Below are 118,680 nucleotides of genomic sequence, written 5' to 3' on the forward strand. Positions count from 1 at the left end.
AACAGAAATCCCTGTGCAGCTTGATGCAGAAGCAGTGATATTAATGATGAATAATAATTCTCATTTCCTGTTCAGTGTTGTTCTTTATTGTAACCCTGTCAATTTGATCTTCTATGAGAACGAGAGATGTGATGTCAAATAGTGAAAACCGACATTTATTGAGTGCCAACTCCACACCATCTCATTTAGCGCCCGTAGCTGCTCAGTGAGATGAACAGCCTTATCCTCTCTCTTTTCAAATGAAGTCACTTGGCCAAGTTCACTTGGCCAAAGGTTAGAGAACTCCAAAGAGATTCCTAAGATTCACCTCAGAATCAATTCTTTCACAAACATTCTGTGACACAACTTTTCAACAAATGGACCCCAATAACAGAATTCCTTAAGATGGAAGAAAATTTGTAGGCACCTGTGGAAGCTGTTATCTGGTTTGTTTTTCTCTGAGAAACTCTCTGTAAATTTCAGGAGAGCTGAAGTTTCACTCCTATGAAGTATTCATCACGAAGTCTGGTAGTACACTATGTCAAGGTCATCCTAGCCAGTGCCACCACCACTCCTCTTCCTTCCTCTTTTATAGAGACCGTAAGACAGTTTTCCAGGACATTTCTGGTTTACACCTGATTCATCCCTGAACTTGCCAAGGGTGTCTCATCGTGGGCGCCCAGTAGGTGGCAGCAGTGTAACCTGTGGCGTACACTCAGAGCAAACATTTCATTACAGAAGTCAAATCAGAGCAAATAATTAAGTGTGTTTCAAGAACTACCTGCCTTGACCATTCAGAACAAGCGAGAGAGTAGCAAGGGGAGGAAAGCAGGAACAGGGGCAGGACAGCTAGCTCCTTCCTGGGATGCCACAGAGCCGCAAGGATTCGTTAGAAGGACTTTGATGGCACATGGAATGAGCACCGTGGTGTCCTTTCACTCTCACGATGAAACCTGCCTGCAGTGCAGTGAGGAAACAACGGCTTGGAAGAGGAGATTTTTTTCCCCCTTTATAAATTGCTCTTCAGGTTACGATCCTATGAAGGTTCTACAGGTAGCTCCTTGGGCTTTAACGAGTTCTTTGAATGACTGTGTTTGAGTCTGAAGCTGAATTGCCCAAATATAAGCATTAAAAAAAAAAACAAACAGTAGAAATCTTCTACACACAGCCTCAACAACATACTTGGACTCTCTTGGATGGACCTACGGACTATGTGTCTGTCACCTTGAGCCAGGTGAATGCAGCTGTTCCCTAGAAGTCCTCTCCACGGCAGGTGTGTGGCACATATCTGCACCCAGGGTGTGTAGCAGAAGCCCACAGAATGGGTCTCAAGATATTCGTGCCTTTTAGTCCTTGCATCTGGTGGTTATTGCTCGTGGCTCTTGTAGGCTCTGAAGCATCTTCTGATTTGAATGAATCTGCAAATTCCCCTGCTCAGCACGCACCTAAGGCTTGGTTTGCTGCTTCCAGCTCGGTGCCAGATGAAGGGATATCTGTTTTCGAACTGGATTATGATTATGTGCAAATTCCTTATGAGGTCACCCTCTGGATACTTCTAGCATCTCTTGCAAAAATAGGTAAGTCCTCAAACATCTGGTTTTAGAAGAAGTTGTTTCTCACATGAGATAACCTATGTGAATATGCCCGATAGATGGAGGACTAATCGGACTTTGAATGTTAACTGTGATTAAATAAAAATTCTCTTCCCACAAGTCAAGGGTAAGTCACACGTTCTTTATTTATTTTTAACAAAGCTGCTCCGTGCTTCAGGATCCTGCTTTAAAATTTAAGAGACGACTGTGAGGTCCTGGGTTCCTTTGGTCTCTTCTCATTTCAGGTGACACTGTTGGGACATTGTCATGTAAAAGTCTCAATATGCTTTATAAAATTAAGACCTTGGTGTGAAGCAGGTTGGAAGTTTCGGGAACCACATAATGTTTCTTCTGTGAAATAGTCTTCCTTCATTCTCAACCACAAAATGGTTGAATTCATTAATGGCTTCCATTGTTTATTCTTTACAAGTGTGTATGCTCCTTGAAACCTGACAGAAGCAAGGCGCAAGACAATCACAGGCAACTCTTGTGTCCCTCAGAGATAGGATATGGGGCCAAATTAGATGATATCTGTGGGTAAAATATTGGTTTACATCCAAGTCAAATGGAGCCAATGGCCTCCTTTGTGAAATAAAGTGATTTTTTTAAATGACAGGATTAAATTCCTAACACGGTATTTGTGTGTGTGCGTGTGTGCGTGTGTGTATGTATACCAAAAAAAAAAAAAAAAAAGCAAGGGGTACTTTACACTTTTCTACTATTTAATCCTTAATTGCACTCCCCTGTTCCTTAGAACATTAGCTTATTCCAAAGTGGAAAATCAATATGATCATCTCACTTCCTAAGCATAATATCTCCTTTGTCTCAGCTCTAAACTTTGTATTATTTGAGTAGGTAGATTGTCTGATTGAGATAGAATCTCTAGAACATTTTGATGCCCATTTATATGTATATACATTGTCTCTAAGACAGATTTGAAATGTGGGTTTGAGCCACACATGGTCTGCACTGAAATTTGGTGGGCTTTTATCTATTAATCTAACTCCCTCCTGATGGCTTGGGGCACAGGTGTGCTCATTAGGAGCTTCTTTTTAACTTTTACTCATTTTAAACTAATAGAGTATGAAGATTGGATGGGAATTGTTAGTTTAAAGAGCTCCCTTGCAATTCATGAGGTGATTAAGTGGCACAAAGGGTCTCATGTTATTTTAGAGACCTGTTCAAGTAAAAATGGCTTTCCACATGGATATCATCCTCAGTTCAGAGCAAAGAGTCTAACACCTTTATGAAAACCATGTTGACAATGAAAATGTTCAGGGTGGTCTTGGGAGATAATAGAGTGTTCCCTCTGTAAACAGGCTGAAGATTCTTGGCCTCCACTGTCCGTCCCCCACTTTAGCCTCCCTTTATCAATGGTTGCCATTGGTCTGGGAATCAGGAGACTAGTTCTGTCCTTGACTAGTTGGTCACTTTGTCCATCAGAAGATCAATCCATGCAGAAAGGGTGCGTTTCATCTTAGTTTCATATTAACCTAAAGCCTAGCTTGTCCTTTCGAGGTGTGGCTCAGACTCACTATGGTTAAAATTTAAGAGAACTCAGAGGACACTATTGTCTGTGGAACTGCTGATCTAAATGCACTTATTTTCATGTTAACGCCATTCAACATAGTTTAGAAAGAGAAAATTGCTTAAGTAGTTTGTCAGCTTGAACGTGCTTATTCGAGTATGATTTCATGTTTTCTAGTCTTCAAGAATCTAGATAATTTCTGTTTTCCATATGGATATGGGGGTGAGAAGAAAAGGCATATTTATTGAATGCATACCATGTGCCAAGTACTGGGTTGGAAGTTTTATATAAGATGGTTCACTTACCAAAGGCAAAATAATGGCAATGATAGTAATAATACTGATGATTTGTAAAATTTTAACATGTAAGGATGCATATGACCTTTTTGAGATTATATTATAAAACCTGAATATATGCAATGCATGGAAATGACCATGGTTCCTGACCTCAAGGGCCTTTATTTTTCGAGGTCCACTTAATAGGGGTTGGGTTGTGGCACAGAGGTAGAGTGCTCGCCTAGCATGCATGAGGCATCGGCTTTGACCACATAAAAATAAAATAAAGATATTGTGTTGACCTATAACTACAAGTAAGAATACTAAAAAGAACGCTTAATAATGGGGAAAGCCTATGTATTATTTTTATTGACATAGGTGAGATGTGACATTCTATTGAGAGTATCATTTCAACTTTATAACATATCTTTGATTTTCACACGCTCATACACATATTCATGCAGATCAAAACTTGAAGGAAATGCTTAAAATTTGTCTCTGTAAAGACTCCATTTTTATATTTAAAATATTTTATGAGTTATATTTCCATATGTGAAAAAATATTAAATAAGTGGTTTTCCATCTTTGACTCAAACTGGAAAATTACATCCACTTACATGTGGATTCATTTAGCCTTCATACTTATGTTATCCAGAGATGTTCAAGTAATTTTGCTTCCTTTGCCTCCAAATTATTGTTCTTACTTCCTCATTTAAGTTTTTGGGGTTCTTTTTAGTTTTTCATGACAGGGTAATGCATTTTGATATAATTATGTGAGCAGGGAATATATCTTATTCTAATTAGGACCCTCTTCTTGTGGATGCACACCATGGTGAGATTCACGGTGGTGTTTTCATGTGTGTACATGGGAAAGTGATGTCAGATTCATTCTATTGTCTTCCCTGTTCCTCTCTCTCTCTCCCTTCCCTCCATTCTCCTTTGTCTAATCTACTGAACCTCTATTCTTCCCTTCCCACCCCCTTATTGTGAGTTAGCTTCCATATATCAAAGAAAACGCTCCATGTTTGGTTTCGGGGGATTGGCTTATTTCACTTAGCTTGATAGTCTCCAGATCTGTTCTTTTACTGGCAAATACTATAAAGTCATTCTTCTTAATGGCTGAGTAATACTCCATGGTGCATATACACCCCCATTTTCTTTATCCATTCATCTGTTGAAGGGCACCTAGGTTGGTTCCATATAAATAAATAGCTTAGCTACTGTGAATTGAGCTGCTATAAATATCGATGTGGCCAGCTCACTGTAGTATGCTTATTTTAACCCCTTTGGATACATACCAAAGAGTGGGATAGCTGGGACAAATAGGGTTCCAATCCTAGGTTTTTGAGATCTTTCTATACTGCTTTCCAGAGTGGTTGCACCAATTTGAAGACCCATCAGCAATGTATGAGTGTCCCCCTTTTCTCACCTCCTTACCAACATTTCTTGTTATTTGCGTTGCATTCTTGGTAATTGCTCAAGGGCCTTTTGATTTAAGGAGGAGGACAGGTTAACCTACAACTGACTGGTAGACATTCCAGAAGAAAAACACAAAACGCTCTCCAATTCCTTTTAAAATAACCAATTATGCATTTGTAAAGCAAGGATATTCCAGAACAAAGATAACAACGAAAACAAGAACAAAAACAAAATCACCTCAGACTTTGTCTTTTATTTTACTACAACTTTTGGAAACATTACTGAAGAATCTTCCTTGAACCATCTGTAAGGATGGGACTATAGATTCGTGATGGATTTCAAAGTGACTAACTGTTGTCCCTCGTGAAAGGCGGGAAGCATTTTAGAACACGGAATGCCTATAACGTGTCCCTTTAGGAAGCCTTACTTATGGGTAGGTAGCTTCCAGCAGGAAGGTGCAGCTTGGCAGGTGCATGCTGGATCTCTTTTGGAAAACTTGATTCCTGGAAGTAGGGCCAACCTAGGAATCCACAGAACCTTAGAGAATCACACTCTGAGCTTTTCCATCTTCTTATGTTAAGAAAAGTTGAGTTTGATTAAAATAACTATAAAGAAAGGAGAGAGAGAGAAAGAGAGGCTGATAAAGTTGTAATTGAGAAATAGAGAATCCATGACTCTAAAAGGAAGCCCGAAGCTAGCCTTGAAGCTAATGAAATGAAGGTGGGAGTCGGTGTCATATATATTGATGGGATTATACTTCATTGTACCAACCTGTCTGCATAGAGGAGGGACCCATATCCTCTTTGGGTGACTAACCCAAAATATCCCTGAGGAGACATTTATTGGCTCCAGATGGCCCTTAATTCTCGCTCCCTTAATTTTGAATTCAAGCCCCTCTATTATTCGGCACAAAATGACCTCTTTTTCTAATATTCTTCACAATTCAAAATTTGCTCCAGTCAGGTGGAAGTCCTCGATGAATGTCGAAAATATCTGACTGAACCAGTCTGCCTCTCTTCTGCCCTGGAGTCCTCTCCACCTAAAATGTCTCTCATTCTGCCATCCAATGCCATAAATCCTGGTCCTTTTCCCACAACCCATTCAATTTTGTCCCATGTAACAACATCCATGATGATTCGAACTCATTCATTTGTATACCTACAGATTCTTTCAGCAAATAGACCAGCTGTGTAGACAAGACGCTTTGCTAAGCACTTGGAGAGAGATAAATCATTCTGCCTAAGTCTGAGGAAAGTACAGGTTAGTAGGGCACAGAAGTTGTGCAAAAAAAAAAAAATGTAGAAAGGGACCATTGCTATCAGACAGGTAGAGTACAGATCATTTTTTTTTTTTTTTGGATAATTCAGAGAAAGATATATTATTTCTTCAGGAGGAAGCTTACCCTCAAAGTCTGAGCAGGACCCCAATAGACCAAGAAAAGGATAATTCAAGCAGTGATAATAGGATAAGAAGACAGAAAAGGAGACCTGCAGAGTGGAAAGGAATTTGGTTGGCTGAAATGGGGAACGTACAAAGGTAGGGTCAGCTGTGTGGAGGCAGACTTGGAGAGGTCCTCATGATGACCCACTGACCTCTGATCTTTTACTGTATTTGTTGGTACATTCAAAATGCAGATAATTGTACATTTATTTATCTTATTACTTCTTTTTCTTCTTCTTTTTTTCTTTGTACTGAGGATTTAACCCAGGGGCACTTTACCACTGACTTACACCCCCTGTCCTTTTAAGTGTCTTGTTAAGTTGCTGAGACTCTCATTAAATTGCTAAGACTGACCTTGAACTTGTGCTCCTCCTGCCTCAGCTCCCAAGTCGTCAGTATTACAGGCATGTGCCATAACGCCCCGGTAATACATACCATTACTTCTGTCCTCTAACTTGGGTCTTACTTCTAAAATTTCATCATCCGTGGGAGCTGTGTTGTCCATCATTACATCTTTAGTTTTCTACTTCACAGTACTTAGCACAGAGGGACGCTCAACCAATATTGTTGGTTTATTGTTGCGTCTTCTGAGTTTTAGGTGGGGAATGAGACAATCTGATACATATGGTGTAAAAAACTCATCTGGCTGGAGAGTGTGGAATCAGTTGGGGGACTGAGGTTGAGAATGGAACTGTAATTGTCACCTTTCTCTGACTATGACAAAATACCTAAGATAATTAACTTGTAAAGAGGAAAGGTTTATTTTGCCTCACAGTTTTGGAGGTTCCAGCCGATGAGGAATTGGCTCCTTGGCTTTTGGACTTGTGGTGAGGCAGCACGTCGTGGTGAAACTATACAGCAGTGCAGACTTGCTCACTGGGAAACAAAAGAGAGAGGAGTCAGGGGCAGGGGTCTCACAACCCCTTTTGAGAGCATGTTCCCATTGACCTGGAGCCCCCCCACTAGGCCCTACCTCTGAAAGGTTTTATCATCTCACAATATCACCTCCCTGGGGACCAAAACACTCAGGACACTGGGGGACATTCAAGATTAAAAGTACAGCAGGAGGTGAGAAGAGAAATGCAATATTTAAGATGAGGAATTAGGATGTCTTCAATGAAGACAGTGGCTATAGAAATGGAGAGGAGACGGTGGACTTCGAGGGACTGGAGGAATTCAGGGCTGGTGGCATGAGAGGGCAAAGGTGATGAAGAGGGTTCATGAGAATGTGACCTGATTTCCCTCTTCAGTGTCTGATCAGGAAGCCATGCCACTGGCTAAAGAGAGGAGACAAAATCAGCGACTTTTAATGGCTGCCTGTTTGTTTAGTGAAGAAGTAAGAGGGGAAAAGCTGAAAGCGGTCCAGGTGAGTCTGTCTGGTTTTGCATGAGCCAGAGGCAGAGATGGCCTCTGTCCGTGCACAGTGGCCTTCCTGAGCGAGGAGTTGAGCTCAGTGGCAGAGGGCTGGCCCCTGGGCTCGATCCCCAGCCCTGCAGAAACCCGAGCCACCGCCCTGGCCGCACTGGCAGCCCCGGCCACGGAGGGGACACCGAGGCTCGGGGAAGCCGGCCCGCGTGCCCCGGGCCGTCCGCTGGGCTTGGCAGGAGCAGCGTTTCCCGAGCCGTTTCCCAAACGTGCCTCTCCGCGCCCCCACAGGTTTCCACCTCCACCCCCGGCTGCCGGGCCTCGTGCCGGAAAGCTGCCTGCTCATCCTCGTGGGCGCCCTGGTGGGCGGCATCATCCTCGGCACCCAGCACCGGTCGCCGCCCGTCATGGACTCCAGCGTCTACTTCCTCTACCTCCTGCCGCCCATCGTGCTGGAGAGCGGCTACTTCATGCCCACGCGGCCCTTCTTGGAGAACCTCGGCTCCATCCTGTGGTGGGCCGGCCTGGGGGCCCTGGTCAACGCCTGGGGCGTCGGCCTGTCGCTCTACCTGGTGTGCCAGGTCGGGGCCTCCGGCCTCGGCGACCTCAGCCTGCTGGAGACCCTGCTCTTCGGCAGCCTCCTCTCCGCCGTGGACCCCGCGGCCGTGCTGGCCGTGTTCCAGGAGGCGCGGGTGAACGAGCAGCTCTACATGATCATCTTCGGGGAGGCCCTGCTCAACGACGGCATCAGCGTGGTGAGACCTGGCGACGGGGGTCCTAGGGGCGCGAGGGTTGCGTGGGGCTCGGGCCGGAGGCCATCCTCCGGGCGAAAGAGGAGGCCTGGGTCTGGGCTTCTGCCAGGAATGGGCAGACCCCGGTGCACACAGCCTGGCCCCCAGTCCAGTGACCTTCCTTAGGATCGGCACCCCGCACCTGACTGCACACGAGCACTGGGTTTTCACACGGGCCAAAAGGGCAGCCTGGATGATAGAGAGAGGGTTATTTTTCATGTATCAGATCTCACTTCCATTCCTTCCCTTTGCCTGCTTTAAAAAAGAAATGCTGCATGAGATGAAGTGACATAAAAGATAAGATCGGGAGAGAATTGAGAAGATTTATGAAAATGGGTGGGCTTTGTGTATCATCACCCAATTACCGTGATACATGGAAAATGGGAATGAGAGATTTCTTCTGAGGAAGCCTCTAGATTCACATTAGCACTAAGGCTCAGGAGATGTCAGTGGGCTGAGGGGCTGTCTTATCCCAGGTAGGTAGTTCTCCATGTTCGGTTTCTTCATAATCGCTGCAACCTTTATCAGGTGCAAGTTTTTTTTTTATCAGGTGCAACTTACTTTCAAGTCTCTATACCAGCACATAAGTAAAACTAGAATTAATTTTATCAATGAAGAGTCAAACTGTACCAAACTGGGGAGCACCGCTGGGTGGAGTGCCATGCCCCTGTGGTCCTAGCTTGATGTGACACAGAGGCAGGAGGATCTGTGAACCCAAGCGTTTGAGACCCTCCTGGGCAATTAGCAAGACCTCATCTCAAAAGAACTGCAAAAAAAAAAAAATGAAAAGCAAATAGCTACAAGAAAAAAATAAAGCTGTGTAGCATAAAGCACCAAAGGCTCCACTTGCCCTCTCACTCGCCATGCAAAAAGCTACTACTTTTATCCATCTTGTCCTCTCCCTCCCAGCCTTTATCACACGCACACGTGAATGTATATAGTTGGGGATTCATATTTTAACAAAGACTGGGCAGATTTTATTAGATGTATTGCTTAGATAGAAGAAGTCTTGAAATTCTTACTATGTCTTTTCAGCTGTTGGGAAGTATGTCACAGTTCATGTCTACTATAATTTAATTTCCTCAGTGAATGGTTATTTAGGTTATTTTCAACTTTTTGCTCTTATATACAATGTGGCAATGAATATTCTTGTTTCTGCATATTTCTCTTTTTGCTTCACTGAGACTATTTATAGGATAGTCTCTTAGAAATGAAATTCCCAGGTTGAGCAGTGTATGCATTTAAAATTTTGGAAACGTGTGGTTGTTTGAATCACCTCCCACTCACCTCATTGGTAAATGAGAGATTCTCACCCGAGGGTTATGGGATGGCCAAATGCATGACACCTGACACTGGGCAGATGAGATTGATGGTGGTTGATGAGTCACACATGCTCAGAGCCCAGAGCGGGAGGACACCACACACCATTTAGGGCCCCACAGGGCTGCCCTCAACAAGAAGCAACCAGCAGGGGCTGGGGTGGGAAGGCAGGAGGATCGGGTAAGCCTGGTTCTTCACAGATGATTGGGTTATTTGGATGGTTTTGCTGACTGCCAGGGAACTGAATCCTGCTAGTTGGAGATGAGCAGGAACTGTTCCTGCTCTCCTTGGTAAAAAGGCTTTTATCACTGGGGGACATTATCCACAGGGCTGTGTGTGTCGGGAGGAGGGGGAGGGCTTGCAGTTGGGCTGTTTGAGGGCCTCCTGATTTTTCCAAATATCAAGGTAGCACGTGACATTGAACTTAATTTTATGCCTTACACCACAGCTGCCAAGAATTTCCAGAAAGCCTTTATCAGCTTGCACTTCATAGGCAGTGTATTGACTGCCGCCTCCTTGGTTTTCACAGAACACACTGTTTCCCCATCAGGAGCACAATCATATGATCTGCAGGAGTTCTTGCCAGGAAGTAGTCTTCATTAATTACCAAGGCCAGCACTCGACTCAGCTGCCCTGGAGTTTGGGAATCTGACTTGACCCTGAGTTTTTCTCTGGCTTTTACCTCCACCGTCTGGGTTCAGGTTGACAATTCATGGCCAGCAGCATTTGTCAAAGTTTAATTGCTCTGGCCCAGACACGTCTAAAGAATGAGATTTTCAAAATAAAATGGGGATTTTCGAGTGACCGGAGTATCGGCAGAGGGCACTGCTGTGACCTTTGCCGGACGATGCTGCTGTAGGTTTGGCTCTGGTGAGGCTGCCCACATGTCACTCTGTGGGCAGCCACAGCACAGTGGGTATTAAGTGTGTGCTGGGCGCTGCTGGGTCTCTAAGTGAAACCAGAGAGGCCCTAGGTCCAGATTTAGAAAGCAGCTTGAAGCAACTGGTACTTTCGGCCATCCAATGGTATTTTGAGCTAAGGGCCTTGAACTCACCCTTTCATTGAGCAGTGAGCCTGCCCAAGGCCAGCAATCAGTACTGTGCTCTTTCAGCAGGAAGTCTGAGTCATCCTGAAGGTGGCCAGTGATTGTGGCTTATATGTGACAGCTCTACAGATCTTTATCCCCTAAGGGCTGCCTTCTAGAGTGGGCCAAGCATCAATGAGTCTGATTGGCCAGGTCTTTTATTCCACTATTTCTTCCTCTGGCTGAAATTGCAGGTTCTGATTCTAATTCACCAGAACACACCCTCAATGGTAGGCAAAGGGGACAGAGACAAAACCCACATAGCTTTAAAATGACGGCCAATACTATATTGTATACTGGAAATTTGCAAAGAGAGCAGATTTCAGGTGACTTGACTATGTGCATAAAAGGAAGGAAGGGAAGGAGAGAGGGAGAGAAGGAGAGAGGAAAGGAAGGAGAAGGCAGGGCAGAAAGAGTGTAATGATGTGGAGGTGGATACCTTAATTAGCTAGACTGTAAAGACCATCACATTATACTATGTACATTAAAACATCATGTGGTACAATTTGACTATATGCAATTCTCATGTTAAAAATATAGGATGTTTCAGGACTGGAGATGTAGCTCAGGTGCAGAGTGCTTATCTAGCTTAGTCAGGGCCCTGGCTTCAATCCCCCAGTTCTATGATGAATAAAAAAAAAATCTGAAAAATAAAGGATATTTCTAAGATTGCTAAAATAGAAGGATCACCAACATCCCCAGATGAATCTCATGGCCAAAATTCTAGAAGGAAAACAGGTGTGCTACCATACGCAGGCCCTGAGTGGTTCATTTTAGCATTTGTAATTAAGTTTTTAGATCATATTATGAAGCATGAGTAAATACCCTCATTTTAAAGATGAAGAAAATAAGGCAAAGGAAATTGAAATACGCTGAACAGGGACACGCCAGGAGGCCCAGCTCTGCCAACTGCCCACCTCTCTTCCTTTTTACCTTCTGAATTCTCCACTCTTGGAGCTGGGAGGGGACAGGAGAGAACCCATGCATTATCAATGTGAAGATTGGGCCCACGTCCCGTTAGGGAAGCTTGTCCACTTCGAAAAAACAGAAGGGGCGGGCTCTGCAATTCCAATGTGTGGCTCTGGACAAGATTCTGATCTTTCTGTGCCTCCTTTTGCAGTAAAAATCAAGATGATGATACTCTTTGGTTCGTGGAGTCCTTGGAAATTCAGATTTAGCTTTTGGTACAGTGGGTGTCCAGTCTTGGGTCGGCACTCAATGAATGCTGATGGTTACTCTGATATCACACCACCTCAAGGACACTCTATGGTGGCTGGTTCGCTGTAGCTAGGCAGCTGATTTCAAACATGGCACCACCTCATTAATAGAAGGGCAGATTGTTCTTGTATGTGTATCTCTCCCTGGTTCTTCTGGATCAACTTGCTGAAGGTGTTACAACAGAATTCTCCCAGTCCACATCCTCTATTCCACCTTATCTGAGAGGCCCGAATGGGGTGAGGCTGAGACTGGAGCTCAGGTGGTCTGGCTGGGGAGCATCTCTACTCTTTCCTTGACATCTTCTGTCTCCCCTCCCATTTCCCTTTTCCTCTTGTCTTCACTCCTTCCTCTAGAGATGACTCTGTATGATATCTTGCTGCCTCTATATTCCGTTCTCTAGGAGCCTTGAGATAGAAGGAATTGAGCTCATCGCCTGTCTGAGGGCTAGTCCTGGGATAGCCACTGCTTTGTGGAGTTTTTCTTTCTTCAAGTCCCATGACAACTGAATGAAGCGTGGATTCTCGTCACCATTTTGTGAAAGGGTATTAGGTAGTCGTCATGGACATTGTCCCCCAGGACCTGAGTTCTAGGTTCTTATTTAGATACTTGGTTTTCTTGGTTAGGTTGAGGGTTAGAGCTGGGTTAGAGATATGGTTGCTTAGAGTTAGGGTTTGGGGTTGCCAGCTGAGTTCTGGGATCTCCAAGTACTTGAATTTCTATTCTCATTTTTCTTGGGAAGACACAGACTCTCAGAGAAGGTATTTATTTATTAATTGAGTAGAATTTAGCATATGCATCTTAATAACTAAATAAGAAGTGAAAATACAGCCTCTTTCTGCTTCGCCAGCCAGCAGTTCCCTTCTGCTGAGGCTGTCAGTAAGAATGTTTTACTTCTCATTTAATTTGCACTTGGCCCTGAATTTATGATGCATACCTGTTGCTAGTATTAGATCTTAAACCACCCTCTCCTTCATGCTAGAATTCCTTTCCCCTCTCTTTCCTGATCTGTTTATCAGCCTTTCCTAATGGGCTGCCTGGTGGCTCTCTTGATTGGTCTTTCAGCTGTTCCCTCCCAGTATCTGCATCATAGGGCCCAGAATCTAGAACTCAGGGAGCCAATGACCGTCCTGCAGAAGGAATAGAGAATTGATTGATGGAGGCCGTGATGGTGCTGCTGGATGGATGAGGGTGCTGCTGGCCCTGGGGCCAGTCTGCTGCTCTGCCTTGGCTGCCAGCCTCCACAGGCTGCAGCCCACCTTCTCTGATGCTTCTTTTGAATTTGCATCTTTCTGGGAAGCTGTGAGCACCACTGAAAATGTTTCCCTCAGACCAATGTCCACCACCAAGTTTCCACATTGTTTCCTGAGCCCACCCTCCAGGGGGTAGAAGGACACTGGTGTAGTTGTCAGTGAAGAGTCCCTTCATTGTGTCCCTCTTCCCCACAGTCCGATGCAGCTGTCCTTCACCTGTGCTGTCCCGGGCACGGGGAGAATCAAGGTGAACCGTACATCTGACACATCCCTGGGGATGATACAAAGCCTGCCTTCATCAAAGGGCAAATTTCATGGTTTATATTTTCTGTCTCAAATGGGTTCCTAACTCCATTATCCCCCATTCACAAGGCAGTAAAGCATAACCAAGAGTATGGGCAGGAGCTTGTGTGCCTCTGTTCATGTCTGCTGCAAGTTGTTTGACTTTAGTAGGAGTCACTTAACCTCTGTGAGTCTCCGTTTTCTTTCTGTGAACCAGAGATAGGATTGTACGAAGATTAAAATGAATCCATACAAATAAAACTTTCAAAATAACTTGTGGCACAGGCACCCTGGGTTTGGTGTTACGTGGCGTTCACCTGCCCAAGGGCTTCTGAGCTGCAGAGCTCTCCATACCCTAAATGATGCTGCCGGGTGTTGTCTGTCTGTCTGGACTTTGCAGGCTGAAACTTCCCTGCAGAGCTGTGCACAAACTTGAACAGAATCCAGAAGGGACAGTAGGTAACTGTTCCTTATTCTTCTTTTATTTCCTTTTATTTTATTCAGATTCGGAAGCATAAGGGTGGAAGGTGAGAGGTGAGAATAACTTGGCAAGAGTCCCCAACTTACAATGTTTGGACTTTTTAACTTTCCCTCGGTGTGAAAGCAATCTGCGTTCAGTAGAAGCCCTACCTCCAATTCTGATTTGGGTCTTTGCTCATGCTGCTGGGCAGTGGCAGGGAGCGGCAGCTCCCAGTCATCCCCATCAGGCCAGGGAGCAGCAGACACCCTACAGTGCACTGTGTTGTGACACTAGGATGTGTGGCAGGTCATGTGTACTAAACGCATTTTTGACTCAGGACGTTCTCACCTTCAGATGACTTGATGGAGATGTAATCCCACTGTAAATCAAGGAGCACCTGTAGACAGGTCCTCTGACTAAGAATGTAGGGAGCTCCGTGTGTCAGGGGATGGCATGATTTTCAGCAGGAGACTCTATCATTCTATGCTTCAGTTTCATCATGTATAAATTAATTAATCCAACCTCAGCATGCGATTTTGCAGAGGCTATCAAATGAGACGCCCAGGTGCCCATTAAAGATAGGTGATGATTCATATGTCAGAGGAGCCACACCAAAATGGCAATCATGATGCCCATCAGGCCCAGAACTGAGGGTCGGGTCTGAGCCTCAGACAAATAGAGCCATGCAGCCTTGATGGGTTGGCTCAGGTGCCAAAGGGTGAAAGCCAACCCCCTGTAAAGCCTCAGCAAGTGCTTGATGTGGTGCAGGGTGTCCCCACGGGGTGCATCTGACCCAGATAGGGTGGACAGGAGTCTGGGGCCCATCCAGCCTGGACCCTGTGTTTGTCTTTAGACATGTACTCTGGGGGCTTTCCTTATGGGCTTCCCTTCAGTCTGCCAAAGGGTCCTCTGGGAGTGAGACATGGTGCTGGCTGTGTGTGTGTGTGTGTGTGTGTGAGAGAGAGAGAGAGAGAGAGAGAGAGAGGGGCAGCAAACAGCTTGAGATGAAGCTTGGACCAGGTTGGGGGGTGCAGAAGGACCTGGGAGCAGTGAGGGGAAGCCAAGCATGTTTGGGGGTGCAGTGGGTCACCAGTAGAAAGGAGGCACATCTGACTCCTGTCCTTCTGTATTGAAGTGACACCTTTTCCATCTGCATGTCTGGCTCTAACCCACAGCCTAAAACCACTGAGAGGTGTGCCAGAGCAGGGCTGGAGAGGGGCCCTGCAGTGAGTGCTTCCTTGCAAGTCCTCAAATTGGATTCATCAACACTCATTCGGTTCATTTTCTTCCTTCTGCCTGAAGTAAGAGAATAGTGGAGGGGGGAATTGTACAAATTGGTTTTTCACCAGGCTAAGCTGTGAGCCACTTAGGGGTGATTAGAACTCACTTCAGTTCACAAGTACAAGAAAAAACAACTTCTCTGGTTGTCAAGTTGTCTTTTCTGTGGCAGGAGGTGGGCTTGAGCAGCTATGCAAATAGATTTGGAAAAGTGACACGGTGGGGTGGGGTGGGGTGGGGGGGAGAAAAGCAATGCTATTTCTCTCTTCAGGGAATAATCAGGACAAATTTGCAGAAGGGCACATGGGAGCTGCCCTGTCCCTGCTCTAAAAACTATGCACTTCTCACCAACTGTGCTAAAAGCCAGGGATGCAAAAACAAACAGGCTTTGCCCTGTGCCTTTGAGCAGCCACAAGCTATGAGCTTCTGACTTTTCTTAGCCTCTGACCATGTGCCTGCCTATTCTTCTGCATCTGCCTAGAACCCTTCCCAGCCACAGAGGTTTCCTAGGAGGTTATATAATACATTCATAGAAATCCCTGACTTGGGAGGAAAGCCTAGTGTTCTAAACACAGCCTGGAGAGTTTCCTGGTCCTGTGGTTTTTGACACATGCCCCACCACCAACAGGCATGTGTGCATTCTCAAGGTCTTGTTGGGTATGTTGGGCTGCGAGATGGAAAAACTATGCTCAGCATCACATAAAAAGTCCTATGAGTTGACTGTTGGGAGGGGTTGGTTGGCAAATAGCTTCCCTGTGGCTTCCTCAATGATTGCGCAAAGGGACAACACCCAGCAGAACCTGTTGTACAGGCCTGCTCTGGAGCATTAGATCCAAGAGATGGGTGAGGTAAGAAGCTGTGGTCATTCGTATTTCACTTCTTACCACCAGGACCAGCTGCAGTTACTGGTGTCTTTGTCCATTTTGTGTTGTTATAATGAAATACCTGAGTCCCCGTTACTTTACAAAAAAAATAAAAGAGGTTCATTTTGGCTCATGATTTGGGGGCTGAAAGTTTAAAAGGCATGATGCCATCTGGTGAGGGCTTCCTGGCTAGGTCACCTTGTGGCAAAGAAGCAGAGAGGGAAGCTGCCAAGGTCAGAGGGTGCACGTTCAAGGGAGGAAGCCAAAGAGATTCAGGGGAGGAGCCAGGTCCCTTTGTCACAACCTGCTTTTGAGGGACTTCCAGTGAGAGTGAGAAAGACCCTCCTGCTCAAAAAGCATGAATCCCTCCTGAGGATAGAGCCTTCCACTAGTTCCTGTGTCTTAAAGGTTCCACCACCTTTCAACATCAACACGGGACCGAGCCTGCAGCGTGTGAGACTTGAGGTGACTAATCAGTCCATACCACAGGAGTAAAAAGTAGACTAGAACCATGGAAAAGGATTGAGGTACCACGAAATCCAACTACCTTAGGTATTGATTGATTTTACTTATTTTTGAGGTGCTGGCACCCAAACCCAGGGTCTCACACATGCTACTACCTCTGGGCTACCTCTGGGCTACATCCTCAGCTCCAACTCCTATATTCTAATGTTGAAGTTGAGTTATGCTTGGTGGAGCCAGAGGTCTCCTGAGTCCTAATCATCCATCCATCTGTCCATCCATCCATCCATCCATCCATCCATCTATCCATCCATCCATTTATCCATCCATCCATCCAAAAATATCACTGAGAAACTACTTTCTGCCAGACACTGATTTTCTCACTAAGTCAAAGAAAACTCCTAAAATAAAAGAAAATCACTAAGCTTGTCTTCAGTGAACTTAAATCTACTGGTCACAACTGATGTTTGACTTTGTACTTAAAAGTAACTTAGCTTTGAGATTGGCTTTTAAGTTACTTTTTGTATCATAGAGGTCACTACTGACCCCAGATGGTAAAAGACCGTCACTTGAGTATTTGCTTCAAATTGATGTGGGAATGGGGAAGGGGGACGATTTGCATAGAGGAGGGACACTAGGCTCAGGCACTTGCTTGAACAGAGTCCGGATGAGGAACAGGTATTGGTAGGGGATGACTTGTCTTAGGTTGGCTTTGAACTACTAAATTTGAGGTATCAATGGGCCTTTGAAATAATTGTTGGATAATTATAGAAATACAAGTCTAGAGCTTGGGAGAAAGATGAAATGGAGATGTATATTTGGGAGTCCTTAGTGGGGAGGTGGTTCTTAGAGCTGCAAAAGGGCGAACCCCCACCCTAGCTTTCTTTAAGCTCAGAAGGGTTTTCACAGTTTCTAAAGTGAAAAGACGTTCATTAAAGGAACTTGTTTGCTGTGCCCTAGGTCAGTGACATTCTGCCACTTAGAGTATGTTTTCCTCCTCATCACGTTATCGGACATCAGTTCACCAACTTGGCCTTTACTTTACTCTCTGAGTTCATTAGCAATGAATGTTCAGGGATGCCAAACCCAGGACTGTTGGGAACAGCATGCTTAACTCTCCTCTCCTGGGGCAGCAGGTCTTTTTTCTTCTTTTAGGAGTGAAGAATGTCCTCTCGTTGTGCAGTCTTGCCAGGTAATTCAGTAATTAGTAGTAGGCTTCCTTTAGCCGTCACAGGGTCAAGACAGTGCCCCATGACAGAGCTGAATCTGCCATTGCCTCTCCTCGCAGGATCAAACATTAGTTAGATTCATTATCTAATTGCTGGCATGCGGTCTATGAATATATTTCCTCATGTTGTATGCACACCAAAAAATGTCCAGATATTTAGTTATAAATACAGACTCAATAAATTTAGAAAGCTTGATACCACAAAGTATGTTCTTTGTCCACAATAGAATGAAATTAAAGATAGTAAAATTAAAGAAATAATATTTAAGATATTTTGGGAAAATTCCAATAAAGTACCTCTAAATACTTTATGGTTTAAGAAAGAAATTACAAAGGAATTTAGTTAATGTTTTTAACTAAATAATAATAAAACACAACATATCGAAACTTGTGGGGTGCAGTCAAAGAAATGCTTTGAGGAGAAATTTATCGTCTTAAAAGCCTTTTATTTAAGAGTCTAAAGACCAAAACCAATGGACTTGAATTTCTGTCTGAAGAAACAAGAAGAGGAGCAAAGTGAAACCAAAGTAAATTAAAGGAAGGGAATAGTAAAGAGGGTAATAAATCATCATCCTAATAACGAAATAAACATTTTAAAATATGGCAAACTTATCTGTATCTTTTTTTATTTATTTTTTTATTGGTTGTTCAAAACATTACAAAGCTCATGACATATCATCTTCCATACATTTGATTCAAGTGGGTTATGAACTCCCCTTTTTTACCCCAAATACAAGTTCCAGAATCACATCGGTTACACATCCACATTTTTGCATAATACCATATTAATGACTGTTGTATTTTGCTACCTTTCCTATCCCCTACTATCCCCCCTCCCCTTCCCTCTCATTTTCCCTCTCTACCTCATCTGCTGTTGTTTAATTCTCTCCCTTGTTTTTTCCCCCCTTTCCCCTCACAAACTCTTATATGTAATTTTGTGTAACAACGAGGGTCTCCTTCCATTTCCATACATTTTCCCTTCTCTCTCCCTTTCTCCCACCCCACTTGTCTCTGTTTAATGTTAATCTTTTCCTCATGCTCTTCTTCCCTGTTCTGATCTTAGTTGCTCTCTTTATATCAAAGAAGACATTTGGCATTTATTTTTTAAGGATTGGCTAGCTTCACTTAGCATTATGTGCTCTAATGCCATCCATTTCCCTGCAAAATCCATGATTTTGTCATTTTTTAGTGCTACGTAATACTCCATTGTGTATAAATGCCACAGTTTTTTAATCCATTCATCTATTGAAGGGCTTCTGGGTTGGTTCCACAGTCTAGCTATTGTGAATTGTGCTGCTATGATCATTGATGTGGCAGTATCCCTGTAGTACGCTCTTTTAAGGTCCTCAGGGAATAGACCGAGAAGGGCGATAGCTGGGTCAAATGGTGGTTCCATTCCCAGCTTTCCTAGGAATCTCCATACTGCTTTCCATATTAGCTGCACCAATTTTCAGTCCCACCAGCAATGTACAAGTGTACCCTTTTCCCCACATCCCCGCCAACACTTATTGTTGTTTCACTTCATAATGGCTGCCAATCTTACTGGAGTGAGATGGTATCTTAGGGTGATTTTGATTTGCATTTCTCTGACTGCTAGAGATGGTGAGCATTTTTTCATATACTTATTGATTGATTGTATGTCCTCCTCTGAGAAGTGTCTGTTCAGGTCCTTGGCCCATTTGTTGATAGGGTTGTTTGTTATTGTCTAATTTTTTGAGTTCTTTGTATACTCTGGATATTAGGGCTCTATCTGAAGTGTGAGGAGTAAAAATTTTTTCCCAGGATGTAGGTTCCCTCTTTACATCTCTTATTGTTTCTCTTGCTGAGAAAAAACTTTTTAGTTTAAGTAAGTCCCATTTGTTTATTCTTGTATATAACTCTTGGGCTATGGGCGTCCTATTAAGGAATTTGGAGCCCGACCCCACAATATGTAGATCGGAGCCAACTTTTTCTTCTATCAGGTGCAGAGTCTCTGATTTGATATCTAGCTCCTTGATCCATTTTGAATTGACTTTTGTGCATGGCGAGAGAAAGGGGTTCAGCTTCATTTTGTTGCATATGGATTTCCAGTTTTCCCAGCACCATTTGTTGAAGATGCTATCCTTTCTCCATTGCATGCTTTTAGCGCCTTTATCAAATATAAGAAAGTTGTAATTTTGTGGATTGGTCTCTGTGTCCTCTATTCTGTACCATTGGTCCACCTGCCTGTTTTGGTACCAGTACCATGCTGTTTTTGTTACTATTGCTCTGTAATATAGTTTGAAATCTGGTATCACTATACCGCCTGATTCACACTTCCTGCTTAGAATTGCTTTTGCTATTCTGGGTCTTTTGTTTTTCCATATGAATTTCATGATTGCTTTATCTATTTCTACAAGAAATGCCGTTGGGATTTTGATTGGCATTGCGTTGAACCTGTAGAGAACTTTGGGTAATATTGCCATTTTGATGATGTTGGTTCTGCCTATCCATGAACAGGGTACATTTTTCCATCTTCTAAGATCTTCTTCTATCTCTCTCTTTAGGGTTCTGTAGTTTTCATTGTATAAATCTTTCACCTCTTTTGTTAGGTTGATTCCCAAGTATTTTATTTTTTTTGAGGATATTGTGAATGGGGTGGTTTTCCTCATTTCCATTTCAGAGGTTTTGTTGCTGATATACAGGAATGCCTTTGATTTATGCATGTTGATTTTATATCCTGCCACTTTGCTGAATTCATTTATTAGTTCTAGTAGTTTCTTTGTAGACCCTTTGGGTCTTCTAGGTATAGAATCATGTCATCTGCAAATAGTGATAATTTAAGTTCTTCTTTTCCTATTTTTATGCCTTTAATTTCTTTTGTCTGTCTAATTGCTCTGGCTAGTATTTCAAGGACTAAATTAAATAGAAGTGGTGAGAGAGGGCGTCCCTGTCTTGTTCCAGATTTTAGCGGGAATGCCTTCAGTTTTTCTCCATTTAGAATGATGCTAGCCTGAGGCTTAGCATATATAGCTTTTACAATGTTGAGGTAAGTTCCTGTTATCCCCAGTTTTTCTAGTGTTTTGAACATAAAGGGATGCTGTACTTTGTCGAATGCTTTTTCTGCATCTATCGAGACGATCATATGGTTCTTATCTTTAAGTCTATTGATGTGGTGAATAATATTTATTGATTTCCTTATATTGAACCAACCTTGCATCCCAGGGATGAATCCTACTTGATCATGGTGCAAAATTTTTTTGATGTGCTTTTGTATTCGATTTGCCAGGATTTTATTGAGGATTTTTGCATCCAAGTTCATTAGAGATATTGGTCTATAGTTTTCTTTCTTTGAAGTGTCTTTGTCTGGTTTTGGGATCAGGGTGATGTTGGCCTCATAGAATGAATTTGGAAGAGCTCCTTATTTTTCTATTTCTTGAAATAGCTTGAAAAGTATTGGTATTAATTCTTCTTTGAAGGTTTTGTAGAACTCCGCTGTATACCCATCCAGTCCAGGGCTTTTCTTGGTTGGTAGCCTTTTAATGGCTTCTTCTATTTCTTCCTTTGTTATTGGTCTGTTTAAATTGTGTGTGTCTTCCTGACTCAATCTGGGCAGCTCATATGACTTAATAAATTTATTGATGTCTTCACTGTCTTCTATTTTATTAGAATATAGGGTTTCAAAATACTTTCTAATTATCTTCTGTATTTCTGTAGTGTCTGTTGTGATATTGCCTTTTTCATCCCGTATGTTAGTAATTTGAGTTTTCTCTCTTCTTCTCTTCGTTAGCATGGCTAAGGGTCTGTTGATCTTATTTATTCTTTCAAAGAACCAACTTTTAGTTTTATCAATTTTTTCAATGTTTTTTTGTTTTGATTTCATTGATTTCCGCTCTGATTTTAATTATTTCTTGTCTTCTGCTATATTTGCTGTTGTTTTGCTCTTCCTTTTCTAGAGTTTTGAGATGTAGTGTGAATTCGTTTATTTGTTGTTTTTTTCTTTTTTTGAGGAATGAACTCCAGGAAATGAATTTCCCTCTTAGAACTGCTTTCATTGTGTCCCATAGATTCCGGTATGTTGTGTCTGAATTGTCATTTATCTCTAAGAATTTTTTCATTTCCTCCTTTATGTCTTCTGTAACCCATTGATCATTCAGTACCATATTGTTTATTTTCCATGTGATGCTGGATTTTTCCTTCCTTCTTTTATCATTTATTTCCAGTTTCATTCCATTATGATCAGATATGGTGCTTGGTATTATCTCCACACCTTTATATTTACTAAGAGTTGCCCTATGGCATAATATATGGTCTATCTTTGAGAAGGATCCATGTGCTGCTGATATATATAGAATATATCAACCACCTGATGATGGTTGATATATTCTATATGTGTCGGTTAAGTCTAGGTTATTGATTGTGTCATTGAGTTCTATAGTTTCTTTATTCAGCTTTTGTCTGGAGGATCTGTCTAATGGTGAGAGCGATGTGTTGAAGTCACCCATAATTATTGTGTTGTGGTCAATTTGACTCTTGAACTTGAGGAGAGTTTGTTTTATGAACGTTGCTGCACCATTATTTGGTGCATACAAATTGATAATTGTTATGTCTTGTTGGTGGATGGTTCCTTTTAACAGGATATAGTGTCCTTCTTTATCCCTTTTGATTAACTTAGGTTTGAAGTTGATTTTATTCGATATGAGTATGGCCACTCCTGCTTGCTTCCGAGGGCCATGTGAGTGGTATGATTCTTCCCAACCTTTCACCTTCAGCCTGTGTATGTCTTTTCCTATCATATGAGTCTCCTGAAGGCAGCATATTGTTGGGTTTGTTTTTCTGATCCAGGTTACTAGCCTGTGTCTCTTGATTGGTGAGTTTAGTCCATTAACATTTAAGGTTACAATTGAAATATGATTTGTACTTCCAGTCATGTTTATTTATTTATTTATTTTAGTTTGGCTAGTTTTTACTTTTAGGTTTTTTTCCTCCCCCTTTACTGAGATACCTCCCGCTGTTGGTTTTGGGCACTATTTTTCCATTCCTCTTCTTGTAGAATTTTGCCCAAAATGCTTTGCAGTGCTGGTTTTCTTGCTGCGAATTCTTTTAGCTTTTGTTTATCGTGAAAGATTTTAATTTCATTGTCAAATCTGAAGGTTAATTTTGCTGGATACAGTATTCTTGGTTGGAGACCTTTATTTTTCAGCATTTGAAATACATTATTCCAGGATCTTCTCGCTTTCAAAGTCTGTGATGAAAAATCAGCTGTTAACCTAATTGGTTTACTCCTGAATGTAATCTGCCTCCTTTCCCTTGTAGCCTTTAATATTCTCTCCTTGTTCTGTATGTTGGCTATCTTCATAATTATATGTCTTGGAGTTGGTCTATTACAGTTTTGGATGTTTGGGGTCCTGTAGGCTTCCAGGATTTGGCAATCCATTCCATCTTTCATCTCTGGGAAGTTTTCTAGGATTATTTCATTTAATAAGTTGTGCATTCCTTTGGTTTGAACCTCTGTGCCTTCTTCTATCCCAATGACTCTCAAATTTGGTTTTTTGACGAGATCCCATAACTCTTGGATAGATTGCTCGTGAGATTTAAGCATCTTTTCAGTGTTAACTATACTCTTTTCAAGTTGATAAACTTTGTCTTCATTATCTGATGTTCTGACTTCTACTTGATCTAGTCTATTTGTAATATTCTCGTTAGCGTTTTTAATCTGGTTTATGGTTTCTTGCATTTCTAAAATTACTGTTTGGTTTTTTTTAAGATCTCTATCTCCTGGTAAAGCTTGTTCTTTGCAGTTTGAATTTGTTTGTTTAGTTCGTTTTCAAAATATACTTTCAATTATTGGATTTGCTGTCTCATGTCTTCTCTAAAATTCCGTTCCATCTGAGTTAGGTATGCCTTGATTTCTTTCCCTGTCCATGTTTCCGATGCTTCTAGGTCCTCCTGTAGATTTAAGTTGTCCTGCATTACCTGTAATCCTTTTTTCCCTTGTTTTTTCATGTTGTTCACATTACTTTCCAGCTCTGTTTGACTGCTTTGTAACTGCTTTCTCCTATACATTTGTTTTGGCTTTGTTTATCTCTGTTGTCTCTCCTTTGTGGTGGGAGATTATGCCTATAGATGTTGGGCTTTATTGTACTTTAGAGCTGATTCATTCAATTTATAAAGGGCTTCCGGATTTTGTATGCATATAGTGGTTTGTTTTTTGTTCTTAGGACTTTAGGTTAGGTGCTATGCAGGTATAAGGGTTAGTATGTCCTGGCTACTTTAGAAGATTGCTCTACTGAAGGGGGATACTAACCGTCAATTGGATCAGGGTGTTGGTAGAAGCTAGGTATTTAGGAGCACTATAGATGGCCTGGAAACATTCACCTATTTGCATTTAGACAGTTACACGAAATGTAGGACATAATGCTTGGGATGAAAGTTGTGGGGAAGGGGAAGGAAGGTGCTCTTGAAAAGAAAGAAGGAGAGGGAGATAGATAGCATAGAGGAGAATGGAAAGAACAATAAAACTTGGAAGGGGAGAGAGAGAGGGAAAAGGGAGAGAAAAAATTAAAATGAAATAAGAAATAAAATTAGGTCTTAGAGATCCATTTTCTTCTCTTCCCGTAGGCAAAGCTGTGCCCTCCGGGCTGAGTTTTGCCCTCAATGTGTCAACAGCAATCCCTGTAAGGCGGTTCCTGGGAGTCTCTCAATCCTGTTGGTCCAGAGCCATTTCACTTCTACGGCCCCTCCTCCCCTTCTTCCTGCCAGCCAGCCAGGTCCTGCTCACTGGAGGCAGTTCCCCAAGGATTTGGTTACACTTTCAGCCCCACCGAGTGCTCTATTTCCCTAACTACTGAGCACTCTCGCTGTCATTCATCTAAGCCCCAGTTCTGTGGAGCTGTGGTCTGGGAGTCAATTGTTTAATTTTTCCGGACCCCTTTGGTGGGCACACCTTCAGAATCTGGCGGCTAAGACCATTGGTGTCGCTGCTGGTGGTAATAGGAGTTGGGGGTCGAGGATCCCCTCTACTTCCCTCAGCCCCTACAGTCACAACCACACTGCTGGCGGTAGGAGGAGTTGGGGGTCTGGAGTGTCCTCTGTTTCCCTCCGCCCCTACCATCACGCCCTCTCAGTTGGTGGTTGGGGGAGTTGGGGGTGGGGAGTCTTCTCTGCTTCCCTCTGCCCCTACAGTCACGCCCTCGTCACTGGCAGTAGGGGGAGTTGGGGGTCGAGAGTCCTTTGGCCCTTACGGTCACACCCACGGAGAGATTTTGAAGTTTCCTGGTTGTTTGTATCTGGTGTGGGTGGGAGTCACACACCTGCTAAAGTAGATTCCGCTGGGAAGGAATCTCTTGGCCGAACTTTGGTGACTTCCCCTCTCTGCTGTGGCGGGCCCCTGGCTCCTTGCCGGAGTGTCTGAAGGGAGGGGTGGAACTAGTTTGTCTCTGGTCTGACACAATCTCTGGTTTTAGTTCCCAGTTCGCTATTTCATAAAGGCTTGGTTAGATTCCCTTCACGTCGTCTGGGGGGGGGGGTGGGAGCCGTTTGCCAGGTGGGCGGGGCCGCCAGAAGAGCCGGGAAGGCGGGGGCCATCTGCCGGCTGGGCGGGGACCCTTCTCGCCGAGCCGGGCCACCTGGGGCTGCCTGCAGAGCCGGGCAGCTGTGGCCGCGTGGCTAAGAGCCGGGCGGGCGGGGTGGCCGTTCGCAGAGTGAGAGTGGGCCCCCAGGAGAGCCGGGATGGTGGGGGCCATCTGCCGGGTCGGGCGTGGACACTTCTCGCCACGCCAATCCCGGCCGCCGGCTGCGGGATTGGACCTCTGCGCGTGGCCGCCCAAGATTCACCTGTCTGGGACAAACTGTCACTTCTAATAAACTTACTAATTCCCGGCAGGTCTCCTTTTAACGGGATTTTGCTAGAAGTTCCTCCGTAGACAATTAAGAAAAAATCAAACCTATAGACCAAGGTCCATCATATTTCCTAATAAAATACTAGAAAAAATAAAATTCAGCAACATATTTAAAGAAAAATAAATCATGGTCATGAAAGACATATTTCAGAAATACAAGTTTCTTAAACATAGGGGAAGAATCTAGGAATTCAATTCATCCTATAAGATAAGTGACTATTAATAAATGTGGAGAACCATTTGACAAAATTCAACACCCATTAGTGATGAAAACTCATGACAAGGTAAGGAGACTAAGTAGCTTCTTCAACCTGATATAGGAAATTTATGAACAATCTGTAGCTAGTATCCTACTAAACCTAGGGGAAAATCTAGGAATTACCTATCAAGTACTTTTTTCCTCAAATCAAGATCAAAGCAATATTTACTCTCAAAACTTTTATTAGTCAAGAGAAAAAAGCATAAATGTAAGTATGAATGTCACTAAGGAGCAGTGCACATTCTATATAGGGATGACATGATAGTTTATGCAGGAAATACTCAAGAATCTGTGAAACAACTGCTAGAATAAAATACTTATTAGAGAACTTACCAAGGTCATGATGTATTAGCTTTCTATCTCTGTGACAAAATATTTGAGATGATCAATGTGAAATGATCAACAATTTATTTAAGTTTGTGATTTTAGAGATTTCAGTCCATGGTCACCTGGCACCACTGCTTTGGGCCTGTGGTGAAGCAATTCATCATGGCGGAAACACACGGCAGAGGGAGCCTCTTCACCTCCTGGTGTTCAGGAAACAAAGGGAGGAAAGGGCTGTGTTCCATTATCCCCTTCAAGAGCACACCCCACTCATCTCACTGCCCGCCACTAGTTCCCAATAGTGCCACAGTGGGGAATAGGCCTTTAACCCACGAGCCTTTGAGGGACACTTAAGATCCAAACTGTTAAATGGGGTATAAGGTTAAAGTACAAAAACCAACAGCATTTAGGTAATGGCAAACCATTCTACTAGTGGCCAAAGAAAATATTAAAATTTCACTTAAATGTTTTGCAAAACCAAAAACACTTAGAAGTATGTTCAAGAAGGGTGTGCGAGACTTTTTCAGTGAATATTACAGAACATTGCTGATGTGAATAAAAAGACTTGAAAAATGACATGTTCATGAATAAAGGGCTCAGGATTGTTGTCAGTTTTCTTCCAACAAATTGGTAAATTTTAAGATTTAAATTCCAACAAATTTCCCATGAATGTTTTTAAATAGATTTTTTGTTTGTTTGTTTTTGTTTGTTTGTTTTGGTACTGGGGATTGAACTCGGGACACTTAACCACTAAGCCACATCCCCAGTCCTTTTTGATATTTTATTTAGAGACAAGATCTTGCTGAGTTGCTTAGGGCCACACTAAGTTACTAAGGCTGGCTATGAACTTGAGATCCTCCTGTCTCAGCCTCCTAAGTTGCTGGGATTACAGGCCTGTGCCACCATGCCCGGCTTATTTAAAATTCATAAAGCTGATTCTAAGTTCTGTTTGGCAGCTCAAATGACCAAGAATACATGAAGCATTTTTTTTAAAGAAGAACAAAACTTGAAAATATATTTGAAGGCATATTATAATGTCACAATAATTATAATTATACTACAAAATTCACAATGTTGATTGAAGAATAGACATGTAAATTATAAAACAAATTAAAACAACCTGGAAATAGACTTACATATACATGGTCAATTGACTTTTGTCAAATAACTGAGGCAGTTCAATAGAAGAGGAGTCTTTTCAACAATTGCTACTGAAATATCTGAATATTCATGTAGAAAATCATGAAAATCACCTCCTACCTCAAATCATATTTAAAAATCAACACAAAGTGTGTCATAGCCTAAATGTAAAGATAAAATTATAAGTCTCCTGAAGAAAACATAGAACCAAAATCTAGCTAATCATGGAATTGTCAAAACAGGAAAATCATAAACAAGCAAACCAAAAAGGGAAATAACATAATAACCTGGATTTTATCAAAAGAATAAGTTTTGATCTTTAACATGCACTTTTAAGTATAAAACAAGAAGACAAGCTAAAGAACAAAGAACTTATTCTCTATGCGCATACCTCCCAATGAATTTATGAAGAATATATAAAGAATTTTACAACTCAATAATAACAAAAAAACAACTTCATTAAAAACTGCCAAATATTTAAACATGTGTATCACAAAAGAAGGCAGTTATCAGCCGGGTGTGGTGGCTCATATCTGTTATCCTGGTGGTTCGGCTGGCCAAGGCAGGAAGATTTGAAGTTCAAAGCCAAATTCAGCAACTTAGCATGACACCTTATTAAAAAAAAAAAAGAAAGAAAGAAAAGAAAAAGACTGGGATGCATTTCTAGTTAGGAAGACAAAATGATACAATGGCTTTGGAAAGCTATTTGGAAGTCTCTTTAAAAGTTTAGCCTGTGTCAACCGTATTACCTAACCATTCTACTCCCAAGTATTTATCCAACAGAAAAAAAAGCATATATCTGCACAACAGAATTGTGAAATTCACAGTAGCAATATTCAAATAACCAAACACTGAGGTCAGGGAGAACAAATGCTCATTACCAGGTGACGGGGTGGCTGAAATTTTCTATAACCATGTATTAGAAAACGAGAGGAATACAAAGAAATAGACCACTGATACCTGCAACAACAGCAATAATTTCCAGAAATATTATACTAAGCTAATGAAATCAGACACCACAGAGTTCATACCATATTATTTATTTCAATTAAAATGCAAATTCATCTATAATAGATCAGAAGTTTCCTGAGGTTAGGGTCAGAGTGAAGGAAATAAATTAAAACAACCTGGACATAGACTTCAAAAGAGGAATGAGGAGCCTCTCTGGGTTTGTGCAAATATTCTATATCTTGATCACAGCCTTGGTTTTATGTACATATACAATGGCCAGAATTCATTCATTTTAGATGCAGTTTATTATATGTAAATTATTCCTCCATGAGGTTGACAAGAAAAAATCTAGCATACTTGCAATTGACCCTCCATCTCTGCTGAGCCTTGGTTGGTGGGCTGTTGTCAGGCGTCACGTGAGTTTCTCTGGGTTAAACAGAACATGCACAGTGGTATCGGAGTGGCTAGTGTTATAATTGGGGAGATTTGCAATTACATCTTGTAAAAGGACCATTCCCTGAGACAATGAGAAAGGAGGAAACTCTAACCTGTTCTCCTTGTGTCAAAAACAGATTTAACCTTGACTTCTCTCTCTCTCTCTCTCTCTCACACACACACACATACACACACACACACACACACACACACACACACACACTATTGTGATTTAAAATGAATTCAAAGACACTATTTTTCCTGTAGTGATACCTAGAACCTACTAATCTGAAAGGTAAGAATTGTTTTGCACATAGTCCTATGGATTGTGCCTATAAATGCAGTCTTCCTAATTGTGTACCCTTCTGAATGTTCCCTGACATCCTCCTTTAGGATACACCAGGGTAAATTTCAGGGCTGTACTGATTGGCTTTCCCAGGCCACTGCAATGGATTCAGTAGCTGTTTGTGATCTGGCAAGCTATGTAAAATGTTTTTATTTGTGGTAGTGATATTCAAATCTTTGTATCTCAATCATGTTTCCCGAGTTTCCTCTGGATTTGAGAGTCAAATAAACCTCACTTAACCTCATTCAAACCTTCCTGATCTGGACTTGTGAAACCAGGTCTGGCTTCTCATCTTGGCTTCATTTCTTTGGGAGTTCAACTCCAGAAATGAAAAACCCAGGGCTCCTAAGACCCACACACAGATTCCTCCAAGGTCTGGCAGAAAGTGGAATGAATCTAAATAAACTCACTGCATCAGGGTACAACCATGAAGTTTATTTTACATTTATTTTGAAACCATAAATCACAAATTTCAAATACTTGGATTAGCTTTTCCTGAAAACACAGCTTCATTTGTTTAAATAACATAGACCAGTATAATAACAGTTTTGTAAAATATTATTGATCCACAGATGGACAATAAATCCATGCATATTGTTCAGGTTATCCATAGATCAGACACCCAGAGGGTATTAGATGTGCAATACCTCCCAAGAAGGAGGAACCCAAGGGAGGGGAGAACTCTGAGAATCCCTTACAGAGTGACCACAGTGGAAGGAGAAAGGGACATTGAAAGAGTTTACCAAGCTCATCACAGAGTCCTCAGGCCAGGGACACCTACCGTAGGAGGCCTGCCTTCTGACAAAGTACATATTTTAGTGCCCCTGCCACACTCCTTAGCTGAGAACAGAACACAAGAATTAAAATACAGCAGGTGGCTGGACATTTCATTCCCTGCAGTCAGAGATATGAAACACTCTCACTGCCACAAATGGAGAGATGGATGATGGATGCCAACATAGGTAGATGATAGGCAGGCAGGTAGGATTAGAAAGGACAAATTTATGATATTCATTTATCTGGAAGGGATGGTGAGCCATGCATGGAGGTTTCTTTAGCATTTTTGTTTCTTAAAATTTCTTCACTTTTGTATGTATACCTAAGCAAATCTGGTTTAAGATTTCTACAAATATTCCTTTTTCAAAGTAACTCCTTTCTTCATTTCATATTAAGAGATACACATCACAATATGCATTGTGTGTGTGTTTGTGTGTGTGTGTGGGGGGGGGGTCCTTGCTTGGGCAAATTTGCACTAAGCTTTCTGATTCTTTTTCAACTTTTCCACTTTCTCCTTCTCCCAGAAAATGCACTAGAACCTTCTCTTTGGGAAAGGAAGCAAGTTTTTTTTTTTTTTTTTTTTTTTTTTTTTTTACAATCTGTCCACATTCCTTATCTAACCAAGCTTATCAGCCACTGGCTGCTTATTGCATTAAAAGTAAAACACTGATCCATTTGGAGGGGATACACCACCGCTTAGGACCTTATAAGATTCAAAATAAATTATTGGTGCTCCAAGAGATTTATAAATCAAGAATGCTAGTCTATAATACAAGTTAATTTCATTTTTGTGGACATTTTGGTTACAGAAACTATATCAGGTATACCTCTCTGACAAACATACAAATTCAAGTCCACCTTGACACCTACAACATGACCTTATTTGAAAACAGTGTATTTGCACAGTGATTAGTTAAGACGAGCTCACATTGGACCAAGGTGGGCCCTAATCTAATGACTGGTGTCCTGTTGAAATGACCAGGTGCACAGAGGAGACACACAGAGGAAGCCATATGAAGAGGTGACAGAGCCTGGAGCAATGTGTCCATAAGACAAGGAACACTGAGGATTGCCTAAAAACACTAGGAACAAGGAGGGGACAAGGAGGAATCCCCCCTTCACACTTTCTAAGGGAGCATGACCCTGGCCCATCTTGATATCCAGGATATCCAGTCTCCAGAGCACTGAGAGAATAAACTCCCACTCCTTCAAGCACCTAGCTTGCAGCACTTTATTCTTAGAGCTTTGGGAAAATACACAGAAATCAGGGTCCCAAGCTACATGGTGAAGGACATGTGAACTTGTGATTCTAGGGTCATTGTGCACCCTTCTTGTGTCCCTGGCAGCAAAGTCCATTGGCAATGGGGAACTCTAAAGGACAGTTTGTAGCTCTTGAGCTCCTTTGAGGAATGACCCTTTTTGCCAACATTCCAAAGCCAAGAGTCATGTTCTAGGAATTTTGATCTCTGTAGAAAATGTACAAATAGTATGCATGGTGACTCCAGGTCTCCCCAAAAGCTAGGATGTCCATTCCTATTCATCAGTTGCTTCTACTTTCTCAATAGAGGAAACCCCTCTAATAAATGCAAGGCCCTGCTTAGAGGAGAGAGCAAATGAGATGAACTGGGGCTTTGTTTTCAATGTATTCCAATAGTTTATGATTATGTACACAACAAGAAACCAACCTAAAGACAGCTTTGCAGATGAGTCATCATTTATTGTCTATCTCTCTCTGTGGGAAATTAGCCATTTCTTATCATAAGGGGAGACACCAGGTATAGAGCAGTCCTTGCAGGGTGGGGCAAGTCTTGGAAGTAGGCTTTGGAGGGAATGACTGCAGCTGCCTGCAGACCACAGACCAAGGGGCCAGATTCTGCCACCCAGGGATCAATGTCTGCACACAATGGCATGCATTTCCGATAATTCCCGAACCCCAAAGCTGTCAGTCATGCTGAAGAATGGAGGGTCTTAATAAGGAAGATTGAACTAGAACGGTAGGCTCCAGCCTGGGGAACCTTGGTAGGGTGCAGAGGAGAGGAACCACATCCAGAAATAAGAGGAGAGCCAAGTGTGAAGGCAGGTGTGGGTGTCCCCTGCAGGACTCACTTTGAAATTTAATTGCCTTGTGAGAGTGTTGAGAGGGTGAACCTTTATGAGGTGAGTCAATGAATTAACTAGACTAATGTCAGTATCACAGGTTGGGTTATCTCCAGAGTGGGTTTGTGATAAATTCAGGTTCCTCTTGCCTTCTCTGTCTGGCTCAGGTGTGCTTGCCTTCCCTTTCTGTCATGTTCTATGAATCAGAAAGGCCCCTCACCAGATGCTGGCACCATGCTCTTGGACTTACCAGCCTCCAGAATTGTGAGCCAAATAAATGTCTATTGTTCATCATTACCCAGTCTGTGATATTCTCTTATGCAGCAGAAAATGGGCTCAGACAGGGAGGGGATGAATGAGGAATAGACCCAGTCATTCCCAGAGAGTCCCAGTGGTCCTTCTGTGATTCAGAATATACTTACAGTGACTGTTTCCTTGAGATTTATCTTCTGTCCCCTGCTCTGATTTTTTTTTTCATTTGTCCTGCTACGTGCAGATAATGGCAAATGTGTGTATGCTGTGGTTTAGCAGGATTCCCAGGGACTGATATTCTCAAAGATCTTTGTTTTCTGCAGCTATCTTACTTCATCTGTTTTATAGGTCTCATTACCTGAATGTCTGCTGCCACTTTACAGAAGCTTGGTCTAAGTTCTGGGCTGCAAAATGATAAGTACATCCCTGTAATTCCAAAATAAATGTGAAAATAAGTAGAGCCATAATAGGGAGATTAAGAGTGTGTCTTACATAGACCACAGTGGTTTGGAGAAGTCATTAAGATGACATATGGACACTACTCAATAGGGCCAGGTTCTGATAAACCCACTGTTAAGTAGCAAATTCACAAATTGAAAATGCACTTAAAACGCCTAACCCCCTAAGCATCTCAGCTGAGCAACACAGCTAACTGGGAGCTGCATTGCTGCTGCCCAGCCTCATGAGAGAGTATATCTGCAGATCATGAGCCTGGGAAAAGTTCCAAATTCAAAATTCAAAGTACAGCTTCAACTGAATGCATATCTCTTTCACACCACCATAAAGTTGAAAAAAAAATTGTAAGTCAAATCATCCTAAGTCAGGGACCATCTGTATATGAAGACTGTAGTAGGTTGGTTCAGTTGGGAAAGAGAAACCACACAGTAGATTAGAGAGAAAATTTTTATGTAAAATTTATTAACTGTGATAAGTTTATAATTAATAGATGTATGGGAACTGTGGTCCCAAGGGCTAAGGGAGGGCATCCCAGGAACAAGACACTTGGATGGGATTCAGATCCTACTGGGAAAGGTGTGTATCTGGACACTAGAAAGCAGAGGAGGTGGGTTAGCAGACTGGAGCTGGTCTAGAGTGGCTGGACAAGTGAAAGAGCATCTTCTGGAAGGCAGGCAGGGTCAGAGCTCAGCAATCCCTGGTGCAGTAGAAGCCTGGGCTCCGGGGGCCTCAGGAGGAGCTAGCTGCAGGCAGGAGAAGGGGCCATGACTACACAGGGAGAACGACTACTTCGGACCCCAAGGGCACAGACATGCTATACCTGGGCCATGCTGGGGCTTTCTGTTGGCAGATTATCACACGAACCTGAAGCTGCAGGGTTGCAAAGGGATCCCTTTCAGGAATCATGGCAAAGCCAGGCTCCACCAGAAATCCTTACCCTCCACATGACTGTCTCTGGAGGATCCCAAGAAAACTTTATCCTTCAGTGTGCCTTCTGCCCCACCTCTTAAGAGAGCTCAACCTAGTGCTCACTTTAAAGGAGAAATGTTTAAAGAGCAGACATGAAAATAATCTGATCTATGTAAACAATATCGAATGATCAAATCTGGGTAATTAGCATATTTATTTTTTGGATACTAGGGGTTGAACCCAGGGGCACCTAATCACTGTTCCACATTTCTAGCACTTTTTATTTTTATTTTTTTTAATTTTGAGACAGGATGTCCCTGAGTTATTTCAGTCCTCACTAAGTTGCTGAGGCTGGCTTTGAACTCGCGATCCTCTTGCCTCAGCCTCCCTAGCCACTGGGATTATAGGCATGTACCACCACACCCAGCTAGTGTATCGATTTCAAGCATGTGCTTGGTTACAAGCGACCAGTATTATGCTTTCTCTTTGTGAATGTGAATGCATTTAAACTACTTGGAATATATTTAAAAGTTAGGTAGCCATGTTAGTATTTCTTGTGGAATTTATTGTTGTATATTATTTAACTAACCACAAAGTTGAGAAAAGGTGTATGAAAATTTTCTAATTCCTGTTTATCATCTTTATTTCATTTTTTTTGTCTAGGTCTTATACAATATATTAATTGCCTTCACAAAGATGCATAAATTCGAAGACATAGAACCTGTCGACATTTTGGCTGGATGTGCCCGATTCATCATTGTGGGGTGTGGGGGAGTATTTTTTGGCGTCATTTTTGGATTTATTTCTGCGTTTATCACACGTTTCACTCAGAATATCTCTGCAATCGAACCGCTCATCGTCTTCATGTTCAGCTATCTGTCTTACTTAGTTGCAGAAACACTCTATCTCTCTGGCATCCTGGCGTGAGTACAATCCAAGTACTGAGTCTCCTAGTCAAACAGAGAAAGTTCAGGACCACAGAGGGTGAACCAAGCATCTGGAAAAGGCGTGACTTCTGATATTACTCCCCAAAGGTCTTGCAAGATGTAGGATATTTAAAAAAAAAAAAAAACTTTTGTGAGATCTGATTCATATCTTTTGCCAAACAAATATTCTCTCCAACATTTGCATTTGTTCCCTCGATTTGCTTGAGGAGAGCAATTATCATACCAATTTAGGACTCACAGAAAAGCTGGTGCAGAGAAAAGCTAGGGGAAAGTTCAAGGTTAAAATCTATCTTTGTGGTTTTTAAGATTTTCTTTGAAAAATTAACTATAAAGTAGAAGGGAGCCATGCCACAAAGAGCTTCCATTCCTGGGCTCTGCTCTCTGTGGTTCCCTTCAAATCAGATCAGAGTTCCATGACACTTCAGCCTGGAATGACATTATGCAGATGGAATAAGACTGGAAATACAGATTTCTTTGTTCTGATGCAGACATTTTTGAGATGTTTATCCTCCTGTTCCTTGTAAACTTGATATGTTTTTCTGAGACTGAGTCTTCTCAATTTGGCTCACTATAATTGATCATGTGTTTTTCTCTATGACATTGTCCTCATCTCTAACTCTTCAGGCAGAGCTATTTAATTCTATTGTGTAGGGATACCTATAAAAATAACAATGTAGGTGCTAAGTATTTAAAATGACAAAACCCATCAAGACAAGGCAAAGTTCTTTCATTTCCCCATACTTTCTAAATGGCTGCAGAACAGAAGCATTCGAAATGGAAGATTTGTCATAAAATAATTATAAGCCATTTGCTCGAGTGTAAGAAATCAGGGCCTCCCTGAGTTATTCTGTCTATCCAACTTAAGTGGGATTTATTTTGGTTTAAGGCAGAGACCGACAAAGCTCTCAATGAAGGTAGGAAGGTAGAGAAACCTTTTGCTTCTTGTTCTCTGGCATGGTTTCCCTCCATTTTGTTATGTGAAAGCCATGCCATACCCACTTTCTCTACCATATTCACCTTCCCTTGTATCCCCCCCCCCTTCCAGAGGGGAGAGAGAGAAAATGTGTGCAAGATGTATAGGCAGAGAAAGGGAGCAGAGGGGTTGCCTTTTCTGGATACAGACTTGCTTCAAGGATCTGTAGTTTTGCCAGTGGGGAGGATATTTTGTGGAGAAGTGAAACTTGTTGCATCTCTATGAGACTCTGTTCCCATTGTAGAATCACAGCGTGCGCCGTGACAATGAAAAAGTATGTGGAAGAAAATGTGTCCCAGACGTCCTACACGACCATCAAGTATTTCATGAAGATGCTGAGCAGCGTCAGCGAGACCTTGATCTTCATCTTCATGGGCGTGTCCACCATTGGGAAGAACCATGAGTGGAACTGGGCCTTCATCTGCTTCACTCTGGTTTTCTGCCAGATCTGGAGAGCCATCAGTAAGAAACAGCAGGGCCCCAAAGACTCCTACCCAGCTTGTTGGTTTTTCTTTTTCTTCTTTTTTTTTTCCTAGTTCTCTTTATTCCTTTCTGCCATATAAAACCATAAGCAGTGAGTTGGTGCTAACTGGTTTTATTGCTTAGAGGAGGGTTGGCACCTTGTAGTGACCAAGAATGTTTTAGGTTTGTTCCCTCCATCAGCTCAAAGTTATGAGTGGCTGGCAGATAAGGTTCTGCACTGAAGCTGGGAGGAAGCAAAGAATATTTTCTCTTTTAATTGAAGACTGAACTTTTACATCTACACATTTAAATATAGCTCAGTAAACGTATCCCTTGCACTTCACTTCTTTGCCAATTTTTACCCTCTTGCACCTTAAATCAGATATAGATTATAAACTGTGGGTATTTACACATTTGTTACAGGATAAGTGAGAACTTCAAAATTGTGTAAGGCAAATACACTTACATATCCCTCTAAATAGCACAGTTAGTTTGAGGGTTTAGTGCATGGGTATCTAGCAAAGAAAGGGCCAGGAAGTGAATTCTTATTTTAAAAAGAACTCAATATGAATTAGTAAGGACAACTATAAATTAAATGATCTCCCCCTTGTAAAGCGTGCATAATTTTTGAAATTGAGATTCAATGATTGCTGATTTATCTTGAACATTTGTTTCAGGAACCAGAAAAAAAATACATTAGGCACTGAGCTACAATATATGTGTTTCTATTTAATTAGAAACATTATATTTTCTAATGACTTCGACTCATCTTTTAAAATCAATTACTCAGAGAAATTAGGAGAAGTGGTTGAGAACTTACATTGAATGTATCAACTTCAAATTAATTTAGGATGGCTTTTAGGATCTAGGAAAGAATAATAAGAAGGCAGAAATATTAAAATATTCATAAGGACAGTGGAATATGTATGCCTACTGGGTCCCTGGTGGAAAAACAATTAAAGAAACTTTGGTATACATTCAAATCTGAAATCAGATCCCATCATGGTTATTCACAAGTCATTTGAACTTGGCAGACATTTATCTATTCAAAGATCTTCCTCCACCACCCAAAATTTTAGATGTCTTTCAAGTTCCAATATTCTACAAATCTTCAGGGAAGTGGAACTAATATCAAAAGAAATAACATTAGAGTGAATTCACACGACTGGCATATAGAGAAACCAACAAGAAGATTAATATTGTGGCTATATCAACATTGTTTACCCTTAGTGACCATCTAGCCCAACTCCATAATCTTATAATTGAGAGAACCGATGGGGCCGCCATTGATGGAGGGGCCAATTGACTGCATTCCAGTGATTGACGGAGCAGGCGTCAGAATCCAGTTCTCCCACTCATTGCTTATTCTCTTCCCATCCTGACTCATTATTGCTAATAATAATGATGATGAGAGTTTATAAGGGCTCTTGAAGGCTTGGAAATTCAAGGCCTCATTTTATGTGATTTATGGATATTAAGTTTATTTCATCGTTTTGCCTGACTTCTGAGGTAAATATACTTGGCTCTCTATATCCTTGCATTCTGCATCCATGGATTCAACCAATCACAGATCAATCATAGTAGAAAAAGAAAAACCTTCCTGTACCCAACATGTGCAGACTTTTCTTCCTAATTCCTAAAAAATATAGCATAACATCTATTGATATAGCACTGATATTTTATTAGGCATTATAAATGATCGAGAGATGATTTCAGGTATCCAGGAGAGTGTGCTTCGTTTGCATCGAGTGCCACACCATTTTATATGAGGGACTTGAGTATCCATGGAATTTGGTCTCTGTGGGGGGCCCAGAACCAAGGGATGGCTCTCATCTCTATTATGCAGATGAAGATTCTGGGCTTGAAATGACGAATAACCTTGCTCAAGTTCACACGACTGGCATATAGAGAAACCAGTACAAACAAAACAAAAGGAAACCTTTGAATTCTTCTGTCTTTTATATTAACCCTGTTAACAGAGGCTGTAAAGCCTGTGTGGTTGGAGGTCCATGAGTACATGGAGAGATTCATTCTACTGAAACAAAACCTCTTCTTTCATTAGTGACAGCTTTCAGGGAGGAACCTTTTGCACCAGGAACCAGCACATTGGTGGTGGCTGAGTCCTGTGGGACACGTTGGGAGGCAGAATTAGTGTAGTAGAAAACACTTTTATGTCCAGACACGTTGCCCTAACTTCCAACTTCAGCTTAAGAAATTCTGGCAAAAGAGTTCCCAGCCCCAGCCCTTGGGAGCCCCCTCACTTGTTGCATTGAACCCCAAAATGAGCAGAGCCAACCAGAAAACATTGGCTCAGCTTTAGAGGTCACAGTTACTAGAAAGCAGAGAACTCTCCTCACACTGAAATCCCAGACCTCTTTTGGGAAGCCAGTGAGAATATGAGATAAACATTTTTTTTTCCAAATAATATCCTTGCTTTAACTAATTTTGAAAGGCAGAGAAATCATTATGAATATAGCTTAAAAATATCCCCTTAAACACACACAAAAATCAAGATTATATTATTTTATTTTATTTTGGGGGTTACCAAGGATTGAACACAGGGGCGCTTGATCACTGAGCCACATCCCCAGCCCTGTTTTGTATTAATCTAGAGATCGGGTCTCAAATGTGTTGTGTAGCACCTCGCTTTTGCAAAGGTTGCCTTTGAACTTGCGATCCTCCTTTCTCAGCCTCCTGAGCCACTGGGATTACAAGTGTGCACCACTCTGCCCAGCAAGATTCTGTTATTTTAAACACACATGTGCAAACTACACATGGCAGGAAGCCACCAGCGAAGACTTCCAAGTTGAGGCACTTTGGTCTCCCCAGCCAACAAGTGAAGGGCCTTCAGAGGGTTCTCTTTGGGAAGCGTGCTCCTGGGTGTGCTGAATCGGGTTGCCTTGTTGGAGGGCAGGCAGGGAGACCTCCGCTTCAGCCCACCAGCATTTGATCTCCACCCATTTGCGGCCCCTGCTCTAATATGTATCTCCCCCTTTCTAGGCGTATTCGCCCTCTTCTATGTCAGTAACCAGTTTCGGACTTTCCCCTTCTCCATCAAGGACCAGTGCATAATTTTCTACAGTGGTGTTCGAGGAGCTGGAAGTTTTTCACTAGCATTTCTGCTTCCTCTGTCTCTTTTTCCTAGGAAGAAATTATTTGTCACTGCTACACTGGTAGTTATATATTTTACTACATTCATTCAGGTTGGTAGATTTCCTCAATGTTTAATGTAAATAGATCTCTTCAGGACTGTGTATCTAATTTTAAAAATGCAAATACAGGAAACTCATCTGATTAGATTTCTGTTCCATACCCAAACAAAATTCCCAAAAATGTATAGGTCATGTTCATGATTGGTCACTGACTTCTAAAATGTGATGCTTTTTGATTCATGCAACACATTGATAAAATATCCTGGGATCACAAGTGAATAACTATGCTACTATACATCTCTGAAAATGAGACTCCAATTATTACTAGATAGCAAAAGTTTTTCTTTAAGTTGGCATTAGCTCTTAACAAACTAATGAAATGTTATTTTAAGGGATGAAATCAAGTTCTTTATAAAAATACAGATAGTATGATTTTTATTATAGCCCTTAAAAGAATTAAGAACAAAAGTAAACATAGAAGCATATATTCAAGAAAAGCTAGAAACAAACATGTACCAATTAGTCATTGTAATAATTTTCATAATAAGTATGTTCTCTATAGTGGTGATTTTCATCTCAGCACAACCCTTTATTTCATTGTTTATGATCTAGGGCATCACAATTGGCCCTCTGGTCAGATACCTGGATGTCAGAAAGACCAATAAAAAAGAATCCATCAACGAAGAGCTTCATACCCGTGTAAGTTATGTTTTTTATCATAATTAATGAGTTCATAAGTTGTTGCCCATTTGTCACCTATGAGAATGTTCTAGAGACTTGGGTACATGTCACTAGACTTGTAGCCTCTTTCCTCCCTATCTCCACTAAAAGTGATCATACTAGTTTCCTAGTTTTGCTGCTGTAGGGAATTAACAAAAGTTTATGGCTTTAAACACCACAAATGTATTATCTTGGAGTTCTGGAGGTAGGCATTGAAATGGGTCACAATCAAGGTGTGGGAGGCTTGATACCTTTCTGGAAGCTCTAGGTAAGAATCTGTTTTCCTGTATCCTCCAGCTTCTAGAGGCTTCCCGTGTTCCTTGGCTGGGTCCCTTCCATCCAGAAAGCCAGGAATGACTGACAGGTCTCTCTCATGTCACACCACTGTGGCTCTTCTGCCTTCCTTTTCCACACTGAAGGACCATTGTGATTGCGTTGGGCCCACATGGATAATCCTAGATGTTCTCTCTGTCTTAAAGTCAGTGGTTATCTGAGTTCTCCTTTGCATATAAACCAACATATTCACAGGTCTCAAAGATTAGGATGTAAACTTCTTTGGGAGACCATTATTCTGCCTACCACACTCTGCTCTCTTGTCTCTCTAAGATTTATATTTGTTCCACCTGCAAAATATATTCAATCTATCCTAGTATCATGGAAATCTAAATCCACTACAGCATCAACTTCAAGTCCATATCTCATCTAAATTTCATTAGTTCAAATGTCCCAGATATTATCATCTCAATCATCTACATCAGGGACTCTTGGTCATCCATTTTAAGGCACAGTTTCACTTCTCATCCTATAAAAGCCAGGAAACTAGTTATCTGTTTCCTAATTATACTGCAAGGACAGTTGCTGGATAACAGGTATTGACACTCCCTTTCGATAAGTGGGGAAATGGAAGTGAAAATGAAGTCATGGATCCCAAGTGAATTGCAAAGTCCTTCTGGGAAAATTCCATTTGGTTTCAAGGCCTGGAAATAATGTCCTTAGATTCTTTCTTTTACCCTCTAGTGCTCACTCTACCCTCTGAGCCATACTTCCTGTATGTAAAAGGTAGCATGCCTTCCAAGCTGAGTGGTTTTATTGGCCAGTTTCTTGCTTGTGGAATTGCGGGGTCCAACCGTCTTCTTTCGTTCTACCCCCTTCTCTCTCCCTTTTATTTCAAGATGGCGGTGTTTCCTCAAGGTCCAACAGAAGAGCAGACCCAGTAGAAGAAATATAAAGAGATCTGCTCAAGGAATTGGTTTATACTCTTGCAGAAAGAGGTTAGCAAGTCCAAAATCCATAGGACAGACCAAGAAGGGGAGGCTAAAACTTTGTGGAATGACTTAAAGCTTTCATCCACAGCACACTTTCTCATTTGGGAAGCCTCAACTGTTTTGTGAAGACCTCGCAACTGACCAAATCCAGCCACTGAAATCATCTCGAGTTATCTCCCTTGCTTAAAGACAACTGGTTACGAACTTTAATCATATCTACAGAATCACAACAATTTCTAGATTTGTTTTTAGTTGGATAATTGGGGACTTGATTAGTCAATTCAATTCCTTAGAAGAACTATTATAGCGACTAATGTTCAAAATTGTCTTACTTCTACAATCATTTTTCCACAGGAATATGGGGTCCTTTTTCTTTTTTTTTTTAAACTTTTAATGGTGAAAGAACAAAGATTACAAATGTGGCCTGGTGGCAGTTTTTGAGGGTACTCCATCCAGGCAAAGGTGAATACGAAGTTCAGTCTGATTTCTACCTGTTTGAGTTCAACACAATACACATAGAATAACATTCTGTATGGCTCCCTGGAATAGAACTGAGAATTAATGTAGGGAAGACACACACACAGAGAGATAGACTTCAGCTCATTTATGAAAGAATATTCTGAAATCATTTTTTTGATTGTTGTGCCCCATGGGGCAATGGATGTGCCCAGCAGTGATTGGGGGCACTTGGTATATTTGCTGTTCAGAAAATGCAAGCTTTCAGGGGATAATTGAGCCAAATAACTACTACAATTCTATCTTTGACAGTTCACAATTTTAATGGGGGAGAGATAAATGAAATCTTCCTAAATCAGCCTTGAGTTTCATAGCAAAAGATACTTGAGGAACCAGAGTAATTTAAATTTCAGGAAATGCAGCCAAATTTTTCAAGGTCATTTGAAAATATTTAAAGGGATAGAGAGTGTTTTGAAATATGTAGTGCCACAACATAACTGTATACTTTTTTGTCTCTATCTTTATCTATTTGGATTCATTACTTTGAGAAACAAGGCAATACAACCTAAATCTGTACAGCCTGGATATATCATTTCTTTACCAGTTTTTACTCTTTTTCTCAAAAAAATTATAATTATCCACAGGCAATTTGTCAATTAAGTATTTAAAGAATAATTTGGAATCTTAATTTTCTTTTCAAAAGGAAAAAGTCAGAAATTAGTATGGACTCCAGTGATTCATAATTTAAATTATTTAGAGATTAATTTGTAATTATTTTAAGCTTGCATTTCTCCTAAATTCTGTAATCAGTTGTGGATGAAGTGAATGTAGTATAATTGCCTCGAATGTTGAAGTGTAAATACATAGATTAAAAAAATGGGAAATATAGGTAAGTTGTCTCATTATATGTTATCACAATAGTTTATCTGAAGAACTGTGTTTTGAGACACTACATAAATTGGATACTGGCATGTTCTTGTTTTGGCAATGGAATTAAAAGTAACAGTTAATTATTAGACTTTGCATCCATATATTTTCAGTAACGAAAAATCATTCTAGGTAAATATTCAAAGCCAATGCCAGCAAATGCCTGTTTTCATTGCGTACTATGTGACTTACCCAGGAGCTTATCTAGAGAGTCTTTCAATCATGAAACTAGTTTGACATAATATGAAAGGCATGGCATATTTTAGTTACATGAATAGAGAGGAAGAAAGGGGGTAGGCTTCTGGAAATTCAAGCCTCCTCCAGTTTCCATTGTGTATCAGCCTTCCCCGTGTGTCTTTTAGAGTTTGCATTTCACCAGGAGTGATTTTCTTCTGTCTTGCTTTTGGCAGCTGATGGATCACTTGAAGGCTGGAATTGAAGATGTGTGTGGGCACTGGAGCCACTACCAAGTGAGAGACAAGTAAGGCACTTAGGGTTTCTGCACCTAACAAAGCATGCTTGCGGCATTCCTGGGAACTTTCAAAGAGGACCAGGAAGCTAAAGGTCCCAGGAGCCATACCATGCAAGAAGCCCTGGGAAATCCCAGACATGTCATGCCTAGAGCCTTCTAGTAGAAGAGGCTGTAAACCTGGTTTAGGTGGCATCAGAGAGAACTAGTACCACTACCTATGAGTGGAAATTAGAAAAGTCATGTTTAAGTTTAAAACAAGGACAAGATCCCCCAGGATAAAAGCAGCTGAAGCATGGAATGACTGGCTTCAGGAGACTGTGAAGGGAGTTTGGTGAACCATTAGGGATCCTGGGGCAGAGATTCCCCTAGGGTGGTGGACATCTCAATGGAAGACCTTTCAGGGTCCTTCCTACATAATGATTCTTAAAAAATGCCAAAGTCCCTCTCCTCTGCCAGACCTCACACTTACGATCTCATTCTTTTTTTCTGGAGATTTAGTCAGAAGAAGAAATAGCGTGGCTATAGATTAGGGCTGTAAATTGTGAGTCATTGGTAGCTAAAGCCGTGAGCATGGGTGAGATTATTTTAAGCATATAAAGAGGGGATGCTGATGGAAGACAGACTGAGGACTCCTGATTATCTGGGGTTGGTAAGGAAAAGAAAGGAGGTGGCCAAGGAGGCTGGAAGGGAAACCGGAGCGAGCTGGGATGTGAGGAGCACCAAGGAACCGCTGAGCCTATCAAGAGACACAGAGGCCGGTGGGGTGGGCCACAGCAGCCCCTGGAGTTGAATGGTACAAGGTCAAGGTGGGCTTAGCCAGAAGAATGTCAGACAAGTCGTGAAAGTGGGGGCGAAGGTCGCTCTAGAGTGCCGTGGTGGTGGTCACTTTCTTTTCACAGGGAGCTGATCACAGTGGACTGAAGAATTAACAGGAACTATGTCCTTTTATGGAAAAGGGCAGAAAACCGTATGGTCAGGGTGGTGACCCAGTTGGAGCCAGAGTAGCCGTGGTCTGAGCCAAACAGATCCCCAAGTTTAGGAAGTCAGATGGCCACACCTGGAGGGGACGTAACAGATGCCTCCCAGATCAGGAAACCCATCCACAGACAGTAAGCCAGCAGCTGGGGCATATATACTCCCCTCTAAAAAAAAAACATAAAGCAGCAGAAAAACTACTCTCTGAATGGGAATTGATGGGAAATGTTGAAAATTTCAACTCCAAACAAATGGGCCACTCCAAAGGCGCCACACGCACTCAGAGTGGGCTGGACAGAGGTTATTAACAATCGTCAGCGGCCACCAGTCTCTAGCCATTTCAGAGTCTCCGTCATTCAGACTGTTTGGACATGTGTGGGATTTTTTTTTCTCCCCCTTAATTGTCAAGATCCAAAATTATCTGCGACATAATGGGGCAAAACTGCTATAACTACAGGGACATCTACCCTTTCTGGGTTCTGGCAGAATAGGGCAGTATCCTAAGAGCAGCTGCTCTTAGGAGCTATGAGAATGGAACCCTTGTTCAAAAGCCTCAGCCCCCTCATTTCTTCTCTTACAATTGACGCTGAGCTGGGCTGGGCCTTTCCCTCTCCTCTTATGCATACTTTTTGCCCTGATTATGGCTTGTCCTTTTCTTTTTGTTTAGTTGATTTTTCAATGTATTCAGGGCAGTCGGCCATTCTTTCTTTATATAAAAAATGCAGAAGTACTATGAATGAAAAAATTTTAAAAAAGTGTTCAAATGCTATGAATTCCAGGCATTGATGTTTTTCAGAATGAAGTTAAATAGTAGTTTAAGAAAAATTTGTACTCAGACCACACATAGAGATTAAAGATTTCCAAAATGTTGTTTTTCATTTTTAGGTTCAAAAAGTTTGATCATAGATATTTACGGAAAATCCTAATCCGAAAGAACCAGCCAAAATCAAGCATTGTTTCTTTGTACAAGAAGCTGGAAATGAAACAAGCTATTGAGATGGTAGAGACTGGGATTCTGAGTTCTACAGCTTTTTCCATATCCAATCAGTAAGACATATCTGTTTTTTGATCCAGACTTTCATTGTCCAAATTCCAGGGAGCACTAACTCATGGTTCTCTTTAGAGGTAATACTGGAGGGAAGAGGCAAAAAGATGAGTGTGTTAGTCAGCTTTCTGTTACTGTAACAAATGCCTGAGATAATTTGCTTATAAAGAGAAAAGGTTTGGGAGGTTTCAGTCCATGAATGATCGACTAAATTCCTTTTGAGCCTGTGGTGAAATGGCCCATTATGGCAGCAGTATATGGCCAAATGGTTTACCTCCTGGCAGAGACTTAAAATAGAGGAAGAGGTAGTAGTTGGGGTTCTAGGCTCTCCTTCAAAGCCATGACCCCAAAGGCCTGAACACCTCACTTCTTAAAGGTTGCCAACCTCTTAATAGCACCATAGTCTTAGATGAAGCCTTTAACACATGGTCTTTTGGGACACTGACCCAAACCACAGCAATGAGGACGAATCGTACAAAACCAAGATTGAAATCTTGGCATGTTGTGGCTTAGTCCAGGGTCAATATATTTCACTTTGTTTTTGAGAAAAATTACTTTCTAGCAAAATTGCCTCCTTAGGGGTTGGAGTTGTGGCTCAGTGGTAGAGCCCTCTCCTGCATGTGCTAGGCCCTGGGTTCGACCCTCGCACCACATAAAAATAAATACACAAAATAAAGGTATTGTGTCCAACTATAATTGAAAAATAAATATTTTAAAAAAATGCCTTCTTATACAATATCTTCCTTTGGGAGGGAGCAAGTACATTTATAGAATGGAAATGCATGGTATAAGATTTTCTCTTTTTTCTCTTGGCTACCAGTCTCTATTCTTTAAACCCCATTCATCTGAATCTGCCCTTCTTACCACTGTGTTTTTTCTCCTTCCCATAAATCATTTGTCGACCTCTCTTTATGTGAGGCGAGACATGTTGCCTCTCTGAGATGCTAACCTGGGCTTGGGGATGTATGTCTTAGCTTTGTGTCACTACAGTGAAATACAGGACCCAGGCTACTTATGGAGTAAAGAGAGGTGAGTCTTGGCTCACAGCTTGGGAAGTTCCAGTTCCAGGCCTGGTGGCTGCATTCGTTTGGGCCTCTGGTGACAGTGGCACACCACAGCAAGGGTGCATGTGAAAGCGAGTGCTCACGTCACAAACCAATGAACAGAGAGAAGAAGAAACTGGGGTCTCACAAACCCCTTTGAGGCCATACCCTCAATAACCTATAAACCTCTAACTAGACCCTGCCTTTTGAAAGTCCTCAGGGCTCTCCTTTTATCAACACCCTGGCCTTCGGGTGACATTCATCCAAGCCATAAAGGGTTGAGTGGTGGTAGCAAAGAGGTGTGCTGGTCAGTTGGCTGTTTAAAGAGAAAGTGCATTGGCAGTTGTGTCTAAGGCCAAGGTCCGTGTGAGATTGTGAGACCAGCTTGGAGCAGGAGCAGGTCACTGGCTGGCTTCCTGGTGAAAAAGGACCGTAGGTAGCTGAGGTGGAGGCGGTGTGGGCAGAGGTGGTACCTGCGTATAAATCCATCATTACAGGATGACTTTTTTGAAACAAGGTGTTTCTCTTGGACCATGTGCTAACCCATTGTCCGAACCGCTGGCTAGACATTTTTAAAATCTGCTTTACCTCTCTGATATTTAACCAGAGTTCCTTCAGGGTCACAGAATTAATTCACCTCCTGAAGATGTTCAGTTTTCTTCCAAGGAATGACTGATGAATTGGGAAAATTAATCACTTTGTATATTTAGGGAAAGGGACACTAACCCCTCTATCGTGTCTCCAGGAGATAAAAGCACTTGATCATGAGCTCACTGACATTCTCACATTAGAAAAGCAAGTTGAGAGGAGAGCTAAAAATAGCTAGCCACAAAACTGTCACTGATGCTTGAGTGTGATTTCTCAGACAACACCTTCCTCCCTTACCTGCTAATGAATCAGAAACACCATCTCCTTCATAACGTGGCCTGAGAAAAATCTAAACTGGATTCCCTGAGGATGGCAGTATAAACAGAAAGCTTTCTGCCTGAGTGAGATTGTTTTTGTGGCTTGTTTGTTTTTGTGGGTGCTTCTCATTGCACGGCTTTAAGGAAGCTTCTGATACTCAAAGGGGAAAGTGCTGACAAATATTTACTGGCAAAGCTGGACTGGGCCTGAGTGGAGCCGGAGGCAACAGGAAAAAATCAGGAATGCTGATCCTGTTTTCATTGAAAATGTTGATACTTTATTCATTAAAGATTTTTTTTCCTGCATTTTCTACAATATTGCATTCAGACCTTACTTAATGATTAGTTCCCCCTTACACTTGGTACCTTAGCTCCAGTGCTGCTTATTAAGCACCTATTGTGTTCCTTGCATGGTAAAAGCAGACTTAGACCCTGCTGTTGTGGACACCATCCTCTAGCAGGGTCATGACATTTATTTTTTCCAAAAACTGTGCAATGTGCAATCATAAATGATAGGGAGCTATGCTAGTATGTGAGAGGAGAGGTGAGCGTGCTGGCCTCCTGGCATGTGACCTGCTCACTGAAGGATGAACTGGAGTTAATGCAGGGGTAGGGGAGGGCTGGACAGCTCCAGGCAGTTAGACCATTAGCAACTTCCTCTATGGCTTTGCTCTCCATTTATGTGAGCACTTGGTCTAGGAATGTAGGGGCACTTATCTCAAATGAGAATCAGTCTGTCATGTGCTAAAATGTATTTTGAATCTCTGTATTATGTTGGCCATAAGCAACTGCCCCACCTTCAAGGGGATTTTAAACCAACTTTATTTAGAGTCGCCTCCCAATCCCATTCCCCCGATTCAATTAATTCTTCAGATATTGATTCCAGATCAGTAAGGGAGTCTTACAGGTAAGAAATGTTTTTCTACTACTCTCTCCCCAACTAGCTAATTCACTGAGGTGAGAGAGGGGATTTTTTTAAAGCTGATATCTAATACAGGTTGAGATTTAAATTGCATTTATTTGATCTCATCAGAGATCTGTAGGACATCAAGCAAAAAGGAACTCCTCTCCTGAGATCAAAGCGGCTGATTTCTTCATAAACAAACCTTCAAACAATAATAGGAAGAGAAGTGTGTGCTCAGCTCGCTCTTTAGTAATCTGTATGAGATGATAACAACAAAATGCTCATATATTTTTTTCTTTAGAAGTTTAAGCAATTGTTCTACAAAAGGTTTAGATTTTGAAATTCTGTGACCTTCAGGAGAATGTTACCACCAGGGTTGTCCACAGGACAGTTCAGATGACACCGATTCTACGAAACCCCATTGCTGCCACGTTGTTCAAATATCAAACCTACTCTATGGAATAGGCAGAATGCATGCTTTCATTATTATTTCATTATTATTTTACTCATGAGTGATAAGCTATTTGAAATTCTTAGAGGATAGAAGCTCAAAATGATTAAAAATGTCGAAGCTTTAGAAATATCTTGGTTAATATCATAGGGGCATTAAAATATTTATAAATTTATTGCCATAACAAGACTGCAACTCTACGGCTTCAACGTATTATATTTTAAAACTCCCAAGTAATTTTAACGTGTCATCTATTTTTAAAGCATCAAATAGTTCCACTGTAGTTGAAGAACTTTTTAACTGATCCCACTTTGAAAGAGTGCACCATTTCTGAATTCCTGTGGCAATTCTGGGATAGAGATTCTGATGTGATATTTCACTCCCAGAGTTGAAAGTGATATTACAGGGAGTGAAGTCATCTTCTCATCCATGCTTCGTTTATTCTAAATGCTAGTCATCTGGGTGGTCTCAATAAAAAGACTCAAAAAAAAAAAAAAACCTGAAGGTAGCCTGGTGCACAAAGTAGCTGATGGTGTGTGTGTTGGCTTCCAGCCACACTCTTCCCATGGAATTCAGGGCTACATTATTAAAAGTTCATGTCTTTTTCTAAACAAATCAGGATATAATAGTTGATCTTTGGGAATTCATATTGGGGAATGGATATAAAATCTTCTAGATTCCAGTTGAATTAAAGCTACCTTTTATATTACAATGGCATTTGAGAAAAAGAAGAGTTAGTTGGGCTGGGGAGGTAACTTAGTGGTAGAGCACGTGGTACGGCATGCATGAGGTCCTTGGTTCAATCCCCGGTGACAGACAGACAGACAGACAGACACACACACACACACACACACACACACACACGAAAGTGAAACTTGCATTCAAATACATCTGGATGGAGGTTTTCCTAGTTTGATTTTAGGAACCATGAAATTACCGCAGAACTTTTACTTCAGGTGATGGGTATTTCCTTTATGGACAATAAGTGAATTTTCCAGGGTCAAGAGTCTTAGAGTTTGTCATTTGAATCTTTTGACCCAGACATCTTTGTTCACTCAGTTTTTCTAAGGATTGTGTCTTTCCTGTGCTTGTGACGTGAACATCTCAGGAATGATTTTATTAACAAAGTCATAGAAAAAAAACAAAAACCTCCAGGCAGCACCCCACTCAAGTTAGCCACACCTCCACTTGCCACTGCGGCTTCTCATTGTGGAGTCCAGGAGAGGCCCTACCTTTGAGACACCCTAACTATCATTCCAGCCCACGGCCTGAATGAGCTTAATTAAGTCTGCTCCTTCCCAAAGTGGCCAATTACACAGCAGGAAAAATGCCAGCATGACTCTATTGCTGTATCAAGTTCCACTTTACCATTTCCTTTATCTTTTTTTTTTTTTTCCTATCTGTTTTATTATGAACATAGAAAACGGAACTGTTTGACTAACTGGTGTTTCTGTTTAGCCATAGGTTACACCCACCACAATGAAGGAATGTGTTCAGATTATGAGGGTGTGTGAGTGTACCTAATTCAAAATGAATTTTATTTGAAGGACATTTACACAGTAGGGTTCAAATGCCCTGATAATAATGTTTAGATCACCAAGGCTGGTAACGGAATATCAATAGAGGTGACATTTGCAGCTTTAGATTTCTCCCTATCTTAGGATAGGGAACCTCTGATTTCAATAATTCTTAGAAAGGGCATTAGTCAATGTACAGATAGGATGGCTAAATAAAATCCTGGCATGAGGTGATGTCTGGTATCCAGGTCCTTTAAAATCTCCTTCCAATTGCATGTTACTTTTTAAATATCCTTACAATTTATGACCACATTGATACTAATGTTTGGGGGAAAAAATGCCTAACTATGGCCTGTATTGGAACTAATAATTACTCATCTCTGTGATCAATTAACCTAGAAACATATGAAAGCAGATATTAAAGCCATCGGTGCCCTTACGTATTTACTATAGTGGCAGCTAGAAATAGCAAACATGGAGTCAAGTAACAATTAGGGTTCATAGAAAGATAGGAAGGAAGGTGGTGATATTAAAAGGAAGTCCTAGCTCGTACTTTCTTTTGCTCGTACTTTCTTTTGCTCGCTTGCTTCCTTCCTTCAGTAAATACATACTACTCATGTAATAAAAAGTTTTGAAAAAATTACTGCCAGTAGATTGTAATCAAATACACTTGTCACATGAGGATTCTTCCCATAGCAAGGTTGTGACTTGAAATCCCCAGAGGACAATTGCTCATTGACTGCTAACCTGGGCATAACCTGGATTTTAAACTCTTTCGGGGGTTCATAGTGCCCAGTGTCTCAAAGCAGACTGACCTTCATGGTGTGAAGAGTTTGATTCCCTTTGTTAAATGTGATTCTAGTTTCTTGAAGTATTCATTAACCAAGATAAAAATCCCTGAAGGTCCAATTCTAAGATAAATGTATCAATGCAGCTTTAATATTTCTTAGGTCAGTGCTACTCAGAATGTGTCATGTGGATGGTGTGGGTCTGTGAAATGTTTGTCACCCTGTCCATAATGAGATTAAATACAGAACTAACAAAGATTCAAACTTTGAGTCATTTTATAAAACATTTGGATTGCATTTTATGGTATCATTTTCTATTAATTGATTTTTATTGTATGTTACAAACATGTTAATTCGTAACAGAGTGGTAGGGGAAAAATTAGTTGGTTGTCACCTTAAACTCACATAAGAGCGCCGAGGAATTCTTTTTTGAAGCTTCAAGACATATATTCTGACATTTCAAATCAATTTATTAATACCAATAGAAAAACTTATGTAAAAAGGGGTTCTGAAACTTAGGGTCATCAATTGTATGGGGAGCCCTGGTGTTTATGTGGTATCTCTTGCCAAGGTGGGAGAATAATAATGTTCCTCTTTCTCTAATGATGTTTCCAGGGCCCAGAGGGTACAAGGAATCAAAAGACTTTCCCCTGAAGATGTGGAATCCATGAGGGACATCCTGACTCGCAACATGTACCAAGTTCGACAAAGGGTGTGTATGAGTCCTCTGCCTCGTTGCTGTTGCCTGTCCTGGGAACCATGCCTTCAAGAACCCGCTCTTGTTGGCATGTCCTCTCTAAAGCAGCCACTTAGACCTGCTCAGTCTGGAGAACAGAAAGTTAATTGTCATGTTTCTGCTACAAAGTTGGCACCTGCAGCATAAAAAGAAATGCAAACCCAGTTGCTGTCTCTAGGGGTCAGGCTGCCCCAGCCTTGCAGCCTGGAGTTTTCCAGAACCAGCAGGTCCCCCTGTCCTCCAAGGGCAGAGAAGCAGTCAAGCTCATGCACCACACCAAAGACAGATGGCACCAGGGCACTGAAGACAGCAGAGCTGCCTCGGAGATTTCAGTAGAACAAAAGAAAGTTGAAGTCATTTAGAATATTGAAACAATAATGCTGAAGACCAGGAAAAAAAACAACAACAACAAATGTATTAAGCATCTTATTTTTCAGTTTTGGAAATAGGTATGGAATCCGTAGTAGATGTCAGCCACTAGACCAATGTACATGCAAGAATATTTCTGAGGGCAATGAATGAGGCAGTCCTAAGAACTTTTGGCTGAATTAAATGACAGATATGCTGACATCATCCATTTAAGAGTTATTTTACTTTATCTTCAAAATTGGAAGTCTTAATCGTCCATCCTGATTCTTGGGTAGGATCCTAATAACCACATATGTCCATTCTGAGGGCCTTCGTCTTTCTTTATAGATGATAATCTTAATTGAATAAAAAAAATCATAAAATCAAAGCTCTTCATTTTCAAGCAGAAGGCACAAAAATTAGTGAAGTTGATGGTCTGAGTTATGAAAGGTCCCAAAACCAATCCAAGTTTGGAGCTAAGGTCTTCTGACCTCCTGCCCCATACTCTTTCCATGACATCAGACTTACAATCCAGTAAAAGTGAGGGTCTTCTGGCCTCCTGTTTCCATGATGAGGGGCTGTGTCAGTGAAAGGCTGCACCCTAGCTGAGGGAATGGAATATAGCTCACCATCAAGAGAGCTGCTTGAATTCCACTGCCTTCGGATCTTTCCAAGTGAAACTGTTGCAGTAAGACAATCACATCCTGCCTTAGACCAATAGATAAGAACTTCCTCCTAGTGAGAGCCAAAGGGTGTATATAAGTGCCACCAGATACCTGGTGCCCAGCTTCCCCCCCATGTTGACGAATCGATAGAGAAATGGATGTGGAGATCCTGAATTCCAACCCATGCCTAACAGTTTCACTGCCCATCCTCTTCACTTGGGGCAGGATCCCAGGCAGACCCCTTCCTTCTTTTTTTAAATTTCCTCCTCCATCTGGCCTCCGGAGTTCTCCCTTTTAATTGAAGTGGCATCTTTCTTCCTTATTTCCCCCAATTTGAGTACACGGACTGCTTTTCACTTACAGGATTTAGACATGAGCACCATGGGAATCCAATGAGGAAAACATAATTGATCAACAGGGAGGTGACAGCTAGGAGGTTCCTTTTGGCCTTCTCTTTCAGTACTTTGGTGAGTGAGGCTCACCAATCCCACTCCTGCTTGCCTTTACTTTCTAACTCCAGCTTTACCAGGGTCATGAGAGTCTTCTCTTGTACATGGTTTTATTATTATTATTATTATTATTATTATTATTATTATTATTATTATTTTGTTCTCTTGAAGGGAAAATCATCGTAGAAATGCAACCCAGGACAACTATACTTTGTCTAGTAAGAAAGCTACATTCTTGCTGAGGGATATAAAGAATATGTAGAAACCCTCTGAGGCCCTCCAGGCTGGGTAATAGGTCCAGGCCTGGTGATGGGAGTGTTCCTCACTCTCCAAGTCTTGGAAGAGTCTGTCCTGGGAGTTAGGAGTCATTTGGAGGCAGCTTCAGAATGAGTGCAGGATTTCACTCGAGGTGATTGTCATACACAGTTGACACGGGCTCTATCTCCAGCCGACACCTGTTTGGAGTCTGTCCCTCTGGCACGTTCAGGATGGAATCTACATGAGCAGGGAAGTGGAGGGACCTCTGGAAATTCCCAGTGGGACCACCACCCAGGAAGCTCTCAGGAATGCAAGGGAATGGAATTTGAAAAACGCTTCTTCCAAATATCTGAGAGAAGAACCTCCTTAGACTTAAGGACAGATCAAAAGTTGATCTGCAGTTCCTGGGGTGGCCTAGGGGGTCAGGTTACTTTCAGAGTTTCTGCATATTTTTTTAAAGGATCACAGCAATTTGTTCAATTTCTGTTCTGTATGGCAGATAAAGTTTAGACACATCTGTAATGGGCCAGGCATTAGGAACACTGAACTGAATAAGACAGAGCTCTTTCTCTCATTTAGGACTCAAGGTTTAATGGGAAATTTAGGATTTTAACCAGTTACCATCAGCTTCACAAGAGGGCAGAAATGGAGGAAGAAGGAGGAAAAAACTGGCATGTATATTGTATGCATAGAAATTCTGTGATCCCTGCAGAAGACCAAATAGACAAGGCTCATGGAGGGTGAGGCAAAATAGAAGAGCCAATGTTCAAATGTTGAAGTGCAGCTTCCTCCTAGGTCTGGGCATAGGAATTCCTAGTAGGAACATATGTATACACACAAAGATATATACAAGTACATGGATGCTGAATTCAAGTTTGTATGACTTGAAAATTATAAAACTTTGTCTCAACGTTTTGGAGTCTTAATGTTTAAATACTTTTTTCTGTTAGGGTCCATATCATTATGTTTTATATTTCAGTGTATAAAATGCTCTTAGGTCAAGGTCTGATCTTAAAGGTGAAGGCTAAGAATCCATATTTTCAACTGTCATCACAATTCAATATTTTGGCCAAATTCTTGTTAGATCAGTTAGCTTATCCAAAGTGGCTGATGAAAAGCGTCTATGGGGAGAGGAGCAAAGTCAACTTTTCCCCTTGTTCCTTTGGCCTTCAATTTGTACCTTGCCCCGTGGAAATCCTTACAGATGATCATCTATTTTGTGAGGTTTCGTCCAGTTAAGAGATAATTAAAACCACAAGTCTACTCAACCGGCTGCATATCCACTAACACACAAATAAGAAACTGAAAATCAATAGAACGCACGCACGGGGACACTGTCGCCAAACTCTCCCCACTAGAGACACTCTTTTCTGTTTTGGCAGGACACTTGGCTATCCCCGTCTGGATGAATTGAGGGCCTACTATAAACCCATGCATTAAGTTCGAGGGAGACTTAATCCCTTTTGTACGTTTTAGATAAAAACCAACAGAAATGGAGGCATCCATATTTTCTTTCTGCACCCCGGGTATCACCTGGTGGTACCCTGGAGTGGGTACACCCCACCTGAAGGACGCGAGGTCTGCAGGATCAAGTCTCCGCTCCTTGAGAGGCTCTTGGTGGCCTGTCCCACCCCTGTCGCCCCTGCAGTCTCGTCTCTCACTACCCTGGGAGTGATGCGCTTGGTTCTCATGGTTACAAACCATTTCCTTCTCTTTTCCAGTAGCCCCCCTACTTCTCCCTCCAAGTCTATTCATGGCCCTTGTCATACATAGGCCCTGTGTTCTTTCTTTCTGGAACTTCCTCCTAGGATAACACTCTCTCATCTTTCAATGCATGCCCTAGAGCCCTAGAGCAATGAACCTGTCACATCCAAGCCTCATCAAGCACCTATGGCCTGTACTCTATGAATCCCAGATGATCCCAACCCTGTGTCACTTACACAGGCACATAGCATTATATCCTCGTTAACTTGATTCCTCCAGAGACTGGCAGCCTTCTAAAGCCCAGGATCCTAATCCTCATTTACATTTTGATACAAGAGATTGAACCAGGGGTGCTAACCACTGAGCCACATCCCCAGCCACACCTTTTTTTTTTTTTTTTTTAATTATGCGATAGCATTTTGCCAAGTTGCTTAGGGCCTTGCTAAATTGCTGAGACTGGCTTTGAACTTGCAGGCCTACTGCCTTATCCTCCCTAGCTGCTGGGATTACAGGCGTGCACTACCATATCCGGCTTCCAATTCATTGGTAAAAGGCTCTGCCTTCTGTGTCCCCTGGATGAGAGAATGTCTGCTCTACTGCAGTTGAATTGATTATTCCTTTAGAGATAACACTTGCAGTCCCAATTCTATCATGCAGCAGGACTTTGTGGTTTATCAGTGCACACACTATGTCACCAACTAGCCCCCCCCCCAAAAAAAAAGTGGGCATGCACTGATGAACCTCAAGGTAGCAGCAAGGGAGAAACGGAGTCTCAGCTGTGAGTATTGCAAACATCTGTTTAAGCACCAGTGTTGGCCTCCGATCCCTGACAAATATTTCCTGGTCTTGGGTAAGAAACAAAGAAGAAATTTATCATGGAGATAAATTGACTGAATTTGAAGGACTGTGCTCTATCTTTTTTTGTTGTGGTTGTTTAAAATGTTTATTTATTTTTTTAGTTATAGGTGAACACAATGTCTTTATTTTACTTTTATGTGGTGCTGAGGATCAAACCCAGTGCCTCACGCATGCGAGGCGAGCGCTCTCCCTCTCAGCCACAACTCCAGCCCTGTTCTTTATCTTAGAGTATGTCTTTCCTACTGATTTTGGTTAAAAGATCTCTTCCTTCCTGGATTTATGATAATAGTGATTGGTAGAAATTATTTGATCTTGGGGGGGGTATTTTTCCATAATTGGCAAAACTTTTTAAAAATAGCAACCTTCTAGAAATTTCTAAAGTAGGACTGATATCTTTTTGATCTATGAAATTCAAATGCCTATGAACCACTGGCCCAGCACAATAAGATAAAATAAAATTAAAATATGCACACACATGCCCACACAACCTGAGAAAGAGAAAGCATGCATGGGGCAGCCAGGTCTGAGGGTACCTCAGGTTAGAACAGCTGAGAAAGGCTTGGATGCAGTCTAAGCTCTGCCCCCAAGACAGTAACCACAGGTTACAGATTTTTCTCAGGGCCCAGGCTTGCTTACCTGAAAGGGAAGCACTTCTCGGCCAAGCTTCTCTGTGCCTACCTGCTCTACCTGTCTCAGGTGTGTGATGTGTCCGTGGCCTCCTGGGACCGGAAATTGCACTGGAGAAGTTCTTACCTATTGGATTTTCCATTCTCTCTGCAGACCCCATCCTACAACAAATACAACCTCAAACCCCAAACAAGCGAGAAGCAGGCTAAAGAGATTCTCATCCGACGTCAGAACACCTTGAGAGAAAGCATGAGGAAAGGCCACAGCCTGCCCTGGGCAAAGCCGGTGCGTGGGGACATTCCTTAGTCTGCAGATGTTAATCAACTCCTCGGTTGAGCCACCATTGATACGGAAACTAACCTTGCTGCCAGGGAGGGACACCAAGCAACCTCTGCTTTCGGTCCAGGTGATAGGAGGCACCTGCCCATGGGGTTTATGGCAGTGAACTGCCCTCCACAGGAGGTCAGTGACTGCCACATGGACCCTGTGCTGAGGGTCTAGACTCAGGCCCCACAGAGGCCCGATCCTGAGCGTGCCAGGGGTCCTCTTTGGACCAGAGCCTCTGGCCCTCCCAGGAGGACACAGGGAAGAGTTTGTTCTTGCTGAGACCCTGGGGCCTAATCTTCACATCCCCACTGCACCTAAGACCACATCAGACAATCTTTCTAGGATTTCTGGGTGGAATTGAGACTAAATAGACCCTAACATGGATCCTAATCTCAGTGGGGTTGATGGGAATAAGATGCAGAGGTTCACAGCGGTCAGTTATATGATAAAAAGGAAAAAACTACATAGAGAAGATGGAAGTACTCTGCTGTCTTCAAACAAAAGTGACTGAAAGCCAGTAATGGAACCCAGGTGCTGCAGTGTGGGTCTGTCCTCTGCTTTATTGGCTCTAGGAAGGTCTTAATTGCAAAAGCTCATTCCACTTTTTATTTCTACTTGTTACCCACAGGCTGGCACCAAAAACATCCGCTACCTCTCTGTTCCTTACAGCAACCTGCAGCCACCAGAGAGGGACACAAGAGCTCCCGAGTCCTCAGGTAACCTGCAGGCATGGCCACTTTCTTTTCCTGTAGAGAGTCAGTTGGTAAATACAGTGGGATTTGCAGAACAGGAAGCAAAATCATGAATATTATGAAGGTACTTATGTGACAAGAAAAAGAAGAAAACTTGCTTTATAGATAAAATTCATAATTTGTTTATGGATACTTAAATTTAAATTTTACTTCATTTTTATTTTTTATGAACAATTATATTCATTTCATTTTTTTCCCAGCCATTTAAAAATTTGGCGATGATTTATAGCTCATGGTTCCCATAGAAAGAGACAGCAGACCCGATACAGACCCAGGGTAGTTGACCTCTGTTTTAAAGAAACATAAAAGGTGCATTTTACTGAAGTTGTGGGCTTCACCCACAGTTTAAATATGAGCAGAATTCTCCAAAGTTGCTTAATTTTTACTGAAATAACTTAAAATGTACTGATTAAAGGTTTTCCTTAAGTGGAATTCTTAGAATTATTGAAGCTACTTATTATTCTAACAAAAGCCAAGTTGCTATTTAAAATGTGTGAATAAAATGATTTTCTATTAGTAAAAGGTGACATACAGTATATACCATATGCTCTATTATGTATGTTGATTTTCCTAAAATATTAAGCCTAAAATCATATTGGTACATGAATCTGCAACAACAAATCCCATCATTATGTACAACTATAATGTATCAAAAAATGTAGAAAGAGAAAAATTATATTGGAAATTCAAGTAAACTAAGTTTGCAGGATTGTAGAATTACATCTTTAAGAAGTAAATGCAATTATTATTTAAAGTGATAAATTCTGTATTTAAAGAGATGCTTCTTGTAAAATCAAAGTCAAGCAGTAGAGAAAATGCATAATGAGGAAAGTTAAAAGCACTTGAAACCCTAACACCCAGATATAAGTGCCATAACTATTTTGGTTGGCATTCTTCCATTATTTTCTCTATGCCACCCTGACCCCTAGGTCAACCATATCTGATTTTAAAAAAATTTACAAGAACACAGCATCACATTATACATAAAATCAAATATTAGTCATGCTTTGATATGTCATAAATTGTTGGTTTATTCAACAGTATTGGAGACAGATTTCCATGTCAATAGCTATGAATCTAATACTTATTTTAATGACTAAATAATAGTTATTAGAAGCATTATAGCTTATTCAGCTAATTTCTAATTAGTAACCAGTTAAGATATTTCTAATTTTTAGTAACTAATAAGCACTGATATATTATAAGCACTTTATATCATTTGTGATTGACTCTTACATACATAACCAAATAGTTCCTTACTGTAAGTAAAATTTTGAGGTAAAAAATCAAATACATTTAAATTTTTTTGTGTTATTTTATTTTTGATTGACACATTACAATTACAATTGTACATTACATACATTACCTAAACAATCATCCCAAACAATTATATCACGAATCACAACAGTCTGTGAGAATGGTCTTTTCAAAACACCTTTATCATCACTGAGCTGTGTCAAATTTGTGAGCAATCTACATCTGGAAGGGTAAATTTTATATGGTATATTTAATTTTCATATGAATCTCTGATCTTTAGCGAGGTTAAATATCTTCCATATTTTTGGAGATGACTGCCTTTCTTTTTTTTTTTTTTAAAGAGAGAGAAAGAGAGAATTTTTTAAGTATTTATTGTTTAGTTTTCAGTGGACACAACATCTTTATTTTTTATTTTTATGTGGTGCTGAGGATCGAACCCAGCGCCCTGTGCATGGCAGGCGAGTGCGCTACCGCTTGAGCCACATCCCCAGCCCATGACTGCCTTTCTTTGGGGAAATTTTCTGTGTCTGCCTTTGTCCATTTTTCCCCCTTTGGTTGCTGATTTTTTAACCCACTTTTGTCCCATTGTCCCAGATTTTAGAATACCTATAAAAACTTAGTATCATTAAAAATATTTCGCACAGTTATACAATAATAATATTTTTATAAGAATATTAATTAAAGTAATAACATATCTATGCTTTCTATTATGATCTTCAATCTATTTGACTGCACCTTTGCAAATTGTGTTGAAATAGTCACAGAATTATAAAACTTGGGAATTGATGGGGTTAAATGAAGTTGAAGAACTCTCTAAAAACATGGACACACAAAACTAGGAAATGATTCCTGCATTTGTTTCCCATTGAGAACATTAATAGCTTATTTTTTCCCATATAAGGTTCAATCATCTGAAATTGACTTTGTGCGAGGACTAAGGTAGAGAGATACTTCAGATTGCTTCAAGGGCTGTGCTTCTATCTCAGCACCACGTTTCCTCCAAGATAACATGTGGCCTTTGTTTCACCGAAGTCATGAGCCCTGCAGGGAGCTTTGGACACTCAATTCTGTTTCACTCATCTGGTTTTCTATTCCCAGACTACACTCTAGTAACTAGTATTATTTGATATTATCAAAGGGCTATCCCACAAACAAAGGGTAGTAAAAAAACAAAACAAAACAAAAAACAAAAAAAAACCCATAAAAACCAAAAGAGCACCAAATATACAGCGTTTAATAGATTGACTTTAAAATAACTTCATGGTGCAAATAACCCAGTGCTATTTTTGTAATGTGTTTAAATAGAAAATAAAAAAGCCTTACAGTTATTTCTTATGCGATGAACATCAATATCACGTGACTCTGTTAGCAGAGACGACTACAGAGCAGACTTAAATTTTAAATAAGCATTACCAAAAAAAAAGTAGAAAGGTAAAGAAATATTATACTTTGCAAAACAGTGTTTATTCCAGAAGTCATGGGTTATATAACATTTGGAAATATATTTATATTATTCCCTAGATTAATAGGTCAGAGGATCCTGTCCTGTCAACAGATGCCTCCAGCAAAAGGCATCTACTCAATTTCAGTTAAGGCCGTCAAATGTCTAGAAATTTTATATAGGGCTATCTTAGCCTATTTTCTGTTACTATAACACAACACCTGAGACTAGATAATTTATAAAGGAAAGAGATTTATTTAGCTTATGGTACCAGAGGCAAGAAAGTCCAAGATCACGCTGCCTCTGGTGAGGTCCTCATTGTGTATCAAAACATGGTGGATGACATCATATGGGGGCAGTGCATGTGAGAATGTGGCATCACATGGTGGGCAGACACATGCAGAAGAGAGGGAGGGGACAAAGGAGCTGTCTCACTTTATAACAATTTGCTTTTCAGAGAACTAATCCTGTCTTCTGAAAAGGATGTGAATACCACCTAAATTCTTGACCCCCTCCACACTGTCACATTGAGAATTCAGCATCAACACAAGCTTTAGTGGGGACAAACCACATTCAAACTATTAGCAAGGACCTATATGAAGAAAAAATACAATTCAATTTCTTCACTGTTATTTGTACTCAGTAAAGAAGAAGGTAATGTCGGCAGCACCCACATGCAAAAGTACTGCCTGGAAGTGAAGTCAGTCAGGCACAGAGAGGGTACACACGTGAACAGGCACATAGAGCTGTTAGAACAGGGCTTGGAACCAACTAGGTGTGTAAGAAAAATTAGGCCTTTGTGCTACTACTGAGGGGCATTAGGGAAGACTCCACCTGGTTACAGTCAGGTGTTCCTGACTGAAAGCCAACACCTCAAAATGCCAGTTCTTTACGTGGAATGAAGTCTTTGTCCCAGAGAGTTTTCTTTTCTCCCGTGTACCCAGGTGGTTCTAAGTGTCGTCATCTAATTGAGAGTGGCCAAACTGGAGATCTGAGAAGAAGAAGTAGTGAAGTGGGATTGTGTTATCAATTATGCTTCATAAGTTTTTAATAATTATCGTGACAATCAAGAGGAGGCGGAGGTCAGCCTCAGTGGGCAGCTAGGCATGGTTGACCACTGGAATCCCCTCTTCTCTCCAAACCTGCAGTCTTTCTGCAGCAGGAGGAGGTCAGGGAACAACTTGAGACCCGCTAGGGAGACCTCAGCACTGACTGCTCCCTAGGAGGCTGTCCCTGCACCAGCGAGCCTGAGACTCAGGGAATATTTTCCTTCCTAGCCCTTCCCATGGCCTCTAGCATCAGGATATCCCTTGCTCTGATGTCTGGGAGCTCCAAGCTGACGTGGGGGGCCCCACTCACTCTTCTAAGTTCCATTTGCCTTGGGGCTCACTGGGATTTCTAAGAAGAGAGGTCTCAACTTGAAACCCCTGGCATGTCCTGAGGCTGCTGAAAACTCCTGTGAACCTGTGAACCCGGGAATGTGAAAAACCTCTGGAGATGAATGGTGGTGATGATTACGAAAAAAAAATGATTACTCTTGATGCTGTTGTGCCGTACGCTAAAATGGTTATTCTGAATGATTAAAACGGTACATTTTTTGTTATGTGTATATATATATATATATATATATATATATAACCACAAATTTATTTTGGGGAGGCTCCTGGGGATTGAACCCAAGGGCACCCAACCACCAAGCCATATCCCCAGCCTTTATTTTTTTTTTGAATTTTTTAATACCTTTATTTTATTTATTTATTTTTATGTGGTGCTGAGGATCGAACCTAGGGCCTCGCACTTGCTAGGCAAGCAAGTGAGCGCTGAGCACTGAGCCACAATCCCAGCCCCGCCTTTAAAATTTTTATTAATTTTATTTATTTTTATTTAGAGACAGGGTCTCACTGAGTTGCTTAGGGCTTCACTAAACAGCTGAGGCTGGCTTTGAGCTTGCAAGCCTCCTGCCTCAGCCTCAGGAGCTGCTGGGATTACAGGCCTGCGCCACCATGCCTGGAGATTTTCTTCTGTTGTTTTTAAACAAGGAGTGCAGGTGGGGTTGCACGAGTTCTTGTCATCTGGGTGCGAAGTCTTAACTCTGATCAAGTCTTCACCTCCTCCTTGTTACATTTTCCTAGTTGATGATGGGAGTGTCGCAGAATTCCCACCCGTCGCTTTCAGCGCACTCTCTCGAACAGGGATGCTCCAGGAAAGGCGACGGACACAAGAAACGATCCCCATGAGGAATTTACACAGTAGAGGAGGGAAGGCATTGCACTTCGGTCACGAAGGGAACGGCAGCCATGAAGAGCTCGCTGGCAGAGGCAGGAGGGCAGTCGTAAGGCCCAGGCCTCTGTTCCATGCCGTGGATGAGGAATATGAATCTGGAGAGGAGGTGGAGGGTGCGGCCTCAGCTGCTGGATCCAGATGGACAGCTGAGCAGGGACACAACAGGGGACACCATGAGTCCCAATGTCCTTTGCTCCAAAGAAAATAGTTCTACAGTCCACAAGGTCTCTTCTGTGATGTTCAAGGCCATCTTGCTTTTACTGTGAAGGGGTTTTCAGATTTCAGAAGACAGCTAGTGAGTTTTTTTTTAAGCTATTGGACACATGTCTATAGGAAGAAGAAGATTTTTTTTATAGGACTGGGAGCAAACCTGAAAGCTGAGCCACATCTTTGGCCAATGTCCGTGGTAGATGAATTTGTTGAGAGTGATAGAAATCCATTACCCCAGGAATTGGTCTCTAAGAATTTCCTAAGGACATTCTATGAAGACTACTTGATCTATGCTGTATATTGAGATGTAAGTGTGATTGGTCAGTAATCTAATTAACTATATGCATGTGTAACTTATAATCAAAGTAGAACTAAAGGGGCCTTTGAAGCCACCTGGCTCAATCCCTGAGTTTACAGGTCCCATAATGAGTTGTCCTTTCTCCCACGTGAAGGGATTCTGTTTTAATTTTGATATTCAATATACAATAATTACATTTCAAAGGAGAGGTAAAATTTGTTATAATGTTCATGTACTTATTCGGTAATAGTGATAGGTATGATATGCACATTAACCTTTGAATAGTGGATATGTCTATTTTATAATTAGAATACTGATTTAAAACAAAGATTAGAAACACAATGGCTGCAAACAATGACATGAATAATGGGTATTTATTAGGAATACATTGGTGGGGTGTGATATTTTGCTCTAGGGTTTGGAATTGTTCTTCAATTTAACTTGACCTCACCACTTTTACCAGACTACTTTGTCTTTCCTCCTTGCTTTCTCTTCCTTTCTCCTTCCCTCTTTTCTGTTTGGCCACTTGTATTTAGGAAGCACTTTAAAGTGTTAAATAATGTGTCAAATGACCAGTGTGTGACAGTCAACTCAATATCCTCCCTCCATTACTGTTTTTGCCAACTGATTTAATCCTACACATCTGTAGGATTAAATGCTCCCAGATCCCTAGACCTTCTTTGGGCCCATAACCCCTAGGTGCCCTGTGTTCCTTTGTATATGTCAATAGAATATACATTATCTGTGAATTATGTTTGTACAGATACATGAATAATACTTATTATGGTGGCCCATGGCTCAGTGGTCAAGGGAGCACAGTTTCTTCAGGTTAACGTCATCCATTTATCATCAGTTGTGACTTCTATTTCTTGGCGTTTTTTTCTCTTACCAGTTATGGGTGTCTCCAACATGGTAGATGACTACACGGGGTACTAATGATCACACTGCAGAACTGGGAAGGGTGTTAGAAAAGGTGTCGTCAAGCGATCGTATTTTCCAGATGTGGAAAATGAGGCCCTGAGATGCTGCATGTTGGCAGTTCAAGGTCCGCTTTCCCTAGAAAGTGGAAGGTCTTGTTGTCCAAGATGACCTGTGGACACCTGTTCTCAACCCAGGACACAAGACTTCACCCCAGATTTACTTTCGTGAGTGATTCCCCCAGGTTCGTTCCGGCTGCAGTGGTAGAAATAGCAATTAAGTCTGTTTGTCTTTCCTCTGAATCTGAAATATAATGCTGCTTCTCAGTTATCAAAATGTGCTGATTTGAATCAAAAATGCACACTATCAAATGATAGTAATCAGTCCAAAGGGATAGAAGGACAAATAAAACTCAGGGATCTTTGTGCTTTTCTTTTTGTTTAAACAAACAAGCAATCAAAGCAACAAGAAAATTAAAAAAAAAAAAGCTTATTCTTCATGAGAGAAAAACAGTGAGTCATTATCCTTAAACTACAGATGGAGCTAGAGGCAGAGAAGAGTCATCAGAATCTCCTTTGCAAAGCTGCATGTAGAACTGATTCTTAGGAGGGGGAGAGCGTCTCTGCCCTCATACTGGATCCACTCACGTAACAACAGAAATTTAAGGGCCCATTTCCCAGAGCAACCAGTGAGGCCCAAGGATTAGTGAATGCATCAAACTCTCTTGAATTTCTCTCAGATATAGGTGCCATTAAGAAGAGGGGTGGTGGGAGATTTAATCGGTAAAAGCTTTTGGAAAAACTCCCTTTAGGAGCCAAGAATCACCTTCCATAGGCAGAAGGCAAACTGAGACTGAAGAAAAAGGCAGACCATCCAGGCTGGTAGACAAAGACTTAGGGAGAAACTTACATTTGGTATATAAGTAGTCTGGAGAGTAGCAAGAAAAGGAAGATCTCTACACGCGAAATGCACACTTGCCTTGCTTTCATTCTGTAGAATAGTTCCTCCCTTGATAAGGCAAACAGTGCCCAATTCTATATGGACTGTTTAGTTCTGTACATATATAGATAGGATAGTTTAATCTATAAAATAGGCCAAGTAAGAAATGAACAATAATGATAAATAGAATAATTATAATAATGTATTGTAAAAAAAAAATAGTTATCCGAAAGCTATGAATTGCTTATTTCTGTAATTTGCCACACAATGTGTTTGGAGTCTCAGGTGCCTGAGACTCTGGAATTGAGGGCAGGAAGACCACTGTACCATGAAAGGTAAAAGTAAACGTGAAAAAGGAAAAAGTCATCCATGGTCACCTTCTTCATCTGTCTACCTCCTACTTTAAGGGGTTGGCTGGGATCCTGGCACCTGGCTAACGTTCCCAAGAAGTTGTTTGGGGCAGCAGCAGTTATCTGGATCCTCTGGTCACCGTACGCTCTAAATCAGCAATCAAGTAACCAGACTACATTTGAACAACAGAAACCACAATGAGCTCTTTCCCTGAGGCTGTTTTTATCCACAGCCTGGCTGGCTGCCTCAACTGTCCCATCCTGGGAAGTGGCTCTGAAGCTTCTGCATCAATGTATGGGCCCCAGTGATGCTGATGGCTCTGTCAGGCTTGGAGACCTCAGGGGAAAATGATCTCCTTGTCTGGACAGTTCATTATTGTTTCAAAGTAGTTTGATCTCGTCTCTCTCCACACTGCTAATGACAGGTGCCCGAGGAAGGCGCTTGGTTTCACGTGATGCATCTTTCCAACAGATCCAGGGCAGTGCAGCAAAGGGACTTCCTCTTGTGTGTTGAGGAAGACCCGTTCTTATTCCCTTCTCACCTCATGGAGGGAGGGAGTGAAATTGCTGGCTTCTGCCCCCACCCCACCCCCATACAGTCCATATTCCCTGCAAGTGGCTGCAAAAATATTGCCCTTTTATTTCCAATCTCGAAAGATCAGGTGCAAAACACCAAAAAATCATGTCCCTCGATAAGTTTTTGTTTGGTTTGGCTTATAACTTTCCAAAACCTATTCATATTGTTAGCCTACAGGGTCTTGGGTTTCACTGGGTCCTAAAGTAGGGCAAAGTGCCATTGCTTTTTGTTGATCTTGTACAGCAGACTTCACCTTGAAGGTTTTCCACTTTTTCTGATGTTAGGGATCCACTAAATGTTCTTATTCATCCTCCTGTCGTAAATCCACCTGCTAGAGGAAAAACTTTGACCATTGAAGGGCATCTGCTGTGGCAGAGTGGAGGGTGAGAGTCCAGACGTGCTTCTGCACCTCTCTCCTGAAAGTGTCTACTTCAAATCTGTCTTCTTAAGGGTCCTGAGAGCTAGGGATGGAATCACCACCTGAATTCTGTGACAATGACCCTCTGATATGAGGTGACAACCAAGGCAGGTACATAGGAGGAACTCAAGCCCTCAGTTGAGCTCGTTGGCTTCAGCCGACAGGAAAGTCCCAGAACACTTCTTCCCCACCTACTCAGGTACTTGCTGCCATTGGGCAAAGTAAGTATCATCTCTAAGCTGAAATGTGCCAGTTGATAAAATAAGGTAATGATTATATCTACCTCCTGGAATGATTAGGAGGATTAAATGAGATGATCTGTGATTTTTTTTTTAGATTAGTGTTTATTTCAAAGCAAGAGTTTGATCACTTTGGTTATAACTGTGTGAGCTAAAGAGCTATTGATTTCAAGGCATGCGGGATTGTACGTAGCCCAGGGTGGTGGCACATACCTGTTATCCCAGTGGCTTGGGAGGCTGAGGCAAGAGGATTGCATGTTCAAGGTCAGCCTTGAAACTCTGCAAGACCCTGTTTCAAAATTAAAAACATTAAAAGTTAGGGATGAGCCTCAGTGGGTAAGTGCCCCTAGTACCAAAAAAAAAAAAAAAAAAAAAAAAAACAATCCCTAGTACCCCTCCAACCCCCAAAAGAGTAAAGAAGAGTTGTAAGTAACTGAGATCTGAGAAATAATTTGATTGAAAGAATAGAGGATACTCAAGGGGACTAAGGGAAGAATGTCACAGAAATAGAGAGCAATGAAAAACAAGAACGCAACTTTATCTGAACATGCCTCACCCAGAACCCATCAATCAAGAGCAAAACCAGAGACAAGATCTGAATACAAGTTCACACTTTTCAGTCAAGCACAATCTCATCTCATCTTGCTTATTTTTGTGTCATGACCTCAAAATTATTGCATTTTCCTGTTTGGGAGACAGTTATCCTGGGGTACAATTCTAATCTTGATTTATTTTCAAAAGACCATAAATTTATAGGCCCTTCATCTACGTATCATATGGATAGTCAGTGACCACAAGGGGAATTTTCTCTTGGTTGGAAAAAATCTCAATGGGGTTTAATTCCTTAGCTCAAATTTCTTTTCTATAAGAGAACTCCCCTCCAAAACAAGTGACTCTCTCGATTTAAAAATATTGACTAGAGAGATGAGTGCTTAAATGTTTTCAATATAGAAAAAAATAGTTTCTAGTATACTTTATAATGCTCAGAAATTAAGCAAAGTAAATTCTTAAAGTCAGTGAGTGTGTTGGTGTTGTCTAAGTTTGATGCAAATATATTTTATCCACAAATAAACCAGTTGATTTCTTGTAGTTTTTAATTTGTTTTCCTGAGTAAACTCTGTCAAATATCTTATTTCTAAATCCTCCTGAAGAAACCCAGCAGTGCAGACAGACAGCTGCCATGGAGGACACCAGTCACTGCTAATTGTTAATGGGGCCATAAGTGAAAGGGAATAAAAGAGATACCTGAAAAATGCTTGTCCCTCCTGTAATTAGCAAGGGATGTGCTCTTTCATCTGTGCACAGTAATTGGCTTGATAAATTCATTTTCTTTCTGAGACTCTAATGAGCTGCTAAGCCAGGGGTGCTCCAGTAAGTATGGCTGGCTAGAAATCAAACTTTCCTTTGCCTTTTTCATAACCTGTTTCAAGTTAGCATGTATTCCACAAAATAACTAAAACCTTGTAACTAAACCAAGAGGGTCCATACTGCCCATTTCCAGACACAGACATGCAGATCTTAAATCGGGATAGATGGTCCTCAAGCCAAGGTGTTCACTAAGACACACTTTGAAATAAGTTTTGAATAAAATAGTCATAGACAACACATATTAAGTCATTTCTAATGCCAACCACTATTCAAAGTGCTTTATACTCGAAGAAGCCAGAATCATCACATCTTAAAAGACAGGAGACAGATTGGGAAGGCGGGGTGTTAAGGAACAAGTGCAATATCTCTCTGTTCCCAGGAAGACCTTGGATACTAGATCTGTCTTGGTGGACACCTTCCAACCTGCACCTCTTCCCTGAGTAGAACTGGAAATTTAATAAGTGACTTGGGTCCACATGGTGAGAGCATTCTTACTTGTGAGTTCTTCTTCTCCAGTAGGAAGAAACAGGCAAGCTCCATTGTGCTCAAAGAGAACTTTGCCTTAAAAGGAATAAATTAATACTATGAATGCTGTCATTCTGAAAATATGGCTTATTAGATCATGAGCAAGACTGACATTGTGAGTCATTAATTTTTTTTTGAGAACCCATCAAATATTTCGGGTCTGATTTTGAAATTGAGTTTCTTTTTGAATTTCATTCAGCTGTCTCTTTCAAAGAAACATTTCCTTAGTTCCCAAATGAACCCCTGAGCTGACAAGCTCCAAACTCTAGGACGTTCTAGAGCACCAAAGTGTGTTAGGTACCTATGGTGGAAATATAAACCAGCAATCCCACAGGAAGGGTGGGAGGGGACAGAGAACGGCTTTGCCTCTGGAAGCATTTGTGTGCTATTTTTTTTTTTAAAAGAATTTATGTTCCTGGTAAGCGCTATATCACTAATTGAAAACATACACTCAAAAAAATTAAAGCAAATTTGAAGATCTTAATTGGCTTCTATTTGTGATTCTGTATGCAGCAGCACTTCATTCTATAAAATAGAACAAATGTTCAATAAGCTAAGCAGGGGAGGCTGGCTTTGTGGACAGAAAAGAGCCGAGGAAAGAGGATCGGTCATTTCAAAGTTACTTTCCTTATAGAAGTGAAAGCAGAGGGGATTTATTATTGTGCCAGCTAAACCAGCCTTTCGGGGGACCTCGCTATCAGCTCTTTCTTGATTTCTCCAGAAGTGAGATAAACAACTGAGTTTCGGCTTGGTGACGTGGAGTGTCAGAATGAGTCACTGAATCCACTTGGGCTGGGTCTCATGTGCCTAATGTGGGAGCTCAAGTCCAGACCAATGCCCTTCAATGTTCTCAGCACTTTACTAAGAAATCTCTTTATATGCTTTAAAAAATGTAATTCTCATAACATTCTTAAGAAATAGTTACTATGATCATCATACCCATTTTACAGATGAAGAAATTCCACTCTCAGAACTAAGTTTTAAACAAGGACACACGACTATTAAATGGCAATACCCATTAGAGCTGTGGACTCCAAGGCCATCCATACTATCCACTAAGCTGGAGGAGTACCTTCATGGCTATGCTAAAGAAAACACCGAGTAACTTTAAAAAATACACATCCATAGTCTTGGCACCACCATTTGAACTCTCAACATCACTAAATTGGGTACTATTTTAGGCCTTGTTTTTCTAATGCTAATACTGCCCCCAAAGTTCCTGATGCTTTTACCTCAAGTTGGGGGCCTCTTTGAAGCTAATGGTGGCCCTGGCCATCATTCATTTAGGAACCTCCATCTATAGTTAAGTGTAGAGAATGGAGAGCAGGAGACATCCTTCCATTGATCTTTAATGTTTCCATATTTTTATTCCCACTGGATTTTACCTCTGGGCCATGGAACACTGTTAGAAATCAAGTCAGTTTGTAACTTTTAATAAGGGGGTCACCAGCAATGTGGCCCTGGGTCAGCCTCAAAGGAAGGAAGGCCTCACGGTGTTTCATGTATTTTGTTTCCTTACCGGAATTTCTGGGTAACTAAGAGCAGGTGAAACTGACTCTGGGTTTCGCTGGTGTACTGTTTCCCTCAGAAAGGCTGCCCTTGTTTTGAATTTGAACTTGCCCTGGGCCTGGTTCAGGAGGCAGCTCTGTTATCTAACTATGCCATCTCTAAGGGGGCTGAGTGCACAGAGGGGAGGGAGGATGTTGGTGAAGTCCCAAAGGCACAAGTTAAACAACTATTCAGAAAGAGAAAAGGAGAATCAGTGTTTTGTTTTCCAAAAAGGAATCTTCTTAAAGGGGGGGTAACAAAAGGATATGTCCTCGCCCAGGAACACGCCCACCTGTGGGACAGTCACAGAACCACCCCGGAACCAGCAGCCCAAGAGAACAGGGTTTAGCAAACAATGCTTGCTGTACCGCACCCACAGCCCTGGAGCTGAAGTTCAAGTACTGAATGTAGACAATGCAGCTGGTATTTTTGCAGTTTCACTCCACAACACATGGAGTTTCAGGCAGCTCTCTGGATAAATATTAAAAGAAAGAAATTGAAAGTTTGAAAGGTAAACCATATCCCTGGTTTACTGGGTAATTAAATTCTTCCAGGAAGAATGAGCATAAAATAAGTTATTTGGGTGTAACTCCCAAGAGGGTTAGTTCCACAGTGACTTGAGGTGGTAAGATGAATTTGTTAGAGAAGAAAAGGTAAATTGTGGTTAATACCAAACCTTTCCTGGTATTTAGAAGAGTTCAGGAAACGTTCATACATCAGAATATAATTCCGCATTTGAGACATTCTTTGGAAGTCTTAGTGTATTTCCCTGTGTTCTCATGTAGATTATAACTCTTCAAATGCCATTTATAAAGAAAGCCCTGGAAAACTGTTTCGAAAAAAACGTGTCCCAGGAAGTCCTTAGATGTGAGTATCTTAGATCATCGGTTAAATCTTGGGTTCCTGTTTCAGGGTCCATACTTGCAGGTGTCTAAATTCCTTCCAGCATTAGAGTAAGATGTTCATCTTGCAGGGTTATCTTCTCACCAAGGGATGATGCAGCTTCCTCCTTCAGAAGAGTGAAATATAAGAATTCAGAGTTGGAAGGTAAAGATTGGGGCACGAGTGCTATCCCCTGTTAGTTGTGTGACACTGACCAAGCCCATTATGAAAGAGTTTGAGGAGGAAGGACAAGTGACCGAGAGCTGAAGTACAGAGTCAGGGAGACCTGAATTTGAATGCTACTGTGGCTTTATAAAACCATACTTGGGCCACTGGTTCAATTCTTCCAAGCAGCTGGCACAGTTTAGCATAGTGCACGGTGAATTTCAGTTCTAACTGTAGTGATGGTTTTAGATAGTTTGTGGTCAGAGGGGTGTGAAAGAAAAAAAATTGTTCAGCGACACTTGTTAACACATGACAAGTAAGACTTTGCTCAGGCCACTGTAGTGGGCTGTTAGAGTGAGGAGAGAGAGATTGGGCTCAACTCAGAATATAGCCTGGGCAAGTGACAATGACTAGCCCAGAGCAGGGAGGGTGTCAGTGGATGGCAAATCACTGAGAGGAGCTTCAGAGGTCAGGGGGATTCTGGTGAACCTCATCTAACAGGATTCCTGCTGAACACAGACCTGGTGGCCAGACACCACCTGGGGGATAGTACAGGATGAGATCCAATGAGGCATCAAAGGTGATCAGGTATCAAGGATAGGAGGTTCTTGTTCAGCTCAGTTAGAGGGGTTCTTTGCTATAACAGATTTTACAAGGTAGTGCACAGATGGGCCTGTGAGAAGATTCAGCAACCTGACTAATGTATAGCCAGGCAAAGAATCAGGGATGGGCTGTAGGAGTCAGACTGCCTAGATCCTGTGGAAAGATATGGAAAATAAAAATAAAATCATGACTCTCAAAGACACAATGAACATTTGTCAGAAGATCATATTCGTCTCAATAAATGAGCTCATTAATTAATGAAGGAACTAATATGACATTTCAACCAGTTTGAAGAAAGACTCAAGATACCACAAATTTATAGGCAGTCAGGAATACTAAAAAGGACTTAAAAATAGATGAAAAACAATTTTTTAAAAAATTGTCTCTATTTCAATTTGTCATTTTCTATAATTTACAGTCTTTATTATCTGAAGATACCAAAATAATGCAGACAATGCAAATCTAAATCAACAGTAGCTGGAGAAGATTAAAATCAATATAGAAGTTGAAGAAGTTGAAATTTTTTGTGTTGTAAAATCAATAAAGTTGAATAAGTTGAAATTTTTTTGTGTTTTAATGCTCTAAACTCAGATATCTTTCACTTTTATGGGCTGGGAGTGTGGTTCAGTGGTAGCCTGCTTAGTGTAACTGAGACCCTCGGTTTGATCCCCAGAACTGCAAAACCAACAGACAGAAAACTAAATTTCACATTTGCTTAAATTGATAGGAAATACTTCCACCCTAGGAAGCTCTAATTCCTCTGGCAAAGAGATAAGCAGCATCCAGATCTTTGCCTAGTGTTCAAAATATTCATCTCATTCAAAATTGTTTCCATCTTGTGCTTTCAATAGCTCAAAGAAGGCACTTAATATACTGATGCAGCTGATTCTCATAAGTGGCTTTCATTGACTCATGACTAACTTTGTCAATACGTCTCTCATTTCACTTGTCTGGCTAGAATCTTTTCCTATCCCATGAATTTTGCTTATTTATTTATTTTGCACAGATTCCACTTTATTTTTTTATTATTTTATTTTATTTTTTCAAATTAGTTATACATGACAGTAGAATGCATTTATGCACTTTGATATATCATACATAGATGGGATATAATTTCTCATTTTTCTGAGTACACATGTTGCAGAATCATACTGGCCATGCATTTTTAAAAATATTTTTTAATAGTAGAGGGACACACAATATCTTTGTTTATTAAATTTTTTTAATGTGGTGCTAATGATCCAACCAGTGCCTCAAACATGTTAGGAAGCCGTCTGTCACTGAACTACAGTCCCAGCCCTGAATTTTCTTTATGTTTACTTTCAAGCTACTCCCGACATTTGCAAAGATCTTCTAAAATCAACTCACAAAGTTTTTCCTCTTTATTATTCAGACTGTTCATTCTGATGGATTGGAAATAGAGTTAGTTTGGGGGATTTCATTGGCATGGAATCAAATTACAGCTCCTTAACATACAGACTCTGGGCTCTTTGGCAAGTTAGTTACCACATCCTTTTCCCCCTTATTAATCTTTACTGATTTAATTTAAAATATTGACAATAATATGACCTATAAAGTTAAAAAATAGACAATTAATGTGAAACCCTAGGAAAGGCATCTATTGAATTCTAAAATTTAAAAAGTTACCTTTATATTTATAGGGCGTGTGTGTGCTTGAGAGAGACAGAATACCTAAGGCTCTGACAATGTTTTCTTTGTGCAACTGATTCACAGAACCCTGTGCTCTTCCTTGAATGAGAGTTCTGTGCATTTCCCTTTGCACTCCTGTGATTGGGTTTGGAATAAATAAGAAAGGCAAGCACTCACCATTGACGCCACACCTCTCATAACAAAGTGCTATTTCATTATTGAAAACATTAAAAAAAACTGAATCAGTATTGTTCTGATGAGCTTTGATACCTTTCAAGATAAAACACAAAATTTAAGAAATAAGCTCTTTGGTATAAGGCAACATATAAGGACCCCCGAATAAAACCCGAGGCCCATCACCACAGGGCTGGTGACAGGTCGTCTGCCTGCCTGTGTATCATTTCTTCTCCTGGTCACACAAGCTCTGGGCTCTACCTTGCTCAGCCTCAGTTGATTTATATTTTTTCCTCTGGATGGTTCTAACATCTTTTGTAGTAGCTGAGATGAACAGAAAAACTTTCTAATATTGGAAATTTTAATATGTACAGACATTGAAGCACAGTCATAACTAATGTTCATGTCCTCTCACCATTTCAAGAAGTATTAACTCATGGCCAATCTTTTTTTCCATCTATATTGACACTTGCCACATATCCACCAATTACTTTTTAAAAATATATATATATTGGGGCTGGGGATGTGGCTCAAGCGGTAGCGCGCTCGCCTGGCATGCGTGCGGCCCGGGTTCGATCCTCAGCACCACATACCAACAAAGATGTTGTGTCCGCCGAGAACTAAAAAAAAATAATAATAATAATAAATATTTTTAAAATTCTCTCTCTCTCTCTCTCTCTCTCTCTCTCTCTCTGTCTCACTCTCTCTTAAAATATATATATATATATATATATATATATATATATATATATAATTTTTTTTTAGTTGTAAGTGGACACAATACCCTTATTTTTTTATTTTTATGTGGTGCTGAGGATTGAACCCAGTGCCTCTCATATGCTAGGCGGGTGCTCTACCACTTGAGCCTCAACTCCCCCCTACCAGTTTTATATATATATTGTGTGTGTGGTGCTGGGGATTGAACCCAGGGCCTTATGCATGCAAGACAAGCACTCTACCAACTGAGCTATATCCCAGCCCCCCACCAGGTGTCCTGGTGTGTGACTCATGGGTGCCTGTGTGTACCAGATTGTGATCTCATTTTTCCCCCAACTACTAGCTCCTTTATTGGAGATTTGTATTGTGGATATAAAAAAATATGATCACTGCAGTTTGGCCAAGAGAGAGCAAAATTTCTATGTAAGCCTCCGAGATCTCACATGACAGGCTACAGTTTGCCTCACAGGCATTGGTCAACCCGTCTTTAACTTCCAGACAAAGAAAGCTGTCTGGAAAGGAAGGATGCGTTCAAAGACTGCAGACTGCGACAGTGCCCAACCACGGACTCCTGTGGATCTGCGGACTGTTCCAATAGACGTGTGACTTGCTGAGAACTTAGAGTCATAGATCCCTAGTGACACAGTTTCCTCTGTGAATGGACCACCAGCACCAACTAAACTTGTTCAAAATCACTTGCCTCACAGAGCCAATGGAAACTTGTGCAGAACAAGTCACCTCACCTCACCCCACTCTTCCCCTTTAAAAGCCTAGTTCTCCTTTTTAGTTTCTATTTGAACTTGTATTTCTTAATTTGCAAATCTACGCTGTACCTGAATAGAAAATAACTGTGCATTTATTTTAGCCTCATTTATTATTTCTTGGTTTATAGTCTCTATAGTTCTCTTTGACTATAACAACAGTAAAATAAGCATACATGAATCTACAACCTATTTGCGGCTTAGAACATCCGTAATATCTGTGAATGTGTCTTCTCAATTCCTTATCCATAGCTCTTCACTGTTGCCTATGGTCCCCAGTATCCTTAAATTTTACATTTGATTTTCTGTGCTTATGATTTCATTATGATATGTTCATTTACATATGATATATCATTTTATTTGCTTTTGGACTTAATAAAAACTATATTAAGCCATATAGCATCCTTTAAAAAACTTATTTGTTTAGTATTTGTTTCTAAGCTTCATCTACATTGTTGCATTTAGCTATAATTCTTTCAGTTTTCATTATGTAATATTCTATTGTGAAAATATGCTACTGTTTATCTAGTCTATATAAAAACTATCCAATATCCTCTGTAAGTAAATTTCCTAAAATATACAATTGCTGAATCATAGAGCAGGTGAATAGTAAAGTTTAAGAAATAGTGCCAGTGTATCAATCAACATTACCACTAACAGTGTGTTTATTAAGCCTTTGTTTTATTTAAATATTGCTTATTATTATTGAATATTTTTCCCCTAAGACATGGTGTACCAGCCATTCAGAGACAATAACATTTGGTTTGGAAGATATTCATGATGACGCCAGTGATGAGTGAGGATAGATTTGAAGACTCAACAATGTAAAATGATCAATGCATTTAAAATTTTCAAGTAGAAAGCTACTCAGGTGTAAAATGAAATATGTGAAGACGATTTTGAAATTTATATGAAAGCGCAAACGCTCAAGAATGGACAAGGATGTCCTGAAGAGAAAGAAGACTTCTAGGACTAGCAAAATCAGATTTAAAGTCACTTTATGTTTACAGTAATTAAGACAGCATAGTATTGGGCAGAGAAACTACCATGACCAGAGAGCAAAGTGGACAACAGTATCGACTTCAGAAAGCACTTACACGTGTATGTAATCACACTTTGGATAATGGAAAATTTTGGGGGGTTAATCAGTAAATGGTGATGAGACAATAGGGAAACCACCAATTAAAAAGCTAGATTGTGACCTTTCTTCAGACATCAAAATAAATTCCTGATACATTTAAGTCTTATGCATTTGGTAAAGTGGCAGATTTTTGAGTTACTCCTCCATTGAAAATTACTCATCCTACTCAATGACATTTTTTTTAAAGCCTTGGAAAGCATTAGAGCAATAAAATCAAAATTCTTGGGCCATAGTACAAGGAAAATGAGAATCCAGAGACTTAAGAAGAACATTGAAGGGGCTGGAATTGTGGCTCAGTGGTAGAGTGCTCGCCTAGCACATGTGAGGCTCTGAGTTTGATCCTCAGCACCACATAAAAACATGAACTAAAGATATTGTGTCCAACTACAACTAAAAAATAAATATTAAAAAAAGAACATTGAAGTGAGCTGTTATGCGAAAGGTACTGGACAAGTCAGACAGACCTACCTTATTTTTAATAGTCTTATAAGACTAAATTAGTTACAAATTAATAGGAGATTTTGCCCCCATAAAACTGGGACTCCATAATTTACCATGACGGTAAGGATGAACAAGAAGTAAGATGAAATTACTATCGTATTGGGCCTGATCCCAGGTAACTTAATCACTGGTAATGGGAAATTAACATTTTAGATTCCCATGACAGTTCTCACTTTACATTAATAAGTTATTGTGTTAATCAATTCATATTCATCTGCTCCTGAAGTCATGTATTAATTCTCAATATGCTGGCTTATTTCTGAGGCTATAAATTAGGAGCCTGATTGAAATTGTTCATGATAAATTCATCAAGGTAATTAAATCAAAATATTTTCAGGAACACACTATTTTAATATGTAACAGTAATTTTAACGAATAGTCAAACAGTTGAAGATTTATATTTTTCTTGGGAGTGGAAACCAGGCTTTGAACCCAGGGGTGTTTAAGCCCTGAGTCACATCCCCAACCAGCCCTTATTTATTTATTTATTTATTAAATTTTGAGACAAGATCTTGCTAAGTTGCTTAGGGCTTCACCTTGCTAGGTTGCTGAAGCTGACTTTGAACTTGTGATCCTCTTGCCTCAGTGCCCAACTTCTAACCACAACTGGAGTGGAAAATGTGTGCCATTGAAATTATAATTTTTTACCATTAAATTCATTCATTAACAAAATTATAAAGACTGTTCTATTAGTCAAAAAACTTAACTGTAAGATAAAATATAAATTCTTTAGTCTAATCAGAAAAAAAGAATTTATTAAGGTTTCCAAAACTAAAAAAGCCACACACACAAAAAAACCTATGTAAGTTTTGAAGAGAGGTATTAATGGGAAGTTTAGCTTCTAGGAAAAAAAAATGCTTAAAACCAGCCACAGAATGGATGATTGATGAATAAATCATTATTGCTGAAGCCACTACTATGTTCCCAAGCATAAAATGAGAAGAGATTGGCTTATTACAGTTACTGCTCTTCTTAGCCATTCTGCTTACTATGCCACTTCTGAATCAGACACTTGATTTTGCAAAATCCCAGCGCCAAAAGCTCTTACTATTTTTACCCTACAGAGACTTGCCCAACATGTTTCCCTCTGAAGCATTCAATTCAATTATGCCTGCCTGTTAGAATCTGTATCATATACCTGGGTTCTTGCAGTCAAAATAGCATTTGGACTATTATATTGGGAAGACAGCACTCACGAGAATTTCCCTGTGCTACTCTGGGGACTTTGAGAGCAGATTCCCAGAGGGGACTACACTTGCATGAGATTTATTTGGAGAAACATCTCAGGGATAAATGGAGATGCAATGGGTGTAGATAAAGAGACATCAGACCACAGTGCAGGATTTGTACCTATGAAGGGAGGTAAGAAAGAAAGCTTTGGGTAAGAAGAGCTTCAGGTAAAACATTTCTAAGAAAGTGTTGACAAGTTGGTGGGAGATTGCTGAGCCAAAGATCATCCTTGAGGAACACCAACATTGGGCAAGAATGGCTATTTCAAATAACTTCCTGTGTTCACCTATTGACTGAGATAAGCCCCAGGGAATTATAGCCTGCTATGCACACCAATACAGATCCAAAGGCACACCCACAAGAGATTGTAATGATCTGTGTTACCCACAAAAATTTCTTTAAAGGGTATCTGAGCAAAGCACCTTCATAACCACTACATATGCCAAATATGAAAATATTCCAAGAAGGTTGAACAGTGAACTTTTGGGTTTGGGGGATTGGCTTACTTCACTTAGCATGATATTCTCCAACTCCATGCATTTACCTGCAAATGCCATCTTTTATTCTCTTTGAATGCTGAGTAATATTCCATTGTGTATATTTACCTCAGTCTCTTCATTCATTCATTTATTGATGGGCATCTAGATTGGGTCCACTATTTACCTATCATGAATTGAGCTGCTATAAACATTGATATGGCTGTGTTACTATAGTATGCTGATTTTAAGTCCTTTGAATATAGACCAAGGAGTAGAATAGCTGGGTCAAATGGTTTTTCATTCCAAGTTTTCTGAGGAATCTCCATACTTCTTTCCATAATAGTTCCCCCAATTTGCAGTCCCACCAGCAATGTAGGAATGTACCTTTCCCCCAAAATCTTTGCCAACATTTATTGCTTGTATTTCTGAATACTGCCATTCTGACTGGAATGAGATGAAATCTTAGAATACTTTTGATTTGTATTTCTCTAATTACTAGAGATGTTGAACACTTTTTCATATATTTGTTGATCACTTGTATATCTTCTGAGAAATGTCTGTTCAGTTCCTTAAAACATTTATTGATTGGGTGGTTTGCTTTTTTTCGTGTTGAGACTTTTGAGTTCTTTATATATCCTTGGAGATTAGATTAGCTTTATTTGATGTGCATGTGGTAAAGATCTTCTCCCACTCCGTAGGCTCCCTCTTCACATATCATTGATTGTTTCTTTTGCTGAGAAGAAGACTTTTAATTTGAATCCATTCCATTTATTGATTCTTGATTTTATTTTTTGTGTTTTAGGAGTCTTGTTAAGGAAGTCCGAGCCTAATCTGACATGATAAAGATTTGGGCCTACTTTTTCTTCTATTAGGCTCAGGGTCTCTGGTCTAATTCCTAGGTTCTTGATCCACTTTGAGTTGAGTTTTGTGCATGATCAGAGATAGGGGTTTAATTCATTTAGCTGAATATGGCTTTCCAGTTTTCCCAGCACCATTTGTTGAAGAGGCTATTTTTTCTACAGGTGAGGAGAAGTGCATTCCCTAAGTTTTCCTCTCTCATGGAGTCAAACTAGATCCAGGGACACATCCATATGAAAATCAAAGGACCATCTCTCCAGTTACAATTTGGCACATTCCTGAATTGTTTTTGGTGCCTTTGTCTAGTATGAGATAACTGTGTTTATGTAGGTTTGTCTCTGTGTCTTCTATCGATCTACATGCCTATTTTGGTGCTAATACCATGCCATTTTTGTTACTATAGTTTTGTATTATATTTTAAGGTCTGGTATTATAATGCCTCTTCCTTTACTTTTCTTGTTAAGGATTGCTTTGGTTACTCAGGATCTCTTATTTTTCCAAATTAATTGTTTTTTCTATTTCTATAAGGAACAACATTGGGATTTTAACTGGAATCACATTGAATCTGTACAGTGCTTTGGGTAGTATGGCCATTTTAACAGTATTAATTCTGCCTATCCAGGAGCATGGGAGATTTTTCATTGTCAAATGTCTTCTTCAATGTCATTCTTTAGTGTTCTGTAGTTTTCATCTTAGAGGTCCTTCACTTTTTTTGTTAGATTGATTCCCAAGTATTTCATCTTTTTTTGAGGCTAGTTTGAATGGGGTATTTTTCCTAATTTCTCTTTCAGTGGATTCATCATTTCTCTTTCAGTGGATTCATCATTTCAGTGGATTCATCGTGTATAGAAATGCATTTGATTTATGGGTGTTAAATTTTTTTCTATGAAATGAACAGGGTATTTTTTTATTGATTTTTTAAAAAAACAAATAACAGCGGAATGCATTACAATTCTTATTACACATAAACAGCACGATTTTTTATATCTCTGGTTGTATACAAAGTATTTGACACCAATTCGTGTCTTCATACTTGTACTTTGAATAATGATGTCTATCATATTCCACCATCCTTGCTAACCCCCATCCCCTCCCTTCTCCTCCCCCCTCTTCCCTATCTAGAGTTCATCGATTCCTCCAATGCTCCCCCCCACTATGAATCAGCCTCCTTATATCAGAGCAAACATTCAGCATTTGTTTTGGGGGGATTGTCTAACTTCACTTAGCATTATCTTCTCTAACTCCATCCATTTACCTGCAAATGCCATGATTTTATTCTCTTTTATTGCTGAGTAAAATTCCATTGTGTATATATGCCACATTTTTTAATCCATTCATCTACTGAAGGGCATCTAGGTTGGCTCCACAGTTTAGCTATTGTGAATTGGTGTTAATTTTATATCCTGCTACTTTGCTGAATTCATTTATTAGTCCTAAAAGTTTTCTGATGGAATTTTTGGGATCTTCTCTAAATATAGAATCATGTCATCATCCTGCTCAATCTCATACATAATAATCAGATATATTATTAGTTGTTGCTTTGCCTAACTAAACTAATGGCACACTGGGGTTGTGTGACAGAACTCAGCTCATGTTAGGCAGTTTGGAAACTAGTCCCTTGATGTCCATTGTCAGGGCTACAGGTTGCCAGTAGCATACCAACAGGTTTCTAAAACATCTAATTTTCTTCGATAGATGGCATGACCTTGCTTTAGAATTCCAGGAATTGGTTTTGTCTGTCTTCTATATAATCTTTCCATAAACTCCATATAGCATCTTTTCCTTCTACATATATTTCTAATGCATAGCAAACTACTTCCTATAGCTCAAGTGCTACTCACAACACTGTCCAGAGCCTTCGCAGAGTCCTTTTATGATAAGTCCCAGTGGAAACCGGCAACCTTCTTAGTGACTTGATAACCAGATCAGAGCAACATTCCCGAATACAGAATATGCCATCTCTATAACAGCCCCCCACCAAAAAACGTCTAAGAGACCTGATTCCTGCTTCTTAGTGATGAGAAATGCAAGACTTGTTCTTTTTACCTTTATGTTGGATGGGGTGGTTTCAGTGTGCTCTAGATCTTTGGAGTATAAAAAAAGTCACTGATGTGGCAGGTCCCTGAATTGATCATTTGATCTCTTTAACTTCTATGCCTGTGTCTTGCCAAGACCTCCAAAACACTTGATGATCATTGCTCAAAGGGGAGATGGAATGGTGTCATTGTATGCGAAGTCCATAAGGTCTTCCAAGCATCCTCAACATACACCACAGAAAAGGGATGGAGGATTCATTTAGTCCTGGCCCAACACCATATGTGTACATTGTTATCCATTCCATGAGAATGCAAACTATTTACAGTCCACCTTCATGATAGGGATACAGATAAATGCATTCAACAGATAACTGGCTAAATATGATATACAAGAGTCCAAGTTATTAAATCTAGTAAAGATAATATCACATGTATATAGCAGCTGCAATTTGGAGTAACTATTTGAATTTGCAATAACCTATTATTAATCTGTAGGACCCACCCTTTTTTTGTAGGAACCGGGTTTGTGAATTAAATGGGAACATTATTTGCACTGTACCCACAGTATTAGTTAATTCATTAATGTGGAACTAATTTCTGCCATTTAACTTAGTACATTGTTACAGAAAGAATGTTTTAGAGGCTTCAACTTGGATTTTCCAGCTATGCTAGTACTCACCCCTCAGGACTTAATCTTTGGTAATAAATTCATGAACAATCATTCTCACCATTTAACTACCGTTTCATAATCATTGATGGTGTTTAGTAGCAGCCATCCAATTCCATCTTTCTCATAATAACTACTTCCTCAAGCCTTTTAGACACCTGAGCTATTGCACCTGCCAGTACATCTCCTTCCATCTGTATACAATCCAAATAGGTGACCACTGAAATTTTAATAGCTATACAATAACAGCAAACCAGGGCCTATATATTCTACTTTTAGAAGTGGCCCACTTCTAAAATCTCATTTTTGAGTTCTGATTCCTGGGACTAATTTGGGCAGCAACCATCTTGGGTTTGGTTTCCTATCAAACAGAGTCTGAGAAGGAGATGGAAGTGCAGGAATTTTAATAGAGAACATTCCCTGCAACATTGTGAGGGAATACGAGGGACTAGCAACTAGGCAGAGGGGGAGGTATGACTATAATAGAGTTGCAACAAAGGTCTCTACCAAACACAAAGGAGCTGAAATTCTAGCATGGCCCTTCAGAAATGACCTGAACTCAGGCAAGGGAGCCAGGTCTTTTGTAACTCTTTGAGGATAACTCTTTGTGTATCCTCAAAAAGTTACACAGAGAGTAGGCTACCCTAGAGTGAGCCCATAAACTTAGTTAAGGCCACTCTCTTCAGCTGAGGGAATTTCTGGGAAGAAAATATGCTTCAACCCTTCAGCAGGTGACAGTCTTTACATCTGTGCCTCATTCCTAAGGGTGGAATAGCACTAACCATCTCTAGAAGTCTTCAACAGGAAAGTTGAATGGGCCAGTGGTAGAAATCACCATCTTAGGAACTTTTCTTTTTCTATTATAAAATACCTGAGACTGGGTAATTTATAAAAAAAAGAGAGGTTTATTTTGGATCATGGTTCTGGAGGCTGGGAAGTACAAGAGTATGACACCAACATCTGCTCATCATATGGTGAGGACCTTCTTATTGCTTTGTATCATGGCAGAGGGCATCGCATGGTGAGACAGAGAAAACACATGTCCCCGTGAGTCTCTTTCCTCTTCTAACGTCATCAACCCCATTATGGTGGTGCTACTCTCATGATCTTTCCTAACCCAAATTACCTCCCAAGGTCTCCCCCTTTGAATAATACCAACATATAAATTTGGGGATTAAATTGCAACATGAGTTTTGGAGGGGACTTTCAAACAGTGGTGTTCTATTTCTGAACCCTCCAAACTTTTCCCTGTGTCTTTGAAATCTCTTAAAATTGTGCTGATACTTGTGATTTCTGCTAGGGATGTTGTGATAATTTTGACCTACTATCTTGTTTACTAGATAATGCTCCGGAGAGTTCACGTGCTTCTTAATGATGTGACAGCCCCCTACTTGATGAGTCAGGGGCCCAGGTACTAAGACTACTTCAATTACAATATACATCCAGGATCTGGAAATTAACCGAATGGATTCATAGACTGAGGAAATCATTAATCATGGGATGTTGGCCAAAAATTCCTAACAGCCTATTTGGACTAGTGCTCTACCCCGTAATTTGAGATTTGCAAATATTGCCTCAGAGTCAGCCTCCATACATGGAAAATATCTGCAAGTAACTTTGGGAAATATTAGGTGGGAAGCTTATTGCATATGTTTTTGATGTCAGGAGAGGATGGTGCAGTGAACCTGGTTTGTGTTTAACTCAAAGGACTCTGGGTTGGGAACTAAGTTGAATCCGAGAATTGACTAGTGGTCATAAATCTGTTGTGGTTTAAGTCAGACTTCTAGTTACAGTCCCTTAGTTTTAGGGGATCAAAAAGGATATTAGTAGGTTTCCTAGCTATTTCAGTCCTGGGAATCCAATGACCAACCAATGATTGCAGGAGATCCCTGAGGATTGGACCATTCTCATAACCACACCAACCAACCTAATGATTACAGCAGGAACGGCTACCTTGCCTGTGCTTATTAAGTACTTCTGCTTGGTCTCTGCCATATCAAGAGTCTATCATCCACTTCAAAATCTGGGGATCCATTTCAACAGCAGTATTTTCTTTTTTTTAAATTTGTTCTTTTTAGCTATACATGACAGTAGAGTGTATTTTGACATATTATACATATATGGAGTGTAACTTCTTCCAATTAAGATCCCACTCTTGTGGTTGGACATGATGTGGAGTTTCTCTGGGCATATATCCATATACGAACATAGGAAAGTCATTCTACCGTCTTTCCTATTCCCATGCCCCCTGCCTTCCCTTCATCCCCCTTTATATAATCCAACAAACTTCTATTCTCCCTCTACTCCCCCCACTTATTGTGTGCTAACATCTACCTATCAGAGAGAACATTTGGTCTTTGATTTTTTGGGATTGGCTTATTACACTGAGAGTATCCATTTCCATCCATTTACCCACAAATGCCATAATTTCATTCTTCTTTATGATTGAATAATTTATATATATACACACACATATATATACACACATATATATAATATATGTCTGTATATATAAATATATATATATATAGTATATATACACACATACACATGTATATATAAATATAATACATATGTGTATATATATGTATATATTATATTTATATATAAATATATACACACATATATATACATATATAAATATATTAAATGTGATATATATATATATCACATTTTTTTATCCTTTCATCTGTTGAGGGAACCTAGGGTGGTCCCATAAATAAACATTGATGTGGCTGCATTACTACAGTATGCCTATTTTAAGTCCTCTGGGTTTATACCAAGGAGTAGGATGACTGGTTCAAATGGTAGTTCCAGACCAAGTTTTCTAACTATGTTTGATGGCCTAAAGGAAACAACCAACACAGATGCAAGGTTCTTCCTGAAATGGTGAAAAGAGAGACTTTGGAGTCTTCTTTCAGGGACAGAGTTATAAATGGGGCAAAAAAGACAATAGTCCTTTCTTATCTGTGGTTTATCTTAAGTGAAGGTGTCACTATATCAAGTTCTTGTTCCATCAATATTGGTGGAACAAGATAGGAATTTTCTAAGGTTTCTGAGACAGTGTTTGGTTTGGTACAAGACAATGAGAAAGTATTTCTCTGAAACAGAGAGATCTCACACAAGAGATGATAAAGAATTGAGAAATCATAATGATTAGTATGATTCAGAAAGGGAAGTAACAAATCACATCAGCAAACATAGCAATTAATCTTTTACACACTATGGGAACAAGGAAATGGTACAGGTTGAGCATGGAGTGGGAAAGTGTTTGCTAAGAAGGATGGAAAAATGAGAATGGTATCTTTGATATGAAGATGGTGTTTAAAGAAACTGTCCCTTGTTACATTGCAAAAAAATCCAATTGTTAATTGTAATCTGATAACCTCTGAAGGGTACAAATTAATAGATTCGGACCGACTTTTATAGAGTTTCCTCAGGTACATATCCCATATGCCTACTGAAGCTTATCTTGAGGAAATGTAACAGGACTACAAAGATCAAACATGGAGAAATAAATGCCAAGAAAAGAAGGAGTCAAGGTTTGCTTTTGGGGAGGTGGTTGCTATAGACTATTTCTCCTTGGAGTCCAGCTACCTGGATTTTTATATCAACTCTTACATGAACCAGTTTTAGGAGACCGGGCAAGTGACCTACCCGTTCTCATCTCTACAATAGTGACAATGTATGAGTAGTTGGGGAATTAACAGTGATAGTGCTTGCAAAACATTCAGGATACTGCCTATCAACACTAACTGATCAATAAATGTTAATTGCTATGATTATTTCCAGAAAATCCTATAAAATTCTTTCAATAATTCTGATAACTAAGACTTTTTTTTTCCTTGACATTACTGGGGATTGAAACCAGGGCCTTTCTTCTCCTGAACTACATCCTCAGCCCTTCCTAGTTTTTATTTAAAGACGGGGTAACTCCAAGTTGCTGAGGTCAGCTTTGCGCTTGTAATGTACCTACCTACCTCAATCTCCTGAGTCGCTGAGATTACAGGCATGTGTCCCAATGCCCAGATAAACATTGTCATTTTAAAAGTATTTTTTCAATTCTCAACTGAAATAACAGTTGGATCATTTTGTCCAGGAGGAGTATAGAAACATTTCTATTTAAAGTTGTGATACTTTTAGGTGAGGAAGGCTCCCTGCCCTCATCCATACCATGTAAAGATATTACTCCTTATCACTAAAATATATTTTCCCACGTCTAATTGCACAGTGTTCTCATTTTGGGTACAGCTACCCCAACTTTCTGGCTTTGGCTTTGTAAATCCAGGCTGACAGATTCCATATAGGTGGTTCTTGCTGCCCACGCCACAAATCACTAACTATATGTGCATGCGTCTATCCCAGGACCCTCCCTCTCTTCCACTGCATGGAATTATTGTCTAACCTTACTGTCAATATCCCTGTCTTGATTCTTTATCTCACAGATCTCTTGATCTAAAATGTCAGTCTTAAAACCTTCAAACTTCTTAGAGTTTGTGTATGTGCTAATTGACATAGAGTAACTACATATTTATGGGTTATAATATGTCACTCAGTTATCAGTGTTTTAACATTTGGATACTTTGCCACATACTTTCAAATGACTACTTTTGATGGCATTTTTCAATTATTTATTACTAATATATGCAGATTTAATTGAATTTCATATTAAATTTGTATTCTCTGGTTTTGATACATTTACTTGTTCAAGCTAGTATTTTTATATGAATCTATTAATGTTTTTTGTTTATACTATCATGTTATCTCCAAATAATCATAAGTTTGCTTCTTTCCACATTTTTTTAGATTTTATTTTTTTCTCTGTTTTTACTCACTAGTAACTTCAATAAAAATTTGAAAGGATGTAAACAGGGACAAACTGGTCATTAGGTAACCCCTATATGTAAACTTGGTTGTAGAATTAATCTATAGAAACCTGGTATCAGAGTATGTTCTGCTTTATTTCTAGTTTAAGAATTTTCATCAGTAATGGGTGTTGAATTATGTCAAATTATTTATTAGTAAAATAACCACATTGTTTTTCTCCTTTGTTTATATGTTAAAAAAATTCTAAATTTTAAATTATGTATTCATTTTAAAATATTGAACTACCCTTGCATCCCTGAGATAAACTCAACTTGCTCATGATGCAGTATGTTTTATGTATCCACTGCATCATATTAGCAAATATTTTGCTGAATATTTGTGTGTATATGTTCATAAATGATACTCTTCTATCATATTGGGGATTTTTTGTGTGTGGTTATTGTTGTTTTGTTTTTGCTTCCTGGGGTTAAAAGTAGGGGCACTGTACTACTGAGCCACAACCCCAGCCCACTATTTTGTATTTTATTTAGAGACCGCTCTCACTTTTGCTGAGGCTGGCTTTGAACTTGTGGTCCTCCTGCCTGAGCCTTCTAAAGTCACTGGGATTACAGGTGGGTCCCTCAGGTTCCAGGCATTTTCTTTTCTTATGACAATGTTAATGAGTTTTAGCATCAGGTGTGTACTCATTTCATGAAATAGGACAGGATGTATTTTCTCCTCTATTTTCTGGAAGATTTTATGTAGGTTTGATGGTTATTTCTTCCCAAAATTCTTGAGTAGATTCACCTATAAAACTATTTGAGACTACAGTTTTTGGTGAGGCTTTTAAATAATAAATTTAATTTTTAACAGATTTTTGGATCATTTTTGGATATTTCTTCTCAAACCTCTTTTAGTAATTAATGTATTTCAATAGATTATTCCATTCTAAGTTGTCAGGCTTATTGACTGTTCATAATATCACCTTATTGTGTTTATGTGAACTTTAAAATCTCAAAAAAAAAAACCCCACAATACCCTCTATGTTCCTCTTTAACTTTTGCTTAATCAACATTGCTAAAGATTTCTCAATTTTATTAATCTTTCCAAAGAACCAAATGTGCTTTGTTGACTTGTGTATTGTTGGTGTCTTATTTTACATCATTTCTTCTGTTATTGCCATTCTTCCTCTCTTCTATTTACTTCAATTTTCTCTTCTTTTTTAAACTCTTAAGACAGAAACATGTCATCTACTCTGCTTTCCTAGGACAAATATCTCACTATTTAGGTTCCCCTAAGCGCTGTTGTAGCTATATTCCAAAGTTTCCGTTATCACTCAGCTCAAAACACTGGCTTATTTTCCTTGTATTTCTCCAGTAAACCATATCTTACTTACCCTTATTTTTACATATCAGGATTTTCTAGATAATTTTTTATTACTCATTTCTCCTTAAATTTCTTGAGTTCAAATTATTTCAAATACTTTTAATGTATGGAGGGTCTTTCTGTGGCCCAACATAAAATCAATTTTGTCGAAATGTCTGTGATCACCTGAAAGTTATGTCTATTCTGTCTTTGTTGAGTGTTTTATTCTGTAAATGTCAGTTAAACCAATTTGGATAGTTTGTTCAAGCTTTTTTTTTTTAAACATTATTTGTCTATCTTCTTATTCTATCAGTTCTTCTTTTTGTTAAACTATTTATTTATTCTGATTTGTTATACAGGGTGGCAGAATGCAATTCATTTCATATTACACATATAGAGCACAATTTTTCAAGTCACTGGTTGTACACAAACTATTTTCACACCATCCATGTCTTCATACATGTACTTAGGGTAATGACGTCTGACTCATTCCACTGTAATTCCTACCCCCATGACGCCTCCCTTTCCCTCCCTCCCTTTGCACTAGCTAATGTTCCTCCATTCTTCCCATGCTTCCCCACTCCCCCATCACCATTATGAGTTGGCCTCCACCTATCAAAGAAAACATTCAGCCTTTGGTTTTGGGGGGATTGGCTTACTTCCCATAGCATTATATTCTCCAACTCCACCCATTTACCTGCAAATGCCATAATTTTATTCTTTTTTAATGATGAGTTATATTACATTGTGTATATATACCACAATTCTTCATCCATTCATCTACTGAAAAGCATCTAGATTGGTTCCACAGTTTAGCTATTGTATATGGAGCTGCTATAAACATTGATGTGGCTGCATTACTCTAGCATGCTGATTTTAAGTCCTTTCCGTATAAACAGACGAGTGGGAATAGCTGGATCAAATGGTGGTTCCATTCCAAGTTTTCCAAGGAATCTCCATACTGCTTCCCACAGTAGATCCACCAATTTGCAGTCCCACCAGCAATGTAGGAGTGTACCTTTATCCCCACATCCTCACCAACACTTATTATTGTTTCTATTCTTGATTACTGCCATTCTGACTAGCCTGAGATGGAATTTTAGTTTTGATTTGTATTTCTGTATTTACTAGAAATATTGAACATTTTTTCATATATTTGTTGATTGATTGTATATCTTCTTCTTAGAAGTATCTGTTCAGCTCCATAGCCTATTTATTGCTTTAGATGGTTTGTTTCTTTGGTGTTACGTTTTTTGAATTCTTTATATGTCCTGGAGGTTAGCTCTGTCTGATGTGCTTATGGTAAAGATCTTCTCCCACTCTGTAGGCTTCTAGGCTCAGGAACTGTGGTCTAATTCCTAGGTCCATTTTGAGTTGAGTTTTGTGCATGGTGAGAGATAGAGGTTTAATTCATTTAGCTGCATATGGATTTCCAGTTTTCCCAGTACCATTTGTTGAAGAGGCTATCTTTTCTACAATGTATATTGTTGGTGCCTTTGTCTAGTAAGAGATGACTATATTTATGTGGGTTTGGTCTCTGTGTCTTCTATTCTGTACCATTGGTCTACATGCCTATTTTGGTGCTAATATCATGCCATTTTTGTTTCTATAGTTTAAGGTCTGGTATTGTGATTCCTTCTTCTTCATTTTTCTTGCTAAGGATTGCTTTGGCTACTCTGAGTCTCTCCAAATAAATTTCATAATTGCTTTTTCTATTTCTATAAGAAATGACATTGAGATTTTTATTGGAATCACATTGAATCTGCATAGCACTATAGGTAGTATGGCCATTTTGACAATATTAATTCTGCCTTTCAAAGTGCATGGGAGAGCTTTTCATCTTCTAAAGTCTTTTACAATGTCTTTCTTTAGTGTTCAGTAGTTTTAATTATAGAAGTCTTTCATATCTTTTGTTAAATTGATTCCAAAGTATTTTTTTGAGGCCAATGTGAATGGGGTAGTTTTTTCTAATTTCTTTTTCAAAGGATTCATCACTGATGTATAGAAATGCATTTTATTTATGATTATTGACTTTATATCCTGCTATTTTGATGAATTCATTTATTAATTCTACAAGTATTCTGGTGGAGTTTTTTGGATTCTCCAAGTATAGAATCATGTCCTTGTCAAATAATGATAGTTTGAGTTCTTCTTTTCCTATTCATCATCCTTTAATCTCTTTAATCTAATTGCTCTGGCTAGAGTTTCAAGCGCTATGTTGAATAGAAGTGGTGAAAAAGGGCATCCTTGTCTTTTTCCAGTTTTTAGAGGGAATGTTTTCAATTTTTGTCGATTTAAAATGATGTTGGCCTTGGGTTTAGCATAGATAGCTTTTGCAATGTTGAGGTATGTTCCCACTATTCTTAGTTTTTCTAGTGTTTTTGAACATGAAAAGGTGCTAAAGCTTTCTTTGCATCAATTGATATAATAATATAATTCTTATCTTTAAGTATATTGAAGTGATGAATTATGTTTCTTGATTTCCATATGTTGAATCAGCCTTGCATCCCTGGAAAGAACTCCACTTGGTCATGGTGCACTATTTTTTAAATATTTTTTCCTCTTTTTTTTACTTTTTTTAAATTTATATATGACAGCAGAATTCATTACAGTTCTTATTAGATAAATAGAGCACAATTTTTCATATCTCTGGTTGTATATATAGTATATTCATGCCAATTTATGTCTTCATACCTGTACGTTGGGTAATAATGATCATCACATTCCACCATCATTAATTACCCGATGCCCCCTCCTGTGGGAAACCGTTCTCACACGTGATTGGGTACCTCTCTGACTGGGTGTGAAGTGCTCAGGCCAGCTGTGTCAGAGCTTTATCCCCACCCTTTCCAGGTGCAAGGGCCTGTTCGTGTGGGGGTGTGACTGACCATTGACCTGGAAACCAATCACTGATCCTGACCTTGGAATACTGTCCCCCTCAACCTTCATTGGATGGAATTTTCCCCTGAATTTTTTGTTCACCAATAAAAGCTCACGCTCTGGCATGCTCCCTCTCTCTCTCCTGCTGGTCTCTTGTGTAAACCTCCCTACCACATCAGGTGGCTCGAGGCAGGAGCCTGGAAAGGCCGTCTGTTAGCTGGGCAAGAAAAAGGTAAATTGAGTTTATGTGTCTTTATTTTGATCTCACTAGTTAACCTCTATGTTTAGAACCTCTAGTATGAAGCTAGCGTGCTGGTCACACAGCAGACCTTCCCTTCCCCTCAAACCCCTCCGCTCTATCTAGAGTTCATCTATTCCTCCTATGCTCTCTCTCCCTATCACACTATGAATTAGCCTCCTTACGTCAAAGAAAACATTCAGTATTTGATTTTTGGGGATTAGCTAACTTCACTTAGCATTATCTTCTCTAACTCCATCCACTTACCTGCAAATGCCATGATTTTATTCTCTTTTATTGATGAATAATATTTTATTGTATATATATGCCACTTTTTTATCCATTCATCTATTGAAGGGCATCTAGGTTGGTTGCACAGTTTAGCTATTGTGAATTGAGCTGCTATAAACATTGATGTGGCTGTGTCCTGTAGTATGCTGTTTTTAAGTCCTTTGGGTATAGCCTGAGGAGAGGGACAGCTGGGATAGATGGTGGTTCCATTCCCAATTTTCCAAGAAATCTTCATACTGCTTTCCGTATTGTCTGCTCCAATTTGCAATCCCACCAGCAGTGTATGCGTGCCTTTTCCCCACATCCTTGCCAACACTTATTGTTATTTGTCTTTATAATAGATTCCATTCTGACTGGAGTGAGATGAAATCTTAGAGTGGTTTTGATTTGCATTTCTCTAATTGTTAGTGATTATGAACTCTTTTTTCATGCATTTGTTAATTGATTGTACATCATCTTCTGAGAAGTGTCTGTTTAGGTCCTTGACCCATTTATTGATTAGGTTATTTGTTCTTTTGGTGTTTAGCTTTTTGAGTTTTTTATATACCCTAGAGATTAGCACTCTATCAGATGTGTGAGGGGTAAATATTTGCTCCCAAGATGTAGGCTCTCTATTCACCTCACAGATTGTTTCTTTTGATGAGAATAAACTTTTTAGTTTGAGTCCATCCCATTTATTGATTCTTGATTTTAATTCTTGTGCCACAGGAGTCTTATTAAGGAAGTTGGGGCCTAGTCCCACATGATGGAGACTAGGGCCTACTTTTTCTTCTATTAGACACAGGATCTTTGGTTGTATTCCTAAGTCCTTGGTCCATTTTGAGTTGAGTTTTGTGCAAGGTGAGAGATAGGGATTTAATTTCATTTGTTTCATACGGATTTCCAGTTTTTCCAGCACCATTTATTGAAGAGGCTATCTCTTCTTCAATGCATGTTCTTGGCACCTTTGTCTAACATAAGATAACAGTATTTACGTGGGTTAGTCTCTGTGTCCTCTATTCTGTACCACTGGTCTACCAGTCTGTTTTGGTGCCAATACCATGCTGTTTTTGTTACTATTGCTCTGTAGTATAGTTTAAGGTCTGGTATAGTGATGCCACCTGCTTCACTCTTCCTGCTAAGGATTGCTTAACTATTCTGGGTCTCTTATGTTTTCTGGATGAATTTCATGATTGCTTTTTCTATTTCTATGAGGAATATCATTAGAATTTTGACCAGAATTGCATTAAATCTATATAGTGCTTTTGGAAGAATGGTCATTTTGATAATATTAATTCTGCCTATCCAAGACCAAGGTAGATATTTCCATTTTCTAAGGTCTTCTTTGTTGTATTTCTTTAGGGTTCTGTAATTTTCATTATATAGATATTGCACCTCTTCCATTGATTCCCAAGTTTTTTATTTTTTGAGGCTATTGAGAATGGGGTAGTTTTTCTCATTTCCCTTTCTGAGGATTTGTCACTAATATACAGAAATGCCTTTGATTTATGGGTGTTGATTTTATATCCTGCTACTGTGCTGAATTTATGTACTAGTTCTAGGAGTTTTCTGGTGGAACTTTTAGGGTCTTCCATGTATAAAAAGTATCAACAGCAAATAGTGCCAATTTGAATTCTTTTCCTATGTGTATCACTTTAATTTTTTTCCTCTGTCTAATTGCTCTGGCCAGTGTTTCAAGAACCATGTTAAATAGAAGTGATGAAAGAGGGCATCCCTGTCTTGTTCCAGTTTTTAGAGGAAATGTCTTCATTTTTCTCCATTTAGAATGATGTTGGCCTGGGTTTAGCATAGGTAGCCTTTATCATGTTGAGAGATGTTCCTGTTATCCCTAGTTTTTCTAGTGTTTTGAACATAAAGGGTGCTGTATTTTGTTGAATACTTTTTCTGCGTCTATTAAAATGATCATATGATTCTTATTTTTAAGTCTTATTGATGTGATGAATTACGTTTATTGATTTCTGTATGTTGAACCAAACTTGCATCCCTGGGATGATCCCACTTGGTCTTGGTGCACAATCTTTTTGATAAGTTTTTGTATTCGATTTGCCAGAATTTTATTGAGAATTTTTACATCTATGTTCACTAGAGATATTGGTCTCAAGTTTTCTTTTTTGATGTGTCTTCACCTGGTTTTGGAATCATGGTTGGTAGATTTTTGGTGGTGTCTGCTATTTCATCACTTGAAATTGATCTGTTTAAATTGTGTATATCATCCTGATTCAATTTGGGCAAATTATATGACATTAGAAACTTGTTGATGCATTTGGTATTTTCTATGTTATTGTATTACAGGTTTTCAAAATAATTTCTAATTATCATCTGTATAGCTGTAGTGTCTGTTGTGATATTTCCTTTTTCATCACATATGTTAATGATTTGAGTTTTCTCTATCCTTTTCTTCGTTAGCATGGCTAGGGGTCTGTCGATTTTATTTTTTTTTCAAAGAACCAGCTTTTTGTTTTGTCAATTTTTTGAATTGTTTCTTTTGTTTCAATTTCATTGATTTCCTCCCAGAATTTAATTATTTCCTGTCTTCTACTATTTGGGGTGTTGATTTATTCTTCTTTTTCTAGGGCTTTTAGACATAATGTCAGGTCATTTATTTGTTGACTTTTTCTTCTTTTCATGAATGAGCTTAATGCAATGAACTTTTCTCTTAGCACTGCCTTCATAGTGTCCCAGAGATTTTTATAAGTTGCATCAGACTTCTCATTGACCTCAAAGAATTTTTTTTATCTCCTCCATGATATCTTCTGCTATCCATGGACCATTCAATAGCATATAATTTAGTCTCCAGGTGTTGGAGTAGCTTCTATTTTTTATTTTATCATTGATTTCAAATTTCATTCCACTATGGTCAGATAGAATGCAGGATAGTATTTGCTACGACTTGCTTTGGGGGATGACATATGTTCTATTTTGGAGAATGATCCATGTGCTGCTGAGAAAAAAGTGTGTTCACTCATTGATGAATGGAATATTCTATACATGCCTGTTAAGTCTAAATCATTGATTGTTTTATTGAGTTTATAGTTTCTTTGTTTAGTTTTTTTTTTTTTTGGAAGATCTATCCAGTGGTGAGAGAGTTGAATTAAAATCACCCAGTATTATTGTTTTGTGGTCTATTTGATTCTTGTAGTTGAGAAGGGTTTATTTGATATACATAGATGCCTCATTGTTTGGGTCATATATATTTGATTGTTATGTATTATTGATGTATGAATCCGTTAAGCAGTATGAAATGTCCTTCTTTATCCCTTTTCACTAGCTTTGGTTTGAAATCCACTTTACCTGATATGAGTATATAAACCCTGCTTGTTTATGTGGTCCATGTAAGTGGTGTATTTTTTCCCACCCCTTAATCTTCAGTTTGTAGATGTCTTTTTGTATGAGATGGGTCTCTTGAAGGCAACATATTATTGGGTTTTTTAAAATCCAATCTATCAATCTATGTCTTTTAATTGATGAGTTTAGGCCATTCACATTCAGAGTTATTATTGAAATATGATTTATATTTCCAATAATTTTGGTTTATGTTTGGTTTTTAACTTGACTTGGTTTCTCCTATGATTGGCCTTTACTTTAGTGCCTTTCCTTTGCTGATTTTCATAATTATTATTTTTCATTTCCTCCTCATGTAATATTTTGCTGAGAATGCTCTATAGTTCAGGCTTTCTCACTGTAAATTCTTTTGACTTTTGTTTACCATGAAAGGTTTTTATTTTGTCATCAAATATGAAGCCTAATTTTGCTGGATATAAGATTCTTGGTTGTCATCCATTTTCTTTCAGAACTTGGTATATGTTGTTCCAGGATCTCCTGGCTTTGAGGGTCTGGGTTGAAAAATCTGCTTGATCCAAATTGGTCTCCCCCTATATGTGATCTGATTCCTCTCTCTTGTATCCTTTAAGGTTCTAAGAATATTTAAGATATTCTATATCTTATTCGTATGATAAGCATTTTCATTATAATGTGCCTTGGTGTAGATCTGTTGTAATTTTGTACATTTGGTGTCCTGTAAGCCTCTTGTATTTGATTTTCCAACTCATTTTTCATGTTTGGGAAATTTTCTGATATTATTTCATTGAAGAGATTGTTCATTCCTTTGGTTTGAATGTCTGTGCCTTCCTCTATCCCAATAAATCTTAGATTTGATCTTTTGATGTTATCCCATAATTATTGAATATTCTGTTCACAGTTTCTTACCATCTTCGCTGTGTGTTAAACTTTGTTTTCAAGATAGTATATTTTGTCTTCATTATCTGATGTTCTGTCTTCCAAGTGACCTAGTCTGTTGGTGATGCTTTCTATTGAGTTTTTTTATTTGGTTCATTGTTTTCTTTATTTTAAGGATTTCTGATTATGGTTTGTTGTTGGTGGTGGTTTGTTTTTAGAATCTCTCTTTCTTGAAGTAGTCTTGCTACCTATATTTATTTCCTTATCTCTTTGTTGGTGTGATCAATGGATGCCTGTATTTGCTCTCTTATTTCTTTGTTGGAGTGATCAATTTTTGCCCATATTTGCTCTCTTATGTCATTCTTTAATTTGCAGATCATTTTAATTATGTACATTCTGAACTTCTTCTCTGACATTCCAGTAACTGCACTGTCAGTGGATTCTATTGGTGTAGTATTTAGATTTGTTTGGGGCACTTTCTTCCCTTGTTTTTTCATATTGTCTATATGTCTTCCTTTCTTGCAGTGCAGATCTGAAGTATTACCGTTTTTACCCTATAATCTTGTAGTCCATGCAGATTACCTGTACTTCACCTGGGTGTTGGACTTCCAGTCCCGGCCAGTGTTCCAAGATGGATGCTACGGCAACTAAAGGTGGTGGCGGCAATAGTGGTAGTAACTCAAGATAGTAGTGGGGGTATCCCAAGATGGATGCAACCACTTTCAAAAATGGGACTGGGCCTGGGCTCTGAGTGGGTTGGTGGGGATGGTCCTGGGCCTAACCTGAGTCTGGGCTCCTATGCAGATAGGTGATGGCAGTCCTAGGCCTAGGCCTGGCCTCTGGTGTGAGTCAGCAGGGCCTTTCCTGGGCCTGATGGCATAAATTCTCAACATCATATTCTACTTTCATTAGCTTGAATTAACATTTTACACACACATACACACACACGTACACACACTCACACGCACACACACACCAGTGTGTTTTAACAGTATATTTCCTTTTACCTTTTCTATTCTTTGTGTTATTGTTTTTAAATGTTCACTGAACATAAAATTTTAGGTTGATCTTTTCTCCTGTAGCACTTTAAGGACATAACTTAATAGTTTTATGTTCTCTGTTGTTTCCGATGAGAACTCAGCAGTAATTTTACTGTTGTTTCTAAAAAAAAAAAAAAAAAAAAAAAAAAAGTTTTCTGTCTTCTTTCCAACAATTCTCTGTCATTGATTTTCAGCAGTTTTACTATGAGGTCTTACCTATGTTTTTGTTTTTATCCTACCTGAGTTTTACTGGTATTCTTGGATTTATATGTTGATATTCTTACTCAAATTTAGGAAAGTTTTTTCCATTTTTTCGAATTTTTTTTCTGCTCCCTCCTTTTTTTCTCCTTCTCTTCTGAGATTTTAATGAGGAAAATGTTAGACTTTCTGATATTGTCTATGGGGATCTTTTCATTTTATATATTTGTATCCATGTATATAGTTTAGATAAAATATGGGCATATATTTTTTCAGACTATATGTTGTAATTTATAAATATTTTATATATGTAACATATATTATATATAAATATTCATATGGAGCAGGAAGAATAACAGGGTGATATATATATTTATTTATTTTATTTTTTAAAATTCTTAGCTTTACATGACAGTAGAATGTGTTTGGGCAGAATATGCATGCATAAGGATAACATATTCTGTTAGGTTTCCACTCTTGTGGTCATACATGATGCAGAGTTACCCTGGTTGTTGATACAATACAAGGCAGGAAAGTTATGACCAATTGATTCTATTCTCTTTCTTATTCCTCTCTACCATCCCTTCCCTTCATTTCCCTTTGCCTAGTCCAAGCTATTTCTAGTATTCTCCTCCCCAACCTCCCTTTTTTGGGTTAGCATCCACAAATCAGAGAGAACATTCAGCCTTTCTGTTTTTTGGGGGGATTGGCTTATTTTACTTAGCATGATAGTCTCCAGTTCTATCCATTTACCTGCAAATGCCCTAATTTCATCCTAGGGGGATATATTTATTATAAAAAGAACCAAGATTAGGCTGTGACCTTGTTCCTGTCCCCAGTTATAGCAGCCTGGATTCAGTTTATACCTCAAGGTTCCCTATTATGTTCTATCTCTTTCATGAACTTGGTCTCTAACTTTTCTAGTCAAAATGAATCATTTCTTTCTCTACTTAACAGTAGAATTTTGTTGTGATTGTTCAGTAATGTAATACTTCCTATCTTGTGTGTACGGAATGTTTTAATATTTCCTGTGCGAGGCTGTGGTTTCCTTGAAGACAGAAATGTGTGTTGATAGACACTGCAACCTCCATCACAGCGCGTGCAGCGGGGACTTGTTTTGAGGGCTTTTCACACAGAGCACTGGTTCTTCATTGCTCGACCTCACCTTCTCAGCTTGTTTCCTCAAACTCATTTGGAATTAAATAATGGCAGCGATGATGGCAATGGTAAAGGTAAATCTGTACGATGCCCCACCACACAGTCTTGGAGTCAACAATGCATGAAGCTAAGAGTAAAACACAGAACCCAAAAACACTTTACCCCCTTACCTTTGTGAAAAGGCAGAAACTGAAGAACATTTGATGGCAAATACTTTAAAACTCTTTAAAGCCAATTTCCTTTCTCTCTGACTCTTAGGAGCTACCTCACTCTGATGGTGCCTGAAGTCAGACTTTTGTCCCAGGCTTCCCAAAATGGTCCAAACCCAGTCACCATGCAAGTCCTAGGTTCATTTTAACCTTCTCTATCTTTCTTGCTGCATAAAAATTTTCTTCCTTGCAAAAAGTGACTTTTCTCTCTTTTCAACGTTCTCTTTACACAGCCTGCACACTATGGTCAGGATCCACTTAGAAAAGGCTATTAAAACTCAGGGAAGATTGAATGTCATTGATCAAGGGCAAAATTTTCCTCAGCAGGCAGGGTGGGTAAAGAAACTGCAAAACACTTGTTTTATTTTAATTTTGTCTTTCTCTCACTAAAAAATTAGCAACTGCAAACTGTACTTATTATAACATTTTAATTTTCTCACAACTTTCACAGTATTTCAGGAACTAAACCAGGTGGCCCTCTGGACTCCAAAGTTATGGTGACATAAATTAATATAACTCAAATTTGCAAAATATATGTGTGAAATACACAAAATTATGATTTTCCTCTTAATATGACATTGATAATTTGCCTTTTGAAATGTCAGCTGTCGCATTAGTAAGACAAACTGTTTTGAAACTCTCTCCCTTTCTGAGTGCCTTGTGTGACTAGCCTCACTGTTGGGCTCTATTTCTCTGTCTGGGAGGCAGGTTTTGTGCTTATGTAACAAATAAGTTAACTATTTATCACAGAGGTTACTTCTTGGCTAAGACCACACATTTGGTAAGTGGTAGAATAAGAATAGGAACCAGGTTATTTAAAACTGAGCTAACAGATGGTGTGGTTTTTTGCTAGAGTTTTTGTTGGTGGGTTGGTTAGTGTTATTTCCTTACCATATCTGGAACTTTCCGTGTGCTCCTTCCTTGTTGCTAGACATCTCCAAAACTCTACTTTTCTGTAGAGCTGTATAGGCTGTGAGTGTTTCCTCTCAGTGAATATTTCTCATCACCAACCTGACCTGTCGGGATAGAGCACATCTTCTCTGGGAAACAAAATCATTGGCCCTTCTCTTTCTTTTTGGGGGAGGGTGTGGGGGAGGGGACAGTACTGGGGATTGAACTCAGAGGCACCCAACCACTGAGCCACATGCCCAACCCTATTTTGTACTTAGATTTTTTTTTTATTTTTATTTTTTTAGTTGTGGATGGACACAATACCTTTATTTTATTTACTCATTTTTATGTGGTGCTGAGTATCGAATCCAGTTCCTTATGAGTGCAAGGCAAGTACTCTACCACTGAGCCACATCCCCAGCCCTATTTTGTATTTTATTTAGAGACAGGGTCTCACTGAGTTGCTTAGCACTTTGCTGTTGTGAGGTTGACTTTGAGCTTGCCATCCTCCTGCCTCAGTCTCCAGAGCCGCTGGGATTACAGGCGTGCTTCACTACACCTGACTGCTCTCCTCTTCCCTGAGCTTCATTGTAACATGGTTCCCATTGACATTCATTTCTGACCATAGCAATGACTATAAAAAATAATAATAGGAAGAAGTTGAAGGGAAAAAAAGAGGGCTAAAATGACCACTTAAAGTATCACAGCAAATTTATTAAGCAAAGACACTTTCTAGTTTATTAATAACAAATATTCCAATGATTATGACCCACAAGGTGGCCTCTTGACAGTGTTGTTGTCAAAATCCTAATGTTAGCAGAATGACTGAAAATTATTCTCACACACTCAGAATCATGAGAGGAGATTTAACATCCAATTGACTATCATTCACTTTCAGTAAGATAGAGAAAATATCTGAAAAGTCAGATGCACAGAATCTGGAATTCAGGGAAAAATACCTATTTTAAGAGACAAAGAATTACAAAATCTAATCAATCCACTTGGTTATGGTGCAAATTCTGGGAATATTTCCTAGGTAAGTGGTCCTTACATAGTTGATCTGAGCCTGGGACTATCTGATGACTTCCTTTGAGGAATGGAGTCATTGATACAGCTACAGAAAATAGGGTTCAGTAAGACCCATGGGGGTCAGAAACAAGAATCTGTCACTCCTGCCTGAAATTTTCAATTATTAAGAAATTCACTGATTTGAGAAGTTTCTTCCTAAAATTGCACTGGAAAATGAGCCCAAACTGTATAGGATGCCATAGTTGTTTCTTAAATGAGTCAACATCCTTTAATGGTGGGAAGACTTATAAGTAAATATAGAAAATATTTGAGAGAATCAAATCAGTAGGATTAATTCCTTGAAGTACACAATTTGTACACAATTGATCCTTTATAGTTTTGAGTTGTCTGAAATTTTAAATAGATGCAGACAACAGGTTGACCTCAAAGTTCTGATTGAAAGTTCATGGTTAAGTAATTGGAATAGACACATGCTTTTTAAGTTGGTGTCTGTGTGAATCAGCTTTACATCACTGTGACCAGAATACCCAACAAGATCAACTGAGAGGACGAAAAGTTTATTTGAGGATCATGGTTTCAGAGGTTTGGCTCCTGGTCAGTTGGTTCCAGTGCTCTGGGCCTGAGTTAGAGCATCAGGGCCAAAGGTTATTGTGGAGAAAAATAGCTCATAGAACCCTGAGGTGTGGTGGGGCGGGGAGAAGAACCATGGGAGTAAGATATAATCTCAACATGTCCCCAGTAACCCAACTTCCTCCAGCCACCACACCACACCTGCCCATAGTTACCACCCAGGTAGTCCATTCAAATTAGGATGAACGGATTGGGTCATGGCTCTCACAGTCTAATTATTTCACCTCCTGCATCAACACAGGAGGTTTTAGGGGATGACTTATATCCAAACCATAATACTTGTACTTGATTAGGAATTATTGAAAATTTAAGTTTTCTCAACAATTTTAAGCTTGACTTATCAAAATTTTAAGACTATATTTTAAATGGGAAGGTTTCTGACTGGAATATTTACATATTAAAGTTTAAAAATTAGCTGAAGATATTAAGTTTTCCTGTTTATAAAGTTCAGACAATCCTCAAGTTCTGAGGATTTGACTTGCGAGTTTTTGGCATTATAATGGGGGACACGAAGCGATCTGTGCTCAGTGGAAACATTACCTCGACTTTTGAATTTGGATCTTTTTCCAGGTTAGTGATCTGTGATAGAACACTCCAGTGAGGCTGGTAGGAATTGGACATGGGTACTAGTGTGCTGTATTGCCAGCCTGTTATGCAGGTATTCAATGAATTTCATGAGCTATTTAGCACTTTATTGTAAAATAGGCTTTTTTAGATGAGTTTGCTCAACTCCAGGCTTCTGTTGGTGTTCTAGGCACGTTTAGGGTACACGAGGCTGAACTGTGATGCTAAGTTAGAGTAGTTTAGGGTAGACGAGGCTGAACTGTGATGCTAAATTAGGGTAGTTTAGGGTAGGCTGAACTATGATGTTAAGTTAGGTTAGGTGTATCAAATGCATTTTTGATTAAGATGTTTCAAATTAGTGATGGGTTTATTGAGACACAGGGCATCTGTGGATAGAGCATGTACTTTCTTAAAAGTGACTGCCAAAATTTGCCAGGCTCCCCCGAGAGACAAATGGATAAAGAAAATTTGGTATGTACACACAATGGAGTTTTACTCATCCATAGAGACGAATGAAATCATGTCATTTGCCGGTGAAATAAGCCAGACTCAGAAAGTCAAGGATCAAATGTTTTCCCTTGAGAGAAAGCTTAGAATAAAAAGGGCATACGCTAAAGAAGTGGAAGCTAAAAGAAAAAATAGAATAAAAAAGGGATCTTGTGAAAGTGGAAGAGAGACCAATAGAGTAGAGGAAGGAAAAGAAAGAGAGGGAGGAGGGGAGGGCAAGGAGAGATCCTGAGGAATGAAATGACCAAATTATATTACATCCATGTACAAATATACTACTGGGAATCCCATTTTTATGTATAATTATAATGCATAAATTTAAAAAAAAACAGAAAATAGACCAATAGAGTAGAGAAGATCAGAGCAGGAAGGGAGGGAAGGAAAGGGGAGGTACTGGGAATGAGACTGATGGACGTATGTTATAGGCATGTATGAATGTCACAGGAATCCCACTAGTATGTGGAGCTATCAGGCACCAGTAAAAACCATAAAAAATCACCTAGACTTTTATGCATTTAAGCTGAACTTCACACTTTGTAGGAAGAATTGAGGGTTTGAATTTGGTATTTGTAACTTTAGTAAATGCATTTTTAACTATTTGAAGCCAAAGTGAACCTCTGCACAGCTTCTGCAGGCGCAGAGCAGCCCTGCCAAGCACACATACTTAATGTGAACTAATCTGGTGCTAAGCTTTCTGCCTGTTTGACTTTCCTCTTGGCTCCTTTTCAGATCCTCCTAAAATGCTTTAAATGCTTGGGCATGGCAGTGTGGGACCTGGGGAGAAATCACCAGGTGACACTAGACCAAAGACTAGGTGACACTAGACCAGAGTTCCAGATGGGTGTACACCGACAGCACTCAACTGGAGGAGCCTTGGGAGGCATCACAAAGTTTTCCAGAGACAAGTGACCCCCAGCTACAATCTGGAGAACATCAAGTGTGGGCCCGAGTACATGCTGTACCCTGGTACCTTCGGGATCCAGCGCCCCTGTTTGGTCTTGTTATCATCGATGATAAGGCATTAGGACTCAGAGCGTGTTTCTCTCTGAAAGCCAGCGTGACTAGTGTTTCTGAGATTATCTTTGTTAGTTCTTGCTCCTTGGGGTTTTGTCTTTCCCTCGGGGTGAATGCCCTGGCACAACGGGACACTCCCAGCTGTGTGCGGGTGCTTTAGCTGGCAAAAGAACTGAGGTTGAAATAGGAGATTGGCTTTATGGGTGAGGTTCCTGTTTGTTCAAAGCCACCTCCTATCTTTCCTCTCTGAAGCCACCAAAGAAAACTCTGAAAATCCTGGAGTGACCCTTAATTAACTCAGCATGGGGGGCGGGGGGAGGAGGTACAGAACGGCTAAAATAGAAAGACTTTCTTTTCTGTATAGCAAATATAGTCTGGGCCAAAAGGCTTTTATGAACGAATCAGTTTTCCCTGGTCTGATCCATTGTCTGAGTCCATTGAAACCATCTTTCCTCTGCTCCTTTTAGACAAAGGACTGGTTTTGAGCCCGTGATTCCTTTAGCACCAGTAGCTGTACTCCTGGGAATATTCGATCATCATCCTCATTTGGCTTTTTCCTTCCTCTGGGGGAAAAATTGGCCAAACAGAAGAAATGGTCCTGGGAAGCAAAGCCGCCAACGGCTGCAGTGATTGTGACCCTTGTTCCTCTGTCTGCCCCTCCCCTCCTCCCCTCCTCCTCTGTCCCCTCTACTTTATCAAAATTTCTTCTCAGGAATGCTCAGAATGAGCACCTTCTACTTTGGTGTGATAGTTTTCCTTATGTGCTAGCAATTGAGATTTTTTCCCCCTTTCTTCTCTCTCTCTCTCTCTCTCTCTCTCTCTCTCTCTCTCTCTCTCTCTCTCAGAAAAATGAATTTTAGACAGCAGTGGTTGAAAGGATTTTTGAGTGAAAGAGGGACCTCCCTCTCATTCTGGTTCCTCAAGGAAACGAGACGTGTGTGCATAGATCAGTGTGCACATACAAATGTGGTCTGAAATGGTATTTTAACTGAAGTTGAACTAACTCAGAACAATTATTTTGAGCCTAACCTATTGAAACAAAAACTAGAAAGCACTTTTGTCTTTCCTTTTGTTTTGTTTTGTTTTTTTTTTTCCTTGGGAGTTCATACCATTGAAGCAACTAGATAAGTAGAAAGGATTGAAAGGTGTTTTTCCTGGACATTTGGACACACTAAATATTTTCTTAGGAGCAAGGGAAATCCCATGCAAAATAAAAAGTACTTGCTTGTTAGACAAACATCTTAGGGATTGTTAAACCTCTCTGTGTCTACATATCAGCTGGGGAATTTGTTGAAAGCTCAGATTTCTGCACCACTTCTTCCTTTCTCTTCCCAAAGGATCCAACAGGTGGATGCTGAGGCCTAGACATCAGCATTTTAAGATGCGCATGAAGGGTGGAGTGTTGGGTCACCTAGGGGGTTTGGCCTTGTGTAATCTGCTGGCCTCTTTAGCCAGTTGTGGTGTGAGGGTTCACCTCTTCCTTGGTCTGATCTGTTCTGTGAGCCCCCAGCCTTCCTTTTCCCCTCTACTGCCCCAGTCCTGCCCTGGTGCCCTGTGCTCCATGGTATCATGTTTCCCGGGTGCCTCATTGAACACCTGCTTGTGATGTGTGTCTTTAGGCAGGGGATGGTCACGTGGGAAACACGTTATCCCTTGTCACAACTCCTGGGATAAGATTTATACTTTAGAAATGACCCATCTAGAAGTCTGTAATGTGGCTTTGGTTATCTCAAAGGAACAGACAAGAAACCATATGATTAAAATCGTGCAGATGTTTTCATATGAGGTAGAATACGGAGGTTAAAATCTGTACATCTGGAAAAAGTAAAAGTATTCCCAGAGATAAGACTAGAAATGCAGACTGGCAAAACTGGGTGGCACCTCATGGAAACAAAGTGCTGGCCTCTCACTTCAGAGACACAGGGGACATGTGGGTAAGGGCAGGACCAACTGGCCTTCTACAAAAAGAAAAACAAACCTATAAGTTTGGTGAAGATATTTTTAGGAGGATAAAAGAAATGTATTACCCTATAAATTATAGGTTAAATATAGGTGACATTGTTCACAAATAAATCATGTAAAATATTAACAACATTCTTTATTAAAGATTACATTTATTTTTAGCTGATAATTAGAAACAAAAATCACACACATTAACAGGGTACAAAGTGATGTTTTGATGTATGTAAGCATTGTGTAATGTTTCAGTCTGGTTGAATATCTCTGTCTCTACAAATGTCTGTCATTCCTGTATTGTAAAAACTTCTAAACTTCTTCATTCTAGATTTTTGAAAAATACAGTACGTTATTGCTATCTCTGCTCACGGCAACACAACAGCACTTCTTGCTTCTATGTCACTGTGATGTAATCAGCTCTCGTGACCAGCCTTCCCTATCACCCCTCTCCTCTGGTAACCACCACACTCTGAGCTTCTACAAGATCAAAGAATATTCTTGAGTTATTAGTGTAGGCTGGATCCGTGAAGAAGTAATTCAGAAAAATCAAGTGTATTCAAACTGATCTCTAACATTTGAAGAAGAACAGGGCATCTCTCTCAAGAGATTTCTTTACCTTTTTTGTTGCTGTTGCTGTTGTGGTTTCATTAGTAGTTGGCCAAAAAGAGCATGCCCTCTTGGATAAGCAGGTTACATGAAACCGCAGTGTGTCTCTAACCACATGCACAACATGCCAAGGAGCACAGTGTAGGACTTAAGTCTGGGAGTTTCCAGTGGGGTTAGGGGGCAAAGAGCATCCGTGAACAGAAAATATCCACAAAGAGAAAATACCTGCATCTGGTACAGTCAACAGAATGGGCTCTAGTCTGTGAGAAGGGCCCAACTCTTGAGAGGACCTAGCTAGATTCTAGTGACAGAAGCCAGGCTCTATAGCCATATTCAACAATATGTGCCTAGAGTCTCCAACCATAGAATAGAGATGACAGATGTCGAGGATGTCCCTCATCGGGTGCTGTCAAGACGTGATGAATGGGTACGTGATCACGACATCCTTCCTTTTGCATGTTTTCCCACCTATCCACTCTTCCTTTTTTTAACTTTTGAATTCTATTCCTCCAAATCCTACCACAATGCTCAGGAAGCTGGCATTGATTTCCCCGTTGGGATCTGAAGGTCACTGCGGTCAGCATAGAGCACACAGTCCGTATTCTCCTCAGCTGGACTCCATGTCTTTAAAGGTAGAGGGCAAGACTTCAGTCTCCGTCCCTAACAGTCAGCTCAACACAGAATTGGTACCAAACCAATATTTCTTCACTAAATGAAATGGTTTATCTTGAAGAGAGAAAGCAGTATTTTATATCAAATCTTCAAGTCCAAGTAGAATTCTCAAGGCCTGAAATGGAAGGGGAATCAAACCCGATGGCTGAAAATCTCTGACTTCTAGGCATCCTTAATGAGGGTGTAGTTGGGTCCTCCCACCTGGTCCTCGTTCTTCTCCCAGGAAGCACCCCTTTGGATATTGATGTCACAACTGTCACTCCTTCACCAAAGCAGTTTAAAAGGGCCTGACACAGAACTTTCATTTCATATGGTTATTTATTATCATTAAATATTGGGGAGCATCGTGACCTCACATTAATCTCTGCATGGCGATTACATCAGTCTGACATTGACTTCTTTTCTGTCCCGTGCTTTTGCATGTGAACCCCACAAACACAGAGGCTATGTATTATGCCCCACTAAAAGTGAACACTTGGAAGTTCGTGGTCAGGGTCAAAGTAGCTGGTCAGTGGATAGAGGCTGAGTGCATGAATGATTGGCTGGGTGAGAAGATAGGGGTTTAACTTTTGAAAAAATGATTTTTTTTTCACCTCCCAACATGACTTCTGTGTCTTACATGTATTTCCTCTTTGATTAATCAGCATCCGACAGCTGATTAATTTTTTTGTTATTTTTCCCGGTATTGAACCCCGGGGCACTTAACCAACTAAGCCACATCCCCAGACCTTTTTATTTTTTTATTTTGAGACTGGGTTTCGCTATGTTGCTTGAGTCTCCTCAAGTTGCAGAGGCTGGCCTTGAAATATCCATCCTCCTGCCTCAGCCTCTTAAGCTGCTAGAATTTCAGGTAGGCACCACTGCCTTTGGCCAGCTGATCAAGTTTAACACATATAATTGCCTGCTGACCTTGTCTTCTTGGATTTTATTAAATTCTTCCTACTACATTCTAAGGTTATGAGATCCCTCCATTTGGTCTTCATATCTTAAATCCCATAATAATTTTCCCTTTAACAAAGATTCCATGCTGCTTCACAATTCCTAGGAACCATATTAAAAGATTTTTTTTCAGGGAAACAAAATTCATTTTTGACTAAAATGAAGTTGAACAATTTTCCATTGTTTACACATTTTATTTATTTATTTATTTATTTATTTATTTATTTATTTATTTATTTATTTATTTATTTATTTATTTATTTATTTATTTTTAGTACTGGAGAGTACCACTGAGCTATCTCCTCAGCCCTTATGGTATTTTATTTTGAGACAGAGTCTCACTAAGTTGCTTAGGGCCGCACTATGTTGCTCAGACTGGCCTTGAAGTTGCAATTCTCCTGTCTCAGCCTCCCAAGCTGCTGGGATTAGAGGCCTACACCTCTGTTCTTACTTTTTGTTTTTCATTTATGCTACTGTCTTTTCATCTGTATCTTTTTACATACTTTGTCAACAATATAGTGAAGAATATTTTAGCCAGTTTCATGCATTAAAAATAATCACTCTAGGTTTTGATGACTTCAAATGTTCAAACCATCGGTAATACTACCACAGTGATAATGCCGATTCTCATTAAGCATCTAGTATCCTATGGAGTAAAGATCATGTCAAGGCAAAGGGTAGCCAGTTTGCTTGAGAAGGAAGTTGTAAAAATTATTCATTTCATGCCCCTGTTCTTGTGATGAGAACCAGTGGATCTGCCAGAGGCTGACTTCCTTGTAACAATCACTATCTGTTATCAATTGTGAAAAGGGTGGGGAGGCTAGACCAAATCTAAGAGAGAGGCCACTTATCTTAGGTGAACACAAGGCTAATCAAGCTGCTTTTTCCCTATTCCACCTGTGTTTGCTCATTTAACCAGGCAAAAGTAGTTAACCACTCAGAAAAAAATAGTTTCAACTCTATTGACATAGAACTCATTTCACAGGCCCAATGATAATTTGCTGGCAGCCTTCAAAAGGGTACAAGCTCCCAACTTCTTTTCCTCAAAACTAGTAGTAGCAGTCTACGTCCAACCCATGCAACTTAGATCTTATAACCAAATGATGCTTCATCTGTCAGGCAGTTTCCATAAAATATCATAAAATCTACAAATACGTGGATATACACATATAACACACACACACACACACACACACACACACGTAGATAATTCAAAAATAATTGTTTTCTGTGTTAGGAACCCAAGTCGATGACCACAGCTAAGAACACTCTAGGGCCGTGGCTTCCAATTTCTTGGCTCCCTATTGAGCTCTTCTGGGAGTCTTAGGTGAAACTGATGTCTGCCCACTCCTGGGACCACCCCCACAAGGTCCTGATGAGGCCTAGGAATGGGAATTTTTGAAAGTTCCCCAAACATGGTTGGGACTTACTATTTTATGAAACGTCATGGATAGGATTTGACTCTTACCTGATGTGCTTTTTATTCATAAAAAATGAATAATAACACATATTAGTTACTTTCTCAAAAAAAAAAAGAAAAAATTCATGAAGTTTTTTTTTTTTTTTTAGTCTGTTTATTTGCTTGTTTAAAGAAATGCCTGCAAGGTATTCTACTGATGCATGTTAATCAGACTTGTTCAGAAAGTTCTGGTTTGAGACTTTACATAAATGCTGTTAAATACATTTGTTTGTATCAGAGGATGGAATCTAAATAGGACATTGCCACTTTTGCCCCCTATTTATCGTTTATTGCTTTAGTTGTACACTTTCCAATGACATCCAGAACCCCTCCTTTGTACACCTCCTTTTTCCTCCTGCCTGTGACCTATCCATGACCCTACGGTTGTTGACTGACTGAATGCATTTTTCAGTGGCTTCGCTGGCTGGATAGACTGTTAGTAGCAACAGTGCCACAGTGACCTCTGTTGATGAACCCAGGAAGTGCAGTGAGAAGCCGCAGCAGGAGTGATTTCTGACAGTCAGGTTGAGATTGAAATAGGAGCTGTGCTCAATCTCAGAATTCAAGAGGACATTATACAAAATGTGAATGAGTTTAGAGCGTACAGAAACGGGAGAAGCACCATTGGTTGTCTCTGTGAGAGCCCAGCCCAGCGTTTGTCTTCACAGAGAGTCTGATTCTCTCTATGAACATGTTCCAGTGTCCCAAGCTTCAATTCACACTTTTAAATGAGTTTTTACTCATTTGTCATCATTCCAGGAATGAAATATTCAATACTCTGCATTGATTTATTATGAACCACCCAAGGCATTTTCTAATTATGACCGCTTAAAATTCTGCACATTTTAGCAGATAAAGTTAACAGTGATTGAAAGTAGATTTTTAAAACTGTTCTTACTTTTTGTTTTTGGTTTATTCTTATTGTTTGTGTACTGATGCATGAAGCCATTGATCTGAGACCCATTTCTCCAACTCTTTATGACTTCCCTCATTCTCCTGTAGCTTGATGTAAAGCTGAGGGGGAAGAAGAAATAAAAGAGTCTGGCTTGATAACATTTAAGGTAATAACTATTTAAGAAAGTGAGGTCAAGAATACTTAAACCAACAAAAGTAATAAAAAAATGGGAAAAATTGTCACCGATTCATGAACACTGATGCTGCAGAGCACCAGCTAGCTAAGAGTTAACCTGGAGAATCCAGCTCCAAACCAAGCAATCTAGTTTTAACCTTTGCACTGATTGAATCAGTTAGCTTTCTGCCTAATTAACTTGACTTTCAGATGAGACTAGAGGTAAAATACCCCATATGGACTATGCTCCTATTTCCCCCATCGAACAAGGAAGTATAAAACTGCTTATCTACAGACTGACAAACTTAGAGTTTAAAGAAAGAAAGGGGAAAAAAAAACAGGAAATGAGGTATTTACTTGAATACTGATGTCATGTTCATACAAATGTTATCTGAACAAAACAAGGATGATTTTAGAGGTGGCAACATATTATGTAACAAAGGGGCCATGTATATAAAATGCCAGTTGGAGAACTAAAACATGATTTTCTCTCAATGGGTGAAAACACACTGAGTTCTCAATCCGTCGGCATGTTGGGGCTTCATCCCTGGGACCTCTTTCCCCCTAGGCCTCCACCGTAGACCTCCAAACAGCAAGAAGTACCTTCAGCTGCAAAACCATTTTAGATGGAATGCAAAACAAAGACTTCCATATCAAATTATCAAACTATTTTTATAGGACTGCAGGTTTAGTCTATTTATTTTTCTTTACACACCCTGTCCCCAAAACTTTTGAAGAGTGCTAAAAATGATACAAAAACCCAAGAAGATAACAATAACAAAGCCCAGAAGAAACAGAAGGAAAGAAACCAAAGTTGGGGCTATAAAACAGCCAGGAAAATGGCTGAGAATATGCACATCCATAGTGCCTATGCACACATGCATGTGTGGTCTAGTATGTGGCATTAGGTCTCTAGTAGGGTAGGTATGAAGAGGAACCCGCCAAGCACTCACAGACCCTATGAGAGAAAAACAAATGAAGTTCACAGAAGGCAACCCGCTTCTCTGGCATTAAGACCAGAAAAAAACAAAACCAAAAACAACCTAATACTTGGGTTCATTGAAAAAGAAACTGCATGAAAGCATAAAAAAGCATCCTTAATTTTATTTTAATGCAAAGTTTCCCAGGGCTTTCCTTAAATTATGCCACCTGATGGGGTGCCCACTTAAATTTGAATTTCAGATAAACATAGGAAACATGTTTAACTGGGCACCTGTATTTTGATTTGCTGAATCTGGTAACCCAAGATGAGCTTAGATCCAGATGGAAATCACTACATCTGTGCCTACTGCTTGCACTGATCAAGAATGTGTGGCCAGGTGAGAATTAGGGCAATATCTTAGTGATATTAAGTAGCTGCACTAAAAAATTAAAATATTCACCGGTGCTAAAAAATCAAAACATTTAATGGAAAATCACTTTGGGGACGTTGAGGACTGGGGGATATTTTATTGAAAAATGCATGTGAACTCATCAGGATGGGCAGATTGTTACTGCTCCCCTCAAACAACTGGGGAAACAGTGCTTTCGCTTATTTACCATTTCTGTTCTTAAGGCTGAATAAATACCTCAGCATTGACATAGCTTAATATTTTAAAAAAGAGCTCCTAATCAATATAATGGATTGTGAGAGAACTGAGTAAGATATTCCAAATGAATTTTAAAGCATCAATTATTGATAAAAGAAACGCTTTACAAAAATGACACCGCATGATCTTTTAAAATGATCTTACGTTGAATCCTTTAGATTTGGTTCAATAAGAGTCAATGTTTTAAAATAAAGCTCACAAATATTTCTAAGCATTATTAAATTATTTAGCACATAGACCACATTTTAAAACTGTAGTTGCCCTTTTGCACTGACCAGGGATTGGTTCCAGGGCTCTCCCACAGATATCAAAATCCCCAGAGGCTCATTTTAAAATCACAGTATTTGCATCTAACCCACAAGTATCCTCCTGAATAGTTTAGTTCATCTCTTGATTATTATAATACCTAAAACAATGTGAAAGTTAATCAGATAGTTGTTATCCTGTATTAGGGAAAAAAATGAGAAAAAAATCTGTACATGTATTTACAAATGGCATATTTTCCTTGAATATTTTCCATCAAAGACTCATTGAACCTGTGGGTATGGAGCCCCTGGGTATAGAGGCCTGTAGTGAATTTAGATGTCTAGTAAACAAAAGTGTCATTAAAGTCGTTTGATTCCCCCTTTTTAATTCCAGATAAATTGTTCCTAACATGATTAATTGTTGATAATGGAAAGAAAAAAATAAAGTTTCAATAACCTATTCTATTTTTTAATTGTTCTAGTTAGTTATATATGATAGTAAAATGCATTTTGACATATCATACATAAACGGAATATAGCTTCTCATTCTTCTGGTTGTACACAATGTAGAATCACACTGGTCATATAGTTATGTATGTACAAGGGTAGTAATGTCCGATTCATCTCCTATCCTTCCTATTCCCATGCCCCCTCCCCTCCCTTCACTCCCTTCTGCCTAATCCAAAGTACCTCTATTCTTCCTCACACCCCACACCCTTTATTGTGAATGAGCGTCTCTGTTTTTTTGAGATTGACTTATTTCACTTAGCATGATATTCTCTAGCTCCATCCATTTACCTGCAAATGCTATAATGTCTTTCTTTTTTAAGGCTGGGTAATATTCCATTGTATGTATATACCACATTTTATTTATCCATTCCTCTGTTGAAGGGCATCTAGGTTGATTCCATAGTTTGGCTTTTATGAATTGAGCTGCTATAAACATTGATGTGGATGCTGAACAGAGACTACACAGAAGAAGTGATACAATTCATGGACAAATATATAAAAAAATGTTCAATACCTCTGGCAATTGGAGAAGTGCAAATCAAAATTACAGGCTTTAAGATTTCATCTCACTCCAGTCAGAATGACAATTACTAAGAATACAAGCAACAATAAATGTTGGCAAGGATGTGGGGGGAAAAGGTACACTCATACATTGCTGGTGGGACTGCAAATTGGTGCAGCCACTCTGGAAAGCAGTATGGAGATTCCTGGAAAACTGGGAATGGAACCACCATTTAACCCAGCTATCCCACTCAATAATCTATTTTATTAATTTTAGTATGAATGATTGAACTTTGCATTTTCTCAGTGTAGCTACTTAAATGCAATCAGAATGGGGGACTAAATTTTCTTCCTTATGTTCATCTCTCTCTATTTCTCTCTGTGTACATATTACACACATACATGTGTGTCTGTGTATATATATATATGTATGCATATGCATAGTGTATATATATTTGTGTGTGTGCTGGGGATTGAACCCAGGGCCTTTTGCATGATAATCACAGACTCTACCACCCAGCTGCATTCCCAGCCCTCAATAAATATTCTTGAAGATCACTTTTAAAATCTGACTTTTCAAATTTTGTATCTATAATACTAAAATCTATTCCTAATACAAAAGAATTTAGAATTAATCCCTGATTTGACATAGGAGTTTCTTGTAAAATTCACAAAAAAATTGAACAAAAAATATTCCTAGCAGAACAAATCTAGACCATAATTTTCTTGACAGTGAACACTTATTTGTTTCTCACCATTGCTTTTATGAACAATGCTGGTCAGATCATCTTTCCAAATCTATTTTGCACATGTGTTGATTTAACTATCAGTAGAATTCTAGAAGGTTCCACAGAAATTGCAAATGGGCCAGGCATGGTGGAACATGCCTGTAATCCTGGTATCTTGGGAGGCTGAGGCAGGAGGACCCCACTTTCAAAGCCAGACTCAGCAACTTCTCAAGACACTGTCTCAAAATAAAAAATAAATAAAAAGGGCTGGGGACGTAAACCAGCGGTAACACTTCCTTGGATTAAATCCCTGGTAATAACAACAAAAACAAAAAAGAAGGAATGAAAAAATTTGCCTAATTGCCCCTGAATAAATTAAATCATTTACATGCCAAAAGTAAAGAATAGGAGACTGCTTTCCAGCGTCCTAATGACATTGCATACTAGGGATGTTTTGATCTTTGCCAGGTTTAGAGTTTAAAAAGAAAATCACCATCTCCATCTCCATCTTATATAACTTTGAAATTCATAATTAGGAAGAAGCTGTAGTTTGACCTTTGTTATTTTAGCTGCCCAGCATCCCTCCGGGCTGCTCAGTTCCTTCTGAACCTGCCCAGTTGCAGCTCCAGATGTCCTTTCTAAGCATTGCTCTGGGTGTGCCAAATCTCTCTAAAGAAACTGTGGGGTTCCAATCCTCTGTTCCTACTGCAGCAAAGCACAGGACCCACTGTGGCTTACCCTTTGGCAATTGGGCTCTCAAATGAACACCAACACTTGAAAGTGGGCCAAAGGCAAGGACACGGGTCCTGCTCACCACTGTGACAGAGGCAGCTGCAGTACGTGTGTGATTTTGGCTGTGGTTCTTGTGCCCATTGCTGCAAAGCTCTTTGGCCAGTCTGGTTTGGAACATAAACTGTTAATGCTCTGAATCCCAGTTAGCTTCTAATGCATTAAGTCCTTTTGGAGAAAATCAATGTAAACCTTCTGCTTTTACAACCATGTATGCCACCACAATTAGAGGAAGGTTTAGTATAATATTCCTGTAAATACTGAAACCTTTAGATAATGGGTCCTTCCAGTGCATGAAGTGATTTGATAATTGACTGACGTAAAGTATTAAGCAAAGTAAATCCAAACTGTGCTAGCTTCTAGAACAGTGTCCAAGAGAGACAGAGACTCTTCGATTCATAAGTAGATACAGATAACTTAAGTAGGAAATTTGAATTCAGTGGAATGCTCTAGAAACCCCTTGAAAGGCAGTTTACCTAGACTCGCAGTACAAAGGAATGTTTTACTAAGAAAATGAGCTATGAACTACAAAGGCAAATAAACATGAGTTGAAAAGGCAAAAGCAGAAAACAGGTGTGCTAGCTTGTAGAGAGCATCATGACTTAGCAGTTCAAGTAGTTAGTTGGAGTACAGAGTGTGTGTGTGTGTGTGTGTGTGTGTGTGTGTGTGTAGAGATTACAATGGCCAGAGAATGGGAGATGGATCACAGAGGCAGAGAATATATCATATTTTTTTTTAAAAAAAATCTGTTCATCTGCTGATGAGCTTCCTGTTGTTTGTACATCTTGGCTTTTGTGAATACTACTAGAATAATCATGCGAATACTAACACCTCTTTGGGCTCCTGATTTCTTTCTGAGAAACAGCCAGAAATAGTATTGATGGATCACATGATGGTTCTATCTTCAACTTTTTCAAGAGTCTCCCCACGTTTTCCACAGTGGTTGCACGATTTTGTATTCCCACCTACAGTGTGCCACGATTCCCATTTCTCCACTTCTTCACCAGCACTTGCCTTTCATTTTGCTTGGTTTTCGAATAACCATTCCAACCAGGTGACAGCTCACTGTGATTTGGATTTGCCTTTCCTTAGTGATAAGTAATCTGGAGCATAAACCTGTTGGCTGCTTGTACAATTTCTTTAGGTTAATGTTTCTTTGAGTCTTTAGGAAGTGCAGTCAGAGCCAGAGTGGGAATGTCAGAGAGGAAGGGTGGAGGGAAAGGAGAGCCTGAAAAGCAAAGATTAAGGGAACAATCAGCATGGTGAAGTTCTCTTTATGTCCCCACAGGGTGGGATTTGAAGCTCAGATGGTGGAACAAAATCCCTCTGCTGTAGGCATGGCGGCACCCTTTCGGTTGTGCCAGTAGCCAAGGAGAACAAGACAGGCATGCAAACAAGTCTATGGTTAATGTGGCATAGGGGAGAGAGTTTTTATTGACAGATTCTCTTCCCTTTGAAAAAGGAGGGTAGGGTTGTATGGGTCAGGAGGTGCAGTATCATGTTTAAGGAAACTAGAGAACGTTTGGAAAACCCCCAACAAAAATTGGGAGAAGAAACTAAGAAGGCCCGCTTTTTTTTTCTTGTCAGCACAGAGGGCCCAGGAGTGACAGGACATCACAACTTCCTCCTGTCCCAGGTCTCAGGGGCCATGCTGGGTCCACAGTCCCTGAGTCCACTTGCAGAGAAAGTGGACATTCAGCTGGATACAGGCATTTTGCCAGGTGTGATGCTGCAGGAACAATGGGCAAGGGATTTGAAGACTTTGAATTCATTTTGCTCAAAATCAATCCCTTATTTTGTAGTTTAAACATTTGAAATTTGTTTATTTTGGGTGCTTTACAAAACTAATTGCCTCTTTGGTCAATGGTACAGAAATAAGAATGAGATTTCCCTTAATAATACTTATTCAAGTGGACAGCATCAGTGTCCCGTTAACATTCTTATCCCGCCTCCCCTTCCCCACTTCAGGTGATTTCAATGGAGGCATCGATTATACCAGCTTTTCTTATTCCCTATGTCCAAATACCTAGGATCAAGCCTGTGTACCATGATATGCTGATTTATCCTGATATTTTTCAAAATTGTGAGAAATCTGTATTGATCAACCTTTTGTACATTCTTGCATCTGTCCAGAAAACACACATTGAAATGGAAGTGAGTTCAGCATAGCCTTTTGGATCAAGATGCAAACATGCCATTAGGAAGCTGTCTCCCGTGTCCCAGAGACTAGGCTCTCCTCGGGATGGTCAAACGCTGAGGTGTGGGTGGAGTACAGGAGGATGCTGGGAGATTTGCAAACCACCACAGAGCAGCTCAGGACCAAGTCACAGGAGGTTTAAATGAGAACAATTTAGGAATATGAGGTGGATCCCAGGTGCTAGTAGAAGAATGTACGTCTACTTATGGAGACAATTACATAATCTCATAAAAAAAATATAGGAGAGGATTCTTGTTTGCTTGCGTCAGCCTAATAGAGGAACTGGTTTTACAGCTTTGTTTGATGTCAGTGAATTAAGCAACAGGTCTGAAAAACTGGTTCGTAAGTAGTAAGAACTGGATTGTGTATAGGCATGTTTTTCAAAAGTAAGCTCTTACCTTGAGTTGGATGTACAAAAAGAGCACGGACCAAAATATTTCACATACTTTGGCTGTTTTTACAGTTAATCTAACTATAATTTCGTCAGCCAATGAGCCACATCATTGTTAAAAAACAGTTTAAATATAATAAATAAAAACATAGTTCATCTACTATTTTTAGGAAAATGGACACTTCCCTTTTTTCCCTTCCAGGATAAAGTCATGTCACTTATAACTTATTGTTATGTGCCTAAGTCTAATATATCTCCTATCTAGAACCATGGCAAATGATGTTAGAGCTATGGTGAAGTTGAGAGTAACAGGAAATTCTTCAGATCCAGAGAAAATACAGTAAAACCCTAGATTGGAATTCGATTATAAACAAAATAAAGTGTGCCTCCTGGTTTTGATGGGGCAAAGTTATGGGAATGCAAATATTTATGTCAATATCTAAGATGGATAGATAGAGCCAGATGGATATGAACACTGGGTGGAATCATTTAATTCTTTATATATGACTTCAAACTAAATGTTATGTGTGTGTGTGTGAGAGAGAGAGAGAGAGAGAGAGAGAGAGAGAGAGAGAGAGAGAGAAGAAAGGAAAGAGGGACAGAGCGAGAAAGGAGGAGGAGGACACAGGTAGAAGGAGGAGAAGGAATAAATACACAATAAGAAAAACTTATGCACATGGCACAGTCCCTGCCCACCTTAAGGGATAATTTTATTTCCTAACCCTCTTTTGCAAAAACATAAACAAGGAGGACTGGGGTTATAGGTAGGTTGTGTAGAGCATGCTTAACACGTCAGGCCATGGGTTCAATCTCTCGCACTGAAATGTGTATACAAACAGGAAGAAAACACACAAACACAAACATAAGAATTGATGAAGAATAAGCACATAGAATGTGCCTTGCACTCAGCCTGAGGAACGCAGGAATGGGAGAGTCACTGCCTTCCATGTATGGCACAGGAGGTCAGATCTCCATCACAGGAAACAAATGGAAAAGTCAGTGAATTTATAGGTAATTCAGGACAAGACAAGCACAGTGAACACAAATCATTTTGTTCCTTTGACTTCACTTAGATATTTAAAAAAATTTTAATATCTTTCACTTGTCAGTAGATAGGTACCTGAAGTTTAAAAAATAGAGCATCATTAAATGAGATTTCCCTTAACAATACTTATTTAACTTAAAAAAAGGAAAAAAAAATTAAAACTGTGCAGGTTTTTTTTTTTTTTTCTAATTTTGCTTCCTCTGTCAAGCACTATGAAGGTTCTTATCACAGCTGACCTCCGTGGCTGGGCTTTGCCCTTGGGGGCTGTGCTTTGTCTGCTTTCAGCTTAGTCACTATAACCTCTTGACTGCAGCTGTTCTGCCTAAGAGAGGCAGGCAGGGTTATGGGTGTCTAGAAAATAGGGCACAGAAGACAGCAGGTGCTGGTGTCAGTAAAGGCCCTGCCTGGCTTCCCTGCTGAGAATCCAGGCCGTGTGTGTGTGTGTGTGTGTGTGTGTGTGTGTGTGTGTGTGTGTGTAAAATCAGTTCCTTGGGATTAGCTGGATTTATTTCAGCTTCTGAGTGAGCTTGTATTTTCATGGAAAATGGACAAGAACCTTCCACAGTTCTGTTTTCTGCGAGTTGTGAGAACAGAACAAGATGTTCCTGTGTGCTTGGAATCAGAAGAATCATTTGGGTTTCTCTTCTTTCCTTCGAGAACTCCTCCTATGTATCATTTTTCATGATAAAAATATAATACAGTGGTCCCTTGATGTCCATGGTTCCGTTCCAAGACCCCCACCCTCACTCCTGTGGATACCAGAATCCTTGGACGCTCAGGTCCCCGATGTTACATTGCAGTTTTTGCATAGAACCTGTGCACACCCTCCCAGGTACTCTTATTTTATTTATTTATTTATTTTTGTACGAGGGATTGAATCCAGAGGTGCTTAACCACTGAGATATATCCCCAGCCCTTTTTGGTTTTTTATTCTGAGACAGGGTCTCTCTGAGTTGCTTAGTGTCTTGCTAAATTGCTGAAGTTGGCTTTGAACTTGAGATCCTACTGACTCAGCCTCCGGAGCAGCTAGGATTATAGGTGTGTGCCTCCACACCTGGCCTCCTTGTGTACTTTAAATCATCTTAGTTACTTACAATACCAAATACAATGTGAACGCTATGTAAATACTGGCTGTGCTCTATTCTTTGGGAAATAATGGCAAGAAAAATACAAGCTCAGGATAGATGCCATGTTTTAAAGGAATATTTTCCATCCACAATTGGTTGAATCCACAAATGGAGAACCCCTGGATGTGGAGGGCCAATGGTTACTTCATGACAGTCCCCTTCTGAACAGCATCTGTGATGATGGTTTTTTTCAGGTACTATTTATATTTAGGCCCCACATTCCTATGGAAGCTTCCCAGACAATGTCAGACAGATACCTGG

At 39.8% G+C, this 118,680-nt stretch overlaps 1 protein-coding gene across 1 annotated transcript; it reads left to right on the forward strand.

Moving 5' to 3' along the window:
• Nucleotides 1–925: 925 nt before the first annotated feature.
• On the forward strand, nucleotides 926–63,296 carry SLC9A4 (solute carrier family 9 member A4; the record flags this gene model as incomplete). The annotated part of the gene is made up of 13 exons (XM_081264550.1): nucleotides 926–946; nucleotides 1,253–1,556; nucleotides 7,890–8,353; nucleotides 34,303–34,562; nucleotides 35,804–36,021; nucleotides 39,022–39,224; nucleotides 39,786–39,872; nucleotides 42,952–43,022; nucleotides 44,874–45,035; nucleotides 51,257–51,353; nucleotides 56,440–56,571; nucleotides 57,242–57,329; nucleotides 62,196–63,296. The coding sequence occupies 13 exons, from the start codon at nucleotides 926–928 to the stop codon at nucleotides 62,552–62,554; spliced, it is 2,466 nt and encodes an 821-aa protein (XP_081120676.1). The 3' UTR covers nucleotides 62,555–63,296.
• Nucleotides 63,297–118,680: the final 55,384 nt, after the last annotated feature.

Source organism: Spermophilus citellus (genome assembly GCF_964194105.1).
Source record: "Spermophilus citellus genome assembly, chromosome: 13".
Lineage (NCBI taxonomy): Eukaryota > Metazoa > Chordata > Mammalia > Rodentia > Sciuridae > Spermophilus > Spermophilus citellus.